This window comes from Corvus moneduloides, chromosome 14 (genome assembly GCF_009650955.1).
Source record: "Corvus moneduloides isolate bCorMon1 chromosome 14, bCorMon1.pri, whole genome shotgun sequence".
Taxonomy (NCBI): domain Eukaryota; kingdom Metazoa; phylum Chordata; class Aves; order Passeriformes; family Corvidae; genus Corvus; species Corvus moneduloides.
In genome coordinates, this window is record NC_045489.1 from 6,316,007 (window position 1) to 6,435,864 (window position 119,858).

Sequence of the window (119,858 nt, forward strand, 5' to 3'; positions counted from 1 at the left end):
GTTCTGAAGTGGGCTGATCCCTCGGGATTCCTGCTGGGACCACTCATCATCCCCCAGGACACGTGGCAGGCCCTTCTCCAAGCCGGGTGTGTGATCCCAGGAGGAGCCGTGTCCGTCAGGGTGCCAATGCAGTGCTGGCAGGGCCGGGAGCACTGCATGGGTTCACAGCCCTTTCTTTCATGTAAAAATGAATGGGTTTGCCCCAAATCTCTGTCAGCAGGGTCAGGCAGTGAGGATGCCTGGATTCCCATCTTGTCCACAACCAGACAATGCCTGTTCCGCAGGGATGCTGAAATCAGAGTGCCTGTTTGTGCGACTGCCAGGCCGGGCAGGTGGCGTGGTCTTTATTTAGAGAGGGGAAAAAAGCGCCAGGGAAGCCAGGCCTGGGTGAGAACTGAGGGATCATCCCAGTGGCAAACACAGCAAAAGGAAAAGCTGGCTTGGTTTGCTCAAAGATAACGTTATCCCGGTGGGAAGGCGCCTGCGCGGCTGTGCTGGAGCGGGGGATGCCCGGGACATGACTGTGGAGCTCTGCCATGGAGGTCACACCTTTGAAATCCCGGGATATAAATCTATGCCATGAGGTTGCACAAGCCTTCCCCGAGCCCCTCGGGGTCTGTATTGTAACATTTGCTGGGCTGCACAGCCCAGAGGCTGAACCCGTGCGGGGAGGTGTCCAAGAGCCCTACATCATCCCGGGCTTGGGAGGAGACGCAATCCCAGGAGCTGGACAAGGACTGCTGCCAAAGGGTGGGAAATTCTTGGACCACTAACAAAGCTCATGTTGAGAAATAGAACCAGAGTGTAAAGATGCTGTGACAGCAGGGAGTGGGTGATTGTACTGGGCACCACTTGTTTCTCCTGGGTTTTATTTCTCTCTCTTCATTAGCATTATAATCATATTTTGTATTAATTGCTAAGCTGTTCTTATCTCAACCCACAGAGTTTCCCTTTTCTTTCCCATTCTCATCCCCACATGGGGATGGTGGGAGTGAGTGGCTGTGGTGCTGAGCTGCTGGCTGGGCTTAAAACCCCCAATGTGAGTGCAGGAAGAGAAACCAGTTCACTCCTATCCCCTGAGAAAGTTATTCCAGCCCACAGGAAGCCCCCCCAGCATGAAGATACTGCTTTAATCCCCTGGGACAAGAGGGTCTCTCCTGGCTGGGGCTGATTTAGGGCACGGGGAACATTCTGCCTGTGAAGACAGAGAAGTTGCAGAGCTGCGGGGGCCCTGTCCTGGCCCAGGTGTGATACAGAGTGATGTGTATTTGTGAAGGTGCACGCTGGGTGGGTGGGGGCAGCCAGATAGGTGTTGTGTAGGTGGTGGGGGCCAGGTAGACTCCACCAGCCAGGTGCTACCTGTGCACTGAGAGCTGTGGTGGAGCAATCCCTTTAGAGATCCTTCTGCCAGGGCTGAGATAATGGCCTAAGGATCCCAGGGATGGGCAAATGGTCAGGCTGGACAAGCATCACTCCTGTGCTGGGGATGGCCCACAGAGCCAGCTGGAATGGCTGCAGCTTCTCTTTGGAAGGAGAGAATGACCATTAATTTCCCCAGATGCCCATTTTCAAGTACCTGTAATGAAAGACAACTGTGCATGTTCCTCCCCGTAATGGGGCTGTTTGCACTCTCAATACAGTACAGCTTCTACCTGACTGGCTAATAAGGAATGATTTTCTCTCTTTTTATCTCTAATTAAGCCAAACTGAGCCTGGCATTGCTGCTCTGCAGTAATTTCCCAGATGCAGAGGTTTGCTAAGTCATAGGGATTGGTTTTTATAAGGTTTGAAAAGGTAATCTGTAATAATGTGCAGGGAAAAAACATAAATCTCTGTTAATGAAACTTGGAGGATTTCAATAAGAAATTGATTTTAAATGTTAGTCTCTGCAAACAGAAGTTGGAGGAAAACACTTTTGGATTGATCAGCTGGTGGTGCTGAGTGGAGGCGCATTTGGGAGCGTGGCTGGGGTGAGCCCAAAAGCCCTGGGGTGGCTCCAGCCAGCTTTGCAGAGGTTTTAGGGTGTTATTTAGTGTCTGCACCCAGCACAGCATCATGCAGAGGGGTGAGAAACCTCTTCATTCAATCCACTGGGAACTTCGGACCCAGGCATGGGGACATTGTGAGGCAGGACAGGGTTCCCTGTGGGAGGGGGTGTCCCTGAGAGCTCACACCCTTCCATCAGTGGGATGCCTGTGTGGGTCCACAGAGTGCTGCCGCCCTGCTGGGGCCCTGGAAGGTGAAATGCCAGCTTGCCCTCCACCGCAGGATGGGAAGGGTACCCTCTCCAACCCAGTGCTGGAGCCTTGGCCATGGGTGGATTTGGGACGAGCCAGGGCTGCCCCATTGTCTCTGCCCCCATTAGTGCTAAAAGCAAGAGCAGTCTCGCTGCTGCCAATCCCACACTTTAGCCAAGCTCAGAGAGGGATTTCTTCCTCTCCAGGCTTCAATCTTGCAGCCTTCAGCACCATCATCTTCACCTACTCCAGCACATTCTACTCTATTCCCACCACTGCTTCCAAAACAGTGGAGAGAGGCGTCTGCTCCAGGGAATTCACCAGCACAGTTCTGGTGGTTCTTCTTCACCGGCATCACTGATGCTGGATGCTGATCTTCCTCCTCAAGCTGCTCTCCCTGCTGCAGGTGGCAATGCCAGGAGAACCCCAAACCCTGGCAAGGCCCTGAAGCACAGCTGGATATGGGAAATGCTGGGTTTGAGTCTCTTCACCCACGCGGGGGCAGCCCCAAGGCCGCACATTGCTCAGCCCTGGGCTGCTCCAATGCTGGAGAAGCCCTGAGCACAGAGGTTTCCTCATCAGCCAGGAGATCTTGTTAGTAGTTTATTAATTGCACGGATGGGAAGAGCAGCCCCGATCCAAGTCAAACAACTGCTGCAGTTTCATATGATACAAAACAAAAGTCCCTTAAATACAAAATACCCAGCTCTAAGTGAGCATCACCTGGTGCTGAGCTCTGCCACCAGAGTTATATATTAATATTCCACCTGTACAAGTATTTATAGATAGAAAAAAAGAAACACTTTAAAAAAATACCAGGAGAAATTTTACTCCCCCACATGTTAGTTATATATTTTTTTATATATATATATATATAAAATACATATATATAAAAACACAGACTAGAGGCTGATTTGTGCTTTTTTTTTTTTTACCAAAAGACAGACAGTTACGGCCCAACTCACACTGGGGGTCCCCAGCTCATGGGTCGTGTTGCCTCCCAGTTGGAACGATGTCTGGGAATTTGGGTTCCTGCCTGAATGGAGAAACCAGGTCATCTCCTGGGTGCTCACAGCTCTGGTGAACAGTTCCTTCATGAAGGGAAGGAAGAAGGGGTGGAAAGCAGAATGGATGTCTCTGCAGGGAGTAGGTGGGCATGGGCCATGTGTAGCTGCCCAAAGAGGGGCGAATCCCAAACAACTGCCCCTCCTGCCATCCCTCCTCCCTCTCCGGGTATGGCCCTCAACACTGAGGGCAGCACAAAGGAGGAGCTGGTCTGGGGAGTCTCTCCCCACCTCGATGCCTCTTTCCAGGCATTGCCCCTTCCCACTGAGGCGCGGCTGCTCTGGGGCTCCAGCAACGTCCTGCCTCATGCAAGTAACAGGTCGGCTGGTTGAGCGATGGCCTGGGCTTGAAACGCGGTCCATCCACCCCTCCTCCCAGTGACACCCAGTGCAGAGAGAGGGCTTTTAGCCTAGGAAGAGCAAGGCACAGGAGTACAGGGCTGCTTCTTCCATGAATTCAGCACCAATGCTGCAACAGGTTCCATCTGCCCCTCAACAGGGGCTGGCACTTGAGCTGTACCTATGTATCCATAGGCAGCCCCCTCCTCCCAGAACAGCAGCCCCTTCCACTACCACACAGTGACTCCCTGGCTGTCCCCACCGGGTGACACCACACACAATCCCCTCCTCGCTGCCCACCCTCCACTTCCCGACCCCATTTTGCGACCTGCAGACACGGCCCCATTTTCCCCGCTCGCTCCTGCCACCTCACTCCATGCTCCTTTGTCCCTGCCGTTGCTCCTGGCTTGTGTGGGGGGGCCCAGCTCCTGCCACAGGTGCATCCAGGGGTCACCCCATGGCCACTCTTTCCCTCTGCTCCCCCGCTCCTCCTGAGGGACACCACAGCTTCCCTTCTGCGGCCCCACAGCCCCCAGGCCATGGGACAGGACTGCCCAGCCCGAGGTGAAAGGATGTTTATAAATATGTGCCTCTGTCTCCTCCTCCACGGGCACTGCCCATGCCATGCTTCCTGCTGAGAGCCCCAGTCTGGATCCACTGGCAAGTCCATGTCTGACAGGACAGAGCATCTTCCTGGTGCCTCAGATCTTTGTCTCAGGGCCGTTGGGACTCAGGGCTGGGAAAGAGTCTCGTATCCTCACCAGCTCCATGGCACAGAGGTGGCCAAAGACCCTGTTGTACCACTCGGGAGACCGGCCCCTGGAGAAGGGAAGAGGCAGGAGGGGCTGAGTGGGCAGGAGAGACCCTGGCAACATCATGGAGCAGCACATCCTGCTGCTCCATCCCCTCCCCAGAGGGCCCCGTTACCTGAGGTCAGCCCTGCAGATGTGGGTCACCCGGGAGCGGCCCATGGCGCTGGGCTCGATGAGGTACTGGGACGTCAGCACGATGGCCTTGACCCCTCCCTCCACCGGCACCTTGTCGTGCTCCACCGAGAGGGAGCTGAGCAGGCAGGCTCCCCGCGGCAGGTCCGTGCGCCAGCGCCTGCAACAGAGCGGGAGTCACCATGTGCCCACCATGGGGTCCACAGCAGGATCAGACACCGGGGGAGCCCACACAGCCCGGGCTGGAGGAGATGGGGCTGGAGCAGAGGGGATGCACCAAACCGAGCCCAGACCCCCCACGGGTCCCGGCCGCCCTCACCGGAGCACCATGCAGTCCCTGCGCGGGTGCGGGGCCATGCTGTCCGTCACGTAGTGGTACACCTCCATGTCCTTGTCCAGCGCCTCCACCACCCTGCTCTGCAGCAGGTCCTCGTCCCACAGGTGACGCTCCCGCAGCACCCGGTGCAGCACCGTGGCGGGAGGGGCCTCGACATCTGTGGAGACCTTCCACAGGCGCAGAGGGTGCCCATCCCCGACCTGAGTGGATGAGGTGGGGGTCACACAGACTGTCTGTCCCGCAGGACCCCCAGTGCTAACCCCTGAGCAGCTTCACTGATGGCTCCCACTGCCACAGAGCAGCGCAGTCCCATCTGCTGGCTAGTGAGGGATGGGGTGGGACCTGCTCTGGCTACTGGAGAGGTCACCCCATACACATTTCCCTGCATGTTCTCAAGCCCTTCCACACAGTGGCATTTACCTTTTTGCAGGACAGCTCTGTGTTCAGGGGCCCTGCTGTGCTCAGCCACCCCTTGAATTTCTCTGACGACTCTTTGAGCAGATTCTGGACACTCTGCTCAAAGTAGGAGTGTAAATCCTTGCTCTCCCCCTGGCACACCAAGTCAGCCAGGGGATGGGGATAAGCGTCTGCGGCCATATAGGAGCTGCTCAGCTGCAGCAAGATGTCATGGGAGACCTGCAAGCCAAAAGCACACGGATGTTCAGCAAGGCAGAGGGATCCTGTGGGGACTCTGTGAGTGGTCCTGGACAGACAGAGAACCATAACTCATTCCCCAGGGAGTGGGGAGGATGGACATACAGCCTGAACCATCTCCTGCCCCAGGAGATGCAGCTGGGCTTGGCCCCAGGCTGATTGGCTGGTAGCAGCTGTCCTCACCTCAGGACTCCAGGAAGGTCACACCTCCCACAGGCAGCACTGGGCTGGGACACCATTGCCACCCACCTGGAAGAGCTTCTTGCAGTCAGTGATCATATGGGAGAGCCCCTGCGTCGCAGCCATGTTCTCACTGAGGTCCTTCTGGTCCGGTTTCCCCATGGTTCCCCTCTTGTGTATGGCCCTATAGATACATATGCCAGGTAGTGCTGGCACCAGTGGGCACCTCTAGACCCCCATGACTCTCACTGGTGTCACAGAGCAGAGCCAAGAGCACCCCGTGTCTCAGCATTCCCTGCTGGCCCCCTCCCACAGCGGGCAGGGAAGGGGCACTGGAGCTCAGCCAGCCCTTACCTGGGCGATGTGCTTTCCTTCTTGGACACATTGAGGTGGAAGATGGAGGGGGCCAGGCACACAGCCAGGTTCCCAGCCGTCATCTGGTTCTCCTCGGCTGAGGCGATGTCGCTCAGGAAATAGAGCAGGGTCTGCAGCACCTCCCGGTTCTCGTCTGGCATGAGGATGATGGCAGCCTGCACTGCCTGCAGCCGCTGCTCCTTGGACACGACTGCGAGCATGGGGCAGCGTCAGCTGGGCCTCCCCACGGCCACCACCCACCCGCTCCCGCCACCTCTGTCCACAGAACGGAGGGACCCCTCCTCCCCGAAGACCTCGAGCTGCCCCCAGCCCGGCCCTTACACTGGTAGATCTGCAGGAAGGTGTCAGTCAGCTTGCTGGTGAAGATGGGCTCGGGCAGGTCGCGGAAGTACTGCTTCAGCAGGTCGGCCACGTCGTACGCTGACTGCCCCGAGTAGTTGACGTTGTCGGGGCTGGTCTCATTCATGTGCCGGAGCGCCTGGATCCGGGACTTCACCCCGGACTTGCGGAAAATGCCAACCTGCCGGGGCAGAGCAGGGGGTGAGCAGGCACAGGCCTGGGTGGGCACCCGTGGGACAGGCAATGACACTCCCTCCCCAAAGTGCTCATCCCTGAACCCAGAGGAGACACTGAGTGAGGGATGGCCAAGGGGACACTGCTGGGTTCCCACAGACAATCCCACCCTCCCACTTCAGCACACACCACAAGAGGTGAACAAAAGGACCCCGAAGGCTATTTTTTTCCCCCCAAATCCCAGTGCTGCTGCCCGGCAGCCACGGCCTCACCTGGTCCAGGCACTGGCTGCGCAAGTAGCGCATGGCCTGCTGGATGCTCTGGGGCAGGGGCTGCCCTGTCCGCTGCACGTTGACAATGGGCGGCACCCCAAAAACCATCTTGTCCCGGTAGTCAGGGACTTTACTCCGCTTCATGAACTTGGGGACAGTCCTGCCGAGTGGGACAAAGAAACATCCATGCAACAATTGGTGCCCTCAGTACCCCCTCACAGGGGGAGCAGGACACTGGGAACACACACACATTTCTGCAGTGTTTGCAATACAAGCAAGGCAGCTTCCCAGCAGGAATGGCAGCACTTTTTATTAAGCCAAAATGCTTTGATGCTTGGCTATGAAAATAAACCACTGTCCCACTCTCTTACGTTGCTGCAGCACTTTTAATGCCCCACGGACACCTGCAGCCCCCCCAGTGGCAGATGATGCCAGGAGCCCCCCTGGATGCCCAGATGATGCCAGGAGCCTGGGGCTCAGCCCTGGCTCACACTTGCCAGAGCAGAAAGCCCTTGGTTTGGCTTTTCCCCTCCACACCCCGAAGCTGCCCCAGGCAAGGGGCACAGCACGAGCTGCAGCCTGTGGGCCCCGTCCTGGTCCCCCTCGCCCCAGCTCACCACGTCCAGGCCTGCTTGTGGGGCACGGAGTACTTCTCCATAATGGCAGTGAGCCGGAGCAGGGAGCACTTCTGGAGCAGGTTGAGCTGGGCCGATGACTGGCGGTTGATTTCCAGCGAGGCCGAGTTCAGGCTGGGCCGGTGTGAGTTCTGGAAGCTGTGCCAACGCAGCTTTCTGGGGACACACAGGACATTCCCAGCTAAGGAAACCCCCACTGCTCTCTATTCCTTCATGGTTACTGCCACGTCACCCTCCAGCACCAGCCAAACTGGGTGAGGAAAGCCACAGAACTCGGCAGCAGCCGTAGCTCTCCTGGGTAAAGCCCCAGGGAACACTGGTACAGGGATAGGCACGTGCCTCCTGCGTTTACGCTTGTTATTAGTTAATGAAAAACCTTTGAATCACGGGTCTGTGCAGGCAGACAGGACCGGCAGCGGTGTCCCTGCTGGAAGTGCTGGCAGCGGTGGCAGTGGTGTCCTGCGGCCACCAGAGCGCACCAGCGCCCCGCGCTGCGCTCCCCTGCCCGCACCGTGCGGCTCCAGCAGCATTCCCCCGCTCCGCCCACTTCTGCCTCCCGGGAAGGGACGATCGTCCAGGCCCCCGAGGACGGGATCCGGCGCTGCTCCCCACACCCATGGGCTGTGCACCCCTCCCTGCTGCAGCAGCCCCGTCCCTGGGAGTGTTCACGGCCAGGCTGGACGGGGCTTGGAGCAATCTGGTCTAGTGGCAAGTGTCCCTGTCCACAGCAGGGGGCGTGGAACGAGATGGTCTCGATGTTCCTTTCCCACCCAAACCATCTTGGGATTCTCTGATACCTGCAGGGTCTTGTGAGTGATGCTCCCACCCCCGAATCTCGGCGCTCCCGTGTCTCAATCTCTTCAGCCTCGTTGAGGGAGTTCCCGGTGCTATCAAAGTCACTGGCAGAGGTGCCAACATCCGACATGGACTGTTCTTCGAAATGCAGGTTGGAGGGTTCCCCTCCCGAGTCCGACTCCTCCTCATCCTCCTCTTCTTCGCCCCCCTCCTCCCCATCCAGGCCAGAGGAGATGGCTTTACACCAGAGTTCCACCTTCTGCTGCAGCCCCCACATGTGCTGCAGGATGTCGTCGAGGTTCTCGAAGGTGACCTCCCCGTCCTTGCAGAAATCCTCGCTGCTGCCGAACTCCGGCACGTTGTCGTAGACGCTGACGCGGCTGCCCAGGGAGCTGCAGGAGCCGCGGCGCCGGCAGGCAAAGCCCCTCGGGGAGGACGAGCCCTCCACGCTGCTGCTGCTGCCGCCCTCGCCCAGCCCCACAGCCGCGCTCCCTGCGTTCCAGTGGGCCAGGGAGCTGCCGCCCAGGGGACACAAGCTCTCGATGGAGAGGGATTTGGGGAAGGTGCCGGGCTTGTGGTCACAGGGGATATAGACCAGGCAATCGCCATGGCGAGCCCGGCGCTGGCACTCGGCAGCAGTGGCCGTGTCGTAGTCCTCCAGGTAGACTCCGCTGCGTTTGGGGTCAGAGCTCCCCTTGGTGCCCGCGGGGCCGAGCAGGCGGTTAGTCCTGTACGATACTGAGAAGAAGTGTTTTTTGCTGTGGAAAGAGGCAGGTATCCCTCTTTTAGAGGAGTTGGTCCTGGTGGCTGCAAGGTCCCCATTACTCTGCAGGGAGCCCCATCCCGGTGGGAGAGTGGCGCTGCTGTGTGGAGCCACCCTCCTGTCTGGGCTGGGTCTCTGCTTGTCCTTCCTCCGCAGGGACTCAATCCGCTTCAGGAAGCTGCGAGACCGTCGCTTCTTCAGCTTCTCCTTAGAGCCCCCTCCCTGCCCCGAGGGCTGCTCCTTCGCAGAACCCTCGCTCCGGCTGCAGCTGGAGGCGTTGACAGTGGCACGGAGGGGGGACGGGGGCTCGGACGGCGTGGCCGCAGTGCCTAGTGTGCCGCCCGTGCCACCCACGCTGCCCACGCTGCCCGTGCTGTGCAGGGACGTGGCCTCGGGGTTGGTGCTGAGGTCCGTGAGGACACTCTCACGGCTGGACACCGGGTGCATGGTGCAGCTCAGGGCCTCTGAGCCCTGGGACAGGACATCAGCGGACCCCACCCGGGACCACCTTTTGCTGTCCCTCTGGAATGCCCACCGGTTGCTGATGGCACACTGGTCTTCCTCCTCAGAGTCTTCATTCTGTGGGCAGTTGAGAATAGGGGATGATCAGTTGGCTGGAGCCAAGGAGGGTCAGCACATCCCCACACCTCAGAGGGGCACAGCCACCAGCACGGCGCCAGGTGGGGAGGAGAGCAGCGTGTTCACTCCCTTTAACCAGCTGGGGACCCCTTTGGCAGCAGAGGCCTCCAGGAGCCACTCTGTGCCCAGGGCAGTCCCGCAGCTCACCAGGACACTGCCCTGCCATTGAGCACATGATCCCCTGCACCCCTCAGCCCCTCACCTGCCTCAAGCATCCGGGCCTTACCTGTTTACGCTGAAAGTGAACATCCAGCTTCATGGAGGCACAAGTGTTCAGGGTCATCAGCCTCCTGCAAGAAACAGAGCGGCTTTACCCTGGTCCCAGCCCCTGTCCCAGCCCTGCTGCGGACACAGGGATGGCTTTGGCTTCTTTTAATTTTCCTGCCTCAGAGCCTTGGCTGTGCCTGTCACCTGGCACTCGCTCCACGGGTCAGAGGGACACCCGACCAACAAGGGGACAATGCCAGCAGATGGTATCCCAAGCCAGGCCATGCCCATGCCAGCTGCTGGGGCCACTGGTTCTGCAAGTGGGCAGGGGTGACCTGCTCCAGATTATTAAAGCAAAATCACCTCAGAAACTCCTGCGCCCCAGACAGGGAATGACTAAAGGACCTGAAAGTTCAGAGAGGGAGGGACAGGCGGAGATTTCCCATCACCTCCTGCCTCACTGCACCCAGGAAACGGCACGGGGATCCCCTCCTGCCCAGCACAGCAGCCTCTCTGCCGGGAAATAAGAAACAGACCTTGTTCCCACCTCTTCTCTGTTCTAGTGGGAGGGACAGCGCTGAAGCGCAGGGACACGGCTGTGATGACGTGTCCCGAGAGCTAAGGCAGGGCTGAGTCACCCTCAGCAGCACTGAGTGACACACGGCCCGTCCAGACAGACCATCCGGTCAGCGGCCTGCTTTGGGTGCCAGCTCTGGCTGCCCGAGTCCCCCACACGCTGCTCCCTGCACACCACTCCAGGCAGCTCCCGCGGCTGCTCCCAGACTGCAGCTGCAGCAGCGCCGTGCCCAGGTGGAAACGCCCGGCCGGGCTGCGTTGCCCGGTACCGGGATGACCAGCGTCACACGGAGCATAAAAACCTGTTGTTTCCCTGGAACCACCCAACACCAGCAACGCTCCCTGATCTGAACGACGGAGTTCTCACTGCAGAGGGAGCCAAAGCGCTGGAACGGGCTCTGAGCCCACCCAGGGTGCAAGGCAGGCACCCCACTGAGCCCACCACTCCATCAGGCACCCACTCTGCAGTGCCCACTGCCCCATCAGGCACCCCGCAGTACCCACTGCCCCATCAGCCTGGACAGCTGCCCTTGTCTGTGGCACATCCCCGTGCTGATTCCATGTGCAAGGGGGCAAGGGAGTGTTACCTGCACAGGGATTTGAGGGAATCCTGGTCCAGGAAGCTGTGGTCCTTCTTCACAGCACTGATGTCAAGAGGGAATGATGACTCTGGGAAGGAAAGTGACATCAGTGGCAGATCCCGAGCCAGCTGCTCCATCAGAGACAAAGGGCAGCAGCGGGCATGGGAAGAGGAGGAGAAACCCAAGTGGCTGGAGAAGACCTGGAGGTGGTGCATGCCCAGGGTCCCTGGGCACAGCTATTTCTAGGTATGATATGGTGCCTGAGGGCCTCCATTCAGTTCCCTGCTCATGCCTGTGCACTCAGGGACAGCTCTGCTGGGATCGTGCATGTGGGACCTGGACCCTCCACCCCAAGGGTCTCAATCCATCTGTTCATGAAGCCATGGAGTGTTATCACCACAGGAAGGGAAACAGAGGGAAACACTTGGAGGATGTGGGAAGTTCTGTAGAGAGAGGCTGGAGAAGGGTTGGTTCATTCCTGGTCTCCAGCACCAGCACCGCTCCTCGCTGCCCAGCTGTGAGCACTGTCTGGGGCCAGCACCTGGGGCTGGGTATCCCGGCAGGAACCCAGCCTGTCCTTGCACGTGGGGCCTGCCTCCCAAAATAGGCACTGGCAGCAAACATGCTGCTCATAAAGGCATCACCGGGGGGCTGGTGCTGCGGGGGGCGGGGGAAATGCCCAGCCGAACAATGGCCGTGGCTGCGGCCGCCGGAGCCCCGCTTCCCGCTATTGTCCAGCCAGACGGGGCCGGCTGCAGCCACCGCTCCTCGCACCGGCCCCGGCCGGGATCAGGATCCCAGCACGGCTTCCAAGTAAACACAGCTGAGCCTCAGGCAAGAGCCACCGCCACAGCCACCTTGCCACTGCCCTGGGCGCCTGGCACAGGAGCTGGGAGTAGGAACGCCGGCTGGGTAATGCCCATGCCCTGTGACCGAGGAGGCGCAGGGACATGGTCTGCTCCAGGCAGGGCTCGCTGAGTGCTCAGGAAGGGCAGGCTGGAGCAGGGCAGGGGTTGTGGGAATGGGGAGGGATGGAAGGAGAGAGAACACGCTTGCTCTCCACATTACCTACACTGGCTGCCCCCACGCTCCCACCCACGGGAAACACTCCCTCTACCTCTTCAGAGCTGATGGCTCTCCAAAGCCTGGCTGCCCTTGGCCGAAGCAGCCGCCCCAGGATTCCTCAGAGCCCTGCCTGAAGGGGAAAAGTTCAGGAATGCAGGGAAGTTAACTGGCTGGTTCTCCAGGCCATGGCCAAGGGCTCAAAGTGTTACACACACTCATATAATCAAGTGAACAATCCCCTCTGTTCCCTCCTCTCCCTGGAGCTGTGGGCGCTGTCCCTGCAGCCCCGCTTGGAATCTGGATGAGATACAGGCTCTGAGCAGGTACAGAGCAGGGTCAGAGGCAGGAGGCAGCTCTCACCTTCGTACAGCTGGGCATACTGGGGGAATCCCGCTGCCCGTAGCCAGTCACACGCTTTCTTGGCTTCAATTTCTGGAAGAAAGCAAAGAACCAGCCTGAGCATCCCACTAGCAGCAGCAACACATCCAGAACGCAGCCCACTCCCCCCAGAGCCCTGACACCGAGCCCACGTTCCGTGTGCACAAAGCAGAGGAGATGCATGGCTGCAGAGCTGGGGGTCCCACCAGCAGCAGGGTCCTGGGCAGACACAGCTCAGCTGCAGCTCTCTGCCAGGACCGGGCAAAGAGCAGGAGGTGACAGTGATGCCACCTGAATGACAGGGCCACAAGACACAGTTTTAACCTTCTGATGAAACATTTTGTTTCTGAACCCACCAAACCAAACACAGTTCTTGGCCAGGCAGGAGAGTTTGTAATCATGAGTTCAGAGCTCATCAAAGCTCGGGGCTGATCACTTCTGCAAACATCCCCTAGAAAAGTGTGCCAAAGGAGCCCTTCCTCCCCACCTCCTTCCCACCACCCAGCCCTTCCCACCTCTTCTTCAAGCTGGTGTTCATCCCAGTGGGCACCAAACCCCTGGTGGGGTTCCTCACCCCTCACCCAGATGGTTCCCACCCCTCACTCAGGGATCAGCCTCACCCAAATGAGCCCATTCAGCAGCCAGCAGTATTTCCCGGGAAATTCCTCCAATTTAGAGAACTTGAGGGAAAGCAGCCCAGAGCTCCCGAAGCCACAGCAAGTCATTGCCAAGTGTCAGCACCCATTGGCCCCATGACGTTTCTACTGCTGAGGGTGACAACATTTGACCTCAAGGGCAGAAAATCCCTTGGCAGCCTCAGGGTCTGGCCCGTCTCTCCTGGAGGCACCACCCAGCACAGAGTGGGCTGAGGCCAGACCCACCCAGCACTGGAATACCCCGATTCCATCCCCATCTGCCCACTGCCTCGGCCCAGAGCTCTGGCTACAGTTTGCATTCCCAATTGCAAGCTTACAGCAGTGAAAAAAAAAGCTCCAAATAAGCAGCTCAATTCAGGACAGGACCAAGCCAAAACCCTGGACCCAAATACTTGGCAAGTTTTGGGAAGAAGTTTTGGAATGAGCATCTGGATCTGGGTCCAAACCTCACAGCTGTCATTAGCCATGCCATGAGTCCTGCCAAAACCCAGGGCTGACCCCTTCTGCCCCCAACAGGGCTCAGACCCAGCAATCCCAGTGGAGAACTCAACCCTGGAGCTATCCCGGGCCAGCTGGTCCACGTGGAGCACCACATCCCTCCCAAAGAACCCGACACCCCGTGGGCAGGGCACCCCATGGCTGCATCTGTCCAGCAGGAGGGCACCAAGACTGGTGGTCCCTGGGAATGCTCTTTGGCCATGCCAGCTCTGGCAGCAGATCCCTCCCACACTCCTGGGGTGGACAGGACCCAGGGACAGGCATTTCCCACAGCCCCTGCCAACGGACCTGCCAGTTCCCGCTCCTGCTCAACTCTGCTCCCCCTTCTCTCCCAATGGAAATTCCATGGGGCCAATCCCAGCCAGCGACTGCAGCTCCGTGTGCCCCCAGCCATGAGCAAAACCACCAACCTCCCACCTGTGCCATGGATCCTGCCCCAGGGACGGGTCTGGCAGAGGGCAGCAGGAGCAGGGCCATGGCAGCGCTTACCCCTGCCCGCAGCAGGGCTCAGCTGGTGCCAGAGCATGGCTGGGCACCGACTGGGGCCACACCGGAGCCCGGTGACACCCAGCGTGGCCACAGCCGCCCCGTCAGGCCGGGAGCAGCCAGGGCAGGGCTGCAGCAGGATGCTCTGCGCGGGACTGGGCTCAGCCACCGCTCATCCTGGTGGAAACGCGGAGTCAGAGCACGACATTTCCTTCCCTCTGCCGCCTCCCCCACGCAGGGGCTGGCTGGGGGCCAGGGCCCCGAGCCTCTGCCTCTCCTCAGCTCTTTGGGAGCCAGGTTCCCGCTGTGGCAAGTCCTGCATCCCCCCAGAGCCCCTCAAACAGGGAGAAGGCCCCTAGAGCAGGGGGGGCTTTGACAGCCCAAGCTGACCCCTTCTCACGTAGAAGTGCTGTCACAGAAAAGGTTTCCAAGTGTCCTGTCCCAGAGGGAGTCAGCAGCCAGCTTCCTCCTCTTCCTGCCCTTCCCATGGACATGCTTTCCCAGGGAAGTGCAGGAAAGGCCGGGCAGGCAAACACTCCTGCCGTGGGGCATGGCTGGACGCTGGGCACAGGGTCACCCATGCCAGCCGTGTTCCCAGCCCTCCCTGTCACCTCGCAGGAACCTCACAGGCAGGGCAGGGGGATGGGACCTGAGGCCAGCACACATCCCTGGCTGCAGCCTCCACTGGGAATCCAGCCTGACCCCAGGGATTGCTGCCCAGAGACCCTTCACCTCCCACCCAGCTCAGCCCGAGCCCCAGGCAGCAGCAACAGAGATGGGTTTCCAACATCTCCAGGATTCTCTGATGTCTAATACAGACTCACCAAACACTACACCCACCCTCAGCAGGGCACAAAGAGGATCTCCTTGCCTCCACTGGTCAGAAGATAACTTCCAGGAGCATATAGCAACTCAGTATCTTTGAGATCTGCAGTTTAAATGGTGCAGAAATCATCCCATTCAGCTGCATAGCGGGAGGTGCAGGTACAGGGGACTGGCAGAGTCCATGCATCCCTGAGAAACAAGGGGATAAATCCCACCAGCTTCCTGACTGCAGGCAGGGAAGGCAGACCAGCAGCCCCATTATGTTTCATATTCCAGAGGAAGCTCTCCGTGGGAGATGAGTCCTCAGCAAACACCTGGACATCCCCTCAGGGGAAACCAGCACCAACACCCTCAGTGGAAAAAGCTCCCAATGGTGCACAACCCACCAGAGGACCCCCCCCCAGCAAAGCCTCTGCCCTTGTCTAGCAGCTGTTGAGGCTGGATGGTATTTCCCAAGGAAAGGCATCCACAGCTGCTCTCCCATCCCCTGCACCCAGCAAGGGGCAGGGACTGTAACCCAAGTGCCACCATGGTCCATCAGACACGCCCCAAGCCTGGGCGCCCCCAGCCAGGGAACCCTGACCCCCCAACGCCCCCAGCACGGGGTGGAAATCAAAAACGAAGGAAGAGAAGAGGCTCCCATTGTGCCAGAAAAAAAGGATGAAAACTAACACTGAAGGGGAAAAAAAGGACAAAATTCCCCAATCCCCTTCCTGCAGTCACTGCGCTGTGGCATCTCCCTGGTGCAGCCCACTGGCAGCTCCAGCAGGAATGGCTCGTGGCTGTGGGGTGTCTGGAGCCTGACAGCTCTCTCTCCAGTGATTTTGGGGCTCCATCCACCCCACCCTGGCCTGGAACAGGCATGGACAAGGAAAAGCCTGGGACATTCCATAAAAGCTCTAAAATTAGCAACCTGGAACACCAGAGGCCAGCAGAATTCCAGGCAGGAAAGTCACTTCCCAGAACCCCAGCTCTGCACTTTCACTTCAACAATCAAAACTAAGAAGGAGAAGTCCCAGGCCAGGCTCCCAGCTTCCCACAGCAAGGTTCCAAATCCCCATAAAACATCCCACACAGCCAATTAGTGTGCGAGGAGAAAACCCCGCCACAAAATTGCTTGCACGTTACCTCATGGAAAGCTGGAAGCAGCTGCCTGGCACTGCAGGGGAAGCTTCAACCCCAGCACCAGGGGGAGAAAATTGCTTTTTTTTCTTTCATTTTGGCGTGATTTCTTTCCATCCTGCCTGAAAATAAAACTGCCTACAACAGGGACTTTACTTCCTGGCTGTAAGCAGAACTTCCTTGCTGGCTTTTTACAGGAACGACAGAAAGTCCCAACACCTCTCCTGAGCCAGGGGGTTGTGCCTTCACTGCTTGAGAACAGGAGCTGAGGCAGGTGTGCCATGGGAAAGGTGTATCCTACTGATGCCGAAGGTACCGGCCCCGGCATGGCCAGGGACAGAGGGATTGACTCTGCCTGAAGAAATCAGAGCTGCCTCCCTGAACGGGACATCACTCCCACAGCAGCCAAGGGCCAATCCCAGACCCTCCCAGTGGGCTTTGGAGGAAGCCTCCACGCTGCCCTCCTGGCACTGGGCACAGCTGGGACTCACTGCCCACCCAGCTGGGCTCTTGGGGCAGGAGGCACGTGGAGCCCCACACAGCCAGGGGCATCTCCCAGCCACGGGCACCTCCTGCTTCCAGCTCCCAGCTCCACTCAGCAAAGTGCAGAGGTTCTGGAGCTGCCAGCACAGACATGGACAGGGCACACGGATAGGAATGAGGAATGCTGTTGGATATTGTCCCAGACATGGTGTGTTTCCATAATTAACCTTCACACAGTAAACAGGTCTCATAAGCTTTGGGAACTGCTCCTTGCTATGTCAGCTACAGGAATTGCTCAAATGCCTCCTTCACCTCCAGCCCTGAAATGTCTGAGGGCATCGCTCCCTGGGGATAGCACCTGGCAGGGGGATGGCACCTCTGCCACCCCACTCCTGTCCCAGACAGCTGCTGTGTGGTGCACAACACAAGGGACATCCAGGGGTAAATATGATCCTGGAGGTTGCATGGGAATTGCTGGGTGATGTCTGTTCTCCCAGACAGGAACCCCTCTGGCCCCCACGGGGCAGGGAGACTGTAGCTGTTGGATGTCTGGATCAGATCTGGATCATAATCCATGCCGGGTGGACACAGAGACCCCCAACAGCACTGTCATAGCCCCCCAGAGCACTCCCCCGCCTTATCTCTGCCCCGCTCATCCCTCAGCTGGGCTCCAGGGCTGTGTGTGACCGCCCTTATCAGCTGGATGTGGCAGCTCTTGTTTCCTCCCCTCAAACGAGCCCAACAGCAGCCTCAGGTCTGGTTTATTCTGTTCTAAAAGCTCAGCCAGCCCTCTGCACGCACAGTGTGCAGAGCTTTGTGCTGCACAATGCAGGAACGTGGCCACCAGGAAACCCAGGTGATGCTGCCCAGCCAAAAGCAGCTCCTGCCCTCGCAGGCTGGCACCTGGGAGAGGAGCTGGGCCCAGTCTGCACAGGGAACACCTCTGCTTCTACAAGCATCCCTCAGAACAACTTAAATTCAGGTTTGCAGCCGGTGCTGTCTTTAATAAAGATGAGAAGGAAGCAGACAGGTTAGCCACAAACAAATGAGGCTTAGGATCCTCATTGGCATCATGGAATGGTTTAAGCTGGGAAAGCCATCTCAGATCGAGTCCAGCACTGCCAAGGCCACCACTAACCCAAGTTCTTTCTTCACACCAACACATCTTCACAGACCCCACAGGGCAGGGTTGAACAGGGGACAGCCACACTCAGGGGCATGGGATGCACCAGGACGGAAGGATCCAGAGGGTCTGGGACATGCTGTCCGATGGACATTGGCAGCAGGACACAGTGGGGTGGCAGAGCCCAAGTCAGCATCCCCTGGCACTACTGTGATGGCTACAGGAGTGTCCTACAGCATATTTATTACAGGTTCCTGCTCCCCCAGGCAGCCCCTCAGAGTCCTGGAGCCCCTTTGGCCTATAGGACACCTCCTCCCAGCAGCTCCAGAGCACATGGGAGCAGGAGCACTGCAGCAGCTCAGGGGTTACACATCCCACTGCTCGGGCTGCAGCTGCAGAGCAGATGTCTGGGGGGAACAAGGGATGGAAAGAGAGAGGAACAGAAACAAAGGGCCAGGAAGGTGAGGACCCTGATCCATCCTTGACTCCCCCACCTGCATTTCTGCAGCTGCTCTGACCCTGGAGGAGCAACAGAGAGGGCAGGACCGTCCCACTGTGCCAGGAGCACACAGCAGCAGACCCCCATGCCTGAGCGGAAGTCCAGCAGGAACCTGGGGTTCCAACTCTGAAAAGGCAACGGTAAAGCAAGCTCAGAGCAGAGAGAGTCTCTGGCTCCAGCCCACCCTGTGCACAACCCCAAGAAGATCTGTCAGTGCCAGCACAGCTACCTCTGTCAGATCTAGGTTTGGGGTGAAGTTCCTGCCTTCTCTTTGGTGTTTGCTGAACCCAGAAAGAGAAATCCAGAAGAGAATCCCAGAATAGTTTGGGTTGGAAGGGACCTTAGAGATCATCTCATTCTGGCCCTCTGCCAGACACCTTCCACTAGCCCAGGTTGCTCCAAGCCCCGTCCAACCTGGCCTTGGACACTTCCAGGCATGAGACATCCACAAGGAGCAAGATGAAAACAGCTACTCGGATACTGAAGAAAGTTAATCCATCTTGCCCATCCTGCAGCCCACCCTTTCTAAAAATTGCACTGTTTTCCTGCTGACCATCCCATGGATCTCACACGCACTTTGTTTGGACAAGTGGACGCCGTCGCTCCAAGGGCAGGCAGCGGTGCCAGAGCTTCAGCAGCACCAGGCACAGCATCCATCATCCACCACAGGTGCCAGCCAGGCTGCACCTCCCCATGAAGAGTGATCACATTTCACGTTTCTTTACACGGACAACAGCAAAAGTCCAGTTTTCACCACCTGGAAGAGCATTAAAGCCAGCATGGACTGAGGTCAGCGTCCGGAGTACTGCACGCTGGTGCTGCTCGCGGCACAGCACTCTCGCCCCAGGCTGCACGAGACCCAACACCAGCCACTACTAAAGGCCAAGGAAGGCCAAGTCAAAGGGAAACACCAACAGCTCTGCTAAAAAAACAGAACCAGCAGCAGCTCTGGCTCTGCAGGGAGCTCTCAGCTCCAATCACCCGTTGGAGCATTTGCATCTCCCATGGATGTGACCTGCTGCAGCTGCTCTCCTGCTTCCCACGCCGAGGAATGACCCCCAGCTCCCACTGCTAAATCCAGGCTCTAAAAAACAGTCCCTTAATACACGAGGGAATTCCCTCCTACTTTTTTGCATTTATTTAGCATAAACACGTGTGCTACCAGAGGAACCCCTGGAGCAGAATTCCCTTGTGGTCTTGCTGCAGCTTTTTCCATGTTGTACAGAATCACAAACCCACCCCATTCCTGGCTGAAGAATGCTCAGGCTCCAGCAGCTTTGGTGGGAGACCTACACGCCCCCACGGAGAGGGAGCCCAAACCATGGCTGTCACACCCAGCCGGTGGCCACTGCCACAGCCCTGGCATGGGCACAAGCCCTCACAGGAGGGAACAGGCACTGAACTCGCAGCAGAGGCACAAAGGGTTACTTTAGGGCTCTCTTCTTCCCTTCTTAAAGGCTGCAATACAAAAATAACCCCAAATCAAGGATTTCCCAGCTCTGCACAAAATCCTGCCTCCTTCCCCACCAGCCTCAGCTTTGGTTTATCGATCGGTCCCTGCCGCCCAGGGGAAGTACAGGTGCCTGCATGTGCTCCTTGCTAAACTCCCGAAATCCCATCCCACATCAGAAAGATCTGCCAAATTCAGGAGTTTAAACCCAAGGAGTCCTGGATGTGCAGCCGAGCACAAGGCCCCCCCTCAGCCCGTGGGAGGTGCAGGCACAGAACCCCCGTCCGTGCAGGGACCCCTCCGGGCACAGCCACAGATGGAGGCATAACCCAGACTCCGAGTTTCAAAACGCAGCCAAGGGACATTTCTCGGGGGGACGCAGGTCTGTGTGCACCGCGGCAGGGCTGTCACCAGCTCACAGGTCTCTCCCATCGGGACCCCCTTCTGCAGCACCCCACACCCACCGGCCCCACTCGGGCATCGCTCACCGCAGCTCCGGGGGCATTTCCACCCCCACCCCACAGCTCCAAATCCCACTCCCTTCTCTTTCCTCCTCTCCTCCTTCTGAAAACTGCCCTTGTATCAGTGAATTGCTGTCAGCAGGTGCTGCCACATCCCAGAGCACGGCTGGCACCAGCACCATCGCACCCGTGGCCATGCCGGCTGCCGCCCTCACTGCCTGGCAGGAGCGGGATTTTGGCTCGGGTTCAGGAAACAATCGGAGATCAGGAAGAGCTGGCACGCGGCGCTCCCCGCGCTCCCACCGGCCTGGCTGGCTCTGGCAGAAATAAACCCAAATATTGCCAGGGCTGCAGGTCTCTTCAGCGGGGAGCAGAGCGGGGAAGGAGAAGCCCCAGGCGCAGTGACTGAGGCCAGCCCGTGCTCTGCCACTGCCATCGCCCCTCTCATCCCTGCCCCGCTCAGCCGCATCCCCGGTGCCAGCGCCGTGTCCTGCCGGGGCACAGGGCTCCCTGCACACCCCGCTGCCGCCCCGCTCCGGGCACACGCTCCCGCAGGGCAGTAGCTGCAGAGCACTCCAGGGGAAAAAAGGTGAAGGAAATTCTGGTTTTCAAGAAAAGATTAAAAAACCCCCCAACAACTTAACAAGAACTCAAGCGACACCTCTGAACCCTGCACTCGCCCCCGTGTAAAAGCCCTGCTGCACAGGAAACGCTACTTACAAGAAATTTCTAACAAGAAAAAAGGTAATTTTACAGCTTTTCCCACCTCCCCCGAGAGCGTTTGCTGACTGGAGCATCCCAATCCAAACACAAAGCTGGGACACGAGCAGACTCACCATGGCAGGAGCTGTTAATCCCGGCTTTGTTCATTGGAAACCGTGGATTAAATGCAGAAAAAAGTATCAGCATGACCTCCAGCCTCCTTCATGCCGTCCTCGGCCACCCGGCACTGTCCACTGGCGGCAAGAGACCTTCCCACAGGCACTCCATGGCAGAGCTGCAATTTCCCCCCGCAGGGCTGTGCCGAGCCGAGCCGAGCCGACGTGTCCCGGGCAAACAGGACATCCCGGCCCCGCAGGGCTGAGCGCCGCGGCGGGGGTGGGAGCAGCGGGGAGGGCTCCATCCGGTACCGCTCCCAGCCCCGCGACAGCACGGGCAGCCGGGGCTGTCCTGCCCAGCGCGGGACCCCGGCCCAGCCAGGAGAGCTGCGGCTTCCCATTCCACCGCAGAAATGAGGGCTGACAGCCAAGTGTCCCGCAGGGCGGCACCGTGTCGGCTCCAGGGAGCGGGGCCGGTGGGGAGTTTGACACTGTCCGGCAGTACACCGGGAGGGAGGAGAGGGATGGACACCCCAAAACCCCCTCTCATCATCAGACGCCAACCACTCAAACCACTGGCTGTGAGCCCCAGCTGAGGCTCCTCTCGGGCCGCTGTTGGCAAACAGCAGGAGCTGTTGCCAGTGTGCGAGGGATGGGAAAACTGACAGCCAAGGCTGAGCCATCATAAATTTCCCAGTCCCTCAAGATACCAAAAACGAATAAAAGCTCAAAGAGATGGTTCAGGGACAAGAACAGGAGGAGTGCCTGCAATCTGAGATATCCAGACTAAATCACCCAATTCCCTACAAATTTCTGGTTTGTGCTGAGCCCAGTGTGCTCCACCTGCCCTGGGAATGCTTCTTCCCCAAGCAGCAGGACTCGGCTCACATCTCAGCCCAAAGCAGAGGGGTCAGCACAGTCTAAGCAAGAAGCTGTGGTTGACACAGGATTAGTGTCCACAGTGAAAACCACATTCCCTGTGCCTGCCCTTCCCAAGCCGGTGCTTTGGCACAAATCATTCCCAGAATGAGCTGTGAGATCCCTGCAGCTGAGCATTGTCTCACCTTGCTTCTGATTCCCAGTCTCTCATCCCTATCCAGGGATACGACATTGGAAAACATCCTGCCTGCCCTCAGCTCACACCTCGCAGGTCAGATCCTGCAGACCCAGGCCCCAGGGGGGACCCAAGCCCGTCAGACCTTGCTGTCCTGACAAGGCTGTGGCAGCAATGGAAGTTCAGGCCCACTATCACCCCAAAAACATGGGGGGCAGTGAAACCTGCAGACGGGGGGAAACACAGAAGGGACATCAGGCTTAGGGAGGTCACTGAGTCAAACAGGAGCACATGGTCCACCTCGTTCTTTTTTGCCCTTTCTCCCAACTGGAAGGAGACATTGTTGGGGCTGGAGTTGAAACTCAAGGCTGCCCGTGCTTTACGGAGCTAACAGGAGATGCCAGGACAGCAGGATATCGACATTTTGAAGAAGTCTTAAAGGACGTCATAGTTTTTCAGAGACAAAGGAATATTTTAAAAAAATACAGGAGTCTCCTTGCCAGGAATGTGGGGAATGTCAGGGAATATTATAAAACAGGATGCAAATCTGGCCTCAAGCAATATTAGATGCTCTTGCTCTGGCCTGACAGTCAAGATGCTGAATCCCAATGGAAGACCAATCATGGGAATGGCAGCCAGCTTACATGGTCCCATCTGTCTGCCTCCCACTGGAGAATCCAGCACAGCCAGGTCTGCCTGTGTCCTTTCCCACAGCCAAACCCACCCTGCACCCGGGCAGAGACCAAAATGGGGCCCTTTACATAAAAAACAGCATTTCTGAGGAGCCAAGGCAAGCACAGCCTTGAGGGACACAGCTGACAGCCATGGATCGGGAAGGATCCAAGAATGCATGAAGGGATCTGGGCTGCTCCGTGGCCAAAAGACAGTCCCAAATCCAAGACCTTTGCTGTAAGACAGGTGAAACACTTCCCAGAGATGGTTCAAACAACTCTTCCTCAGTCTGGTTAATTAAGCAAGCAATTCCCGGCCTTCCAAGGGATTTACAGGCACAGGAGCTCACAACCCTGGCACCGCTATTCCGGCTCATGGGAAGTTATGACGCCGAACACACCGGAGCCGGAGCGGTGGCTGCCAACAGCAGGGTCAGGAGCAGAGGAACAGCTCCCGGGGTCAGGCCAAGGAGAAGCCCAGGGGTCAGCAGGCAGCAGGAAGCCCCAGCTCCACACACCAACCGCTTGCAGTAGGAAACAGAGGCCAGTTACTGGCAGAGCAGCGCCTTTGGCAGGAACGGGCATGTTTGTTCCAGCTTCCCTTCCATGAGAAAGCCCCTCTGTAAGGAAAGGATTTGTCACAGCAAGACCTGCTTGGGGTTTTCTCATCTGGCCCCAGCTGCACAACAGCCTCGCTGGTGCTCACAGCCAGACATGGTGAGGATGGGGCTGCTCATGGGTGGCAGATCCCCTCCTGATGGTGGGCTGATGCCAGGGCTGGCAAAGGCTCCAGCCGGTGCTCAGTGCTTCCCAGGGGCGATACCAAGAACACTTTGCCCTAAAGAGAGTCATTCTGCAATACCCACTGCGATCACACAGGGAGGAACCTCCCAGCCAAACCCCCACCACAGTAGCTGTGCACAGAAGGGGAGCCATCCCCAGCAGTCAGCCATCCCCAGCCATCCCTCAGCCAGTCAGTTCAGAAGAACACTCTAAAATGCTCATCTTTTCCCAAGTAAACACTCCTTTCCAGTCCCAGCAGTGTGCAGCAGTTGCCCCACTGGTGTTTCTGAGGAAGCTTTTGCCTCAGCAAAGCTCTCCCTCAGTGCTGCTGGCTGACATGTTTGTGGTCAATCAATCAGCTCACACCCTTCTACAACTTCGCCCATCTATTTTTATGACCACTAATTTTTGACTCACATGCGAGTTTTCAGAAGGGACCCAAAGCCCCAGCGCACCTCAGCAACCTCAGCATCGCTGGGGATGAGCAGCATGTGCCCCCAGCCCCCACGGCCACCCCAGCCCCATCCAAGACAGCCCGACCTTGATTTTCCCAAAAGCCCCAGTCCCAGTGCCTGGACACACGGCTGCTCGCCCAACACCGCCTCACTGAGCCACAGCCATGCACACACGGCTGGCCATGCTCCACTGCCCTGACTGGCACGTGACAGGTGACACTGACCCGTGACCGCCACACACAAGGACTCGCTGCTCTTCCAGCCGGCTGCTCACCGAGTGTTTCATTCCCACCTGCCCAGGGACTGTGGAGCGCCACAAGGCCCCTTCAGGCTGAGAGCGCCAAGCGGGGCTGCAGGAGCTGATCTTTGCTCTCTCTGGTCTCCAGAGCATTCCCAGAAAGAGAGGTGGGATACGGCATCTTCTCCCACTTCCACTGCAAAACACCCCTGTGCCCATCCCCACCCAGGACCTCGGCAGAGCTGGAGATGAGCTGAAGGGGAGCAGTGCTGGAAAAACAGGGAAAGCACTGACAAAGCCACCAGTGCATCACTCCATGCCACAATGGGCTGAGGAGCCTGGCCAAGAAACACAAGTGCTCAATAATCCATGGAACCCAGTCTTACACAACATCCTCCATGCTGCCAGGAGCCCTTCACGGCTCAGTCCCTGCTCAAGGAGCAGCACGAACCACCTGAGAGCAGGTAAATCCCAGGTGAAGCAGCTGGCCAGGTGACTGGCTCTGCCAGCACAGCCAGAGAGCAGCTCAAGGACAGCCAAGATCTCTGTGGGCGCTGGCAGTAAGGAGAAACTGGGATCTCCGAGGATTTGGGTTCCATCCCGAGCCAGCACTGAGCACTCAGGGGGGACGTGGCCCTGCCAAGGCACACCCTTAACTCCAAACTTACATTCTTAACTCACGAAGTTTCCTTCTGTCCTTGGAGACCACCAATAAAATATCAGTGAACCTTATCAAACAGCAATCATTGAGACTCCTGACCTTGCTATCTCTGCCTTCTCCAACCACTGTGGCCAAAGAAACTGAGACACGAGACTCAGGCTTCTTCCTCAGGACCCTGCCTGAGGGACTCCAGCCCAACCCTCAAAGCAAAAATCGACACCCAAAGCAGGAAGGGAGCAGGGGCTGAGGTGGGGGTGGCCACGGCACAGCAAAGCGAGTTTGCTTTGCCAAGGAGGGCAGGAAGGAAAAGCGTCAAACCATCGAGCTCAGCCAAGGGCCTGGCACCACTTCCGGCCACAGTTCTGCAGAACCTCATTAATGAGCCAACAGCTGCAGCTCCCCGGCCTCTAACAGTGCTCACAGAAACAAAAAATTTACTACAAAACAATCCCTGCTGCTCAAGCAGGTGGGAAGGCCATGGAGAGCAGGAGAAGAAAGGCACCCTCACAGTGCGGCTGCAGAGGGACGGCCGTGCCCAAGCTCCAGGGACAGTGTGACCCCCACCACGGCTTCCTCAGTCGGAGGAAGAGATTTGGACACACCCAGCTCCTCTCAAAGCAGGCTCTGCTGGTGGGGAAGAGTGATCCACCCAAATCTCGCCAGGTCCCAGCCTGCTCCTGCTGCACCTCCCTCCCTGTGCCCAGGATCCTGCAGCCATCCAGAGCCAGCTGGAGCCGCAGCCGCCAGACACTCACCAAGGCCAGGCAGGAGCAGGGGAACATGAGGCACGAAGCTGCAGCTCACCAACAAACTCTGACTGTTAACACTTCTTCAATCCCACACCATATTCCTGCCACCACCACAGGGATCACAGAATCAGAGAAACCTTGGAACTACAGGATGGTTTAGGTTGGAAGGGACCTTTCAGCTCATCCAGTTCCACCCCGTGCCATATGCAGGGACACCTCCCACCAGACTGGGTTACTCCAAGCCTCATCCAATCTGGCCTTGAACACTTCCAGGGATGGGGCAGCCACAGCTTCCCTGGGCAACTTGTGCCAGGGCCTCACCACCCTCACAGGAAAAAAGTTATTCACAGTGCCTCAGCAGCACCTGAGGGTCACCTCTGAACCCTCTCTTTGCATTTAAACACTAAAAAACCCCAAAAATTTTAAATTAAAAATGTGTGCTGCTTCTTTTGTGCTGGGAACTGTCCTCACCACATCAACCAGCACCACCTCATTTTATTTACCCCCTCCTCCCTGCTTCCTGCCATGCAGACACCATCTATCAGACCAGCACTACCTCTGTGCCTGGCCCAGCACAGTTTGCAGGTGATGTTTGCAGCCAGCCGAGCCAGCACCCTGCCAGCTCGCTGCCTTTGATCTGAGGCAGCCCCAGGAAGCCCCCCAGGTGCTTTCAGAGGCTGCCTACAGAGCACCAGTGCTCCCAGTCCAGCCATTCCATGTCTGGGACCACCGCTCCTCCAGCTGCCGGAGCGGAGCGACACCCCAGCACTGCCGGGGCCAGGAGCCAAGGCAAAACAATGGGAACCATTTACAGGGCAGGAAGCTGCATCTGCTGGATGAAACGCTATCTTCAAACAAGACGTGTTTGGATAACTCCAGTTTCATAACTCGCCTCTTCCGATCTTAGGAAATCACGGCAATAAAAAGAAAACAAAATGGGGGAGAAGAAATTTGGCACGGGGAACATCGGGGAACAGCTCGAGCCCCGGCACTGCGTGGGGAAGCCCAGCCTGTGGCGTCGGGGTCTGGCTGCAGCCCCTGCCCCAGGATCAAGGTCTGATCAAATATCCTCAGGGAAAGAGTTAAATCTGCACTAGCGACCCCAGGGGCACAGTGAATGTTGATGATCTGGTGCATTACCACGCAGGCTTGTTTGTCTTTTCAATGGAAATCAAAGCCATCCTGGGGGAGGGAAGACAGCTACACCAAGCACAGGATATGGGGTCCAGCAGCTCTTATCTTCATCATCCTAAAGAGAAAGGAAGGGGTGGCCTGAAAGCACCCCGAACACCCCGTGGATGCCAGCTCAGCCTCACCACAAGCGGCAGCAGCGCTGCTGGGGCACACATGGGATGCCGCAGGACCCTGCTCCTCGCCCTGCTGTGACAGCCGGCCCGGCCCGCGCCTCCCGGCCCTGCCACCACCACAATTCGGGACAGAGAGACAAAAGCTGAGGTCACCCGGCTCGGCCGTGGACCCTCCCCAGCACCCACCTCCTCTCCCCACCCTCCTCAGGCCAAATATAACCTTGCTTACAGGAAATGCCTTAAAGAAAAGGCACCTCCCTGCGTCCCGAAGAATGCCCAGAAAATAAACTGTCTCTGGACATGAAGGAAATGGCTTTTTTTTCTTTAAATCACATTGCAAAGCAGCTTTAACCCCTTCAGTCCCTGCTGCAAATGCAGCCCCCATGTGCCTCTGGCCTCAGGGAATCTCAACGTGTCTGGACTCTGGATTAGTGACGCGAGAGGAGCCTCTTGCCAGAGGCCACCTGTGGCATCGCCAGATCCTGAAAAAAATGCCAAAAATCCAGAATCCAAACATAAAATTTCTGTCTGACAAGGAAAGCACAGGACCCTCTAAAGGGGCTCATAGCTGGGGACCCACTCTTGATTTCACAAAGGCGCTGGCTCCATTCCCAGAGCCATTGGGCAGAGCAGGAACTTGCACAGCTGTTGGCATTGCTGGAGGTCCTGCATTGCAGCCAGGGGGCCCAGGGGGCTGCACCTGTGCCCCCCTCCCCACCCAGACCCTTCCTTCAAGGGCCCTGAGTGGGGTGTGCCAGTTGCCCCCTCTCCGAGAGTCCCTCAGGGTGTGCTGGGATCTCTGGCAGATGGAACTGCAGCTCCCCAGCTTCCTGCAGAGGGCAGGGATGGGGCACCCCGGCGATGCAGCCCCCTGCACTCCCCCACAGCCCCAGCAGCTCCTGTGCCAGCCCAGCACTGCAGCTGCTCCAGCCCAGCAGGGACACACACGGAGGCTTAGGAAGCACAAACGCTGCCTTCACACCAACGTCCTGATACCAGGCACAAGAAAGCAAAAAGAGAAGAAATACAGGAAATCCAGGACGTGGAGAAGCAGCAGCCTCAAACAGTCAGTCAAGGACAGGCCAAAGCCAACAGTCCAGTGTGGAGAGGAGAGAACTCACTCTCCCCGGTCCCTCTGCCATGGGACAGGACAATAAATAAATAAGCTCAGTGCGAAGATCTGGCAGTGTTCCCATGCACTCACAGGTCACAGCCACAGAGAGGGTGATTCCATTCTCCCTCTACAGAGGAGGACACTGAGGCAGGAGCAAGGCCAAGGGCACAGCCAAAGCACTCCCTGTGTCACCAGCCCCCAGCATCTCCCTAAACGTCCCCTTAATAACGGGGTACTTGGGGCCTTCAGCCTCAGAGGCACGCCGTGGTTTGATCCAATTCAGCTGCTGCTGCAAAACGCCTCCGGTGCCTGCCGTGGTTTGGAATTTCTCGGCGCAGCAGCAGCGCTGGAAGAACTGTGTGGAGGTGTGAGGCCAGGCGTGGGAAAGGGAAGCGTGGGGTCAGCTGCCACTTGGCTGGGAAGCAAATGTCCATCCAGAGCAGCAGCCAGGGCTCAGGGTTCAGCAGGAGATCACCTGCCTGGAGAAGAGAGGCAATTTCTGCCTTGTCCCTCATTTTTCACTTTGTGTACGCCCATTATTTTTAGCTGGAGGAGAACCACTGCTTCCTACGTCCTTGCTGCTCCCAAGAAAGCAGCACCACAGCTGGAGAAATCACACAGCCACAGTCCGTGCAGGACTCCCAGCATGTCTGTGTCCAGGGGGTTCATGCCAGTGGCTCTTGCCATGCAACAGCCATCCTGGGATTTGCTCAGGAAGGTGTCCAGAGGCCATGGGGCAACCCTCCTCCTGGAAAAATAGAGCTGCAACACCAGCCCTGGCTGCCCAGATGTCCTGCTCTTGCCTAAAGACACTGATGAAACGAGGTCAAGTGGACTCTGTGTCACCACTGTGGGCACCGTCCCACAGCCTTGTGACACCTCTGTCCGCCCCTGCCCAGGGTCAGTTCCAGTTTCAGCAGGAGCAGCAGAGAGAACCGTCCTGCCAGCCAACCCTCTGAAACCCCACAGAGCAAACCCCCACCTGCAGCCTCAGAACCACCCCCGCCCCCAGCCTGGCCCCCTGCCCCAGCCCAGCCTTCAGCACTGGCAGCAAAGCCTCGTCCTCTTCACTCCTTTTCCTTTTTTCTTCCTTTTTCCTTTAAATGCCAGCTTTCTTGTCCTCTCCACCTGCAGGGCAGGAAATCCCCCAGCTCACCCAGGCTGGGGGACACAGGACCCCTCGGGTTCAGCACTAGGATGCCCTGGGAGAATCCACCAACTCCTGTTCCCACTTAAGCAATGGGACCAAGCCTTGGCTGCAGCACCCATGAAAATCCAGATGTTCTCACAGGACCACACCAGAAGCCAGGTGTCCCAGGACTTATCCTGACCACCCCACCAGCCTTGCCTGCCCTGTAGTCCCCCGGCCTGTGACACTGCACCTCTGCTGAAATTCCATGTGCCTCTGGTGCAACGGGATGAGGACTGGCTGAGCCCCTGGGGAAGGTCCCCATAACTGTTAAAGTTGTTCCCAGCACCGTTTACTCTGCCTGTAACTGGCACGCGGTGACAAGTGCCCTGTGCTGATAAGGGCTCTGCAAACAGCCGGGCCAGCGCCCACGGGGCACGGGGACCTGGCAATGATTAACCCAGCAGCCGCAGGGAACAGCAGCAGCCTGGGGACGCGGCCACCCATGGGTGTCACAGCATCCAGAAACGGGGGACACATGGGGACCCACTAGGAGCCACATCCCATGGGATCAGGGTCAGCACCTCGGGGGGAGCATCGGGCAGAGGGTGATGAGCATGGAATGGGGCAGAGTGAGGCCAGCACAGCTCCACACTGACAACGATCCCCATGCAGAACATGCAGGTAAGGCGCCCAATGAATCAGAAAGCAAACAGACAATGAAGATCCAGAAGCCATCACCTTCTGGCACCAGGAAACTATCCTCTTACTGGAAATGTAGGGACAGACCCGGTCTCTTTAAATCCCCACGCCCAGCCCCGCAGCCTGGAAAGGTTCACGTGTTCCCGAGGTGCCTCTCCAAACAGCAGGAACCAAAGGGCCGCTGCAGCTCAATCATTAACCGTGCGGAGACCCCCGGCCTCGCTGGAATGTGCCGCCGCTGCCGGTCCCCTCCGGAGCTCTGCTCAAAGGTTCACAGGCGCTCCTCTGCCCTGGCCACCAGCCCCTGGAGGCTCCGGCCACTTGCCAGCACAGCTTTCCTCCAGTGCTAAATCCCACCAAACACCTCTGTCACACATCCCAGCAGGCCTGGAACAGCATGTGCAAGAAGGGGAGTTGAGAAACAAGAAACCCCAACTTCCAAGGAGACATTCCCATGCTCAGTTCACCCGGGACGTAGTTTGGGGAGCTGTTACTCCCCGTGGCTCCTCTTGCCTTGGAGTACCCTTGCTGCTGCAGCAGGACCAGCATGGGCACGGCGTGGGATGGGAAGACTGGCAGGAGCAACAGCATCCCAGCTTTTACAGCCCTCACACCACTTCTAAAGCTTTTTACATGCACAAAACCAGCTCAGCTTTCATCCCTGGGCTCTGGCAATCCTTGTCACCAAACCCAATGGGCGGAGGGATGGAGCAACACCTCTGCTATGGGGCTGGGGGGAGGGAAGGAGACCCCCATGTTAGGGGATGCTCTGCTGGGCCAAGGAGATGAGCCCTGGCACAGAGCAGGAGTCCCACCACACATAGGACCCGCCAGCTCCCCATGCTTCAGGGCCAAAGCGACCTCTCCAAAGCATTCCCTTCCCCGCAGCCCTGCTGCCAGCGTGCTGGCTGAATTTGGGGATTAAACTCCCATGGACACCAAATGCAAAAGCCCTTCCAAAGCCACACCGAGGGCAAAGGCGAATCCCAAACCCCTGCAACAGGCAAACTGTCTCAGGCTTTTCATGGGGTGATCACTTGAAGGAAGGAGACTTGGTTCTTCTCTCCACTGGCAGTGATTTACCCTCGGCACCACCCGCTCCCCTCAGTGCCAGCCAACTTCCCAGCTTGATCCTTCTGCCCAAAGTCACACAGCAACGTCAGCATGCCCTCAGGGAAAGGGCGACCTTTCGTTCCTCCACTCACTTCAATTGACTTTGAGAACCTTCAAATCTTTTTGAAATTAGTACAAAACTGAAGGGAAGTACTGACGTGCCCTTGGGCACAACCACATTTTGTTCTCTTACAAAACTGAAGCTCTGGCAGCCTGTCCTGTGAACACACACTGGGGTTTGGGCATTGGAGGCAATGCAGACAAGGAATGCTCAACGGAAGCACGGCTGGATTTATGCAGTCAGTCTTTTATCAGAAAAGGATTTCTGGGAGGAAGTACGAGCACATGGCATGAGCGTGACCTGCTCCTCAGAAGCAGCTTTGATACCTGCTCTGTGCTGGGACTTCATATTTTGCCACACACAGAAAATACTGACAAGCTTTCAGGATTAAGGGTGGGAGCTGATTTTTCCCATGCAAGAATCGAGGGGTCTGATGGGATCCGAGCTGATCCGTGTCCCCTGCTCCTGGTGGCACACACGTGCCGAGAGTGGCAAGGGGCGGCTGCACAGCCACCTCCCAAGCTGGGCTCTGGTGAGAATACAAACAGAAAAAGGCACAGCCATTGATAAGAGCTCACGTATGCAAGTGGAAAAGAGTGTGGATTTCTGCCAAAAACTCACGATATGTACTCCAACACCCAGGGACTGTACAAAGGTCTTTAAGTAGAAGAGGCTCTGCTGCCCTCAGCACACGGAGCGTTTCAGAACACAAACCGCAATTTAAACGCACAAAGAGCTGGTGTTTGAGCTCGGCACGATCAAACAGCCCCTGAGGAAGGAGCCTCTCACCTTGCCAGCACCCTTCTCCAGAGCAGTGCTGGTTCACAATGTGACAAATGACACATGCACAGCAAACCCATCCGTCCCTACCAACAACAAAGGGCTCCAAAGGAGCCAATCCACTGGAAACGCGTCTATGGCACTGAAAGGCAGGACACAGAGCCCAGCCTCCCCCACTGCAGTGAGAGGGCCTGATCTGGAGTCTCCTGACAACAGTGCGGTTTCTCCAAGAACTCACTGACTCTGAATCAGATGGCAAATCTGTGTTTTCCCCGCCACCAGGTTAGCTGTCACTAATCCCAGGTAAGAGGAGGTGAGGAGGTGCCCTGGGAAAGCCCAGGTGGCCCAAAGCCCACATCCCATCACAGCCCTCCTGAATCCTGCTGGCAGCACGCAGGTCAGTGGGGCCAAGCCAGGAGCTGAACATGCCAAACCTGAACCCGGCCACTCCAATGGCAGCAGCGGATTCTCGCCCCACACACTGCCATGACTCAGCCTAGGAATGACAGAGGGGGGATCCAGTTACTGCACGAGGCTGTCAGGAGCTGTGTACCAGCTCCAAGCTTCTCCTCCTCCCCGGCTGCAGCAACAGCCACCTCACACAGGCACCGTGTCCATCCTGACACGGACACCGGTACCAGAGCACACACATCCCACCTGGTGGCATTCTGGTGCTGCTGGAGCCAGCGGGGCTGAGCAGCGTTCTCTGGAGCCACAGGTGAATCACAGAATCATTGAGGTTAGAAAAGCCCGCTGAGACCACCGAGCCCAACTGTTCCCCCAGCATTGCCAAGGCCACCACTAACCCACATCCCCAAGTGCCACATCTACACAGCTGTTAAATCCCTCCAGGGACAGTGACTCCAGCACTACCTTGGGCACCCTGTGCCAGGGCAGGACAGTCCTTTCAGGAAAGAAATTGTTCCTAATATCCAATTAACGCCGCCCCCCCCCCCCCCCCCCCCCCCCCCGACAAAACTTGAGGCCACTGTATCTCTCCATCACCTCCTGTCTATTTACTCCATTACACACAGAGCTGAAAGTGATTTCAGGAAGGGGTTCTGCCATGCATGTGCAGCATTCAGAGCACGGCGCAGCCCAGCCTGAGCCAAGGAGCAAAGCCACGAGGTTTAGCAGATAGCTGGATGCTCTCTCCCGGAACCCACCTCCTCCTGTCCCCTCACTCCCCGCACCTAACCGCAGGCTCCCGATTTACCTTCAGGCTATGCCCCGTCCAGCCGCGCTCTCGGGGGACCTGTCGAGGGAGGGGGAGGAGAGGGGTCTGGAGGAGGACGGAGGGTGCAGAGGGGGACCCCGGGTGCCCGGGCCGCCGCGGGCAGCGGGCGGGCTCGGGCAGTGCCAGCCGACGCTCCGGCTGTTGTCGGTGTGAGCGCGGCCGCGGCAGGTGCGGGGCTCTGCGGCGGGGGCCGCCCGGGATCCGCCCCCAGCCCCAGGATCCTCCTCCCTATCCCCGGCACCGCCCGCCCCGGGATCCGCGATCCGCCCTCCGCCCCGGGACCGCCCCGCGCCGCAGTCCCCGGGCCTGCGCTGGAGGTGCGGGGGCTCCCCGGTACCGCATCGGCCGCTGCCGGGGAAGCGGCTGCCGCGACAGAGGAGGGATATGGAGATGCTCCGAGGGCTGGAACACCTCTGCCATGGAGACGGGCTGGGAGAGCTGGGGGTGTTCACCTGGAGAGGAGAAGGCTCCAGGGAGACCTCAGAGCCCCTTCCAGTGCCTAAAGGGGCTCCAGGAGAGCTGTAGAGGGACTTGGGACAAGGGATGGAGGGACAGGACAAGGGGGAATTGCTTCTCACTTGAAAAGAGAAGGGTTAGGTGGGATACTGGGGTGAAATTCTTCCCTGTGAGGGTGGCGATGCTCTGGCACAGGGTGCCCGGTGAAGCTGTGGCTACCCCCTCCCTGGAAGCGTCCAAGGCCAGGTTGGATGGGGCTTGGAGCAACCTGGGATAGGGGAAGGTGTCCCTTCATGGCAGAGGTTGGAGTGAGATGAACTTTAAAGTCCCTTCCCATCCAAACCATTCTGTGATTCTGTGCCACATGTCAAACCCAGCAGAACCCCAAACTCCATTCACATCCTGCACTGCCCCAGGCCCCGGTGCCCCTCCAGCTCAGTCACCCCCCTCCCTCCACTCCCAGACCGGCAGCAGCAACTGCAGGGCCTGGCCTGGCCCGTGGGCTGGGGCAGCGACTGCAGGATGGGGACACCAACAACTGCCACCTCCCTGCAGGGCTGAGCACCCACGGGGATCCCTCAGGCTGTTCCCCCCACAAAGAGGCACCCCAGGACAATTTCTGGACAGACACCTGGCTGTCTCCAGCTCTCCCTGTCTGTCAGACCCAGCGGATGGACAGCTGGGGTGGAAGCCACAGCAAGGTATTGAGAGGAGCAGTAGGCCTGCTCTCAGGGACTCATGTCCCCAGAAATCCCCTTGCACTGCTCTGTACTTGGTATTCCAACAGCACAGCATGAGGAGGACCTTCTTCATGGCATACACACCTCACAACCTGGCTCTGGACCACAGACTCCTGTCACACCAGAGGGGCACAGCCAGAGGTGATTTGCAAGAAGATGAGGGAGAAGAGGGGGGACGGTGTTCAGAATAGAGGGCTAAGAGGGAAAAACAGTGTTTAAAATGGACTTGAAGGAGGATTTTTTTTGTGAGCAATGATAGGTGAAAGGGCTGGAGGTCAGGAAGCACCAGCCCAAGCATGGAGGGAGAGGCAGAGGAGGCAGAGGGTGAGATGGAGGCAGGCAGCAATCTGGGGTGGGAAGACCAGAAAAGCAGGAGAGAGACCAGGTACATTGCAGGGATGCCAGAAACCAGCTTTCCTCTGGAAATCACTGCTTGGAGGGATGCCCAAGCTCCCAACATGGGAGAACCAAGTTAAAAAACAGGATTTTTTTCCCATTGTTTTCATAGTCTGAGAGGCACATCTCCTTCCTTCCTTCCCAAGCTCCTGACTCTCCTCCCACCAACTTCCCTCCTGCCTCTGCCCCTCCGCAGTCCCCCCTGCCCTGGCCCTCACCAGGGAGGGAAGGGACTCCAGCATAGGCTGCTCAATGCAGCCCTTGTTGGCTACAAAGTCCTCCCGCAGCTCTGTGCGTGAGAGCCCCTCACCAGCTGGAGCCCAGGGGTGGGCAGGGGGTGGCAGGGGGGTGACAGCAGGCAGCCGGCGGCCCCCCGGGGTCAGCCCCAGCGAAGGGAGCAGCTATTGATCTGGGGGGATCACTGCAAGGTCATTGAAGCGAGGAGTGAAGGGCTGCGAGCACCCGCGGGCAGAGGGGGGGTCAGGGGGAGCCGGGTGTCAGGACCCAGCCGAGCCTTGACCCCGACAAGTCCCAACGCCCCCAGAGTGCAGCTCCCCGGCTCGTGGGGAGGGGACAAAAAAGGGACAGAGGGCGAGCAAAGCCTCTGGAAACACGATGGGTGCAGAGCCTTGGCGTGCTGTCCGAGCCCCCGGCCAGCAGCCCAGGGCACAGCCGGGATGGTTGTTTCACCCGGGTGCTCCCAGCACGGTGACGGCCACTGGAAAAGCGCCGGGCTCAGAGATTTCAGGCATTTTTCCGCTCGTTCCTTGCGTGAAGCAGGAACAGGGAGGGCGTGGAGGCAGAGAGCAGGAAATGTAGCGGAGACGCTGAGCTGGAAGGAGGCGGCGGCGGGGGCAGCGCGGCGCGGCCGCTCCCACGCTGGGCCGGGGCTCCCCACGCGTGACCCCCCCGGCCCCGGGGGACACGGCGCCCTCTGCCGCCCCCGGCAGCAACACCCCGACAGATGAACCCTCCCGGAAGAGTCACAGCCAGGAAACGGCGTAAAAGGGGGACAAAAAGCTACTCCGAGTCCACGGGAAAAGCACCTTTGCTCCAGCTGAGAACGCTCCGCAGAAGGGGACCCACGCAGCCCCGGCAGACACATCCTGCACCACCGCGCCATGGCCATTCCACCGCTGCTCTTTTCCAACAACCAAAATAAACCGGGGAGAAAAAGGTTACCGTTTTCTTTCAGGTGTATAAATACAAACAGAGCCCAGAAAGGCACCCATGGGCGATGGGGTCTGGGGCACGTGTGTCACACCCAGCTGCCAAGGGCCTCCTGCTCCGCTAATGCATTATCCCTGGCTCCTATTCATCCACTGCTGGGGATGGAGAACAGGAGAAACTTGTGTTATTTTCACACGAAGGGTGTCACCCCCCGGCAGAGCTGGCCCAGCCTGTACTAGCACCCTTGCCCACCTTGGGATGCCCCATTTATCTCCCTGTCCAGCCACCCTAGTGCAGAACACTTGTTGGCTTTTCCCAATCCCCAGCCCTAAAAGCAGCACCCAGGTGCTGCCACTGCCCCACTGCAGCCCTTCCAATCACTGGGTACACAGCAAATCCCACAAGGAGCCCCAGGCCCACAGGTCATCCCCAACACCCCTGAAAATGGTGAATCTGCCGCACAGAGAGCCCAGAAACCACCTCTGCCCCATCCACCTGGAGCTTCCAGGATCACACGGATGTTTCAGTGCTGGCCTCAGCACTGAGCCTCACACCAGAGAGAAGTGAGCAAACCAGCTCCAGCCAAGAGGACGAGGATGGCTTCAATATCCTTCATGAGAGGAGAATCAGGGGGAAGAGGTCGCCTGGCACACCCAAAATGGCAGCTGGAGCCGTGTTGCCAGCTGCACGAATACAGCAGGCGGGATCTCACCAGCACTGAATTCCCTGGCTTCCAAAGGAGGAGGGCGAGAGGGAGGAAAAGAGAAGCTCAGAGACACACACACAACAGCATCATTCATGAGAGCTGGGTTTGTGCAACAAGGGTCCTGTGTCTGGCTCAGAGCTCCAGGCAATTAAAACAGCAGCCACAGATCTAGGAGAAACAGCAGGAATTTACCCGAGGAATCCTGATTATGTGGCCACTGCTACAGCAGAGCAGAAAGCCCCCAGCTCCTGGAAGGCAAAACGCTGGCAAGTGATGAGCAACCAGCTCCATTATCCAACTGTTCCTGCCTCACCCACTCGAGTCAGAGCCTCCTCTCGCCCATCGGGGGTGGGGGGATTATTACTGCTGGTCCTGCCTCCAGCCAGTCCCACCAAGGGGAGGGTGAGGACCTCAGTCCCCAGCCCAGACGTGGACCTGGCTGCAGCAGGCAGAGGCAGTGGCTTCAGGCCTGTGACTGGGGCCACGAGGGACTCGGTGCTGCAGGGCTGCTCATGGGGCACATGGCAAACCAAGCAGTCTGTGGTCCCAAAGATAAGGGCAGCACTTTGCAACTCTAAGAACGTGGGTTTCCATTCTGGTCCATCCTTGGAAGCATGGGGTTACCAGCACGTGTGAAAAGACACAGGATGCTGAGCAATCTCTTGAAAATCTTCCTGACAGGGCTGGCTCCTGGGAGCAACCACAGACCCTCCAGGAGTCCCCGGAGAGGATCTGTGTGCTCCCTGCTCTCGTGTGGATGATCCCAAAACAACCTCCTGTCTCCTGCAGGGACTCTGTCCCCTGATCCGTGGGGCCAACAGCCCCTGGCTACAACTTGCTCCATGTGCCAGCACTGAGCCGGGCAACGTCACTGGCATGGGGTCCGGCAGCAGGAGATCTTCAGAGAACTCCACTTCCCTCTCACCTACAACAAACTAAGCTTATCTTCTCATCCCTGAGGAATAACCCCTGTCCACGCAGCATGTTTTGGGCCATTCCTGAAGGGATCATTTATCAGCAGAAGGAATGAGTCTCCAACATGGGTCTTGGGGCAGGTATGAGGCAGAATTGTTCGCTAAGCATCACAGCCGACTGAGAAACCAGGCAGCAGCAGTTCCTCCTTCACACAACCCAAAATAAATGGCTTTCAAGATCATTACCCACACCCTGTTATCACAGGCATCTTTACAAGCCACATCAAACCAGGTTTAGCACTGGAGCTCCAAACGAACAAAAGCTCCTTAAGCATTTTCACAGCCTTGACAAGATGACTGATACAAGCATCATTAAAACACTATCAAATACAAAATAATGCTCTTTTTTGGATGAAAAGTGGAAGTTCTTTTCACCTGATGGTCCCTCGGGTGGGTGATCTGCTTTACCAGTCGGCTCAGGACAGTCCCCCCTTTGGCTTTGGGATCGGGATCACTCAGACAGGACAGACAGCCGGGCACGGCCAAGAACACCACCAAAATCGCTCCGATTTGGAAGGAGTGCAGAGCCTGAGCCCCTCAGCCGCGTTCCCTTGCCCGCGCTCTGCCCTTTGCATCCACCGCACTGACACGCACGGAGCCCACCCTGCGCCAGCCCTCTGTCCCTCGCCTCGCTGTGCAGCAAACGCGACGTCCCCGCTCTCGGCGCTGCCCCGCACCGGGCTGCTCGCAGCCCCCGCACCGGGCTCGCCCCCGCAGCCCCGGGCCCCGCACTCACCTGCCCGCCCGCGCCGTCCCGCCCCGCACGGAGCCGCGGCCGCGGCGCGGCGGAGCCTCAGCCCCAGGGAGCGCCCGGGGCCCCGGCGCGGAGCCGCGACCCCGGCCCGGCGACCCATCGCTGCGCTCCGGCGGGACGGGCGAGAGCGGCGGCTCCTCCCACGCCGGGATGCCGGCACGGGACCGGGGCCGCTCCCGCTCCCCTTCCGCCCGTTGCCCGCACCCCCCGCGGATCCTCCCCGGCCGCGCCTCCGACCGAGGAAGCCGCTCGCCCTGGGGCACGCTCCTTCCCGGCGGCTCCGCTCCCCCCGCCGGGTCCCGCAGCATCCCCGGGACGCGCTGCCTGGGACCCCGCTCAGCCCCTTCCCCCGGGGTCGGGCATCACCAGGGGCCCAGGTGAAGGTGATGCTGAGCCACGTGTTCCACCTGCATCCTCCCAAAACTGAGTCACCCCCGCTCCGGTGCTACCCCGCGCCTGGGCGCGCTCGCACCCGCCTCCGCTCCTGGGGGCGGGCGGGTGTTCAAAGCCCTGCGGACGCGCCGGGCACGACGCAGGGGCTCTTCATTAAGAGGAGAAGGAATTAACGTGATCAGACTGGCCTGCCAACACCTCACACTGCTTTTTCCCCATCTGACCTCTCAGGCTTTGAAAACAAACTCCTGTGAGCATCACACAGCCCCAGGAGGCTCCCACAGCCCCATGCCTGCTCCCTTTGCACCAGCTTCTGCCCAGAAGAACAGAAGGGCTATTTCAGGCACAGAAAACATTACCTTCCTGTGCATGTTAAGGCAATTTGCATGTCAGAGTTCTGACCAAAGAAAAAACATTGCCCAGCCAAACCTTTCTGCCAGTTTTAAGTGTATTTTCTCATCATTATTTCAGGGAAATGACCACACTCGGAACTTCTCTCTTGATCCTTTCAGTCTCATGCAAACCACCCGAGGATGCAGATAGAAATGTACTTTCCTGCCTGCAGTTACTTTCCAGTCAGTCTCAATTGCTCCTTGCTGCAATGGGAAAAACTTGGCGACACTCAGGGGACGAGGTGGCTAAAGGGGCCTTTTCCCAGCTCATTCCCTGCACTTCCCACGTGCTCTGCAGCTCACCAACACAGAAAAACCTTCTCTCTAACCCAGGCTCTTCCTTTCTGGCCTTCAAAGAAAATCCCCCAACCTGGGAGCAGATCCTGCTGTCCAGAGGGGGGAATCTGTATTTTGTTAGCTACAGGAAATGGGAAGACTTCCAGCCCTGGAATTAAAGCCCAGAAGGAAGGAGCTGAGCTGGGGGAGGGGGCTCTGTCATTGCAGCAGTCATCAGGGGGTCAGAGCTACACAAATTTTACAGGCAGAGGGGCACAAGGACGAGAACTGGTGATTCACCAGCCAAGCTTGAACCCGCGAGGGCAGGGAAGAGGAAGAGGAAAGAGCAGCACAGAATCCCCTCATCACATGTCCCACCAAAAGCACAAATAATCACATTCGGTTCAGCTTTTCTGCTTCCCACCTCTCCGACCCACACCCAACCCCATGACTGCCTTTTCCACCATGTAAGAGCAGCAGTTCCTCAACAAGTTCCAGAAGTGCCCAGAATGGGTCCCTGCTGCCACATCTGGCATCCCACTAACTCCGTGGGTCCCCTCTGATCTCCCTGGCTCTGATGCCAGAGCAGGGCCCCGGTGCCGAGGGCAGCAGCACTGGTCCCTGCACACCCACAGATCCCAGTACAGCCCCTACAAGCCCCTGGCCCCTCTCCCTTCCAACGTATTCAGACAATGACAAAACCAGATCCCAGTCTCTGTTTCTCCCCAAAACCCAGGGAGCCACACGCATGGGCTCAGGTCAGGTGAGGAGCGGGGTCCTCATGCTCAGGCCACAAATCCACCAAGTCAGTGCAGGAGATTTTTGTGCAAGGAGAGAAGAACAGCTCAGCTGTGACAACACATCAACAACAGCTAAATTTAGCAGGTTATTTTCAGTAATCCAGATGCTGGGTAAATACAACCTTATTATTTCATGCAGGGGCAAAAGTTCAGCCGAGTCCCTTGTGCTGCTTTGCCCTTTTAGTTCACCACATCCAGCCGCAGCAGCCCACCCTGAAACGCTGCAATGTCACCACTGTGTGGCTGTGCTGGCAGGAGCCACCAAGTCTGTCCCTGTCCTTTAGCAGCAAGAGGACCCACTGCTCCATGACATGAGCAGAGCACCTCCCAATCCCTTCTGGAGGGGCCTGGTGCTGCTGTTGGTAGGAATTTATTCTGAGGATGCAGTTTTCAGGTGCATGGCCAGGCTGTGAGCCTTTCCTTTCTTCAAGCTTTTCCTTTCTGCTCAGTCCAGAACAATACATGGGAAGTGAATGCTGGAGAGGAAGCAGAGGGTTAGGAAATCCATGCAAACCTGACCCAGCTGGGACTGTCCCAGTGGTTAGGTTTGGGGCTGTGCAGGGGCTCTGTGTCTCACCCAGACAAAGGTGCTGCCCGAGGGTACTTCAGGGTGGGCCAGGGCAGGTCTTGCTGCAGGGCAGCGGGAATGAGAGTGGGGAAACAGGTGCTCCCACAGCTGAAACATCACCTCCAAGAAGGCAGATGAAATCCAAGTTGTTTTCCACCATCACTGCTGCAGGAGCTGCCATGGCATACCCAGGTACTTTAATGCCAGCGGGAAGCCACAGTGACCTCATCCAGCCTGTGTTCGGGGAAGGGAATGTGGCAGCACAACCATGGTTCCAAACAGGGGGCTGGGAATGGGTCTGCCCATGCCTGGAAAGCAGCTCAGGGAGTTTGCCAGGTGTGCTGGGAGAGCAGCAGTGCTGGAGGGGGAAAATCAGAGGCAAGCTCTGGGAATTGGTGGAAGAGACACTTTGCCAAGAGCTACTGGGATAAACCAGAACCAACTCCACCCTGCCTCATGCCACTGTGTCAGGAGCCAAGGTCCTCATGCCACCCATCCAAAGAGCCTGAAAATCATCATAAGGGAAGGGAATGGTGTCCCCCAAGCCCATGGCCTGAATGCTCCCACTGTCTGAGCACCGTCTGGGGACAATGAGTGAAGAGGACAGCAGGCACCTGCCCTGGCCCCTTCCCAGTGGAAGGCACAACCCCCCTGCAGGCTTGCTCCCTGTCCAGTGTAATCCACAGGAAAGGCAGAACTCCAGCGTACCCCAGGCACCACGCTGCTGCAGGTCACAGTGACACCAGGAGCCACTACGGCCCCATCATCACATCGAGTCACAGGTGACAAATCCCACAGTGAGAAACTGTGCAGCTTCTCAGGACACGAGGCTCCTGCTCCTCCTGCCCCCAGAGCCCCTGGACACCCAGCATCCCTCCAGCGGCCAGAGCTGGGCCAGGGACATGTGTCAGCTGGGGTCATGTGAGTGTCATTGAGCTCTCATCAGGAGAGACCTGGATTCTATAGGCAGTTATGACCAAGGGGAGAGCACCTATAAACATTCTTTGCCCCAAAATCCCAGTCACGGTGTGATCCATAGGAGTCTTCCATGCCCCTTCCCTTCCACAGGGCTCTTTAACTCTTTTTAACAAGCTCTTGACATTTATGTTCTTAATCTGTCCTGTTCAAGGGCCAGAGACCACCCAAGATACCTCTGGGGCTCTCTCACAAAGCACCTTTTGTTACTCAGAGCTCTCCTGTGCTCTGGGCTCTCGCCGGCCAGACTCAGAGCTCACCTCACCCTTACGTGCAGGAAAACAAGAGGCCCTCAGTGCATCACCCTTCGGGCAGGGAACTGCCTGGAGATGCCCAGGCACATCCCATGGGCTCCCTGCACAGAGGGTTTCCCTTTTCATGGCGCCAGGGCTCCAGCCAGCAGTGCGGACAGCCCCACTCCCCCCACCTCCGACACTGGAGCCACCACCCACGGGGCCTGTCCTAAGCCCTGTGCCCAAAGCAGTGGAGCCACCCCGGCCCCAGGTCCCTCTACTTCCAGGGCCACCAGAGCCAATGGCCATGGGCCATCCTGTGTAGGACAGGACAGGTTTGACTCTGGGGGTGTCGTGCACAAAGACCCCCAGGGCACTGACCAGTAGGATGATGAAGGTGGGACCTCTACCCCCCTGCAACAGCCCTGTCCCCATCCCTGGTTCCTGGCCCTGCTGGCACACACACCCTCCCCCTCCTCCTCCCGCTCCCACAGACCACCACCAGCCTCCCCAGCACCCATGAAGCCCTCACAGCAGAGCAGCCCCAACCCCCAGCCTCTGCCCCCACCTTGGCAGAGGTTTGATCAGGGCAGCAGCAGCAGTGCACAATCCCCATGGATCAGCCTGGAGCTGCACTGTGAGTCCCTCCCTCCCACAGTCACAGGTGAGACACTCCAGTCACACAAAGCCGAAGGGCTCCGAGCCAGGGGTGACCTTCCTGCCCATGGCACTGCAGTGCCAAGGCTCTCGAGCTCCCCATGAGATTATCTGCTGAGCACAAAGCTGTTCACCACAAAGACAATACAAACTGCAAATGAACCAAGGCCCCTTTGCAAATATATCCCCTTGAAAATAACAGTTCTGGGGGAAAATCACACTGCTGGCAGAAGAAACCAGCAAGGGGACATTCCTCTTCCCATTACCCCTGCCCACCCCACAGCAAGGGCACTTTGGCCCAAAAAATTATTGCTGCAGCTTACCTGCATCTTTTTTATCTTCTAGCAACGTGAATTTCTGTGAAAAGAAACAAAGAAAAAAGAAAAGAAATAATTTTTTAAATCATTTTGATTCTCACATTTGTGGAATGCTATCCCTCACATCTGGGCTTGGTCCCCGCTGCAGCCTCCTCTCTGTCCAGAGGTGACCTGAGACCAGCAGTGCTGGTCTGGAGCTGGGACCAGCAATGCTGCTCCAGCCACAGGACAAGCAGGGCCCTGGCAAAGGCTTCTCCCAGGGGCATCAGCCCCACTGGTTTGAAAACACCATCACCAGTCCCAAGGGCCCTGAGCACTGGGCAAACATAGTGTGCTCAGCACGCACCCTCCACCCCGGCTGCCAAGGGAAGCCACGAGAAATGGGATTCACAGCAGCAGAGCCTCGGCAGCACTTGGGACACAGCAGCAATTTGCAGAGGTGGAGGAGCAGCAGAAGGTCCCCATTGCTGGTCCTGAGGCGAGCACAGAGCCCAGGATGCTCCCCAGTCTCTCTCTGGGTGCTGATGAGCCCCTCCAGTGCCGCGGCCCCACAAAGGGGCCAGGGGTGCCGGCAGGATCACTGCAGGAATGCGCCGCGCTGCTGAGCCGGACTTTCCCACGGACCCCCGGGACCCCTCTTCCTGCCGGGGCAGCAGGGCTGAGGCTGACCCAGGGAAGACAGGCTTAACCATGTCCCTGCTGCTGTGCTTCCTGCAGCACCGCCTGCTCGAGGGGTGCCATCACCAGGGCTGCAGTCATCACTGCCACCTCAGAGCATGCCCATGTCCACAGGGGAGGTCACCCGGCTCCTCTGGATCCTCTGACATTGCCCAATCTGTTCCCACACCTTCCTTTTCCCACAAAATCTTCCACCAGCCACAGATGCACCTCATTTAATCTGGAAAGCTTTAATCCCACAGACAGAGCCCAGCATGTTTCTCCCTCTTCAAGAAATTCCTCAGCGAGGAAGGTGAGAATTCCTCGCCTGTTCGTGGTGAGCAGCTGAGCAACACTGGCATGGGGAGGAGAGCGAGGCCAGGCTGAAGCAGAAGAATCAGCTGCACAGGAGGCCACTGGTGTCCACTGAAGGCAACCAGGAGGGTGGTGCCCTGGCCAGCTGGGCCACCGGACCCCATTTTGGGCCAAAGAGATGAGCTGAAACCAGTGGTCTGCCAGGTGCTTCCAAGGAGGCTGAAACCCGGGGGCACCAGAGCCCCATGCTGGCCAGGCTGGAGCCATCCCAAGCTGCAGCTCTGCAATGCAATGGCAATGCAGGACCCAGTGTCCATCTCCATGCCACCACCAGTACGATGGCGATGCCAACATGTAGCACGCAGGGACGAGCAGGGTTAATGAGGACAGCTAAGCTCTCCAGAGACAGCGGGGACGAGACAGCAGGGACAAGACAGCCACTAATATTACCAATGAATTTCACAAATGTCATTTTTAGACTCAACTATTTTAAGCATTGCACTGAAAGCCCGGGGGACAGCGTGCATTCCACATCTATTTCACTGCAGCACATCCACTCACCCAGCACAGCCCGGTGTACAGCACTGCCTGTAAAGGGATTTTACCACTTTTCCCAACCTGAAACTCCCAAAATCCACACTAACCATACCCTCACAATCTCCCCAGCTCACCTCCCACCACACTGCATAGGCTGGGACACAATAAACCAACACTGATCAGGAGCAGGCAGGGAGAGTCACTGCTTATTAAGGTGACAGATGAAGAATTAAACCCTAATGAAAAATCTCAGATGCCACGCCATGAGAACTGCTACTGCAGGAAATGAAAAACTGGGGGCCCTTGGCCTTGCTGCTCCTTTGTCATCCTGCTCACAGCTGCCCTGACCCTCCAGGTCGGCTGTGGTCCCACAGCCACACCAGGGGTGACCTGAGCCTCTGGGTTTGGAAGGCTGTCCCAGCCTGGCCACACCACGCAAGCAGGCACGGCAGGACCCTTTTGGCATGTGCTGACCACCTCGGGGGCCTGAGGGTGCACACACACACAGAGCCCAGCGCCGCGCTCGCCGGGCACAGCAGCCTGCCCGCCCAGGGCTGCCCGTGCCGGGACACGGTGACCCAGCAAAGGGCAGCGGGCGAGCTTAGGGTACAGGGACCAGCGCACCCACACATGGCCCAGCCAAAATTAAAAGCTCTCACATGCCCATCGGGCACGGGCACGACACCCCCAGAGCAGACGTCGACACCGTGAGCGAGCCGAGCCCCGCCGGGGACGCTTCCCCAGCGCCCCTTCCAGAGGCTTCTCCTGAAACCGGAGGGTGTCAGGGACGGACACCGTGGCACAGCGCTCCCTTACCTTGGCTCTCTTGAAGCAAGCCCAGAAGAAATCCAGCAATGGCATGATGTGCGGCGGGGCCCGGCAGACCCCCCTAGAGCGCGGCGCTGCCTCCGGCCGTGGGGAGAGCCCCCCCCGGCACCCCCATGGCAGCGCTGCGGCAGCGGAGCCGGGCAGAGCCGGGTGCCGGCAGAGCCCCGGTGCCGGCAGAGCCCAGTGCCGGCAGAGCCCAGTGCCGGCAGAGCCTCGGTGCCGGCAGAGCCTCGATGCCGGCAGAGCCCAGTGCCGGCAGAGCCCAGTGCCGGCAGAGCCCCGGTGCCGGCAGAGCCCCGGTGCCGGCAGAGCCCGGTGCCGGCAGAGCCTCGATGCCGGCAGAGCCCCGGTGCCGGCAGAGCCCCGGTGCCGGCAGAGCCCCGGTGCCGGCAGAGCCCGGTGCCGGCAGAGCCCCGGTGCCGGCAGAGCCCGGTGCCGGCAGAGCCCCGGTGCCGGCAGAGCGGAGAGCGGAGGGCGGAGGGAGGAGCAGCAGGCAGCCGCGGAGGCGGGCCAGCATTCAAACCCTGCACCGCTATTCAGTTGGTTGGGAACGGGCTTGGACGCGATTGAAATTCCCTGAAGATTGCGAGTTTTAAACAGCTCCAGGCTTTCCTTCCTGCCTGGAACGCACCGAGCTGCTCCCATTCCCAGGCAGTGGGAAGGGGAGAGGGGCGGCCGACACTCCAGAGCGGGAGAAGGGGGAGTTTGGCTGTCAAAGGCACACATAGGGCGTTAGAAACCCAAACCCTGGACGGTTCAGATTCTCACTCCAGTTCTGCACAAGCTGACTGGCAGCTCCCGGTGCTCTCCTCTGAGAGGCACAAGGTGTACCCAGCCACGATGCCATCCCTGGGTGCTCAGGTGCTGCTGGCCTCACCACGGACACAGGGGCACCCAGGCTTACCATGGGCACCCAGGCTCACCACAAGCACCCTCATCACAGAGCAGGGGCAACCAGGGCCAGCCTGCTGGTGGGACCCCATCGGGGAGAACAACACAGGGGAATCCCCCCAGCCATCAAACACGGCTGCGCCATTCACTCCAGCTGTTCACAGCTCCTTATCTGCCTTCTGCAAACGTCATTCGTTCACAAGCGCCACAATAAAAGGTCACTTCACGAACATTTGTGCCAGCCCCCCGGGCCAGGATTCTTCTTGTAGGCACATAAGGACACCCCACAAACTGGTGATTTGTGTCAGCAGTTCGGAAGGAGCAAGGGCAAGCAGATCCACAGCGATGCCTGGGCTCAGCCCTACTCCCACAGGATCCTCAGTGGCTGTCACCCACCCTGGACTGGCATCAGACTCTCCAGTGGCATCACTCCTGTGCACCGCCCATCTCGGGCTGGTGTCAGCTCCACTCTGACAGGACCTGCTTGCGGGAACATGAGCCAGAGCACAATGGTTCTGTTTGGGATGTGACACGTCTGTACCCAACCCCCAGCAGCTGGTGCCTGTGGCAGCTGTGTCCAGTGCCACATGTCAGGCAGGGCGGGCCTGGACGGGATGCTGGGGCCCCAAAGCATAAGGATAAGGGGGATAAGGCAAGGACAAAACCACGGAAGGCCATGGCACAGCGGAGCTGGAGCAGATGCACCTGCCTGGAGAGGATGGCGTGAGGCACTGCCAACACTGCAGCATCCAGCAGACCTGACCAGCACCCAGAGCCCTGGACTGGCAGCACTGCCCTGGTGGCACCAGCACAGCCCCGCCATGGCCCCAGCAGCAGCTCACAGGCAGCATCAGTCCCGGCGCCGGCTCCAGCTGCCTCCTTCCATCTCCCCCTCGCTCATTCCTCAGCGGGCTTTGGCACCGCTCCCAGCCTTGGCACCAGCTGCAGCTCCTCACCCTGTCCCCTGCCAGTGCAGCAGGGCTGGGGACACCAAGGCACAGCACAAGCTTTGTACATCCCTTTTCTCCTCTTTTAAAAACCCGGGGCTGGGAAGACAGTCTCACCTCTATGGGCACACCAGGGTCACCTCTCCTAGCAAGGATTTTCCCTGAAGGATTTAAAGCCCAATGCTGCTGCCCGATAGCCGCCCACCCTCTGTAACTCACCCACTGTTGCCTCAAGGGCTACACTTTTTACCCCAAGGACTTGCAAATAGTCCCCTGCAGGGTTGATGGCATCTGGGGTACTGCCCACTGCCAGACATCCCCCATTCAGCTCACTGGCCACTGCCATCATAGGGCTGAGGCTGCCAGGGGACCAACACCGTGGCCAGGACACAGAAGGGCACTGCCAGCGCAGGGTCCTGCAAAAGGCTCTGCCATTGTCATTCTGGGCAGTGCAAGGAGACTCTTCAATGCTTCTACAGGCTCTGGGGCATCTGGGCCTGGGCTGGGGCTGAAGGCAGCTCTCACGGGAGGGACTGTCCCTTCAGAGGGGGTGGCACTGCCAGGTTTGGTGGCACTGGACTCCTCTTCCCATCAGGGGCTCACTCTTCAGCACCATGTGTTGTTCTGAAGCAGGACAGGCACCTGCTTGCTTCAGCTGGCACAGGCAGCACACTGGAGGGCAGAAAGACATCCGACCGACCAACCGTCCATCTGTGAGTCCGTCTGTCTATCCGTCCATCTGGCCATCCATACACCAGGCCCTCAGGACAGGCTGGGGGAGGTGGCTCTGTCCTGCCCCAAACCAGGCAAGCCCTTGCAGATAGGCCATAACCCTGCCAGGACCCAGAGAATTGCCCCTGCTCGCTCCAGTGGCATCAGGTCCTTCTCCCACTTTCTCCAAAAGCCAAAAGAGCCAAGCTAGCACAAATAGAAGCAGGATGTCTCCTTCCCAGGCCTGGGAGACAAACCACAGCGGTTTCTGCATACTTGTGTAGCTTCTTCCTAGCCGGTCATCCCAAAAGCATTCCAGTAATGCTGCATCTTGGATCCTTCCTCAGCGTGCCAGGACACTATCCTCGGCAGGAATAGCTCCTGGGGACTGGATCTGTGGGGAAGTGGCAGGAGCCGTGCACACCAAATGGGTATTTCTGCTGAGTGGCTCAGGGACACAGACCCCACTGCTGCATTTGGCTCTTCCCAAAAATCCTAATGTACCCATTCCACAGACAAGCTACAGGAAAAGCAAAAGCAATGTCCATTCATTCTATATATAAATACGTGTGTGTGTGTGTGTATCACTATTCTCCTCAGACCCATGTGAAAACCCATTTTAAACTTGAGTTAATTTTAAGAGGCTGATTCTAAGGAAAACTTCACCCTGTATACATTCACTAAGAGCTTCCCACTGCTGCCCACAGTGCCTGGAGCTGACATGGACACCAGGATGTCAGCAACCAGCCCCAGCACTGCCACACACATCCCATGTTCTCTGAAACTCATGAGACAGGGCCGGTATTTTGGGGGACAGGTACAGCCTCTTCCCACTACAGATCATTCCTTGGAGGATCCCATGTCCCCACGGCCGGAGCTATTTCTGTGCACTGATGAGCTATTGCTGTGGCGGCTGTTGCACAGGATCAGTGCCAGCTCAGGCTGGTGGCGGCCAGGCTGTGTCCCCGCAGCCGCAGCAGCCCCCTCTGGCCGCGCTCCCGGCCCGGAGCCGCGGGGTGCGCGCAGGGGTGTGAGCGGGGGGCTCCCCTCGGCCAGCAGAGCCCCGAGCCGGCGGCACACGGGGATTTTCCACTTGCTGCTGTGCACAGGCATTTCCCGAGGCTGGGAAGGGCGCAGCTCCTGCCGAGCTGGCGTTTCCCCATTAGCATAGCGGGAACAGGGACCCTTTTCTTCTCCCGACGCCGGACACGGGGCGGGTGCTGGCGGTGCTGGGGCTGTGACACCGCGAGGGCGGTGAGAGAGGGACGGGGGGGGAGAACACGCGGAACCTGCAGTCCCCGGGAGCAGCAGTGGGGAGGTAGAGACGGCAAGGACAGGGCTGAACCCCCCCGTGTGCCCCCGAGCGAGGGGCTGCGAGGATGTGCCCAGGAAGGGCCAGCACACAGAACCCATGGAACCCCACAGCTCCCCAGGACTGGGGCTCCACTGCGGGGCCACCCCTGCTCAGACCTATGGGCTCAGCTCCAGCCCAAGAGGCCGAATGTCTCTGCTGCCACCAAAGAAGCACCACCACGGCCAGACCACAAGAAACCAGCTGAGAGATGTGAATGTCCAAGGGCAGCAGAAGACATTCCCCAGCTCCCCGCAGCCCCACAGCTGCCCCATGCCACCAGTGAGCCCCCTGCCCACTTGCCACCACTGCTTCTCCATTAAAAAGCTCCTCATTTAAAATAATCCCGATGTGCTCCAGTCTCCAGTGGCTCACAGGTGGGATGTGCTGGGCATGGAGGCTGCCTGCAAGGGTGGAGGACACATGGGGCTGTCAGGATGCCACGCAAGCCACAGGCTGCACCGGAGCCCCAGCACTGAAGCAAAGCTTCTCTCTGGGATGGACAATTAGGCAATTACTTAATCCCCATGAGCAGCTCCTGTGGCAGAAGGAAGTGCTCGAGTGAGCAGAGCAGTACCCCAGAGAGCCTTCTGGGGCCAAAGGCATCAATCCCCCATCCCACAGGCCAGTCCCATGGCATACCCTTCAGCACGTCCCCTCTCCCAGCACTGGTGGCCCTTGTGTCTTGCTGAAGCTTCACCCTCCAACACCAGTGACACTTTTGCTTAGCCCAGATGTGCACTGGACTCCCAGAGACAACCCAAGGGCTCATGGCCTCAGCCAGGGCTGCGGTAAGCCCCCTGCACTCCCTGTCCCCAGAAGGGCTCCTGGCACAGACGGGTTTGTGCATTTCCCCACACAGGATGCCCCAGTTTGCAAACACCAGTGAGGGAATTCACAAACACCGACTGATTTAGCACACACACAAAAGCCAAACAAACTTTGCAGCTGACTAATCCTCACAGACTGGCAAAACCTCCCAATTTCACTGAAAAAAACCAGCCCATGATAGTTTTGGTGAATTTCCGCTGCACCAGCGGGGGGGTGCTCCTGCCCCCATTCCCAGAGCCAGAAAGGTTGGGGAGTTCAACAGGGGCCTGGGGCTGTGCTCAGCATGGGACTATTTAAATACACTTAAAAGAGCATAACTGATATGGTGACATCTTTGAGATACTATAGACAACGTACGCAAATTACAAATAGACCCAAGTGATACAGAAGGAAACGGAGGTTTTTTCAGAGCCATATCTCCACTCAATTTTAAATCCATTTGTATTCAAGCACCCAAGAGTTACTGTCTGGGGGCGTCTACAGAGACTCCCATGCAGGACAGAACTCTAGCAAAAACCTGCTGCTACTGCACTCTAGTTCTCTTCCAGATGCCTTTCTGAGAACAACAAATATAAATCAGGCTGCATTTTTAAGTACAAAAGAGGACATAAGCAGAATGCTCACCAGGCAGTTTTTCCTTCCCCTGGGAATAGCACTGAGCTGCTGGAGCCTGGCTGGGACATTAATCCTGGGACATTAATCCCCTGCCCCCAAGGCAGGCACCAGAGCAGCCCAAGGAATTGCAGCAGCTCTTATTATTAGCTGGAGCAGGGAGGCTCCCATGGTGAAACACCCGAGGCCGGCACAGGGCTGGCAGCACACGTGTGTACTCACACTCACACACTCTCACACTCACACATCCCCCTGGTACCTGCCACTGACAGCACACTCAGCAGCTAAAAAACAACCACAGGCAACAGGGGCACCTCCTCCTCTGGCACAACAAAATGCCATGTAATAAACTGCATCTGAGCTCCTTGGGTATTTTTGCACATAGTTCTGGTGACAGCTGCTATCTAGGGAGGATCCCAGCTCTAATTCTGGACAAGGGTTGGGATTAACTCCCAGGACAGAGGAATCTTGTCAGGTGCAGTGCTGGCTCCCTGCGAGGGCAGGTGTCTGCAAGCTGAATCCCTGGCATGAATCCACAGCAGCCTCCTCTCACTCGTGGAGGGTTGGGCCATTCACGTACCAAGTTTCTCACACCCAAATCCAGAGGCAAACCCTGTCCGGTGCAGCTTCTCAGCAGAACTGGGGACATGGCATCAGGACTGGGACACAGGATGGGGGACTCGACAGCTCCTGGGTGCCAACAATCAAACCCCCTGATAGCTCTAAGCATGCAGCCCTGAGCAGGTGGGAGCATGGACGTGGCAGGACCAAAGGGTTTCTGCAAGCCCACCAGTGCCCAGTTTGTCACACTCCAGCACTCTGGAGTTTCCAGAAGATTGCCACCATGACCCACTGCCTGGCTCCACCACAGCGCAGAGACAAGTGGCCACGAGACCCTCCCCAGTTGCCCTCAGAGCCTGGGGTTGCTGTCAAACCCCACCAGAGCCAGGCTGGTTTTGTGGGCACCCTGAAAGCAGAGCACTACAAGCTGAGGGGGCTCAGGACATGGGCAGGCAGCAGCAGTGGGGCTGCCAGGGACACGGTGCTCTCCCCTGTCAGGAGCATCAGAGCAGGATTTGCAGCAAACCAGCGTTGGGCACATCTTCCCTTGGCACCTGTTCAGTCAAAACCACTGCCCAAAGATGTCCTTTCCTTCTGGCATGGACAAGGAGAGACGTTCCATGCTCAGGGACACCAAGTGTCCATCCCGTGCCCATCCCGTGCCCCTGGACACCGCACCCCAGAGTATTTCCAGGCTGGACGGGAGCCACGCGCCACTGCCAGCCTTCTTTGGGGACGCCAGGAAAGGCTCTGAGGCAGCTTCAGAAAACCTTTTATGCCAGCCCTCACACACACAAAGCCTCATTATGTGACAGCGAATTCTTTTCGCCCCCCCGCGGCCGCGGGGGCTGCCAGGCTTGTCCTGGAGAGGGATCCTGCTCCCAGCACTGTGCCACAGGGCTGAGCTGCAGCCACGTGCTTCTCCACTCCAAAGGGAATCAAGAGGTAGAAGAGGTTTTCTGGGGACAGATCCTGGCTGTAGGCACGGTGCAGACCGGGCTGTCCCCACACCCTGTGCTGGGCTGTCTCGGGCTTCTGTTCCTGCTGCTGGGAGGAATTCCAAAGCCCTGAGAAAGAGGAGGCAGCAGCTCCAGCCCAGACCTCAGCCCCGTGGGTTTTGCTAAGGGAGGCGTGAGTTATGGGGAGAGGAAGGTTTTAAATGAGTGCCCAGGATAAATAATTGCATGTTCTGTTTATGATCCTGAGACAGTGACACAAAACACCAGAAAAAGGCTTGAAAAGAACCAGAAAGCACAGTCCCAGTGAAATCCAGCAGTTCTTGCTGAGCTCTGAAATTCACCCTCTGCCTTTCTCCCGTAGATATCAATGACCTTATCAGGCTCCTGCCTTGCAGCAGCAGCAGCTGTGGGAAGCATGAGAAGAGAGGTAGGGATGGGGAAGCACCAGGAGAACAGCCATGGGGACAGGGCTGCTACAATGGCCCCACAGCTCCTCTGCTCCAGGGGCTCTGGAGCCTGGAGCTCTCTGCAACCAAAATAACCAGGACCAGGGTCTCGAGGACCACTATGTTCACACGAGTTTCTTGTAAGCACAGGGACTCAAAGGGGGGACAGAGATGTCATTGGGACCTGACAGACAAACAGGTTGCACAAGGAGCACAGACGCTGCAGTGAGGGAGCCCAGCCAGGAGTATGCAGGTCCACAGGCACAGGAGGAGGTGAGAGAAAAGCCCACAATGCCCAGACCAAACAGAGGAAAACAGCCAGTGCCAATTCCCCTGGCCAGGGTGACTTGTCCTTCCTGCAGGGCCTGGGGGGATACATTCTGCCCTCAGCCCCAACACACTCCCTGCTCCGCTTGGCCACCAGGATGAACAGAAATCCAGTTCCTATTTGGGTAGAAACCCATCAGGGTAGTAAGATCAACTGCTAAAGGATACAAAGGCAATTTAACACACTGGATTTGAACTGCACATCACCAGCCTGAGGCAGGAGTTTAGAGTAAAAGAGAAGAAAAAGCATCCGTGTCTGCCAGAGCATCCCAACCTCAGGACCACCTGGGCACCTCGAGGGAGCAGGAAATGGGGCACAGGGAACAGGCACCCACAGACACCATGTGAAACACCTACCAGCTGTCCAGGACATGTCTTCACTTCCCCAGGAGACACAGAGAAGGCATTAACCTCATCTTCCTCCCAGTCCAGAGCATTGTGGGCTCTCCCCAGGTCTGCCCCAAGCAGCCCCACCAGATCTGTTTCATTGTGCCTGAGCACATGCCCGGGCTTTGTCTGGGAATGTTCACCAAAGGCCAACACTTCACTGCTGCTGAAAATTTTATTGTGGCCTGTAGCATCCCCACTGTGCCCTGCAGGTCCCTGTGGGAGGCTGATAAATCTTGAGCGGTGCCTCCTGGTTCTCCTGGGAAAAGATCCCCACAGGGACAGCAAGGATTTGTCATGGATCAGCTCATAACCAGGCTCATCCTCAGGACTGCACTCGCTGCTCTTCGGACAGAGGAAGCCAGGGACACCATCTTCATCTTCAGCTGACGAGGAAGAGCACAGGGTCAGCAGCTCATCCTGCTGGCCTGGAGATGCTGGTGGCTTTGCTTGGTGCTCAGCGCTCCTTGGCTCCATTGCCCATGGATGGAACCCTCGCTGCCACTGGCAAAGCTGGCAATGCAAAATCATAACTCATTAGCAAGAACCACACAGGAAACTACATTTATTTTGCTTTTCCTCATTTTCCCTTCTATTCCATTTGATTAGAGAGGGGTGGTGTTGTCCTTACTCCGGGAACGTCCATGCTCTCCTCAGCAGAGCATGCGAACCCACAGTTACAGCTCGACCAGTTGGGTTTGTATTCTTCATTTCTCTCTTAAAATGCCAAACTCCCTCTATACTTTCAGGGGAGGTTGTGCTTCACATGGTGCCCTTTTCACTGCTGGCAGTGCAGAACTGGGGGAAGAGTGGGGTTTCGAGGGGGCTCATTGGGATGGATTTCAGGCGCTGTCTGAGGTGTGCTTCAGGCTCCCGGGAGGAGCTGGGGCTGAGCCTACTACACAGGCAGGGGAAGTTTGGCTGAGGCCAGGAATCACTCCATCTCCTCCCTCCCAGGCACAGCAGGGAAGAACGGAGTTCCCAGGTGGCAGGACCCTGCCTGCCCATGTGCCTCCCCAAGGCTCTGACGATGCTCCCTTGCCTCCATCAGCAGCACAAACAGCAGCTCCTCAGACACAGAGAGCTCAGAGTGCAGATGTGCCAAGGTACCAGGCATGGGGAAGCCGTGGCACCCCAGAAAACCTGCCCTGTTCCCTTCCCTGAAACGTGGGCAGAGGGGACAAAGTTCAGGGAAGGTAACTGGGACAGAAACACCAAACCCGTCCTTCCTGCATCAGCAAGTGCACTTATGCAACGAATCCAACTAGGATTCAGAATAAATAGAGCAAACCTTCACTCCTGTCTCTCAGAGACCCTGAACCCCCCAGCGCAGGCATTGCCCCTGACAAGGTGACAGCAGAGCAATGCAGCGACCCTTGTGTCTGTCCCAGCAGCTGCCCCCTGCGCTGGGCTGTCACACCTGCCCTCGGTGATTCTCTCCCCATCTCTGCTGAGGAACCTCCGTGCTGGGCACAGCGTGTCCTGTCCCACCCGTCACTGCCCTTCCATTGAGTACCTGCAATGTGGAGATTCAGCAGCCTCGGGCCTGACTTCCAGCTCCTGCAGCCATGTCACCTAGTTTCCTTGCCAGGAAAGCCAAAGGTCGGCAATCAGGTTCACAGTCCCAGCTGTCAACAGCTGCACTGTATCAGTTACTTCCTGATTTTACTGGGAAAGTCCTTCTCCCACTGTCACCTGCCCCATTCATTTGCCCTGGGGTACAATTCAGCATGCAGAGTATTTGCCTTAAAAGATTCAGGGGACAAAAAGACTGGGGGACAAAAATGCTAAATTCGAGCTTTATCCAAACAAAGTGTAACTACAAAGCCCAGAGCTGCACTTGAGAACACCTCTTTTGAGCAGAACAGTTACATTTCCAGGACTGGTAAATTGTCTTTTTAAAAAAAAAATAAATAAAAAATGGCCCTTTTTGAATGTAAGTGTCTTCTTGCCCATCACTGAGCAGGCAGAAACCCTGCAGCAGGGGCAGGTGAGGCACCACAGCCTGAGCTGGTGGCTGGTGGTGGCGGCTGAGGCTGGCAGCTCACAGCTCACCTCCCAGGGCTGCCTGCGAGCCCGGTCCTGTCTGCAGGACAGAGCACACTGGCGGTGCTCCCCAGAGCTCCGGGGGCGCTGGAAACCACGGGGCGGTGAAAACTGATCTGCAAAAGGCTGCGAGGGACGGCGCGGTCCTGCCGCCCTCTGGTGACCACCGGGCCATGGTGGCCTTCCCCAGCCCCGCGGTCCGTGCCTGGCACAGAGGCAGCGTGTCCCTGCTGCCACCAGCTCCAGGCCAAGGCTCCCTAGCCAGGGTCGTGTCATGGATGTCCTCATTATCAGCCCACAGTACAGCGCAAGAGTGTGGAAAAACTCCTGGCCACCGCCTCAAATCCTGGCGTGGCTCAGGGATGGGTTTCACTGCCATTGATTTACTAGCCAGGCAGGAATGGGCCTTAATATCCATTCACCCATCAGGCCCCTTCCTACCAGGTTTCTGCTCCCCCATCACCCCTGCCTCGTTCAGCTTCCGGTGATCACTGGACAGCACAGCTGAGGCACACACGGGTCCCTTGGGTGGCTCCTGAGACCTCCTGGCCCTGAAGCCACTGAAACCCTGATTTTGGGGTACACCTGCACCACTGCTCCTTCCCCAAACTGTCTGTGAGCACCAGCAGGATCTGAGCCTGGGCAGGGCGATGTCCCAGCTCAGCCTCGGGGGCTCTGGCACGTGTGGCCCACATCTCCTGCTCTCCCTGTCTGGCCAGGGGGACACGAGGGTAGGGACTGGGGAACTTCCCCCCTCCTGCCCCAGCCAGGCCTGGGGAGCTCCTGGTACCGCAGGTGCCACAGGTAGAGAGAGCACAGAGCTTCCATCCACACGTCACATTGCCCACGTGACCTTCAGCCTGTTTGAATTTTTTGAGTTAAAACAAATAAACTCTTTTCCTTTTTATTGGTATTAAATAGATCAAAATTAAATATATACAACAACTTCTGCTGATAAACAGTATTAAAAAAATCCTAGTAGGAAAGAAAGCCTGGTTTGTGCATTGGAAACTCAGCCATGTCTCTGCAGAGCAGTTCAAACACTCCATTATAGGCAACACAGCTGCTTCTCCTTGTCACCCTTCCATAGCAGCTTTAAACAAGAAGGAAGCGCCTTTCCCCCACGGAAAGCAGAACAGTTCTTACCACAGACATTTCCAGCACAAATTAAACCTCTCTGTTGTGGTCCTGCAGGGCCCTTGGGAGGGATGCACTGCACTCCTGGCTGGACAGGATGAGGGACATTCAGGGAGCACTCAGCACTCTCAGATGACACCAGCAGTCTAAAGGACTATCAATTAGCTGCACTAATTCTAGGCATCTGCAAATATCAAACAAGCTCGAGGCATTTCGTTTCCCTGAACCAAAATGGTTTGGTTGTGTTTAATGTGCCCATGTCCCGTTGGCTTTAGGACTGCCCGCTTGCCGAGGGACAACAGCAGGGGCTCTGCAGAACCTCAGTGGTGGCTGAAGAACAAACCCCAGTTTGGGCTTTTGGACTTTCTGAAGTCATGTAAAAAATTTCAAAATATTACTGGATCAATTAAATGCTATTCCAATTATCCTTCAGACAGAACAGCAGCTTAAGTCACAAGACTCAGAGAGAATCCAAGGATTTCTTCGAATATGTGGTTAAATTCTTGTAGGACAGAAAGATTTGGCTCAAGGAATCCCACCGTAGCCATCAACAGCTTTACCATCCACTTCCCTTGAATACTTCTTCTCAGCTTCAAAAAGCTGTACTAACATTTAAATGAATGAAAAACTGCACACTTAAAAGAAAAACCATATTCCATACCAGCAATAATTTAATGGAAGCTTAAAAATTCCCCCTTCCATGGTTCCCATGTCTACAAACCACCACAGCTCCCCTCCAGCCCCTTGGTGCCACAGCCAGGCCCTGCCACACACAGCAGCTCGTTATCCACAAACGCAAAAATGCACTTTTAATCTGAAATTCAGCAATTTCCATCCCAACTCCTACCCACCGCCAGCGTTTACAGCACAGACTGCTCTTGCACATAGAACTAGAAATTAGGCACATTCACACCTCAGTAGAACCCACAGACCTCAGTTTCAGTCTATCTGCACAAATGTAGGAAAAAGGACATTTTACAGCAGCTTTTTCACCCCAGATATTTCATGGATTGCTGACTCAGGACAACAGACAACAGGAATCATTTCTGTACAGTTTCCAAAAGCAAGTCCCAGCTCCCAATGTCTGTGCCAAAATACACCTGACTCTTGCACACCTGTTCCCAGGAGAGGTACATGATGCACCTGCAGTAACCGGAAGAGCTCCCTCCCTTTTATTAAAGGATTAAGCAAAACTAAACCCCACAAAACAACCCTCAGAACAGTGTCTGACATCTCACGGGAAGTAGAAGGGAACAAATGCACATTTGCACACATTTCTTTGCTGGCCCTGTGAACAACCAAAGGACTGTCACACAGAGGCAGGAGAGAGCAGAATTCACATCCTGCTTCAGAGCAGCCACCACCTCTAGTACCATTTACTTCCCTTCCTTCAAGCTGTTTTAACACTTTGGGGCCCAAGCCCTGGTATGGTTTTTCAGACCCAAACAGCCTGTGCAGCAAAACCTCAACTTCCCGCACAGAACCCCTTGTTTTTAATCATACATATACATTCATAGTACTTTCCAGGGATTTTTCCCTTCCCATATGCACAGAGCCCAGTCCCTGCTACAAAGCAGTCTCAGCATTTCTGCAGGACTCTGAGCTCTGTCCCCTGTAGTCACAGGTCTGTAACTTGCAGTGAGCCCACAGTCCCCTCATGGATGCAATGCTGAAGGCACCAAGTTGGAACCCTCTTTCCTGCCACATGAAGGGATGGACACACACAACACATGGAAATGAGCAAAAGCAACTCCCTGCCACCAGCTCCAACTCTCTCCAGAGTGACCCAACTGAGTTTTGACTGAACTCTCCTTTCCTGGGAATGCCCGAGTCCCACACTGCCCTGGGTGCACATCCCACCACTCTACAAGAGAACGAAAAGGAGTCAGACATGTCTCTTTCCTCTCCACACATCATTGCAGTGAAGTTCTATGGTTTGATAAGGCATTTTCATCTTCAGTGAGAATCCAGGCACAGGCAGGAAATCTGCCAAGTCGTGCGAACTTCATCTCCCAACAGCTTGAAAATCCAGGATCTCCTGCTCTCTCCTCAGATGGAACAATCCCTTCTCCCAGTGGGCATTATTTAACACCAATACAGAACAGGGCTAAATAAACCCCTCAGCAGCTGGACCTCAGTATCTTTCACAAAGAGGGACACACAAACAAGCACTTTTTGCAGCTCTCTGGCTTTATCCCACAACCTGCCTTTTTACAGTATCCCTATATATAAATTAGAAAGAGATAAAGCCAAGGATTCACTGCAGCGTCCATGAAAAAGTCCAGTCCGTGTCCCAGTCCCTCGGGATGGTGCTCACTGCGGGGTGAAGGTGAGGATCATCCAGCTGATGACGAAGTAGAAGAGGAAGATGGGGTACACGACGAGCGCCTTACGGTTGGGGGGCTGGCTGTCCGCCAGGAATGCCGTGGATGCTGCAGAGACACAAACACGTGGAGCAGGAGCAGCAGAACACTCAGAGACCCCACTGCATGGCAGCCAACTACAGTGGGGATCTGCACTGCAATGGTGTTGAAAAAGAAACCACTGCTCAAACCAACGGGCTGTAATCACCAAGTGCAACTTCCTTTATCATACAGAATGACAAATGATAGATTCATGGAATCACAGCATGGTTTGGCTTGGAAGGGATTCCACCCCTGCCACAGGCAGGGACACCTTCCACTAGCCCAGGTTGCTCCAAGCCCCAACCAGCCTGGCCATAAATGCTGATTAACACTGTACAATGAGAGCCAGACTTACAGATAAAGAACAGGAGAAATAGTGCAAATGCATCTCTGTAAAATCAGCATTTTCTAATAGTATTTATAACATAATCATAGAATAAACCACCAGTCTCACAGAGTTTAATACTAAATAATTTAAGTTAATAATAAGTTTAATACATCCTGCTGCCCAAGGCAATTTGCATATGACCATGGAAATCACCAGGAGCAGAAGCAGAGGCAGAACCACTGCCAGCTTGAGGATTGGAAGAACTATTCCTACAGCCCTTCAACAGCCCAGGGACACCTCAGACTAGAGCATCCCTTGGTTTTGCCCAAGGGAATGAACATGGATCGAGCTCCCCAAGCACGGAGCCACGCAGGGCACACATGAGGGACTCACCCAAGGTGGACCAGCCAAACATGGCCCCCACCACGATGAGGCGGATGATGAAGCTGATGGTGCCCGCACCCGCCAGCAGCACCAGCCTGCACACCAGCATGGCCACGGTCAGCGGCAGCACGCAGTACCCAAGCACACACAGGCTCTGGAAGAAGGAGCTGCACAAGGAGACAGCAACAGGGAAACAGCAGTCAGACCAGGCAGGGCAGAACTCCGTGCATGGGAGAGCGGGAACTGCCGCGGAACAAACGCACACTCACATGGTCCCTCCCAGAAGCTTCGAGTTGAGTGTGATGACAACGGCCCCAAACCAGATGATGACAAAGACCTCGGCAAACTGGGGCCCTCCATCATCCTTGCTGTCTGCAGAGCCACCCTGCAGCATCCTGGAGTGGGGAAGAGACAGAGGCATCGGCATTGACAGAGTTTTCCTAGACTGGAGTAGGTGCCAGAGCAGGAGCTCCAACCCTGATCCCCAGTTATGCTGCAGGCCCATAGCTTTACATCCATTTTTTATTTTCATTATATCCTCAGATTTGCACAGGGAAGGAAAATAGTTGTGGCTCAACTGAGGTGATTTCTGTCCATTTGTTTCCCTGTTTTGAGGGCTGTGAAAGCATTCAGAAGGGAATCAAGCCATGGACAACAGGCTGAGATGGAAATTAAAGTACCAAAGTTTTCGTACCTCTCAAAGCAGCAGAGTAGTGTGTGATTGAACAAACCAGCCTCAGAGAAAGCTTGGAATAACTATGGGATGCAGGCACCACAGCCAAATCAGGACAACCTGAGACACCTTCAATAAAACCATTCCTAGGACAGGGGACCAGGAACAGTTCATCTTTAAATCCTAAATTTAACGGGCTTGAAGTGTCACAAACACATTTTATCAGAGAACCCAACCAAGCAGTGCTTGCACAAGATAGAGAGGGATCAGATGAAGTTGATCTTAACACATTAACTAGCAATTTTTAATGTCTCATTTCCCTCATGCACTGGGCTACAAAACCCCAAATAACCCCAGAATACTCACAGAGCCAGGGAGACACACAGCACCAACGGGCCCCACAGATCCCCTGCAGAGAGAGGGAAAACACATCACAAAAGTCACAGAATCATCCATTTTCCTGGGAAGGGCAGAGCCCCTTGCCCAACTCCCAAGGTGCCATTTTCCACATCTCACTGCTTTACAATTTTCTTATTCAGCATCTTACACCGTGATCTATAACAAAATTCATTCAAGACCCACCAGTTGCTAAAGCTGCCAGTTCCACCCATCCTGGCCCACACCAGCCTGTCACAGATACCCCAGCTGTCATCTCTGCTGTTCAGAACAGGATGTCCAACACTCCTGAATCCCTGTCCCACCGGATTTTGCCTCTCCCCTGAAGGCAAAGCACCCTCTGGAAATCAGGAAGGCCCCAGCACGTACAGTCCCTGAGGAGCGCGCTGCTCTTCCTGGGATACATCACATGGACAAACTTCTTCCCAACAGCCTTCAGATCCCTCATCTGAAACAAACACAAAACGCTGCAATTCATCACCTCACAAAAATTACAGCTCCCAGCTAAAGCAAAGACACAGAAGTAAAGGAACACTGGTGGCAAATCAGGAGAGGATCCAACCCAAGAAGTTCTGTAGCATCCTCTGCAACAAACAATGATGACTTTTCCTACATTCCTTAACAACTACAGCATCACATCCTTTTCTTTAACGACCACCATACTGTAATCCTTTGGTAACACCAGAATATAACCAACAATTTGGTTGCTCCTCTAGGAAAAGAAAACAAATGAAAAATACCTTCAGTCCTCAGAGTTTCTCAGAAGCTCTCACTGAGGCCTCTGCCCTCACAATGATTTCACGATCACAGAGAAACTTTGGGCCACAATTCAGATACTTTTTGATCCACAGGAATTTGTTTTACATGACGAGTTTTAAAATAATCCCCGCTGAAGTACAGGTTGAGCAGAGTTGTGCAAAACAGCTGCCAAAGATACCAGAAAACCCGAGTTTTACTCCAGCCAGGGGCTCAGACTCACAATTGTGTCCTTGACTGGCTCGTCCAGCGTGGAGTAATCCTCATCAGGAGAGTGAGATCCCACAGGGACAGTGATCTCCCCTTCCACTGGGATATCCTGGGATATCGACACATCTGCCAGACCTGGGAACTGAACGGATATAAACCTTTAGGAACAAACACAAACATGCTCATGTGCACTTCAGAGGGGTTGGGGATGGATGCAGCTCCTCAGAATTCAGGGATACAACAAAAGAAATGTTCTACAGCAGGGCCAGGCTGTCGCTGCCTGATGTGAGCAGCTCATGGCCGGAAGAGCTCAGCAGGTGTGTGTGAACCTGCCCCGTCACCCCCAAACCCACCCTCTGTGCTCTGTTCCGGCAGCAGTAACTGAAAGAAGTGAAAAGCTGTGTTTTAAGGGAGGTGATGCCTGAGGGCTGCACAGCCGCACCAGCCCCCGAGTACTGGCCTTGAACAGCCCTGGAAAGCTGCACGGACACCCCGGCCCGGGCACACACAGGGACCAGGCTTAGCCGGGCTCCTTCCCTCCCCGCCAGCGGGCGAGGAAAGCTCTCGGGTGCCCGGAGGTGAAGGCAAACAGGACACAGCCCGGCTGGCTCGACGGCAAACGCTGGAGAAGGCGGGGCAGGGAGGGCACGGCGGGAGGCCAGCAGCTCCGCGTCCCTGCTCTTGACCCTGTCCCCTTCCCTGTCTTCTTTTCCCGTCCCGTTCCTCGCCCCTCTCCTCGACCCCTTTCCCCGTCCCCGCCCTTTGGACGAGCCGCCGCCCGCCCAGGCCTCCAGACCCCGCTCCGCCTTTGCCCGACACCTGACCGACTGCCTGGCCCTGCTCAGAGAGAGAGGGGGGGGCCGAACGCCCCCTGCCTCCCCCGGTCCCCCTCCCGATCCCCCCAGCTTCCCCCCAGGGACCTCCCGGCCGCACTCACCAGAGTCCCCCCGGCCCCGCTCCCCTCCGCCGCCGCCATCTTGGCCGCCCCGGCGACGTGGAGGCCACTTGACGTCATCACCACGCGCCGTCGCGTCACGCGCCGCAGCCGGGGCGTCCATGGCAACGCGTGGGGGCGGCGCCGCCCCCGCCCCGCCGGCAGGGGGCGCACTCGGACCGGCCCGCGAGGCGGCGGCAGCGACCGGCCCGGATTGCACGGACTGGACGGGCCCGGAGCGCGCGTCCCGCACCGTACGGACCGGAGCGACCGGAGCGGGCGGGCTGGGCGGCGGCCCCGGGCGGCACAGCCCGGACTACACCTCCCGGCGGCAGCGGCGCTGCCGGAAGCGCGGCGGGCGGGGATCCCTCGGCCGAGGCGCGGCCCGGCCCCGCGACAGCGGGAGAGGGCGGGGAGCGACGGGCGGGGCCGGCCGGGCGGGGCGGAGCGGGGCGGGGCGGGCCCGCGGGATGCCGGCGGCGCGGGGCGCCCGGGGCGGCGGCAGCGCGCGGTAGGCGCAGCGCGGCGGAGCCGGGCCGAGCCGCGGCCATGGGGCACCCGCCGCTGGAGTTCAGCGACTGCTACCTGGACAGCCCCGACTTCCGCGAGCGCCTCAAGTGCTACGAGCAGGAGCTGGAGCGAACCAACAAGTTCATCAAGGAGGTGATCAAGGACGGCAACGCGCTCATCGCCGCCATCCGCGGTGAGCGGGCCGGGGCGGGGGTCCGGGCAGGGCTCGGCCGGTCACTGAGGTGTGTCCCGTGCCCTGGGCATCGCCTGCAGCCCCGTGCTGGAGCCGCTTTGGCCCCGTGCCCTGCATCGCTCTGGGGAGGGCTGGCGTTCCCCGGGCAGCGGCCACCGCCCCCGCCACCCCCGGCGTGTCCCTGTCCCTGCACTGCCACCCCCGGGGCCACCCGCGGCTGTCCCCACGCAGGGACAGGCCGATCCCCCGTCCCGCTGGGTTGACACCGGCGGCGGGACCGGCCGAGTCTTCCCAGGCATGTGCTGGTTTGGGGACCGTGATCCGTGTTCGGAGAGGGTGCTCCGTTATTTTGCGTCTCCCAAGCGCGGGGGGAGCGTGGCGGGTTCATCGTTGGGCATCTCGTCACCCTGGGGGACCACTGTGAGCATGAGAGGGGCCTTCCAGAGCCCTGCTGTAAGTCCTCCTTTTGTTGTCGTTGTTCTGTCATTCTTTAAATCACGGTGAGCATTTCTCCCAATGAAATGTCGATTTCAGTGTTGACTCTGCGGGAGTCGCCTGTTCAGAAGTGCTGACAGATCACCAGAGCACCTGGGCCAGGTTGTGTCACCTGAAACCACCAAGTCCCATGTGTTTGACACTGACCTTCTGACGGCTTAGATTTGTTTTCCCTCCCCACAGCTGCAGATACACCTTCATACACACCTTCCCTGTGCCATCTCCCATACCCTCCTGGACTCGATGATCTTCCAAGATCTTTTCCGATCCAAATGATTCCATGATTCTCTGCTGTTATCAATGCAGTAGAGTCCAGGCCCGGGCCAGCAGAGCATCCATGGGGGCAGTGGAGGGGCACAGACAATCCACGCTGGTCACACATGGTTTTCCTGCCAGCTGGTTGGTTTCTGTTGGTGTTAATAGGTTTAGCTGCTGCCCTTTTGTTCAGAATAATTCAGAGCTTCCTTGTTATCGAGGCTTTGGCTGGAATAGCCCGTGTTTGCCCATCTGGAAGCAGCAGAGACAAAAGCTGGTGTGACTGAAACTGCTGACGTCACAGGGCTGTGAGACCTAACATGGGTACAAAACCCCAAATCTCTGTGCAGTCCAGGGCAAATAAAACACCAGCAAAATGGAAATCAGAGGGATTTAAACAAACCTGCTTATTAATGGAAATGCTTTTCTTGATCACTTTGTTCAAAACCATTTCCCTTTTCAGTGTTTGTAGTGCACAGGGATGTGAGGGATTTCGCTGGGTCAGCAGACCCGGCCCAGGGAGACTGGCCAGGGAGGAAGGGCAGAAGCAGAAGAAAGCAGAGCACACCCAGACAGCACCGAGGACCCCCAGGGCTGAGGATTTCTTGCCTGAAATGCTGTGGGGTGTTTTTGTAGCTGATCCACGAGGCTGCCAGGGAGGTGCTGGGGCCAATCGTGCCTAGACTTCCATCAGCTCCTTGTGTTTAATTAACAGATAACTTAAAAAAATAGATATATCTGTGAATCCTATCCTTATGGAGCTGTGGGTGGGAATCTGGGGTACTCACTGGCCATGGCCTCACCATGACCAGGTGGCAGCTGGCAGATGCCAGTGTCCACTCAGACAGCCATGGCTGACAATCCCTCTGTGCTCCTGGACAGGGTGGGATGGAGGTGCCCTCAGCCGCTGCGATGCAAAGGTGGTGGTGGTCCCATCAGGAGAGTGAGAGCCAATGAGGATAGAGGGGGGAGTACCTGAAGGAGCCTAAGAAAGGTGGAGAGGGACTTTGGACAAGGAATGGAGTGACAGGACCATGGCTTCAAAGTGAAAGAGAGCAGAGTTAGATGGGATAATGGGGAGAAATTCTTCCCTGTGAGGGTGGGGAGGCCCTAGCACAGGCTGCCCAGAGAAGCTGTAGCTGCCCCATCCCTGGAAGTGTCCAAGGCCAGGTTACCTGAATGAGGGGGGCACTTTGGGGCGCTGTAAACTCCTGTGGCCTTTCATGGATTAAGAGAAACTGGTTCCATTCCCTCCACCCAACTGATGTGTCACCAGCTGGAACAAACAAAATCCCAGGGGTGAAGCTCTTCCGGGGGCCTGCAGCCCACCATATCCTCGTGAGGGTCGTCCTGCAGTCACAGCCCCACCAGTGCTGCCTTTGAGTGTGGTATTTTCTCTTGCTGACTGACACCCCCCCAACAGATGAGTAGGGACACCACTGGGGACAAAGTATAAGGTATTGCCCAGTGGGGAATTTAACTGACTAAAGCAGAGAATAATATTGTACATTTTTAACAGTCTTGGATGTGAAAACCAATAATAGAAAATAATATTTTGAGTCAGAAATGGGAATTATTTTTGTTGTAAAGTTGGCTGTATCCCCTGGGTTTTGTGCCAGGAGTGCAGAGAGTCACTGGCAGTGCCAAGTGACGATGCTGGTCCCACATGTTGTGCTGGCAGTGCTGAGACCACCATGGCCTGTCCCTGGTCAGGGAGGGAGAGGGACTGGGAGGTGTCCATCCCTTCATTTTGGTGCCCATTCCCTTGGGCTGGCCAGGATCAGGGCCTGATGTGGGCACTGGGGATTCAGCTCCCACAGCAGCTTGTCCATGCCCAGAGTTCGCCATGGCCAGCACTGTGTGACAGAGGAGCCTCGCTCAGGGCACACGCTCGAGGCCACTGGGGTGTCACAAGTTGTGACTCCCTGGCTGTAAGAATGGCTGCTTTACAGCAGTTTCTTTCTGTGCTTCAGTGTGGGTTTCTTTAATCTCTCCTGCTCACTGTGCTCTGCTGTGTGTGTGATAATGCAAACCTACCTATTTCCCCTGGTCTTTGATCTTCTCTCCCAATTACATATCAAATGGAGTTGGAGAAATGTCAGATTGAGGCTTCTCTCATTAGTACCTGTGAGTGCTGTGATGGTGAAAATTGTCCTTTGAAGCTCGAAGAGCTGTGAGTTCTCATGCAAATGTTGTGTATGTGGTTTTGCACTTGATTTCTGTCCAGCATGGAGTTCTGCAGAGTGCCTGGGACTGTGCTGGCAGTTCCCAGCCTCCCCTGGTGCTGTGAGCACTTCATTCTGAAGAATAATGTGATAAAGGAATGTGTAGGGACTGTCTGGGCTTTTCCCCAAGAATGGGGTTCCCTGGGCACCCTAGGAAGGTCACGCCATCATCATCATCTCTGCTGGTCCCACAGCGCTGTGTGTGGGAACTGGCCTGTCCCCTCAGGGAATGCTGTGTCCCTCAGCGTGGCAGGCCTGTTCTGGGCAGGTTTCTGTGCTGTCGTTGGATGTGGTGCCTGGGGGTTTAATGCTGTGGAGTGCAGGAAGCAGCGTGGCCTTGGAACAGGTTATTTTAATGGGATTGAAGCCACCCAGAGCAGCCTGTCTGCCCAGTTCCCCAGAAAGCCATGTCCTGGTTCATGGGAAGGCTGTGGGGAGAATGGCTGGAATCTGTTCCTGCAGTATGTTACAGCCAGGTCCTGGGTACTGTGTCCAAACAACCCTAAAGCTCCTCTGGAAAAGGGGGAAGAAGGAGGAGTCTGTCCCACACCAGGAGAGGCTGCAGCTCCCCAGGCAAGCATCAACTTTGCTGGGAGGCACAGCTGGGCATTGAGGCACTGCAGTGACAATGTCCTGTCCCACAAAGACAGCTTAGCCATGAGACAGTAAGGAGCAGGGGGAAAATGACTTGCTGGAAAATACATCACTCTCCTCCAGCCATAATGTGATCTCTTGTACTTGTCAGTTCCTTGCTGGTCTTCCCCATCCTCGCTGAGGATTTCAGCCACTAAGGGCACCAGTTACTGCTGGTAACTTGTAAAATTGTCTCCTGACTTCCCAGCTCTAAAGGTCCCAAAAGACATCACACTCATAGTCAGACCCCAGCTCTCCCTGGGAGCATCTGTGCCCTGCAGGCATCCTCAGCACAGGTGGGCAGAAGGGGTCTCTCTGCCTCCAACAGCTGCTGATGAAGCAGCTCCTGCTCCTGGGCTGCAGGCTCTGAGCACAGGACTAGGGCCCCAGTTAGTGCAAATCTAAACCAGACATGCTTTAACCAGAGACTAAAACACAATAGCAGAAAAAAGAACAAAAACTCAAAAAAAACCAACTCACCCCCAGCTGCCAGTATCCTCAGTGCAGTCAGGAAGGACGAGGGGCGGGCACAGGATCTACCAGATCCAGCTGCGAGGCAGATCCCACCCTGTGTTCTGGGGCTCAGGGATGTGTTTGCTGGGTTTTGCTCCCCCTGGAGCAGCTCCCCGGGCAAGTTGTTGCTGTTGGGTTTGCTTTGCCGGTGGCTCGGCGCGGGGCTGTGCCGTGATGGCCCCGGGCCCAGCTCCGTGTCCCTCGCTCCCTCCCTGCTGCTCCCCAGCCTCCTCCCCGGGAACCACTGGCTGGTTACAGCTGCTCTGTCCATGCCCAGGTGTGCCCAGGGCTTGGTTTTTTTTAGGAAGGCCAGGGCAGGAATATGAGCAGGGGCAGCTGGCAGCAGCACCAAGCCAGCCCTGTCCCTGCCAGCTCGGGGACTGGTGGGTGGGCTCTGGACCACCCTTGGTCCAGCTTAAACAAACCAACATGCAAGATTTTGTGATGGCTTTTTGCAGCCCAGATATGCTTCCTGAGGACTCGCCTGCGTACAGACGCACAAAAGCCGGGACAAGAGGTGACGTCGTTTTCGTGTGTTTAAGGATATTTTTTTCTTGTGCTGCACATGAGGCATGCAGGGAGCTTTTCATCCATCTTCTGCTGCCTTTTCTGGCTCCTTCCCTGGGAAGATGTGGGTGTTATCCATATTCTGTGTGTCTCACAGCCCACGGCTCATAGCAGTGTTGCTGCTGACCTAAGAGTTTCCTCTTGAGTCACTGTGTGAAGACTCAGCTTTTCTGGCTTTTTTCTTGAGATATTGTTGGAATATTTCATTTCCTAATACTGTTGGTGGCACACCAATAACTACAGATGTGGCATCCCATGCTTGCCCCTAGGCTTTTCATGGGTGGCTTCTGTCCTGCTGGGTGCCAGCCCGGCTCTGTGGGTGACAGCGGTGTCCCCGCTCCGTTCTGCTGCAGTACGTGGCTGGACACCTGTGGCACGTCCTGGCCACACTGCATGCTCCTGCCCACACAGCGTGGCTCTGGCACTTATCCCTGGCTGCCCAACCATGGATCTGGGCTGCAGGGAGGGGCTGCAGTGCCAGGATGGGCCATTCTCCAGGGACAGAGGGGCAAGTGCTGTGGGGGCTGCAGTGTCCGGAGCACTGCCCTGCGGCACTGCCTAGCAAGAACACAGAGGTTTGGAGAACTGTGGGTTCATAGAAAAAACTCTGGTGAACAATCAGCACCATTTACATATACTGAGCACCAAAATGCTGCAGCTTTGGAACTGCTGGAGAAGTTCAGCAGGCAGCAGTTATTTTTCCTTACTCAGCATTAAACAAATTTTCCAAACACATAAAGCTTCTGTCTGAGCTTCTGACACGTGTGAATGAGAAAGCTTTTGGAACCTTGTTGTTTCTGTTCTAGTGATGGTGGATTGTCCACAGCAGCCTGTGTTGTGTCTCACAGCCTCCACAGCACCGCTGGCCAAGCTGCTACGCTGGGAGCGGTGATCCCGGGCCGTGCTGGCTGTTTTTTCCCGGGGCACATTCAAACATGGCCTCTCTGCCCAGTGTCCTTTCCTGTCACTGAATTCTCCATGCAGGTGAATGTGCAGTCACGAGTTGTTCAAGTGATGATAAGAGCAGCAGAATAGCCTGAGATAAAGTCTATAAGTACAGCCCAGAAGTCAGTTGCTCTCTCAGTCTGATCTCTCTCCTTTTTATCCTGTTCCCCCAGCCAAGCCTGATTTTGAAGAGCCTGGAAATGTTTAAAACAAGAGTAGATTTATTAATGTTACTAAACCTTTTAGCTGTGAAAATGGAGAACGAGGGACACAACCTATTCCTGTGCCATCACAGGATGAACTGGGGACTTGCAGAGCATTGGGCGACCGTTTGAGGTGGAAGCACAGAGCCAGACCCCCAAGTCCTTGCAGAGGTGCCCAGAGTGGAGGTAGCTCTTGGCAAAGTCCCCCTAAGAGTGCTCTGCAGGTCAGACTGTCCCAGTGTTGGTCAGGTTGATGGTGCCCAGGAGTCTCCCAGGAGGTGCCAGCTGGTGCAGGACAGGCCATGCCCACACTGGTGTTGTCTCCCAGCCTGGATCAGGAGGGATGCGCATTCCTTCCCACGCTGAACCACTTCGGATCGCTGGTAAGGCGCTGGCGATCCCTCCCCGGCGTGCTGCGTGACTCAGCTGGCCTCTGGCCCGGCCCCGCTGCGGCCTTATCGAAGGAAACTCTGAAATCATCCGTGCTTGGAGCGAGTGCGGCTCCCTTGCCCGTCGCAACCTGCCCTGCCTGGGAAGGGGGGCTGCAGGGAGATGCATGTGAGGGCTCTGCAGATCATAAGATGTCTCTGTGGGGATTGCTCGTGCTCTGCCTCGGTTAAGAGTCCGTTGTTTTCGTGTTTGTTTTCCCTGTGTCCGTCCTGCCTGTACAGCGGGGAGCTGCGGATCTTGGAGCACACCCTCTTCTGCCGCTCACGCCAGAGCACCGTGCCAAGAGCCTGCTCGGCTGCTCTCGGAGCCGGGGGCTCTGGGTGGCCTGGAGCACTGCAGGGATTTCTGCAGCTCTGCCCTCGCTCTCCTGATGCCCCTGGGAAAGCGGCTGTTGCCCCTCCCTGACAGCTAACTCGTCCCAAGGGAGGGGAAAATCCATTTGTTTTCCATGGCTCTGCTTCGTGTATTTTTATTTTTCAAAGAGTCTGTCCTTTATTCCCCAGCCCTAGGACCTGTCCCTAGGCTGGCATTCTGAAGGTGGTAACTGGCTTCTGTGGAACAGAATAGTGATGTAAACAGATGTATAAATAGGTGCAGCAGCTAGAGCCACCTGCCAACGTCACCCTGCTTCCAGCTGGCTGCCTGCTAGGCTTCCAGCCCTGAAGTGTCCCCCAGCTGCCACAGCCACAGCTCAGCTGGCACTGCCATCCCCGGGGCTCACCTGGCAGCACCATCCCCATGACTCACCTTGGCCATCCCTGCTGCAGGGGCAGGCATCCGGCAGCCTTTGTGTTGGGAGTTCTCAGGAAAACTGCCTGCCGCCCTTGGAGCCTCCCATGCAGGGTTTGAGAGCTGCTGACTGCCCAGCACAGGAACGCCAGCACCACCTCCACCAGCAGTGCCAGTGCCCACAGAGCTGGGCACTGTTCCCCAGCTGTGGCTCTCCCTCCTACTCCTGGGTGCAGTGCGCTCCAGCACAGTGCTGAGCAATTCCCTGGTGTGCTGACAGTCGGATTGGGACACCAGGTGGTCTGGAATTCCTGCAGGTGTGGCAGGACCAGCCCCGCGGTTGGGCTTGGTCCATGGTGAACCAAAGGACTACAACGGCATTTCCTCCTGGGTGACTCTTCTCTGCCTCTGCGACCCCGGGAGCATTTGCCAAAAAAAACAGTTGCGTTATTTCTTACTGCGCCTTTCACCACTTTTGCTGATTTCTAAGGCCGCTCATCTTTGCTTAACTTCCACTTCAGTTGGCCACGTGTTCTGGGCTGGCTGCCCTGTGTCTCTTTCCAGTTTTGCTGAAGCAACTCCTCCAGCTTTGCAGGGCTGCAAGGTTGATTTGAAAGGCCAGCAAAATGCCAAAGGGGAAAAATCTGTTCTCTGAGAAGTTCAGGCTTCCAAAGTGCAGTTTTACCCATGGCTCTTCCTGAGGAGCGCTGAGGGAAGTGCTGATGCCAGCAGGAGTTTTGCTGCTGGTGGGGAGAGCGGGGGTGCCCTGGGTGTGCTGGGCCAGGCAGGAGGCTGTGCTGCAGCATCCTGTGCTGCCCTCGTGTTTCAGATGCAAAAATCATTAAAAAAATTCAACCAACATACTGTCCTTTATAAAAACATTAAACATACAGCCTGAAGTGCCACTCTCTAGGAAACCAGTACAAGCCAGTGAGTGTCACTGGGAGAATGTTCCATGTCTTTGCTTTGAAATGCTGCGTGATTCTCTTCCTGGTCAATGGATCTGTCGCTGTGGAGGTCTTGGGAAGAAGATAACTTAATCCGAGGGAGGATAAGAGTGCGTCCTTCTCCCAGAAGCTGTATCCCACATCACTCGCTCCCAGTTTTCTCCAAAACAGACCATTATACCCCAAAACTTTGTTGTCCTTCCAGTTTTGCTTGGTTGCTTTGTGTTTTGGTTGGGGTTTTGGGCTGATACGTTGCCAAACTTCCAAGCTGTTGGTGAGGAGACCCATGGTCTCCTTCTGCTCCAGGCATCCAGGAAAGCCTGTCTGTGTGTTTAACTGCCTTGAGCTTCAGTGCAGCCTCATAACCCTTGCCAGTTCCTCTGGAGCATGGCAGGTTCAGCAGAGCCAGTTTCCATCAGGCAATGAGGGAGATAAGACAGGCGCAAGAATTATATGATGAGTGTGAACCACTTCTGTGTGGGTACTTGGGTTTTTAATTTAACAGTAAATAAGAAAACAAGCCTGTCAAGCAAGTTTGGGCACTTCCCACAAGGCTGGCTGGGCAAGGAGGAGAATTCATGAGAATAAAAGATTGAAGTTTAGGACAGGAAACAGAAACTGTGGAGGGTGGAGGGAGAGTGGGAGGGGGATGTGTGAGTGGAGGCGATAGTCCAGAGGGCAGGTAACCAGCTTGCAGAGCAAAAGGTCCCTGGTTAGGGGGAGGTACTGAAAAATTTCTTTTTACTGGGAGTACAGCTCTACTCTGCTGCCTGGAGCCTGGGCTGGACTGGCTGTGAAAGGGAAGCAGCAGCTTATGAACAAGTCAGTTAATGAAGGGCTGATTAGGAGAGGTAAATGTGTGACAGAGTGTGAGACATCCAGTAAATTCCTTTGCAAGAGATTTGTAAAGCACAGCTAAATATAGCAAGTTATTTTTAGCAGTCCATGCTAGCCACTTACTCCTGGCAAGTGGAAAACCCGTGTCAGTGTGGGAAAAATGGCCTTTGTCCAATGTGTCAGGATTTCTGAGTCCCCACAGAGCCTTCAGGGGCACTTGCGGACGGCTTGCCCTGGGTCAATGCCAGGCACTGCCTGTCCTGGGCTGCTCCGTAATTCCCTAGTGCTGAGCATCTTTCCTCTGGGCAGCACCAAGAGGGCTGGATTCCTTGCGGGATCCTGTGTGGATTTGGGACTACCTAGAAGGCTGATCGGAACGTTATTTTTTTATCCTCATCTGAGAAAATCAACATGTTTCTGTGTTTGAGCAGCTGTAGAGTACTTGGGAGTGTTGCATAAGTCAGGGCTTGTTACTCCTGATCCTAATGGCACATCTGGGCTCAGTGGGGGGATCTCATGGCTTTCCAGGCTGAGGTATTTTGGTGGGACAGAGACTAGGGACTTCATGCAGGTAGTACACACAGTGTAAATCCAATGTCTTGGAGAAGAGTCTGGCCCCTTGGCCACATACTTTGTGTGTTGGCTCCTAAAGCTCTGCAGCAAGGACAGAGAATCCCTGGGAAGCAGTGGGTCGGGTACCATGTCCAGAACCTCATCCCCAGGCTGGTGATGGGGATCAGCTCCATCTCTTTAGTCATGCAACTCCCCGGGGAATGCTTTGGTGGGAGTTGGTAACAATGGGCACATTATTTTCCCCTCAGGAATCGCAGCCCTCTCTCTGCGTGCTGGGAAAAGTGGCATTTCACATGTTGTATATATGCTGTGCACAGCTCTCCACCAGGGAGGAGAAAATCGTCCATAGGGGCCACTGGTAGGAAATGTAGGTGTGTCTTCAGCTGCTGTGTGTCAGGGTCTTGCAACGTTTCCCTGACAGAAATGGACTTCCAGGGTTCAGATCCTAACCTGAAAATTTCCATGTCTTAAAATACTCTTTTTAAGGACAGAGTGAACTTATATTGTCTTTTGTTTGCTTATTTGAAAGGAAGTGTGTGGCCGGCTTTGATAGTTCTGTTTTCAAGCTGAAAAAGAAGAAAGCAAAATGCAATGATGGAGCTCCTGCTTACTTTTGCTCTGGTTATTTGCACTGCCATGGTCAGTCCCAGGTTGGGTTCTCCTTATTGCTTCCTTACGGGTTTTCTTCATGGGTTGCTAAAGCTGTGACTGAGTTGCTCTGGCACTGCAATCTGTGGGTCAGGGAGATGCAGAAGCTCTGGAATTACTTTTTCCCCGATGGAAATCTCTGCTGGCTGCTCTTCCCCGAGCTGCCCATGCATAGGTGCAGGCAGGGAGATTGGTTAAAGTCACTTCTCACCTTCCAGCGTGGGCCAGGACATTCTGTCCCTTCCCAGGAACAGGACAGGGATGCTGCAGCCCCATCACTGTTCAGCTATTCATGCTTTCAGTTGGATCAGATTAGATTCAGGACTGCCTTTGCACTGGGAGTGTCACTGACCAATGATTGCAATGATTGGGGGGGGGGGATGTATTTTTATTTTGGTTTTCCTTTCTTAATTTTCAGTGTGATGCCCAGGGAGCAGCGTGTGATGAGGATTAGCCAAAGGGCTGCTGAACCCACTGCTTGCTCAGCCCCTGTGCTTCTGGAGGAGCAGCAATTCCCATCTGGCTGTTTCCTAGGAAGAAGCAGAGCAGTGCTGTGTATACCAGCTGCTGCACAGCCAACGAGTGTCACATAAACAAGGGCTATTTGGGTGTGGATAACGGGGGTGAGAGTGCTGGCAGCCTGGCCCTGGCCAGTGTGAGGTGTACCCTCCCCACCTGCTCTCCTGCACAGTTGGAGATGTCTGTTGGTTTTCAAAGTGTTTCTTTTCAAAAATCAGGTTGCTCGTTGCACCTGTGCCACCCCCGATGTCCCACTGTGTCCCTGTGGTGTTAAATGAGGCAGCCCAAGCACGGCTCTCCTGTCCTGGTGCAGAGATCCTGCTGGTCCCCATAGCTGTCACGGCTTGGTTGTCACGGCCACTTCTATTTCCGTGTGCTCAGGGGCATGGTTTCCTCTCTTGGGAATGGACCACTGCAGTCACACAGATTGTGACCTCTGGGTTGCAATTAGTAAAGCTAATTAAGGATGTGCACCTGTGTCACCTTAAGCACTGCAGACCCTCAAGCGACACCTCTGTGCCCCATTCTTTGGCCTTGTCTGCTCACCCTGTTCCCCCATGGCTCTGTCCTGTGGTGATGGTTTCCTTCTGGTTTAAATTCTAAGCAGTGGAGGAAAAAGCAGTAGCACAGCCTGGTTTGGGGCTCTGCTTGTGTTTGTGTTTTGTCAGAGGCCTGTGGCTTTTGCAGTGGTAGCAGCACATTTTTGTTTGTGGTTTTTGGTTACCTGTGGTTGCTGTGAAAGGTTGAAGTGAGAATCCTTCCAGGTCCATACTGAGCAGGCTATGAGGCCCATCCTTCCAGAGCTGCTGGCTCTGGAGGTGTGTTTATCCACACATAAATAGAGCCCCGAGTTCTCTGTGTGCCTCCTGAGGCCAACACAGCTGGCACTGCTGCTCCCCACTCCTGCCCCGCAGCCCGGCTGAGGCCACTCTGTGCAGGGATGGAACTTCATTTTTACTAGAAGAGTAAATCATTGTGACCACAAATGGTGAAACTTGGCATTGCTTCCTGACGCTGGAAGGGAGAATAGTCCTTGAGGACTCCTGATCAAATTCATGTTGGTGTGTTTCCATGGAAACAGGCTGAGCAGGCAGGGTCCTTGGGGCAGTGCTGAGCCTTGGCGTGCTGTTCGCAGGGATATTCCAGCTTGAAGCATGGCATTATTCCTTGATCCTTGGGTCCTGGTGCTGGGGGAGCAGGACAGGCCCTGCAGCCGCCTCTCCCTCCTGCCAGGCTCTGGGGGCGCAGAGCAGGAGACTTTGGCAACCGAGTGTTTGTATTGGGAGGGAAAACATTTCCGACTGTGAAAACAAGGGAGAACACAGACTTATCTCTCCCAGCGTGGGATGGAGCCCCGTTTTTCCACACAGCATATCTCATCCTGCTGGCCCCTTCCTGTGGTCAAGCCTCTTTCCTGTAGCCATGGCTTATCTCTTTCTCCCTGGCCCCCCTGTCCTGCACCATCGCTGGTGTCACCACACTGCCATTCGGGTGCCACCAAGGGAAGGGGCAATGTCTCACCAAGTGTTTCTGAGCACTGATGCCGATTCTCTGCCTCAGGCCCTCGTGCTGAGCCCTGCAGGGACACAGCCCCTGAGCGGGGGCATCCTATGTTGCCGTAGTACCAGTGGTCGTTCAGCCCCATACTATGTCCCAGTCACACCCCACAGCTGTCCCACAGTGCCAGCAGTCAGTCAGCCCCATGCTGTGTCCCAGCCACACCCCAGAGCTGTCCCACAGTGCCAGCAGTCAGTCAGCCCCATGCTGTGTCCTAGTCACACCCAAGAGCTGTCCCACAGTGCCAGCAGTCAGTCAGTCCCATGCTGTGTCCCAGTCACACCCCAGAGCTGTGACAGCGCTGCAGCAGCAGCAGTGTTGTCCTGTGCATGCACACAGGAGCTCTGTCAGGAGCCAGTGTTCAGCCAAGGCTCTGTAGGTGTGGAAGCTGAGTTGTGTTGGTCTGGAGGAGCCTGGTTTCCATTAAGAGCTCCTCCAGAGCCTGCCAGGCACACATGGTGCAGGCTCACGCTCGCTCTCCCTCTCTCCCTCCTTCTCCCTTGGGCTGGCAGGGACACGCGGCACACGGAGAGCCTCTGTCTGTGCCAGGTGCCACCCGCGGGACCTGCATGTGCTGCCGTGCTCCTGGCTCAAGGGGACACCAGAGCCATGGTGCCTTGTCACCTGCCCCAGCCAGCACCCATGGAGGGGACAGATGGACAGACAGAGAGATGGATGCTGGCTGGGAGTGCTGCTGCTTTTAGAGGGGCTCAAGGACACACACTGGGCCGGGAGGGCTGTTCAGAGGGAGGGATTGGACATCACCTGTGACCAGCGGCAGGGGAGGGGCTGGATGGGGCCGCAGCAGCGTCAGGGATGGTGATGGGGGTTTGCAGGGGGATGAACAAAGATTCCCCTGAGCGAGGGCTGAATGAGCCTAAGGCCTGGTCTGAGCGAGCGCTGGGGGACTGAGGGGGAATTATTTGCTGAGGTTTTCCATCAAGTCAATGACATCGTTCTGTGTGAGAGTTCACCCATTTACGTGCTCCAGCCTCTGGCAGCTGGGGCTAAATAGCAACATTCAGGCCTGAATCTGCCCATTCAGGAGCAAAGGTTTGACCCATCGGAGGGAGCTGCTGAACGAGGCTTTTGAGGGAGAAGCGGGGACTGCGCTCTGAGCCTGCACCAGGGACCCGGTTCTCCCCCTGTCCATGCCTGCCTGGGGACCTTGGGGAGGGGCAGGAGCTCCTGACCTGGGGACAGGGAAAGCAGGGCAGTCTGGGGACCTGCTGGTATCCCACACAGGCCACTTGATTTCTGTTCCCCAACATCCATTTCAGTGTTGTCCAATTTTTCTCTCCCCTTCATAGCAGCATTTCTGAACATCCCATGATTGCCACCACAGTAGTAAGTTTTATTTTCAAACTAAAGAAAACCCATCCATGTACACCAAGTTCCTATATACAACAATCATGGTGCTGGTTTGGTAAAGCAGTAGTGGGAGCTGGTTGCACATTAACGTCTGTGCCATCACATCTTCCCCACTTGCAATTTCCTGAATTTCTGAAAGTGTCATCTCTGTGCACCACCACAAAGGAGTCCAGCCTGCGACTGTGCCTATAGCTGGAGTCCCAAATTAAGGAAAATAGCAATGTAGATTGGAGTATAACATTATTCCTTTGCTTTTCTTTTTGTCGCCTACATCCTACTTCCTGAGGTCAGGCAAGTGCAGCCTCCGTCTGTTTGTATCTCAGGAATTTGTTGTAGCTTTGTGCAAGATGGTGTAGTCGATCCAGTGAGTGTCACTGGTGCTGATCCCACTGGCCCTGGGCTGGGCTCTGCTGTGGTGTCAGTGCCCCGTCCCAGGGCTCCCCTGCCAGTGCCAGCAGACGCCGTCCAGCCGCATCCTGCAGCCACACAGGGTGCAAAGGCACAAAGCGTCCTTTGGGCCAGCAACTTCTCTGGAAGGTCCAAAAATAATCTGATCTGAGCCACAGCCAACATCAGGCAGTGTCTTTGCTTCCGGCCCGGACTGTTCCTCACCAGCGGGAGCAGCAGGTCCCAGGCCCATCTGTGGGTGCCCAGGCAAGCCCAGCTGAGCCCCCTGGCTCAGCTCTGTGCTCTGTGGCACTGTCCTTCCCTCAGGGCCTGTCTGTGTCCATGACCCCAAAGAGGGACAGTTATTTTTAGTCCTGCCTTTTCCCTCACATTTGTTTTCTGACTACAGATTTTTGTCCCGTATTATGAAACAATTCCTGTGAACAGTGGTCAGCCTGTCTGACAGCCCCTGTGCTCCAAGGAGCTGTGCCGGTGCACACAGAGCCCTGGAGTATCTCCTATGTGTTTTCCTGCAGGGAAGTGTGTCAGTGTCCCTTCCTGTATGTGGCTGTACACAAGGCCATTGATCAGTTGTTGTACTGTGTGGTGCATCCATTAGTGCTGCAGAAGCTTTTTCAGAGAGAGAAAAACCCAAAGCCAATGCTTTCCGCAGCCTCTGTCCCACACTGAGGGTTATTAATGCTGCAGCATTTTCTGCAGGGCTGAAATTCCCAATGCCTATGGATTTTCATAAATACCTTCCTTTGGTCTTGCTCCATTCAGGATGAATTCCTAAGACTTGCAGCCTCTGTAGAACAATTGCAGAGACCCACAGCTGACTGCTCTGTCCTTTTCCAGGGTACTCCTCAGCAGTGCAGAAGTTCTCCCAGACTCTGCAGTCCTTCCAGTTCGACTTCATTGGTGACACCCTAACGGATGATGAGATCAATATTGGTGAGTTCTCTGCTTTTTGAAGCTGACTTCCAGTAACTGGAACAGTCTCCCTCTCTAGGAATTAGCCTGCCTGATGGTTTTTAAGCAGCCTCAGGAGCCAGGTTCCAGGCAGCTCTTCCACAGATTATTTTATGAAGTTGAACAGTCACGGGTCGAGTTTCACATTCCCAATTCAGCGGATAATTTGCAGAGGTTTTCCATGGCTCCAGGCCTGCTCCATGCTGCCAGGTGCTGGGCAGGAGGTGGTGTGGTGAACTCCCAGGCAGCCCCTCTTCCCAGTGCTGCAGAGGAGCCCAGCAGGTGCTGCCCCCAAAGCTGCCTTGGCTGCGTTGGAAAGGCCTCACAGGAACAAACTGCCCCACGCTGGCCTGCAAAGGCACCAGGCTGCAAACTGCTGGGAAAAAGGGTTGCTGGATGTGTCTCAAATGGAAAACAATGGCTGTCTGTGCCCTGGGCAGCCTTGCAGGGCTGCTCCCTGCACATCTGCTTGGGGATTAGTGATCCTGGAGCTGAGTTACATCCCTGCCCTCCCCCGGCACAGCTCTGGGAGTCACTCAGCATCCACTGCCCAGGGGGCTGAACCGAAGGGTCTGAATGCCCCAAACCCCACATGTTTCACATGAATCTGCTCTTGGCTTAGCGGGGTGGGTGGACTGCAGGGTGACAGGAGGCTGCAGGAGGGACAACAGGGGATCCTCAGCCCCCAGGGTTCTGACCCTGCCCCATGAGACAAAACACTTGGGCCACCTGCCTGGGCTGAGGGGCTGGGGCTGCCCATAGGCTCATGGGGCATTCTCCAAGAATGAGCACAGGGCATTCCTGGGGCGGGGCACAGGGTCTTTGCCAGGCTGCTCCCAGGAGCTGCCCAGAGGGGAAAAGAAAAAGAAAACCAGCTTTTTTCAGGCAGCAGTTGAAGAGTGGCAGCAGTGTGACATTGCTGATGTCAGGTCTGTCGGCTGCCATCAGAAGGGGAAGGAAGTAGAGCCTGTTCCTTGGGCTGTTGTATTTAAAGCCATGTGAAGCAGATTGCAGCCCTGCCCCTCCAAGGCTTGTTTCCTTTATGGAAAGTCTCTAGGTGAAACCTGCTGGAAATGAGTCAGCTTCCAAATCCTAATAGCAGCAGAGGTGCTGAGCTTCCAAACACATCTGGGTCAGAGAGGGGAGAACTCTGCCATGTAAATGCCCCTCCTGGGAGCTGAGGGGTCTGAGGCAAACAGCCATGCAAAAGGAGTGTCCCTCCTCTTGGCTGGAAGGGGCAAAGCTCCAATGACCAAGCAAGGCTGCTGGGAATGGCAGAGGTTGAATAAAGGGGTTGTGGGATGAGGGAGAGCAAGAAGAGATCACAGCAGATGTAAAACGCTCCGTGGTGAAAGGAGTGTGTTTCCCTTCAGTTTTGCTGGGGAGTATTTGTTTTGCTTTTTCAAGAAGAGGTCCCCGGTTTCCCTGTGAAGAAGCCTGGGCTGTGTTCCTCCTCCCACCCAAGCCCTGCTGTTCCTGCAGGGGTTGAGGCTTCGTTGTTCCTGACACAGCAGTGGGGCGTTGGCGTCTCCGTAGCATCTTCCATCTCCTGCAAGGGTGCCAGGGATCTGCGTGGGAGTGCAGAGCTCATTTGATGTGCAGGATATGGGAATGAAGCAGAACACTTATAGGTGCTTCTTATGTGCTGCAAGAGAACGTGTTTGGGTTGTAAATAGAGCTAAAGTCACACTGCTCTCTCGTGTGGGCAGAGAGCAGCCAGGCACCTGAGCGGGTGGCGGCGGGGACACTGCAGGTGGCAGTCAGGACACTGGGTTGATGTTGTCTGTCGTGAGCAGCACTTTCCCCTGGGGACGTGAGAGGTCATGGATGCACCCGTGTTACCCCACAGCTGCGGCCCCTCCTGTGCTCCTCATGGGAGCCAGATCTGCAGCTCCTGCGGAGACAAAGGGGGCAGTGAAATGGGATGGCGTGTTCCTCCCTCCCAGGCACAGGAACCTGGAATCCTCTGGCTGTAAGGACCTTCCTGGAATGCTTCTGGCTGCCCAGCAGAGTCGCTCTGGCATTTCCAGGTGTCAGTTCCCAAGTGTGGCTGGGCAGGTGGTGCTGCTGATGGCTCCCCTGTTCCACGCTGCCCTGCAAGGTCTGGCAACTGCTGACCCAGGCCAGTAGCACAGATCCACCCCACTGCTCCCAGGCACTGCTGGGCTGGCAGCAGGGTCTGAGCCTCATATGTGTGGTGCAGGGTCAAACTCAGTGGTCTGCTCCATGACTGGAGCCACGAAACATTTTCCTGGGCTCTTCCTGTAGAGCAAAGGGAAAAAACCAGCTAGGGAACATTTTAGGCACTGACATATTCCCTGTAAGTTTGGGGCTGGATTCTCTTTCTCCCGTGATAATTCTTTTCCTGGCTCAGGCCCCTGGTGTCCAAGCACTCCAGGTTTCCCATCATCCTGGGGAGCTGCAGTGACAGTTATGTGTGGCCCTGGGCGTGAGCACCATGAGCCGTCGGGGCATTGCATTGCTGGATGCTGGAGCCCTCGCTGGAGGAGAGCTCAGAAGTTCCTGACTCATCAGGAAGGTCTGTTGTGCCACTGCCAGCTGAGGGCCCGTGTCACGAGGCTGCAGTTGTTCCCTTTTGTGTCTCGGCAGCTGCAGAATGAATCCTCACGCTGGATTTTAGCAGGACAGGTACCTCTCTCAAGGTGCCGCTGGGGATGAGGGGAGAGGGCCCTCAGCTTGCACACAGAGCACAGTTGCAACCTCTCCCTGACCTGTGGGACAAGCTAATCCTGTGCCTGCCTTGCTGTACACCTGCTGTGCCCCTCTTGTGCTGCCCTGCCCTGCCCAGCCCAGCCCAGCTGAACTGCAGAGCTCTGGGGTCTGACAGAGCCACTCCGGGCTGTTCCCACCAGGGCAGAAGGGAACCTGGGACTCACCAGACTTGCCCCACGCTGTGCTGAGCAGGCTGGAACTGGGGGAACCTTTCCCAGCTAACTCCCAGATAGTTCCCAGGTACACTGGGGTGATCAGGTTGTTCCCCCAGGCATCCAGCACACAGCCACACTTACCTGCATGGGCAGGTGTTTGCCCAGCCTTGCCTTGCAACCCAGAGAGATGGGAGTTTGGCTTGGCACTGTCAAAGCTGTGCTGCTGAGAGGTTTCCTCCCATGTGACAAATTCAGCCCCTTCCCAAATTCTCCTTCGATTGGCAGGGCTGCATGTTCCCCCTTGGTGTGGGGTGAGTCAGCCCAAGACAGTCAGCTACTCCCACCTAGTCTTTTTTTCCCCCAGGCTAAATTATTCTTTTTTCAGTTTGTTAAAGGAAAGGTTTAATGCTATTTTTATTGTAGTTGGACTCTAGCTACAACTGCTGATCAGCGAGATCTTTTTGTTTCACTTCTAACATTTTGGGGAGTGGTGTCAGTGTCTGTGACCATGTCTACACCTGCTGCCTTTCCTCCTGTACATGGACTTTGTGCTTCTTGATGCTGAATGTGATCTTTGTCATTTCAGGCCATTTTCATTTGGCACACTTGTCTTGGTCCTGGCAAGCACCTGCAGTTCTTCCCATGGCAGAGGTGCCAGGCCCATCCTGGTGCTGCTGGCAGCTGTCCAGGCAGGCCAGGCAGCCCTTTCCTGCTGTGACAGGGCCTGTCCTGCTGCAGGCCCTGGGGATGGCAGCTGCCCCTTCCCCCTGCTTGCCTTTCCCTCCATTTGCCCCTTCTCTGCCACCTACATTGCCATTTCTATAGCACAATTACTGATAAAAGCTACTTAACATCTTCTTACCTTCCCAGGGCCTTCTCTCCCTCATTGCCCAGGTGGGAGACCCTCCTCTCCCTTGCATAGATAAATACCCCTCAAGGCCAGCCTGCAGTTTCTGCCAAAAGGGGCCAACTCTTCTCGTTTTTTCTGCCAGCCTTTAGACGGCCATGCTGGGGGTGCAGCCACATTGGGGTGTCCTGACATGTGTCTCATACTCCAGTGCCACATCCCAGCTCCACTGACCAGCCTATTCTTTTCTTACAGCCGAGTCCTTTAAGGAGTTTGCGGAGTTGCTGCATGAAGTGGAGCTGGAGAGGTCCATGATGGTGAGGAGATGGGAACTGGGCTCTGTCATTCTCGACGTGGCTAAATGCCAAATCATGGCCACAGCCCCATGTGCCTCGGTCTGAGGCTGCTCATCAGAGGGCAGCTGGGAGCACTGGGAATGTGCTTTGTACTCATCTGGTCCATGGTCCCATGGCCGTGGGCCCTGAGCACAGGGCAGACACAGCAATAGGTGTGGAGGGCTGTGGCTCTCCAAGGCAGTACAGGAGGCACAGAGCCCCAGGCCCTGCAGCTGGAGGGGCTGCAGTGTGTGCAGGCTGCTCACCAGCCGCTTCTGTGGTGAAACCAAGGGTTAAAGAATAAGAAGTGCTTTCACTCCGTTTTTGCTGGGTGCAGGAAGGCAGGTGTCTCTGAGCCCATCTGTGCTGGCCCAGCTCCTGCAGGACAATGCACTGCCATCGGCTTCCTACTGCCATGTGCCCTCAGACTCTCCAGGGCTCCTCCAGAGCCAGTGCTGGCTTCCCATTTCACTGCTAATTCCAGGAAAAACATGAAGGTTAGGCTCGGTGGAGAGCTTACAGCATGCCAGGAATGTGCTTCTTGGCTCTGCATTCCCCTGCCTCGTGCAGCAGCAGGAGCTCCTGCCAGGCTGGGCCAGAGGGTCCACGGGCAGGCAAGGAACAGCAGGAAACCAGGAAAGCACTGAGATACTTCTTTATTATTAATTACATCCCAGGTACAGTGGCTCCTTTGGCAGTGGGGGGAGCAGGGGAAGGTATTGTTTCAGGGATTGTGGGCACTATCCAACTTTCAAAGTTGGGGGTTTTTGCCCTCTACGTGTAGGAGCAGTTCTCTTTTACAGCAGCTCCCTCAGGAGGTTTCACACTCACCATGTTCATCAACTTTGAACTCCCTGAAGGGCTATGGCTGTGTGGTGTCCTGTCCCCTTCTCTTCCCCCCTCCCTTCTCTGGAGCTTGGGACAGAGCCTGTCACAGAAGTGGGGATGGGAGGAGACAGCAGGTTGGTCCCAGTGCCAGGATGAAGCTGGAGCCAGTGATACAAACTGGGATGAGCTTTCATGTGGATTCATGGTAAAGGTGTGCAGAGCACCATCCAGGAAAGCATCTCTCAGACATGAGTGGAAAAGACACAGGCAGGCTTTCCCTTTTCCCTAGCTGTTCCTGTTACAGATAACCTTCTGGCTGAATCTCAAGAGAAGGGAAGTCCATCCTTTATTTGAGAGCAGCCTTGTTAGATCAGGGTGAGGGACGCCTCCTATCATCCACAGGACACCCCCAAAGCCTCCTGGGCTGTGGCTGGGGTTTGCTGTGTGTTACCAATGGGGAAGAGCAGGTACAGATGGGTTAAGTGACTTCACCTACAGACAGAGAAGTTTCCAGTCACAAACATTAAAATCTCAAAGTTCTTGGCTTCTAGCCCTGTTCAGCCTCTGTTTAGGAGAAAATTGATCATCATCCCACAACTAAAATGCTTTTTCTTTGCACTGTAGGTGCAGAACGCAAGTGATTTGCTGATAAAACCTTTGGAAAACTTCCGGAAGGAGCAGATAGGGTTCACCAAGGTAAGGCTTGTTTGTTTGTTTTCAGTGTAAACAGACTTGTTTTCTGTTATTGTGTTTGAATTCAGATTTTTCTCGTGTTGTTGTTAACAAGCAGACAGTTGCTCTACTGCATTCTGACTTCAGGCGCTCAGAAACTCCCTGTTCAATGCTGGCTTTCAGCTGCTGGCATGAGGGTTTGTGCTGTGACTTTTAGTCTGATTTTTCAATCATAAGAGGCTCCAAAATCTTTTCCTGAATTCTTTGGGTTCTCTCCTGGCCTGATTCCAGCACTGCCTCCGTCCTGAGCAAGGAGTGCTTGTTTCAACCAGGAGATCCTCCTTGCTGCTTTTTCTCCTCTCCCCTTTTTTCAGTCAGTGCTGTTGAGAATAAAATACTTTCTGCAGAGAAGTGTGTGGTAGAGTGGGAGGGAGGAAGGGAAAGAGAGGAAAAGGGAAGGAGGGAAAGCAGCAGAGGCCAGCAGGCAGAACCTGATTATAGTTGTAGGGCTTTTGTTATGAAATATTTACATGAAGTGTCTAATGAGTCTTTCAGATGGACCAAACTTTTAAAGAAACAAGCTATAAAAAGCAAATTCTGCACATGTGGAGCACAAAAGATCATTTTTCCCTTGTCTGCTATCAAGAAGTCCAGGTTCCACGTTACTCAGTGGCAGCTTAAAATGGGGCTGGCTCTGACCCAGCTCCGAAATGGAGATGTTTTGGAGAACACTTGGGGCTTGGATTCAGCCCAGCCCATCTGGAGGCTTTGACATTTAATAAATACAGGGTTTGAGAAGAGATACTTGATGGCTCTCCTGCCCTTTGCCATGCCCTGAGGACTGGTGTGTGGAACCCTCTGAAGAGCTACAGCCACGAGCATGGCAGAGGTGCTGCCCACGGCCCCTGCTCTCGTGTCCCTCAGGCTGCTTTCTTCCCAGAGAGCCCTTAAGGTGTGTGAGGGCCACTTTTCCCAGAGTGTGCTGTGCCCTGAGAGCCGAGCTGCCTCCATGCACGGGCCATGTGCCTGTGTCTGGCTCCGCAGCGGCCGTGCCCAGCAGGCAGGCACAGGTCTCAGCAGGGCTGCTGCCATAGCCCCGGCACTGACATGGATTCACCTGGCAGCCTGCAGCCCTCCCTCGGTCCCTGTGGACGGGCAGGGCGCTCTGGTGGAAGCATAGGGTGGTGACAGTGGCAGGACACTGCTCAGAGAAGCTGGAGAAGTGGCAGAGGGCAGGGAGTTGTTGCAGGTGGCTCAGCCATTGTGGTTTGGTTTTGGGTTTTGTTTCTTCTGAGGACCATGAGCTGCAGAGGTGCCGGGGCACTGTGGTGGGAAGAGGGCTGTGCTGTGGCTCAGCACAAGTGCCCCACACAGGAGCTTACAGGGCAGCACCTTGCAAGGATCCAGGTGTACTCACACTGACAGGGATGCACAGGAAGGTACCACTGTCCCCAGTACCACTCCAAAGCCTTGAGAGGATGCAAGTTTGGGAGTGAGCCCCAGCCGCTCCAGCCCCTTGTCCTCAGCTCTGATGCTTCCCTGACAGAAGCCTGTGCCACACTGCTGGTGGGCTGCACCCTCGGTTATCACCTCGGGCACAGAGCCTTCCTGCACCTGCTAGCCTGCAAAGCATCCCCAGGTCATCCCCACCCGGCAGCAGAAGGTGTGAAGTACAAATTGAGGCTCCTCACAGGGGGCTCTGTCAGCATGGGTTCCTCCCATTGCTGCTGGGCCTGGCATCACCTCGTGGACCCTTTCTGCTCTGCACCAGGGGCAGAGGCTGAGGCTGGGCTGTGGAACAGGCAGGAGACATGACACAGGGAATTCGTGCCCTCTGCTTAGTTTCCGTATTTTGGCAGCGTCGCCTTCTGTGAGATGTTTTCTGTTCCCTTTGCGAGCTGCTGGAGCCAAATAGGAAGAGCCCTTGAATCGGGGCTTTGTGATGCCTCTGGCTGGAGCACAGCCAGTCTGACCAACACATCTGAGTCTGCATTCACCCGTTTTCCCGGGACGAATGGAGTCTCCTTGGGAGGGTGTGCTCCCACACAGGGCAGCCCCAGGCTGTCACTGGGACCCCCTCCAGCCACTCCCTCGTGCCGCAGCCCTGTGGGGTCACTGTTTTTTCTGTGACTTGCTGTCAGTGTGAGTGACTTGCTGTGCTGTGCCATGCCACATCACAGATAAAAGGGAGGATCTGCGACCCCCTGAGCTGACCCACTTCCCAGCTCTGGCACTCATGGCAGGGGGTGAGTGTGGAAAGGAGTTGGCACATATGGAGGCCCCATCCCTCCCTCTCCATAGCCCTGGGGCTCAGCTGCACACTGTGGGGCTGGGACACTGTGGGAAGAGCCTGGCCACACTTACTGAGTCAAAGAGAATTTGAATAGGAAAAGTTGAATTCCAGTTTCACTTGGAAGGAGACAGCTTTTTTTTAAAAAAAACAAAGCAAACAAAAAAAGAGGGAAAAACTTGTTTGAATGTACTGTAAGGGCAGGAGGAATGCTGAATAGCTGCACTGTTTGTCAAAAGTTCTTCCATAGGAGATAACATATTCCTAAAAGGACTTAGTTAATTCTGTTATTAATTTAATTAATTATAATTTTAAAAGGAAGGGGGGATAGTAACTTCTACTTGCTTTCATCTCTGTGGAAGCAGAACCTAAGGAGCATTTGAGAGAAAACAGTGGGTGAGGGAAAAACATCAGGATGAACTCAGTGTGCTTCAATGGAACTGCTCTTTTTACACCCCTCGACTTTTTAGAAATCTGTTTTTGAATTAACTGCTGCTGCCTCGTAAGAATGAGCTGTGATGATCCTCTATCCACTGATCTTGCACCCAAACCCCTCAGGTGTGCATGGAGGTGGGGGCTGCCAGCAAGCGAAGTGTGTTTCATTCCTTATGGAGAGGAGAAGTGGCCCATGAGCTGGGCTTCTCGCTTGCCACTCACTCCACCTCTCCTAAGAGGGGAATTTCAGAAGATCCTAATTAGCAACTACTGGTTAAGGGGGAGTTTTTGCAAGTCTGTCTGTCCCTTTCCCCTTGGTCAGCTGGACCTGAAGCTGCTGAGGGGCTCCGGTGTCGCCCTAGTGCCAGCAGCAGTCGGGGTTTGGGCAGGACCCGGCACACACAGAGCAGCCAGAGCTGCTGCTGGATCACCTGCCACAGCAGGCAGCCCGTGCTGTCCCACAGGCTCCTGCTCCTTCCTGGGTACAGCAATGTCTGTCAAAGCTCCCAGCGTGGGGTTTTTGCAGAGCAGCCTCGTGCCTACACTCGGTGGGATCTGCTTGGTTGCTCCCAGTGAGCAATGAAAGGAAGATGGGTGGCACTTGGACTTGGCAAACCTTAATGGGAACGTGGGGCTGCCCTTTGCTGAATATTCATGAGGAACTAATTTGTGCTAATGTTTCCAGATTGTGATTCAGTCTGAGTGATTTTTTTGTGTTGTTTTTTTGTCTTGGCTTGCTCTGTTCAGCAGCCAACTCAGAAGGATTTGTAGGTCATCCTTCTGCTGTTCAGTTATATGCTAATTAGCCAGAGTGGGAATGATTGGCAAGCTCCCTCTTAGTGGCCCAAAATGCCATGCTGCACTGTGGTCCTGTTGCACATGGGTCCGTCTTGGACATCATTCCCAGTCCCTTCAATCCCCAGAAGCTCAGTGCTGCATGTCCCCAGTGCAGCCGTGTGCCCCTGCCTGCCGTGGGCGCTGGCGGAGGAGGAGGCACTCCCCAAAGGAGTTGCTGTCTGGCTTCCCAACTCCTGCTGCAGAAGGAGCTCCATTGTTCTCCCAGGCTTTTCCTTTCTCTTCACTAGTCTTTCCCTGAGCAGGGGTGACCCCTCTGCCCCAAGACCCACCGTGTCTTCCCACAGGGAGCTGCCCACAAGCTGGTGGCAAAGATGCTGCCTAGTGATTTGTGGTCTCCCTATAGGTGCAGGCTGTGGCCATCTGTGTGGGCACCATGGCCACACACAGCTCATGGCCTCCTCCATGGGTTCTTGTGGCCATCTGCACGGGCACCACAGCCTCCCACAACAATGTCATCTCTCCTGGGGACAAGCTAGGAGCCACGTGCTCCCAGGCTGCTGCATCCAGAGGCACATCCCCCCTGCCCATCCCATCCCTGCTCCCTGTCCATGGGCTCTGCTGTGCCCGGCCATGGTAGCACCAGGCTCCAGTGGGCAGCTGTTCCCTTGCCCTGTGCTTTCCCACAGCTCCTGGTGCAGGTGAGCAGCCTCGCAGCCAGAGAGCAGGAGAGGTTGATCCCAGCTCTAGCCTGGAGCGTGGCTGCCTTTCCTGCTGGCCTCTCCACAGGGTGGGGACAGACACACACACCCTATGTGTGCTGCTTGCTGGCAGCAAGAGGCAAGAGAGGACACCTGGAGTGGGCTTCAGCCCCTTTCCTGCTGCGCCTTCATCTGCTCATCCACAGCTCTGCTGAGGAACAGGATTGGCACCAGTGCTGCCACCACCACCTCTGCATGCCACCTTGGTGGAGACAGCAGAACTCTAGGTTGGGTTTGGAGCTCGCTTTCCACGGCAGCACTTGCTTTTCCATCTCAGGACCTGCTGCTGGCACAGCCATCTCCTCTGAGATGTGAGGAGGTGGCCACAGGAGCACTGTGCCTGCAGCCCCACAGCTCTGCTTGCCTGCACTTCTGTGGCCTTGGGGTTTGGAGGCTCCTCGTTAAGGAAATGGAAACAAGACGAGTTCCTGGCTGCATTAGATGGTGCATTAGTGGCACAGACAGCCCAGGAGTGTGACCTTACAGACACAGGAACTGCTGCTCCACAAATGCTTTCATTGCGCTGGGTTTGGGTTTGCTGATCAGGGCGTTAGTCACGAGGGTGGTGGTTTGTTTTGATAGTCCTTCCTGGCCTCAGCCCCGCAGTTGCTGCACTGCTTAAATTAGGATTCACCCTTCAAGGACTCTGCTCCTCGGGATTTGATGTAGATCTCTCTGTTCTGATGTGTGAGGTTGCTAACATGGAGTCACAGTACTTGATATTGCAGGGGGTGATTCCAGAGGATGCATTTCCCTTCAGGTGTCCTGTAATTCCAGGGTCTGCAGGGCAGGGCATGTAATTGCTGGGGTGAAAAGGTTTCCTGAGCTAAGCCTGCCCTGCTCCAGACAGTTGCACATAAGCAGGGGTAGTTGAGTTGGTGCCATTTCCCTATGGTAACTGTACTTTCACTACAGCCATGTCAGGACTCTTGTGGGGAGAGAATCCTTTTCCCAGCAAGGCAGCTGGCAGGAAGGCTTGTTACTGTTATCAGGAGCCAACTGTGCTGAGCCCAGGTAGGGGTTTTGGGAGCCCCCAGGCATCCTGGTGCAGGACATCCTGACAGACAGCTGGAATAGTCCGTGCAAGTGGGAATGGGGAAGCAAAACTTCGTGGCAGGGGAAGCTGCGGTCACTACTGAATTCATGAGGAAAATTCCTGATACGCGGCAGTCTGGCAGAGTCCACCTGCTCTGGTTTGTGGTGGCACTGGTGTATGCTTGTTTATCCATGAATTTCTGAGGGGGGGCATGAGAACAGGATTTCAGGGCTCTCAGCAAATAGGTGTTGAAAGATACCAGAAATTTCCAAGGAAGCTGGAACTTCCTAACTGCTTTCCACTTTCCTGAGCTTTCAAAAGCCAGAGGATCTGGGCATCCCATACATACCTGCGCTATGTGTACACCAGCTCTCAACTGCTTGGACCTGGCACTGAGGTTGCTGCCAGGCTGGAATTTCCTGATTTTAGTAATTTAGTTGCCTCCCAGGAATCCCTGATATCTCAGTTACCATCCGAAGTGGGTATTTTTGTAACCTGGCCCCTACTCTGGTTGTTTTATGATTGCCAGTATCACAGTCAGTGCAAGGCAGGAGCCAACAGCCTGGTGCTCAGTTCTGCTGCTCCTTGCCTGCTCTTGGGGGTTCCTTCTCGAGTGTCTCTGTTTGCTGCTCTTGTTCATTTGTGCTCTCTTTGCACCACTGCTGATGGGGAGATGAGGATTTCCTGCCCACCTGTCGACCTTCTAGGCTTCTGCTTTCCTTCTGGTACTCTTCAAAAACAAATTATAAACTCTTTAGAACAGAAAGTTGCCGAACTCTAATGAACCTTTTCTTGACCTTGATGTGTCTCTGACATTGCAGTGTTTGCCCAGTTGTTTCTGGGCTGTGTGAACAGCACATCAGCAGATGGTGAATAGGTTTTTGATGTATGAGTATGTCTCCAATTGAAGAGATTGAGAGAGGGAACAGCACCTCAGCGATGGGGCTTTTGCCATGATGTTGGCATGAAAAAATACTTCTTATGCCACAGAGTATTACTAGACTGGGTCTTGAGGTGTAACTGCACCCAAGATAGGCAAGGGGCTGTGAAGGCAGAGCAAATGAGAGGTGGCCTCCTGTTCTCTGGCTGGGTCGACCAAAATCTGTCCATGGGAATGCAGTATTGCACAAAGCATCTTGGTGTTGATGCACAGTCTTATCTGGAAAATGCCAATAACTAGTTCTGCTTCAACCTCTTGCATCTACAGGAAAGAAAGAAAAAGTTTGAGAAGGATGGTGAGAAGTTTTACTCTATGCTGGATCGCCACTTGCATTTGTCTTCCAAAAAGAAGGAGTCTCAGTTACAGGAGGTGTGTATGGAATTTTCCGCAGAGCTGGGTCCAGAAACAGCAGCACCAGCTGCTCTATGTCTTAAAAAAAATGTGGGGGAAGATCATCCCTTCCAGTAACCCGTTGAAATTGATAATCAATTAAATCTACCCAAAGCCTGGATTCTCTGTGTGAGACCAGGGAAATCAAGCTCATAGTTCTCCTGTGTCTGTTGGATGCTGGTAGTGGCTTTATGTGTTGTCATTGCTTGATGTGTAGGGCAGTGACCAGTGGCACTGGCACAGCTGGAGATTGGCCACCCTTTCACCTGGGGAAGTGCTCTGGCAGCAAAATAACCAGTTATTATTCCTTTTGCTGGCCTGGCATCCTGCCTTGCTGCTGGATGTGGGGTGGCTGTGGGGGCAGGCAGAGGAGGGGGTTCCTGCCAGCTGGTGCTGCTGCAGGCATGTTGCAGCAAGGAAGGAAACCCAGCTGTTCCAGCCCACACTAGAGCAGCTGGTTCTGGTCAGATCTGTCAGACCAGTTGTCAGATCAACCTCCAAGCATCTCTGCAAGGCAAACTGTGTGTGAGCTCTGGGAGCATTGTGTGCTCCTGCCACTGCTGCAGCTCCAGAATTGCTGGTTCTGGAACACAGATGGAGTCAGGCAACAGGGTGGTGATGGTGGCCTTGTCCTCAAAGGGTTGTGTGTGGAGAAGAGGCTTGTGCTAAAATAGCAAATGAGCTTTGGGAAAGCCTTGTCCTTGCAGAGTGAGAAGAGGTTTTGGATCCTTGAATGAGGGGAGCCAGAAATGGGCAGACTTAGAAGAATATCCAGTGTTCCAGTTCAAAGCCAGGCTGGACACCTGGCAGGCTGTTTTTACTGAGGACAGAACTATCTGTGGGCTGACAGACAAAAGCAAGTCAAATATTTTCAAACTACATTTGATGTATTTTCTTTTACCACCTTTCCCTCTTTCTTCTAGGCTGACCTTCAGGTGGACAAAGAGAGACACAATTTCTTTGAGTCCTCCCTCGAGTATGTGTACCAGATCCAGGAAGTACAAGAAAGCAAGAAATTCAGTATTGTGGAGCCGGTAGGAGCTTCCTTTTCTCTCAGTCTCGTTGGTTGATACTCAGATGTGCTGGCAATGGCAGGAAGGGATGAATTGCCAGGTTGGATTAGGTCCTGTGGGGCAGGAGTTAACCTTGCAGCCTTGGCTTGCTGCATCTTGACAGCCTTAGTGGTGCTTGCTGGAGCACTGTGTAGCCCCAGCCCTGTTTCTTCTGGCTGGCTGTCGATCCTGAGGAACAGGCTGGACACTGTACATAGCTACAGGTCGTGTTATGGATTATCTTGGCCCCCTTGGGTTTGGCAAGTGCTGTCTGTCTGCAGAGGCACAGAGGTGTTACCTGCTCTGGTCACCTGTCCCAGCCTGGCCTGCAGGGGTCCCAGACTGTCCCTGAGGGCGGGGACCCTGCCCTGGGTGGTTGCTCTGCCCCAATGCCTGCTGCAGTGGAGTGTGGGATCGTGGGATCCTGTGGATCTTGTGGATGAGCACTCTGCAGATCTGCTCTGGGTCTCCCTGCAGGGCCTTTTGTTCTGGGTGTTTTATTCAGACAGATGTGTGGATGGTAGCTTGGGCTTTAGGGACACTGTGGTGGATGAGCCATATCGAGGCTGGCATCATTCCAAAGTTGTAAGGAAAAAATAATTGTAATTTCTGAAACCCCACACTCTGTCCATCTTTCCTTCAGTTATAAACACAGCAGTTCAGCATGTCCCTTTCCTCCATTGCAGGTGCTGGCATTTCTCCATAGCCTCTTCACTTACAACAACCTGACAGTGGAGCTGACGCAGGATTTCCTCCCATACAAGCAGCAGCTCCAGCTCAGCCTGCAGAACGTGAGTCCCTGCCCAGCTGAAGGACTTTTCTATGTGACTTCTGTTCTCTTTTGGATTTACACTCCTTTGATGGCAAAGTCTTTCCACCCAGGCAGTCTGGCCATGTTTGCATTGTGGGAGCTGCAGATACAGTTATTTTCTTCTCAGTTCACATGTGTTTTCCCCTCTCCTGCACAGGCCAGTTCACAGGTCTATGAAATTGTTTTCTCTGGAACGGGCTATTGCAGTTGCATCATTTAACCTGATGCATAAACAAGCCTGAGATTTTCTTTCAGTTTCATGAGATGGAAATTGTACTCCAAGAAGGCCTCTAACCTTGATCTTAATGGTAGTGGCTTCCTACAGGCTTGCTACATGCTTTGATAAGCTCCTCTGCTGGTCACGTGTGCTCGTGGGGTAGAATATCTGAGTCCTGTTTCCTTTATACTCAGTCTTTCCTGACTGGCCTTCTTTTCTGTGGGACAACAATAAATCTGAGCCAAGCTGGTTTTGCTGCTGGCTCATTAATTGGTCGGTGTAGTATTCCATCAGAATGCCTGGATTTTGTACCCCGTCTTGATGTGACTCTTTCATGCCAAGCAGTGTAGCATGATCTCCTTTGGGAGGAGAATACACCTGTTATGCGAGCAATGGTATGAAGGGGAGCTCAGGTGCTGCCTCTGCTCCACCCAGCCTTGAAATGTGCTGAAGTTCCTTAATTAAGGGAACAAGTGACCTCCCAGCTATGGCACTCCATCACCATCTCTGCACTTGGTGTGACTCTTCGATCATCTCTAAGAGCCCAGTGGTCCTTATAGCCAGTTTCCTTGTGGATTTGGGGAGTGGTTTCCATGTTTTGTGCCTTGGGAACCAATTCATTTCTGCTACAGCACCTCAGATTTATCTAGGAATAAATACCTGCAGCTCACTCTTTGCTCATCTTCAAATATGCTTCTGTTTGTTTTCTGTTACCAGACAAGGAATCACTTTTCCAGCACGCGGGAGGAGCTGGAAGATCTGAAGAAGAGGATGAAGGAAGCGCCCCTAACCTGCAAGCTGCCTGGGCAGCCGACCATCGAGGGCTACCTGTACACTCAGGAGAAATGTAATGGCTTAGGGATGCACCTGCATGCAATAGGGAACGTGCAGGCTTGGGCTGCCCTGACATAACCCAGCTGTGGGCTGTATTCAGCTCCCATGCCCAGGCCAGCCCTGCTGCACCAGGTGTCACCGCTGCCAGGGCACGGCATGTCCAGGGTGTCGCCTTCTGCCAGTGCCTGAGGTGCCTGGGGTGTCACCGCCTGCAGTGCCTGAGGAAGCACTGGCAGCCTCAGCTGGCAGCTTTGTCAGCAGTGGCACAGAGCTTTCTCCAAGTGCCATGAGCTGTGGCAGCACAGGGCTAATTGCCCTGCGCTCCAATGAGATGGGATTTATTACTCCAGTGCCTGGAGCTCTGGCAGACTCTGCCTTGGCTGTGTTTTACCAGGATGAATCTGGTGTCCTGCCCAGCCTCCCTCTGGCAGCCTCTGCGGGCAGCTGAGCACAGCCAAGGTGGAACCAGTGTTGAGTTAAGCTGCTGAGAGTGAAACTTGTAATTCTGAGCAGAATCAACTCAAACCAAATACAGCCTTTTCCAAACCCTGCAGCTCTCCATGGCCATGCAGCAGGAATGCTCAGGGGACATAAGTATGTGCAAAACTGTGACCTCGGAGGCTACAGACAACTCTGTAAGCATTCATTCTTAATCCTATATAGAAATCTATTTATACATATCTTTTTATGTCTGTTTGTCCTGCTTTTAAAAGAAAGCACACTTGGTAATTTTAGACCCCAAATGTGGCATGTTCCTGCAGGCCAGTGGCTATTTGCTGCCTCTATTTATGCTTCCCTATAAATAAGGTATGAAAAGTTGTTCCTCCTGACAACTGCAACTTAAAAACAAATTACAGAAAAAAATACCAGTTTAATTATTTCCTATAAAGCAGTTCAGGTAAGAAAACAGAGAAAAGTGACAATAAATCCAGAAACAGGAACTTCAGAGTATTTTAAAGCTGCTTTATTATTGAGTTTTCACCAACAGGAACAAGCAGTGGGGTTTGTGAAACAGGCATTCAGGACATGCAGGATCCTGCCAGTGTAGGTCTTGGCTGGGCTTGGCCAAACCAGCCTGGCTTGTGACCAGAGTCCCACAAATGCCCTTTTTCCAGCAGTGAGTTGGGAGGGTGCTGGAGGCAGCTGCTGCCCTGTGTCCTCTCCTTCTCTCCCTCTCTCCTCCTCCTCTCCTCCTGCTTCTCTCTTCATCTCCTCTCCCTTCTCACCTCCTCCTCTCCTTCTCTTCTCCTCCTGGCTCTTGCCCATGGAGACACTTGCAAGGGAGATGTCCCCCGGGGCTGTCAGTGTCCATCCCCAGAGAAGGGAGGACATGTGGGCAACACTGACCATGCCTTGCTGGCTGCATCCAGCTACCTCCCTCTCCCTGATTGCAGCCTCTTGTGTGTTCCACAGGGGCGCTGGGCATCTCCTGGGTGAAGTATTACTGCCAGTACGAGAAAGAGGCAAAAACCTTACGGATGACGCCCATAGACCAGAAGCCTGGAGCTAAGCAAGTGAGTTGGACATCTGCAAACATTGGCCCAACCACCAGCCCACCTTCCCACGTATGGCCTCCCGTCCCGTGAGGGCTGACCCTGCGTGTGCCACAGAGCAGAGGGGTGGGCTCTGACCCCTCCCTGCCTGCACAGGGCAGTTTGGTGTCACCCAGAAGAGGCACCCCCACGAGGAGAGGTCTCACTCAGGTGTCCCTGGGAGCCCAGGCCCTGCAGGGTTTGGCAGCAGATGTGGGTCGTGTGATGCAAGCATTACTGGCCAGTGCTGGCTCATGAGTTCAGTCTGGGGTGAAACTTGTGCCTCTCTAGACCAGCTGATGTTGATCCTTCCCCATGCACAAGGGCTGGGAGCCACAAGAACTGTGGCAGCCACTGAAGTGCATGAATGACTCAAGTTACTACAGGAGTCACTGCTTCTAAATGCAGCATTCCCTTGCCTTGGCATGTGCTCACGGCATTGGTTTGTGGTTTGATTTGTCCTCTCAGCACTGGTTCTGTGAGACTGGGACAGTGTTGGGAAAGGAGAGGGCAACAGTGCAGCTCCAAACTGCACTATGGTGGCAATTTGGGTAGCTACTTCTTTCACAAAGTGCTTTGGTTTACCAAAGTCTGGGAGTTCCCTCAGTCCCTCCACGTGACAGGGGAGGGATGGGAGGATGGAGCACAGCCAGTGCCTCCAGCTGAGTCCCCCACCCTCCTCTGCCATGGAGCAGGTCCCTGGGGCCTTCCCAGCCAGGCGTGTGTGCTCCAGTGTGTGAGCTCATGGTCTGGTTTTGGCAGGGCTCTGCACACTGCAGCAGGAAAATAAAATAGATGTTTTGCAACCCCTTGGCAGAGAGCTGGGCAAAGAAATGTCCAAACTATTGTATGGAGAGATTTGTTGTCATTTATGCCATAAGCATGTCTAGGAAGGCCCATTACTGCAGATAAGAGCTTGGAAAACTTAGTGCCTTTCCCAAACTCTGGCAGTCTGGTAGCCTGCACCGTCAGGTCACAGCTGGCCACAAACCCACAATCAAATTATGAATTGACTCTGCTGCAGAGCACAGGGACATGAACACCCAGGGCCAGAGCTGAGCCCCTCCAGAGCACGTCTGCTCTATCTGGGAGGAGCAAACATACATCTGTTTGCCACACAGAATTTGTGTAAAGCCATTTGGACCATTGGTGGTGTGGGTAATTGCTGCTGATGACCAGCCCTGATGAAAATTAGGACCCAGCTGTGTCAGAGCATGGGTGAGCGTGGTCCTGGCCTCAGAGGCCAGGGAGTGCCTCCCTGGGTTCGTTGGAGCAGTGTTCCAGCACTTTAGAGGCAGAGTGCTGCTGTGTGGGGTAGTGCTGGGAAGTCCAGGACATTCTCTGGCTGACAGCAAGCCTGGAACTCGGAGCCTCTTATCTCTACCTGTGATGATGGTGGGAGGACTACCTGTGCTCCTGGTACCAATGCCATCGGAATGTCAGGACACACACCATGGGCAATGCCATGCTGGGCTGCAGCTGAGGGGCCTGAGGAGCCTGAAATCTCCCATGTTGCTGTCCTCTCACCTTGGCATTCATGTTCTCTCCTAGGGCACCCTGGACCTGACCCTGAAATCCTGCGTAAGGAGAAAGACTGACTCCATAGACAAAAGGTTTTGTTTTGACATTGAAACTAATGAAAGGTGAGAGGCTTCGCATCCCCAAACCCCACGGGCTGCAGCAAATCCCTTTCTGAAGTCTATTAAAAACAACTTTTCTTCCTTTCCCTGCCTGTCACTGGGGGAATTCCGTGCAGGTCCGGGACCATCACGCTGCAGGCGCTCTCAGAAGCCAACCGAAGGCTGTGGATGGAGGCCATGGACGGGAAGGAGCCGGTGAGTGTTCCTGGAGCTGTTCCCAGCTGGAATGCGCTGCCGAGCAGTGTCCTCTGCCGGCGGGTGCTGCTCGGGATCAGCGCTGCACGATCGCCATGGGCTCCATGCCATTCCCTCGGCTACCACTGGGGATTTTGGGTTTCCCCCTTAAATCTGGGGATGTTCCCTTGCTGTGCCAGCCCGCCTGAGAACCGGCCTTTCCGAGGCTGGTTCACTCCTATTCCTGCTCCTCACTACCTGCCGGAGATGATGTTTTGTCTATCTGTCCCTGCTCTTAGCCACCTTCTCGAAGATGTCACTGCCCACCCTGCACCCGTGTTCTCCCACCTTTCGGTGCCTACTGGTGTTTCCTTCCTTCAGTCTGAGCAAAGCTCAGAGCCCTGCGGTTTGCCTACAGAACAGAGAATTTCCCTTGCAATAGGTGCCCCACTGAAATGCAGGGAGGCAGCAGAAGCTCCTTGATTGTGCAGATAATGGGTTCTTGCCTTATTATAAAATGACATTTCTATGGGACATTGTCTTTTTGGCTGTGATTGCCTCTGGGTAATCTATGGGTGATTTATGAGTGACTCACAGGTGATCGACGGGTGATTTATGGGATGCTGCATTTTCTTTCAGAAATAAATACCAAATCATACTGATACTTTTGTTTCTTGCTCCCCCATTCCCTCTTCCTTTTTCAGATTTATCACAGTCCCATCACGAAGCAGGAAGAAAGTGAGTCACTTCTGTTGCTGTTCTTTGGGCTCTCACAGCCTCGAGGCCAGGCAGGGTTTTCCTTGCAGATACACTTATCCTCAATTCCTGCTGAGTAGCAGTGTTCCTGCTCCATGACAGCAGTGTCACTTCTGTTCTTGTACCACAAGTGGCTGGCACTGAGCCCAGATAAGAACAAGTCGCACAGAACTGCAGCAAGCAGTTTTTATTTAGCCAGGAGTAGCGGGATGTAAGGTTCAATTTGCACCTCCAAACTCCAGTGAGAGATTCTGAGAGATCTTAACGAAGATTGTAATAGGGCAATAGAGGTGGCATTGAGTTCCTGGATCTCCCACCCACCACCGTGTCCCATGTCCCCTCTTGCAGCAGTGGGGTGTACCCTGCAGAGCCCTGGAACCCTTTGGGGCTCTGTTAGCTGGGTGAAACCTGCGTTCTGTCTCAGAGCTCACTTCATCAGCACTGTAACTAGCTGGCTCTAATGAGCACAGAGGGAGCATTCCCAGAAGCATGAGCACAAACCTGTGTGGCCGTGTTCACATCACTCACTGGGAGGAATGTGATTTGGGTCTCAGTGAATAAACATTCTCTCTTTGTAATAGATTAGAGCTGATAAGAATTACAGTGGTATCATAGCCCTCAGTATCAAGCACCAGGTGGGTCTGTGCTTATTCCTAGGGCAGGGCTAAGAGACGTCTGAGCTTGATGTTGCTGTTGCTCAGAGCAACCAGTATAAACCACCTGCTGAAAATGCAGGGATGCCATAGGATTCCCCAGATCAGTGGAAAAAGCCCTGTGCTCAACTTTCCTCAGCACATCAAGCTGGATTGGTTTTGCTTTTTAATCCTAGTGATGTAGGTAAGCAGAAATTACACAGTTCCATGATGGGGAAGAGCTTTAACTATAGATTTTGCTCTGGAAGTGATTATTCAAGTCTTTATCAGACACAATCCAAATTATTTACACTATTATTATTATTAAACACCAATTTGCAATTATTATTAAACACAGAGAGGGTGTAGGGAGCAGTGCTGCAACTCATAATAAATTCGAGGAAAAATGGGAGAACATACAGAACTAATAACTCCTTGTCAGGATGTCTAGAATGCCAGTGTTTTCCTGAGGATGTAGGGGATGCAGTGCAGGTGTGAACACTCTGCTGTGCTGGGGCACCGCAGCTCCGGGTGCCAAGAGGGGCTGGGGCTGGGGCTGGGGGTGTCTCAGGGCTCTCCAGGAGTGCTCAGTCAGCTAACACAGCTTCCTTGTCCAAAACAGTGGAGCTGAACGAGGTCGGCTTCAAGTTTGTTCGGAAGTGCATCAATGCAGTGGAGACCAAAGGTGAGGAGCTCGCCCGGCCTGGCCATTCTTCCCATGGCCTTGAGTTACCCTGCAGTTCCTGCAGTACAGTGTTAGTCACTGACACGGCACTTCAGCTTCTAGCTGAGGAATGCGTGTTCTTCGGAAGCAGAAATCCCACGTGGTCGGGAATGTTGTACCAAGTTGGTTGGGGTTGTATTTCTATCTTCATGCTGGTTTTGCTCATGGTTTTCTCAGTTTTGGCCCTGAGCACACCCACTGTTGGGCAGCAGGAGAACAGCTCCAGCACTGCGGCCAAGGGTGGCTACAGGCTCCTTCAGCCCCAGTCTGTGAAGCAGCAGAAGCAGGTGGCAGGGTGGCAGCTCATCCTCTGGGCTGTCACATATTGTCCAGCCTGCACCAGTGAACATCCAGTGAACATCACCAATGTGAGATGGGGGCCTGGATTCATCTCCAGATTTCTGGGGCTGTGGCAGCCAAGGCCAGCGGGGGCACAAAGACCCTGCTTGCAGAGCCAGGAGAAGCAGTGGCTCTGCCTGTCCCAGCACTGGCCAGTGTTTTCAGATTCTCTTTCAATGTGTTTGTCTTCTGTGAGGGGTTGAGCAAACCCATGACAAAGCAGCACCCCCCAGACATGGGGTATGTGGGCTGGCGTGTCCCATGCCCTGGCTGTGCTCACCTCACCATGACATGGTGACCACGGTGGTGCTGGTGGCCACAGCTGCTGGGGGTGAGTGGAGCCCCTGCCTGCAGAGCCCGGGGAGTGGGACAGGGCCCGGGATATGGGACAGAGTCCGGGATATGGGACAGAGCCCGGGCTGTGGGACAGAGCCCAGCAGCAGGAAAACAGTTCCACTAGATGGGGCTTTTGGACCACCAGCGGGAAACCTCGGCTAACGCTCTTGGCTTTGTCCTCTTAGGAATCACTACGGAGGGCGTGTACCGGACCGTTGGCAGCAATATCCAGGTGCAGAAGTTGCTGAATGCCTTTTTTGGTAAGAATTAATTATTCTGTCCTGTTCTTGAATTGTTTGTGAGGGACAGAGAGGATCGGGTTCCACAGTGAGAAATGTCCAGCAGGCGTTTTGGTCCCTGCGACCCCTCTGAGGCTCATTTTCCCCTTCTTTCCTGGGATAACACGATGAGCTGGACTGGGAAGGTGGCCTTCGCAGGGAGCCCTCCACCCTGGTGTAAGGTTTTTCTCTGGAAGGATGGGGACACCTCACTGTGTGCAGTGTGTATGTTGAGGAGTCAATGTACATGTTCAGAAGTCAATGGATGCATTCCTGCTGCAGGCCTTCCTATGGCTGGATCTGCCTGTCACACAAGCTTGGCAACTGGGGACAGTCTTAATAGTCTGGGCAGGTTGTGGGGCTCAGCAGCGCTTCTCTGTGCCAGGACAGGCACTTCTGGGCTGGGCCCTGGGTGAGGCCATTGTACCCTCACCTCATGGTCAGCTGCGAGCCTCTTGGGGGACCTCTGGGGTCAATCCCCACCTGCCCAAGGCCAAGACATTCTCCCCAGCCCTGACCAGGGCTGGAGCACAGGGCAGGGATTGCATTCACCTCTCTGCCTGCATGCCTCGGGCTCATGCCAGCTCAGACATCTGATCTTAATGCAGCATTCAAAGGCTTTGGTGGTTGTTTCCTATTGCTTCTACTCTGGATGTTGTTTATTAAAACCCTGGTTTGTACTGGTGTCTGGCTGTGCCCGATTCTCACAGAGCCATGACTTCAGGCATCTGCCCAGTTCCACTGGCCTATGACTCATTGCTGAGCCTCAGGTTCTATTGCTGCTGATTCTCACCCTCCTCTGTGGTTTTCTCCCCTGAATCCCACCAGTGAGTGGCTTTTTGTTTTGTTTATCTGCATGGGTCTGGGTAACCACTTGCCATCCCACTGCATATGAATGCACAATGGGAAGTCCAACACCACAGAAATAACTGCTGCAGCAGCATTTCATCCTTAACCAATCTAAGGAGATAGATTTAATTTTTTTTTAAATCTCTAGTCCTATTTATTTTTAAACATAAATCCTGCTGTTTATTTCTGTAGTCCAGCTTCCCCCATCCTACAACCACATCTTTCACTTCATGGCTCCACAGACATTATGTGGTTTATCAGTGGGGGTAGGCAGGAGCAAACTGTACTTCCATGCTGCTGAGCTCCCCTCTCCGTGCAGCAAGAGGGAATGCTTCCAGACCAGCCTTCAGGGGAGTAGCTGCAAATGAGGGATTGGAGCTGGCATTCAGATTACTTTGGATGTCAGAAAGCTTGTCTTGGACCTGTTGAAATGCGTTGTTGTTTCTGCCAGCCTTGAGAAAAAATAAACAATAGAGAATATGCTCTCAGTGACTTTTCAGCACTGCTTAAATTTTACCTGGTGTCCCCTCTTTGTCCCTCATCAGCACTGCTCCCCAGCCTCTCCAAAAATCCTGACACTGGTGCTGGTGTTCTGCTTTTCCCAGCCATGGGAATCAGGAGCTCTCTTTGTGTGCTGCTGTGGCTTCGTGTGTCTCAAGGGGAAACCCCCACCACAACCAGACTGTTTATTAGCAACCTCTAAATGAACTTCATTCTAAAATCTTTTCATTCTTCCTCCAGATCCAAAATGCCCCGGGGATGTGGATCTCCAGAGTGGGGATTGGGACATCAAGACCATTACCAGCTCACTGAAGTTCTATCTCAGGTAGCACTGCAGGTCACACCTGCCCAAGGAGGCAAAGGGGACTGGGGCTAATCCACATGAAAGGTGCAATGAGCTGCCAGATATCCACATCTGGCTGTTGAAAAGGGCAAAGTGACAAAGGCTTTGGGAAGAGGAATGATAAATATGGGTGTTGCAGAACCCCCCAATCCCATGGGATGAGCTGTTTCAGTGATACTGACTGCAGAGGGAGATGCCACTGGGACCTGGTGGCACTGAGGGATGAGCCAGTTTGCCCATCAGTTCAAGATGGGTCACGAGTGGGTCACAATGCCCTGCAGAGCTCAGTTTTCTTTCTGGTTGTTGCAGGAACCTGTCTGAACCCGTCATGACGTACAAGCTCCACAAAGAGCTGGTCCTGGCTGCCAGTAAGTCCCACAGCTGCCCCACTGATGGTCCCTGGCCCTGCTCTCCCCAGCCAGGGTCCATCAAAATCACTTGGCAGAGCTCTGCCAGCCCGTGGTGTCCAGCTGCTTCACCTGTAGAAAGAGCAGTGACCCTCTCCTCCGAGTGCTCATCTGTGCAGGGGATGTGGTGCTGGGTGTTCCCTTCCCTCCTTTGCTACTGCAGTGCCCTTCCCTCAAACAGGGTCTTGTGCTTTTGGAGGGTCTGGAGAGCCAGAGGATATTACTCACTTGAAAGCAGCTCAAGTGTGCCACAAGAATTGTTTCCCCCTAGTATTGATATATTTATTTTAAAACCTGTGAGGGAATGGGATGGTGCTGTTGCCACTCAGATAAGTAGGTATTCCCTTTAGGTTGTGAAATTTGTCCTGGGATGTTGAAAACAGAGTGTCTACCAGCACATGGAAGACATTTCTCTGCTGTAGTTGTTGGGATTGAGTCACAGTTGGGAATAACAGAGGTCAGGCAAGAAGCAGAGGTGTAGTGCCAGGGCTTCACCTGTGCTGAGCCAGCCGGTCCTCAGCTGTCACCTCGTTGTGGCTGTTGCAGATGAGCCATGACAGTTGTGAGCCCTGTGAGGGAGACGGATGCAGGGAGCTGGTCATCACCATCAGCATGGGAGTGCTGGCATTTGGCAATGTGTGACATTAGAGCTTCCCTCACCTCACTGTGCCTCCAGAAGTCACTGGGAGAGTGCTCACTTCTTCTTCGTGTGTCCCTCTGGAGAATGAAAAACACCCATTCTTTCTTGGAAAGGGAAATGTTCCACCACTTGCTGAAGATGGTCAAGCCCAGGATTTATTACTTTCAGAGCTGGTTAAGCCCATGATGTGTGGGCAAGACCTTTATCCCTTCCCTGCCCTCCCTCAGAAACTTGCACCATTGAGCTTCCCAGCCACCCAGACCCCACACCATTCTTCTCACACCAGGTATTTTATTGTTTCTTGATTATTTATGCTTCTAAGGGTGACTTCTTTGGCTCAGGGACTTAGGTTTTTGCCCTGCAGGATATTTTAGGTGTTGTTCAGTGTCAGAGCTCTCTGGGCTGATAGGACTCCCAGAGGGAAGCTGTGTGCTCCCAGGTGTGTGGGACAAGGGTGCGAAGGGGAGGACCTGCCCATGCCCAGCCTCTTTTGGCATGTGTCCCTGGGCTCCCTTTCAAGCTCCATTTCTTCCTCTTTCCACTTCATATTGTTTCTCACAGTGTTCATCCTGTTGCTATGAAATCTCACTTCCCTCTGCTCCCCATCGCTCCCATGCTGTGCAGGGAACAGCTTCCACAGGTTTCCTTTGGCTTTATATTTCCCTGGTGTATTTAGTTTGAAAGTGTTGGGTACAAATTCTTCTTTGTGTTCCTGCTTTCCAGAGTCCGAGAACCTGGACTACAGGCTGGGAGCCATTCATGCACTGGTCTATAAACTGCCTGACAAGAACAGGGAGATGTTAGAACTCCTCATCCAGCACCTCGTCAAGTAAGTAGATGTTTTCCTCTAAAACCAAAGAAAGAGAATAATGGAATCAGCAGAACAAGCCTTTCTGGGAGGTCAGGTTTGCAAAATTTTATCCACCGTAGTCCCCTTGGGACTTTCCATGTGGATTGCACAAAGTGGGTGACTATCCTTGCTGCCCTCTGTGTCAAGTGATGCTTCTCTTTCTGGTTGCTCCTTCCATCCTTTCAGACATGCACAGAGCAGGAAATGATTTAAAAATGAAAATGTCCTCTGAGAGCAGGGGCTGTAAATTGTCACCCCTCAGAGATTTGTTGCAAACACCATAGTGTGCTCCCTTATATTCAGTTCTCTTCCTTCAGAGAGAGGGAAAATTAAAGCCAGAAGTCAATTCTGGATAAAAAGGGTATTGGAATTAAGTCATTCCTTTTGTGTATATGCTTTGCAGATAACTTTTGATTACAGAGTTAAAGAGGAGCTGGGAGTGGGAAGAGATCAAATAAAGATGCTGTCAGCACATTGCTCTCTCCAGCATCTGTCCGAGCCAAACTTGTGTGTCAGAGCTAGAGCCATGTTTGGGAAACAAACTCTCCTGAAACACAACAAAGAAAATTGAATGACTGATTCTTAATGTATCTGGGATTTTGGGTTTTTTTTCTTGGAATAAGATCTGTTTGGAAAAAGCAAACCAAGCCAAACTCTATTCCTCCTTCCCCTGCTCTCTGCAGCGTCTGTGAGCACAGCCGGGAGAATCTGATGTCACCGTCCAACATGGGGGTGATCTTCGGGCCCACCCTCATGCGAGCACAGGAGGACACTGTGGCAGCGATGATGAACATCAAGTTCCAAAACATCGTGGTTGAGATCCTGATCGAGCACTTTGGGAAGGTACGGGGCAGCCCCAGAGCAGCTCTGGCTGCTCCAGCCTGCTCCTGCAGACTGTTGCTGTGGCAACTGGCAGCACTCTGGCTCCTTCTGGAGTCTCCTTGGGCTGGCTTTATGTAACACGCTGCTCTGAAAGGCTTCAGGAGGAAGCAAAGGGTAGCAGGTGTGTTCCTCAATGCTGCTGTTATCTGGTCCCAGAGGAAACAGCGAGTCTGGGCATTTTTGCCTTTTCTTTTTAAATAAGGGGAAGCTTTATTGAAAAAACACTATTGTATGACTGGACATTACAGGGCTCCACTCTTTCCTTTTCTAGACAGGAGCTAGGCCAGAGCAGAATTGGTTTTAATGGGCACAGTCCAAGATGTGACACTGCATAACTGTTGAATCAGTGGAAAAAACCTAGAGCAGACAAGTGTTGAACGGTTGATGAAAGTAATTCAGCTGTGGATGCATTCAGATGCAGATACAGGGACAATGTGGAGATGGTATGGGGAGTCTGAGGAGGTGTTCTGTGGAGTGAGGGGGAGTCTGAGGGAGCTGCTGCCAGGGGTGGAGCGGTCGGAGGAGCTGAGGCTGGTGCCTGTGGCCCTAGGCCATGCTCTCACAGGACAGAGCCCTGGAGAGCCTCCAGTCTCATCTGCCTTCCATGGATTTGCGCTGGGTATTTCAGCCTGGGTATCACCCGTGTGCCCAGCCAGGGTCTGGTTGCTGGGGTGGTGCTGAAGATGCATGTGCAGACAGCAGCTTTGTCATGTGGAGTTCTGTCTTTGCAAAGCAGAATATTGCACTGTGTCTGTGCTCACACTTGCTCTCAGCAATACCCGACACTGACTCAGGGGTGTCAGGTGGCTGGGGGATAACAAGAGCTGGGTGTTAATATTGAAAGCTGGAGCATCCAGCTTGCATCCAGAGCAGCAGATCCCAAGCAGGGAGCAGACTACTGCCCTGGTAACAGCTCTGGGTTCCAAGGAGTGAGTTTGCTCCTCCAGCTTTTCACAGCAGAGTACACGGTATCCAAACCTCTCTCATGCCTTAGGGGCAGGAAGCAGGTGGAGCCGTTCATTCAGGGATGCTGTTTGCTGTGAGGGGGCTGAGGCAGCTCCCGGCATACAGGGCAGCACGTGGGCGGGAGCAAAGCTCCATTTGGAAAAGGAAGAGGCAGCTAAAGCTGGAATAGCAAGGTTCCTGCAACAGGGATGTGGAGCCAGAGCAACCAGGTGAGGACTATGTGGGGGTATGGGACCAGATGAGGTGGTGGGAGTCAGCTGTAATGCCAAGGATTGAAACAGGATGAAAGAGCTTAGAGAGGCTTCTGAGTACCCACACCAGAAGCTCACGGAAACACCAGCCAATTCCTTTGTAGGTCTCTATGAACACTTGTAATAAGTTCCCACAGAAAAACGGGCACTGGTTTGTGTCTGGGATCTCACACGCTCACTCCACAGATGAGGCTCTGTGCTCCCCTCCGCACAGTCTGAATCAACATACCCTGCCACCTCTGAGAGCTGGGATGACAACTTTAATTAAGACAGATGTCCTTTTGCTTGCTTTTAATTTCTCCAGCAATAAGGTTAGATTAGTCACTTTTATTAGGTTGAGTTTATAAGTTCAGCATTGGAGCCGAGAGCATCTTCAGCTCACACATGAGCAAACAGCTCAGATGAGTCTGGAGGAGGAGGGGATGTGGGTTATATGGTACAATCTGAAGACTCGGAGGACAAAATAACTATTCATGAAGTGTTTCTGGATAATTGCTTTTCCACAGCTCATGTTTCAATGCCGTGGTTAAATTAAATAGGTTGACTGTTCTCCTTCCCTGTACAAACCTACTTAAGGTGAGGGTCTGTCAATATCTTGGTACTTTTAGGTTATTTAACTTGGATTTTCAATTAGACGTAAATCAGAGCCTGCACCCACGTCTTAAACAGAGTCGTTTGTGGTGGGTTTAGCTTGGGTTTCAGGTGTTGAAAACAGTATTCTCTGGTACCTGTATAAGTGTCCCTGGGGAGCTTAATGTTTCTTTTAAAAGCAGGATTGGATTCTGGTCAGGATGTAAGGATGAGGTTGATATTTCCAAAAAAGTTCCCTCCTGCAGGCAATCCTTTACTGCTTTAATAATACACGAGCTGCTGCTTTTAATTCATGGGCTGCTATGTCACAGCAAGTCCCTCTGAATCCAGGCAGAGAGGGTGCTCCAGACCTTGTGTTTTGGAGTGGGGAACATGTCCTGCCCCTGCCCAGGGCAGAGCCCAGCAGGCAGTGAGCCAGCCCTGTGCCACCAAACCATAAGTGTGGAGGTTTTTTCCCTGAGTGGGTGTGGAATCTTCCCTCACTGGAGATATTCCAGAACTGTCTGGACACAATCCTGTGCCATTTGCTTTAAGGATACCCTTGCTGAGCAGGGAGGATGGACCAGATGACCCCCTGTGGGCTCTGCCAGCCTGAACCATTCTGTGATGCTGTGTTGTTCCTCCTCTCCTCATGCAGAGTGAACCAGGGTGTCGGGAGCAAAGCCTGGACCCAGCACACAGATTTATCCCAAGCCAGCCCAGGCTGGGCCAGAGCAGCCTGACCATGGGGTGTGGGGAGCCATCGGCCACTGCCTGCCCTCCCCAGGCACACACTTGGGACCAAGGAGGTTAAACTAGGGACATGTTTTCCTCTCCCATCCCCCATTTTGGTCTCCCAGGCCTGCTCTTTGGTGTGGAGAAGAAGGAATATACTTTTGGTTTGAATTACCAAAATGAGGCATGTAATCAAAGCAGAATGTTACATTTCTTCATGTTAAGATTTTTCTGGGTGATGCAATAAAGTTGTTTTTCCATATCAAAGTGTGGCCCAAGGGTGTGGTGACCTGGCATGCCGGTGGGGCTAGCACAGCTCTCCTCCTCTGGGCTGGAGCCAGGAAGGGACCAGCTCCACATCTCCCAGGACAGCCTCTGGGCTCAGCAGCTCAGGCCAACCCTCCACAGTAACTCAGGCTTTAAATCCCTAATAAAACTTCAATTAACATCCCTGGGAAGAACACAAGAGCAGCTGCTTTGAGCCTTGATATGATGTTTCAGCTCTTCAGATGTAATTCTTTTTCAGCTCTTAAAAAAAGCCCTGACATAAATAAGAACTTCTCAATTAATGACCAGTGAGAAAAGGAGATAAAACTCCTCAGTAGCATTGTTTGTATGCCAGTATTTCATCCCAGGTAATTTCCTGGTGCCAAACGCATCATTGTAAGCCAAGAGCTGAAGGGTTTTAGTGTTAGATCTGAATCAATGCAAGGTTGATTTGGGTGTTTCAGGGATTGTACCTCTTCGACGGTGGGAGTCTTGATGTTGCTCAGGAGCTGACAGCTCCAAAGCCTCAAAGCCTCTCTCATCTGCTCCAGGAGAATTTGCTTCTACAAATTGTCTGTGTTTGTGATCTTCCTGCTGAGCCACAGGGACAGTGTCAGTGGTGGGGACAGTGTCAGTGGTGGGGATAGTGCTGTGGTGGGGACAGTGCTGTGGTGGGGACAGTGTCAGTAGTGGGGATAGTGCTGTGGTGGGGAGAGTGTCAGTAGTGGGGACAGTGTCAATAGTGGGGACAGTGTCAGTGGTGGGGATAGTGCTGTGGTGGGGAGAGTGCTGTGGTGGGGAGAGTGCTGTGGTGGGGACAGTGTCAGTGGTGGGGACAGTGCTGTGTTGGGGACAGTGTCAGTAGTGGGGACAGTGCTGTGGTGGGGACAGTGCTGTGGTGGGGAGAGTGTCAGTGGTGGGGACAGTGTCAGTGGTGGGGACAGTGCTGTGGTGGGGACAGTGCTGTGGAGGGGAGGGTGTTGTGGTGGCCACTGTCCCCCTCTGTGCTGGGTGGGAGCACCTGCAGCGGGAGGTGAGGCAGCGGCCCCTTTGTGTTGGGTCACCCGAACGTGTCTCCCTTTACAGATCTACTCTGGCCCCCCAGAGGACACCACAGCCCCCCCGGTGCCCCCACCCAGGGTGGCTGCCCGGCGGCACAAACCCATCACCATCTCCAAGCGTCCCCTGAGGGAAAGACCTGTCTTCTTCGAAGCCTCTGTGGAGGAGAGTGGAGGTCAGTCCGGCTGTTCCCTGATGCCTTACCTGCCTCTCGCCCCTCCTGCTTCCTGTAACACCTTTCCAGGAGCAATGGAGGTAACAGCAGTACAGCTGCACTTCCCGGGTCCTGGACACAGCAGGCAGTGAGGGCTGTTCAGAGAGAAAGGAAAGCCAAAACCACTCATACATCATGTCACAAGTCAGACTCTGCGGGATTTGGGTTTTTCTGCTACCTCTGCCGCATTCTCCATTAGCTAAACTAAGGTTGGTTCTTGCACAGGAGAGGCCCAGAGGAGAGGTTTTGTGGCATCAGAGGCAAAGGTGCAAAAGGAACTGCATGGGGAGTTGAGATGGTAGCCAGGGAGGGCTGTGCTGTGGGAGGCCCAAGGAGGTCTCAAGCTGGCTCAGCTGCTGGCAGTTCCCCATCCAGAGCAAGAACTCCAACGAACTTTTTCAGGACCCTGTGATAGTATTTTCTAGATGAAGTTCCTCTCTGCTGTTAAATCCAGCTGACTGTAAGGAAATGCTGAAGTCCTTATAATAATGTTAAAGGGCACATCAGCTTAAAATCATGTTTCTGGACCTGATTTGCTCTAATTGTCACTGCAGGCTGTGCCCTGATTCCATAGTCACCAAAGAGATGGAAAGTCCCTTTCTCCATTAGTTTTCAGAGCTTTGATGATGTTTAGGTATAAAGTGCATTTTGTGACACTGGCAAAACATGATTGATTCACATTGCTCTTTAAAACCCCCAGACTGCTAATGCAGGTGGGGCTGGCTTTGCATTTCAATGCTTCCCCGACCTGGGAGCAGGAGCTTTTTCCTTGGACCGCTCCAAGGCTGCAGGGAGCAGTCGAGTTCATAGTAGAGCTCCGGCTCCTGGGTCTGTAGCGCAGCAAGAGGGCTGGGACGAATGGCTTTTGGAGGGACATCAGGTGCGGTACACAACTAACCCCACGGCTCCGTGCCCCCTTGTTTCTGCAGCAGAGCGGCTCGGCCAGACCCCCAACGGCGGCGGCGTGGAGGCCCCCAAGCCCCTGCACCGCAGCCGCCCGCCCGCGCCCCGGCCAGGGGGGGACGAGCCGGGGCGTCCCCCTGCTGAGAGCCGGCCCCAGCCGCGCACCGAGCCCGAGCTGGGGAAGCTGGTGAACAGGCTGCAGGACGGCGGGGCGAAGCCGGGTGGCAGGGCAGCCAACGGGGTGGTGACCAGCCCTGCCCTGAGGACCGCCACGCTGCAGGCCAGGAGACCGGCGCCCCGGCCGGGCATCTGTGGCAGAGAGGGTGAGTGTGCGCCGGGAGCCTGGCCAGAGCCAGGCAGGAGTGCCCTGCTCCCGGGGGAAGCCCGAGGTGCCCGAGTCAGCCCTCCCTGGAGTGGATGGTGGGCTTCTCCTCTTGAGTCCTCTTGAGGTAGCTCAGCAGGAGGGGCTGGGAGAACAGAACAGCCTAAGGCATGGGGCACAAGGTAAAGTCTGACACTCATTCCGTGTTGCCTTGACCCTTAAAGTATTTGAAGGGTTAGGTGAATAGCAGGGTTGGCTGGATCTTGGGGAAAAAAAGCAGCAGAGGAGAGGACAGGTAGTGTCATTGTCCAGGATAAAAGCTCAGGTGCAGAAATCACCAGTTTGTGCTGTTCCTCTTCCTTTTGCAGAGCGGCACTGCATAGGGTTTGGTTAAGAACACCTGTCATTCCCAGGAAATATCAACTTCACAGTCAGCAGCTACATTCAGTTTGTCCTTGCAGGTGCAGCTCCAGCCCCTGTTCCCAGTGCCAAGAAGGCTGTGCTGGGGCAGGTAGTGTGGCAGCTTCCTTTCCCTGGACTCTGTCCCTCTATTCTGGCTATTGGCCACTGTCAATGAGAGGGTGTTTTGAGGCAGAGGGACAGAACTAAACCCACAGACCTGTACAGTGTCCCTTCATAAATATCTGGCCTCTGCCAAAGCTTCCTGCTCAGTGTCTGTCATCTCCATCCCTGCAGGTGATTGTGACGGTGTCCCTAAGCCACGTTCCCATGGTGATAAGCCTGTGATAACGCGTCCCCCTGTGAGACCTCCGGATCCTCCGTGCCGGACTCCCATCCCTCCAAAGCTGGAGCAGAGGCCAGATCTGATAGCAGGGACAGCAGAGGAGATGCCCTCATCTGTGTAAGCCAGCAGCCCGTGGTGGGTGCATGGTGTCGGCAGGGACACCTGGGGGCTCAGTGGCTGGAGCCTGTGGATGTCCCCTTGGCACCGGTGCGAGTGCAGGTTTGAGTGTCACTTGGAAAGCTGAGCAGAGGGCACGGCTGGGAGGGGAGTGGGGCCACAGCAAAGACATACACAAAGCTTTGGAGCTGCTCAAGCACAGCCCCAGGGCTGAGCCTTGTCCCATCCCCTTCCCTGCTGTTCCTGGGTCAGTGGAGCTGAGCCCCTTCCTGCCCCCAGCAAACCTCTTGAACCAGACACTTTCTGGGGCAGGACAAGATCCAGCTTGGATCTGCTTAAGGAAACTGGATGGAGTTCAGCTTCTTCTCATTCTCAGGTTTCTTTCAGATTTTAAGAGACTCAGAAACCCTGCTGGATTAAGTGGGAATTAACCAAAAGAAAACAAAAGGTGCCATGAGGGTCAGTTCTGTGCCAGAACTGCCTGGGAGAACTTCTCTTTCTTGAGCACGGGCAGGAGCACATAAACACTGAAGGAAAGATCTTAAAGGGGATGGATGCGTATGGGATTATAGGCAATAGCATGGAAATAATGACTGGATGTGGAACTCGGTGCCATGGCTTAGTTGGTGTGGTGGTGTTTGGTCAAAGGTTGGACTCATGATCTTGGAAATCTTTCCAAAGCTAAATGATTCCATGATTCTGTGGTTCTATAAGCAGCCCAGCCAAAGCGCTGGCAGGTGGTGTGAGGGTGGAGCGGGTGCAGAAAGAGCCCGGCTGTGCCTTGGCACAAGAACTGTCAATTGAAGGTGATCTCTGCAGTTCTGTCCATGCTACAGCTCATTCCCCTGGCACAGAGCAGATCTCATTAGCAAATTGTCAAATCAGAAGAGAGACTTCTGTTTTCTTTGCAGGGTGGCCTCTAGGACCAAGTTCTTTGAGACAGCTTCCCGAAGAACAGGCAGGTAAGGCTGGCACCAGGAAGGTGGCATGTGGAGAGCAGCAGTCCTGCAGTACAGGCTCTGAGGCAGAGCCAGCACAGACAGCCCCAGCCCCAGGCTTGCCTTGTCTCATTCTCACAAACAGCTGAGGGGCTCAGCTAAAATGCTGAAACTAAACAAGGAGCACAAAGTGTAAAATGTGAGTCTAGATGCAGACTTGGTAAGTTAAATCTGAAAAGTGAGAAACATCCTGTGGATCCCTGTTACCATGTGTGTGGATCTAGTGGTGTAGTTAGTGCCCATTGTACTCCAGCTCAGTGGGAAGATCAGGGCATGAGTGAGGTGATGAGGGCTGGTTAGGTCTCAGCAGCTGCCAAGAGAGCATGGCTGGGCCAGCACAGGGGGTATGCAGACAGGGAGCTAGGTGGTTATGGGGACACAGCATGGGCGCCAAAGCCCTTGGCTTTGAGTGGCGGCTGGTGCCATTTATGATAACATTTGCCCAAATAAGCTCCAGCTTCCTGCTCTGAAAAGCTGCCAGCCTCTGCCCAAGGGAGAGCAGGTTTGTGTGTAAGTCTGAGAACTCCTGCTGCTGGTGCTGAGGGTGAAATCATTTGTTCTATTGCAAAACAGACCCCTCCCTGCCCATTACCCAGCCTCGAGCAGCTCGTGGAGCTGAGTTGGAGCTTGCTTCTTGCGTTCATTATTTTCTCTATTTTTCTGCTTCCTTTTATTCAGTTCTTCATCACCCCAAGGCAGGATCCCAAGTGATGAGAGCTGAGGGTAAAGGTACGTGTTTATGACAACAAATCAAATAATAAACTGAAAGCAGACATGTAATACAAAGTCAGCATTTATGGGGTTGTGGGAGTCCAGTGGTTCTGCCATTACTGGTGGATTTGCACTGCTGCACAGAGCACAGAGCTTGTTTTCTTCTTCCAGGCTTTGTAAGCACACCTCAGCCCAGCTGGACCCAGGAGACTTTCTGTGCTTGTGACCCAGGAGTCATAGCTGAGCCTTGCCAGCCCCAGTGTCCTGGAGAGCAGCTATCTTACTGGACAATGATTTCCAAGCCACAAGTGGCTCAAGAAATTAGGAGAGGGAGACCATGATGGTGAGCAGGTCCTGCCCACACATCTGTGTTGAACTGTTCCCTGCCCTCCCACCTCTCCTCCCTGCAGGCTGTGACAGTGCCCGTGTGCCCGCACAGGTGACGGCAGCATGGGCAGGGCTGGGGGACACTGACCACCTGCGGAAGGGACAGCGGAGCCCCTGTTCACCTGCTCACTTTCAGAAAACACCTTGAAAAGGGTGTTTGGACAGCACAGGGGCTGAGTCCACGTGTTTGAATGCAAGGGCAGAGCAGCTGCAGGCCCCCTTGCCCTGAGAAGCCCCTTTGTGTTTGTGTCCCTCACTTGGTGAGCTGTGCTGTGGTGTCAGTGTGTGGAACAGCCGTGCCTGGGAATGCTGCCCATGGTGACGCAGGCTGGGCAGGGGCTGGGGAACCACTGTGCTCAGCTCTGGGATGTCTCCTCATCTCCTCCTGGATGTCCCTGGCCTGGGACACCCCACTGACAGACGTGGCTGGGCCAGGGGCTTGGCCTGAGCCACAGCCACAGCCTTGCCTGGGGTCAGCTCTCAGGCAGCACCCTCGGGTCAGCAGCCTCCAAGGGTGCAGCTGGGGCAAGGGAGCAGCAGATGCTCCTCCTCCGCCTCTTCCTCCACTGCCTCTTCTTCCATGTGAGCCACACTCAACAGATCCACTTCTCACAGGCCCACCAACAAGTGTCCATCCTGGGTGATTGCGGTGGGCCAGCACAGAGGTGCTGAGCATCTGAAACTCACTGTTTGTGGGTTTGTTTTTCTAAGAACTGCCCAGTTTCTTGTTTGCTTGTTTATTCATTTCCAGTATGAGATGCCCAGTCTGTCCCTCAGCTGTGGCCCTGTGGTTAATGTCCACTGGCCAGGGAGGTGTCCCTGGCCAGGACCTCTGTGCAGCCCTGTAGTAGTAGAGGCCTGTCTGTTGCTCCAGCTGCTGCCGGGTCCCAGCTCCAGGGCTGTGCACAGCAGCAAGCGGCTTCCCTGCTTCCTCCACCCACCCAAAGATGACTCCCCCATTTTGAATGGTTTTCTTTAGGTGCTGAGAGCATTTCCAAAACAGTGGCCAGACATTCCACAGCTGCTTCCCGGGTGCTCCGTCCCTCAAGCGCGCTGTGTCCTGCCCGGCGCAGGTCCTTCTCACCTCCTGGCGCTTTGCCTCTGTGCCATCTCATGTCTCTTATTGCTGAATGTCACACACTGGCACTCAACGTGTGTCGTGTCCATGGTGCTCTCACTCCCTTGGCTTCAGCAGCGCCCCAGCTGCTCCCTCCTTTGGACCTGTCACATGAAAGTGGCTTTAAAACCAAACCAGCCCTGTGCTGTGGCAGTTGAGGCTGTGCCACATGCACTGGTGGCACCTGGGGCTGTGCTGGGCCCCTCCTGCTGCAGCTCCTCACCAGCAGCATGAGGACAACACACAGTGGTTCTGATCAGGGATCTCTGAACAGGTAGGATGGAGCTGAAGCTGGAGGGAGCCACTCTGACCAGCCTGGCAGTGGGGCCACCTGCCTGCAGAACATCAGCCCCTGGCCCTGGTGGGGTGTTGGGCCTGTGGTTCCCACACAAAAGGCCAGCGTTTCCCAACTCTCTTTCCTGCTTTGGGCTGCTGTTTGGGGACCCTTCAAGCCTGTCAGTTTGGGAAGGTCCTTGAGTTACTGCCAATGTACGTGGCTCTGGAGGTGACATTCTGCGGGAGCAGTGGCTTGTCACATCCTCCTCTGGCTCGTGTCCACTGCCCAGCACAGACCCCCAGGACAGAGCCAGGCTCTGTGGGTAGGGAGAATCCAAGGGTGGTTGGGTTTCGGTCTGATAGCATGAGCAGTGGGGAGAAGCAGCTTCTTGCAGATGTATTTCATGGTGTACTTTTAAAGTTCTTTGTCACTTGTATGTCTGTGCCGATTTTTCCTGCACCTGTGGGTGCAGCTGAACACTGGGGACCAGCAGCTGGAGTGGTGGGGGGTGCTGGTTGTGCTGGCAGGGGGCTGTGGGGTCCAATCCCTGCTGCTGTGAGGTACAGTCCTTGCTGCTGTGGGGCCCAATCCCTGCTGCTGTGAGCACTGTCCCTGCTGCCAGTGGCCCAGGAATGACAGCTGGGAACGCGGGATCGCCCCGTGCAGCATGGCAGCCCCCCACCATCAGCCCCAGAGCCATTGTGCTGTGTACAAGCTTAGGTTACTGCAAGTGTTTATAAAGTTTCCATGAAGTGAAACAACCATCTCAGTGTGTTTTATTCCTCTTGTGAGAAAGGACCGCTCACAATTTAAATTGGGAACAATTTATTAAATCGTTAATACAACGATCAGAGGCTTAGATTGGCTGTCTGCCTTTACACAAAGCAAAGGGCAGCGCTCGCCGTCGCTTCAGATAACCTGTAGCCGGACAACCTCAAGGGCTTTGACACCACATTTTATACCCCAAAGACCCCGCCCATCACCTCCCCTACACCCTCCCCTTAGGATCGAGATGATTGGCTGGTGTTTGAGTCAGTTCATTCGATCAGCTGGTGGCTTGCTTCCCGGTGTCTAGGGTTTTGTCTTAGGAGTGGTCTTCACCCAACGATCCTCTTGCCTGTGCCTCTGTGTGCAGGGGTCTCCTCTAAACGCCTCCTTCAATTACATCACTAATATTCTGGAACATTCCCGGCTCCTCCATTATTAAAATCTGTTATTTACATGAACTATAGCTATTATTAACCTCAATTGTAGGGAAGACAAGGATATTAACTTGACATAACATTAACTGTTCAGAACATCCAAGTACGTTATCCCATAACAATTAAACAGCAACTAGTAGCATTACATAGTAACCTCAACTCATTTCATTAACTAATTACCCTGTGTGAAAGCCAATTCCATCAACCTGTTTTTGACACTCTTCACCCCAGGCCCAAGCGCTGCCCCCACTGCCGCCCCCTCTGCAGGCGCATCCTACTGTGGGGTCCCAGCTCTGTGCCCTGGGGAGGCCACACAGGGCTGTGTCCATGGGACTGGGAGTGCCCTGAGCACTGCCAAAGCCCCTCTCTGGGTTTGCAGTCCCCAAAGCTGGTTTTCTGCACTTTCTGACTGGAGAAGCTGCCCTGCCAAGGCTGAATATTCCTGCACTGCCACAGTCCCTGGACAGCGTCCTGTGCCGTGGGTCACTGAGACTCTGGTTTTCCTGTGACCAATGGCTTCTTTCTGTCTATCCAGCACTCTTCGCCCCTCCTCACGTCTGTTTTTCCCCACCTTTTGACATTGTGCACCAGTGTTTGCTTTTTCAGGCCTCTTGCTTTTCTTTAACAGGAGAGAACAGCTTTCTCTCTCTGAAATGGGAATCTTGCAGCCAGCTTTGGAGACCGGATTTCTGGAGAAGCTTGACAGATGTGACCACTCAGGAGGGTGTTCCTGGGGTCCCAGGGACAGCCAAGCTGCCCGCACAGCCGCGAGGGTCCCTGCTGGAGAAGGGGAGCGTTCCCACCCACACCCTGCTCAGTGCTGGTCTCTGTTTTCAGGATCCTCCTGCGATTATTTTGTGCAGGCCCAGCCCCCACCTGTGGGCTCTTCAGGCAGCACCGGCTGGGTTTGCCAGCTCAGAGAGGTCTGTGCCGTGCCCTGGCTCCGGGCCCAAGCAGCCGGAGCACTCCCAGGGCGGGCATGGACACAATGGACTGGAGCAGCAGCTGGAGGATTTTCTGCTTGTTTTTTCTGGTTTCTTGTTTCTCTTAAAAGTTTCCTTGTGAGGCTGTAACTTTTCCAGGGCTGGATGCATTCAAAACAGCAGCGTTTGAGGAACTAAACTGATTCCTTTCCTCACTAGGCCTTGTATGAAGTGATCATGAACTGGAATCAGCACCGAGGCACTGCCCCAACAATCCTTGTCTCCCAACCCACAGGTGCCTGGCTTGCTTTCTTACAGAAAACATTTAGATTTAATATAAGCAAGAAAATTATCTTCCAGCACAAGTAAAACCTTTCAGGTTTTTATAGAGAGACAGTAACAAAACAAGCAGTTCCAAAGCTTGACCCTGAGCCTCAGTGAGTTCTTCCCAGAGGAAGAATTTGAAGAGGCCAAAGACTCTGCAGCAGACACATCTGTGTGATAAATTTAGAACTGAAATATACTTAGTGGAGCACTGACATCTGAAATTTATGTGCTACACAGAGACGCATGAAGGCGCTGGAATCCACCCACGTGGGACTCCTTGGAGGATCAGAGCCGTAGTTTTCAGCTCCGTAGTTCTCCCTGACCCATCCCACTGCGCAATTACCCATCTGGATGCTCTGAGCTGGGAGCAGCTCCGTGCACTGGGCGGGTTTCTGGCAGCCCTTAGAAGGTTTCTTGGCCCGTACACACGGCTGTAAATCAGGTCGGGCCACCAAAAAATCCTGTGATTGGCTTAGACAATCAGGAGATGCTTTAAACGAGTAAGGGACATAATGTTTTTCATTTTCTGTGTTTCAGAAGTTTAAGAAGTGCTTTAACAGCCTCTGCCAGTGTCTCTAAGAGCTCCTGCAAGGCAGAAGTTCTGAAGATTCTTGAAATCCTGTATAAAATGTGGCCATTCCCATGAAGGCTCAGAGAGGCAAGTCCCAGGAGCTCCATCCTCCCACAGCTCCATCCTCCCTCTGTGTCTTGCCCACCCTGGCTCCCTTCAGTGCCTTGGCCCCACAGGCTCTCCTGGTAGCCACCACACTATGCCACCACATCACACTACTACATCATGCAACCACACCGTGCCACTGGACCCACCCTGCTCCTATGGGATGGGACACAGGGCATGCCAGGCCCTGCTTGCCCTCCCTTTGGCACCAGCCTACTGCTGGCAGAGGAAGGCAGCACCAATTTCAGGAAAGGAGCAAACCCCAGCGTTAGCCGATGTCCCTTGTGTCAGGGCACTCGAGTCGGCGTGACCCCACTGAGGTCTGTGGCTGCCACCAGCTCGTCCTGGGAGCGCAGGCACAGCCCTGACACCATGGAAGGCACACAGGGCTGGCTGCCAGCACAGCAGAGCCACAGTGCTGGCACTCCCAGGCCCCCAGGGAGGGGAACCGCTGCTGAAAGGGCTAGTTGACACAACTTGTCATTTAGGAACACAACTCGTATTTTAGGAAACAGAACTTCTTTCTGTTTTAAAAATATCCCACTTTCTGCTGTGAGGGCAAGAACATATGAATGACCTTAAAGCATGGGTCCATTTGGGGGTTTTCATGATGTTTCCATGTTTTCAGTTGTCTTCTTCTTCATGATGAACTGGACTTTCTCCAGTGAGCTTGGTGTGCTGTTCTCCTGGGGAGCCAAGGTATCTCCAAGGACATCTCTGGAGCCCACCAGCATATGGCTCATCCCTAGTGCTGGCATGGTGGCTGTCACCATGCTGCCAGGCCACACAGCTCTGGCAGTTAGGAATGGTCAGACAGGCCTGTGGAATGGTCAAGCAGCTTCCCTGTGACCTGTAGGTCCTGGTGACCAGTGCGGGGGGGATGCAGGATGTAGGATGCGGGAGGCAGGATGTGCAGCAAAGGTGGCTGGAGCATAATGGGCCAGAAGGAGTTGAGTGACGTGGATTTTCCCTTCAGCCAGTTCCAACCCCGGCAGCCCCCAACCAGTACCCTCAGTGTCTTCCCACAGACACTGTTCGAGCCACACAAGGTCAGAGCCATCAGAGACCGAGGCCAGTGTAAGCCCAGGATGTGTAGCTGCTGAGGGACCAAGTCCATCATCCCATGAGGTGCTGGACCAGTGGCTCCTGAATGTCACTGGGTGGCCAAGTGGCCATTTGGCAGGTGACACTGGGGCTGACATGCTGTTACCCAATACACCACAACAGCCCTGAGGAGCTGAGGCCTGGCCAGTGTCCACTAAGGGTGAATTTTGAAAATAACACATTAATTTTTCACTGTGACTCAGAGCAAGGGATGGGATCAGATTCCTTGCAGATGACAAACCCAAGGGGTTTTGTTATCTTGGCACACTGTTCTTCAGCTCATGGGGCACGGCGTGTGGACTGCTCCTGTGCAATTACACACCAGGCATTGCCAGCTATTTGTGGCCTGATGGGCTTTTTTTTTTCCAAGCTCTTTGCTTTGTCTCAGTGAATCAAATCTTGGCCCTGGGCAAGATTCACATCTGTGCCTTGAATTAACAAGTGGCTGATAAGCGTCTTCTTTATTACTTGGAGAGCATAGGTCAATTTTATAAAGACGTTCCAGAAGAATGGATTTATAACTGCTCGTAAAGATACTGAAAACAATGACAAGAGGAGGAGGACACTGGCCTTTATTAGCTCCTTGCTTTGAGAAATACATTAATCAACTGAAGCTCAATTTAAAAGACCCAAAGACGAATATATGAAAGGATTAGCCAATTGATATGTAATTGAATTATGGGTTCAGGTGTGATTAATAGTGAAATCCGACTGTGAAAGAAAGCCTACAATGACCCAATGTACAACCTCATCTACTGGCAACTGACCCACTGATTCCCGGTGCCTTTGCTCGCTGGCAGCCGTCACACCCACAGCAATTTCATGCACAAAATTGACACAAAAGCCAAACGTAGGCGGAGGGTAGAGCTCCAGCAAACCGGATTCTGCATTTATTGGACTCAGAACAACAGCAGATTTTCAGGTTACAAAAAGAGCTGGACACCAAGCGTGAGGGGCCGCCCCGTGGCACGGCTGAGGGCTTGCGTGGGCCGCAGGCACAGCTGAAAGAGCCAAAAATGAGAATTTTCATTTACCCCCAGCGCAGTGTCATTGGTTTCTTTACCTGGGTGCCAGGAAGGCCCCTCTGTTCGGTTACACAAATAAATGTCCTTCAGTCCTGCACGGGGACTTGTGAGTTGCAGTTGTCCCTAGGGCACCCTGCACTGCACCCCGCTGGCCCCAGCAGCATCTGTCACCACAATCCAGCCCCCATGGTACCAGAACACTGTGGGGCTCTCTCTTCCTTATCCAATGCATTCAGTTCCAATTTAAAAAAACCAAAATAGCTGTGTCAGAAATCCACCTAATTCCTTCTCTGGGAGAATTTACCCTCCAGTAATGCTGTAATTTGGGCAAAGCACTGCGATTCCAAACTGAGCCAGACCGGGCTGTGTGTGCTACACCTGCATCACATGGTTTGTGGGGGCTCCAGGGTCACAGCCCCACCGAAATGGAGCCAAGGCATCCCCAGTATCATGCTCAGCCCTCACCTTGGAGCCAGGTCCCAGGAAGAAACCAGCATCGTACCCCAAAGTCTCTTGCCATTCCAAGGCTGCTGGCTCTTTTTCTTCTGGCAATCCTGTGCATTGGCTTCCCTCTTTCCCTCAGCTCTGGTGGAAGGAGCAATTGCAGACACTGGCCTTTGTTAGTCCCAGGAACACAGTTGTGGGCTGGGAGGCCCCCCAGGCAAAAAGGCACCAGCAATGAGCTTTTTGGCTTATTACAAAGAAAGTAAAATACTTATTATTAACTCTTATTATTACAGAGACATGTTAACAAAGAGAAACAGCATAAAATTGCCACAGAACACCAAACATCCAGCACAGAGAGCAGCTTTTATCCACTTGCTAAGGGTTCATGTGGGTGCAGAGATTTGCTCTGTGAGTCACAAGCACAGCGTCCCTCTGCTGCTGAAGGGAGTGAGTGCAGGGAGCAGGTGCCAGTGGGCAGGGGAGGCTCTGACCCACCCACAGGGGCTA

General features: G+C 55.1%; 3 protein-coding genes across 6 annotated transcripts; 1 reads left to right on the forward strand and 2 right to left on the reverse strand.

The window, feature by feature from the left end:
* Window positions 1-2,827: 2,827 nt before the first annotated feature.
* STARD8 (StAR related lipid transfer domain containing 8) lies at window positions 2,828-45,335 on the reverse strand. 3 transcript variants are annotated; one of them, XM_032123969.1, is made up of 15 exons: window positions 45,162-45,335; window positions 42,843-42,876; window positions 12,537-12,608; window positions 11,118-11,199; window positions 9,974-10,037; window positions 8,348-9,687; window positions 7,533-7,706; window positions 6,916-7,075; window positions 6,452-6,650; window positions 6,110-6,320; window positions 5,825-5,939; window positions 5,342-5,557; window positions 4,904-5,121; window positions 4,568-4,744; window positions 2,828-4,459 (listed from the first exon to the last, which is right to left on the reverse strand). In XM_032123969.1, the coding sequence occupies exons 1-15, from the start codon at window positions 45,204-45,206 to the stop codon at window positions 4,342-4,344; spliced, it is 3,225 nt and encodes a 1,074-aa protein (XP_031979860.1). In that variant the 5' UTR covers window positions 45,207-45,335; the 3' UTR covers window positions 2,828-4,341. The 3 variants fall into 3 exon arrangements, with proteins under 3 accessions (XP_031979860.1, XP_031979862.1, XP_031979861.1); XM_032123971.1 differs by lacking the exons at window positions 42,843-42,876; window positions 45,162-45,335 and adding an exon at window positions 33,009-33,213; XM_032123970.1 differs by lacking the exons at window positions 42,843-42,876; window positions 45,162-45,335 and adding an exon at window positions 20,994-21,351.
* Window positions 45,336-57,032: 11,697 nt separating this feature from the next.
* Window positions 57,033-62,565, reverse strand: YIPF6 (Yip1 domain family member 6). The gene is made up of 7 exons (XM_032124079.1): window positions 62,469-62,565; window positions 61,545-61,673; window positions 60,935-61,013; window positions 60,536-60,578; window positions 59,766-59,891; window positions 59,506-59,663; window positions 57,033-58,811 (listed from the first exon to the last, which is right to left on the reverse strand). Exons 1-7 carry the CDS (start codon window positions 62,544-62,546, stop codon window positions 58,693-58,695), a joined length of 732 nt encoding a protein of 243 aa, XP_031979970.1. The 5' UTR covers window positions 62,547-62,565; the 3' UTR covers window positions 57,033-58,692.
* A 381-nt stretch (window positions 62,566-62,946) lies between these two features.
* On the forward strand, window positions 62,947-114,411 carry OPHN1 (oligophrenin 1). 2 transcript variants are annotated; one of them, XM_032124444.1, is made up of 24 exons: window positions 62,947-63,168; window positions 77,881-77,976; window positions 81,985-82,046; window positions 83,517-83,588; window positions 90,089-90,190; window positions 91,135-91,245; window positions 91,950-92,054; window positions 93,009-93,138; window positions 94,539-94,639; window positions 96,209-96,300; window positions 96,414-96,492; window positions 97,176-97,209; window positions 98,482-98,544; window positions 99,444-99,518; window positions 101,127-101,211; window positions 101,539-101,597; window positions 103,000-103,105; window positions 103,810-103,969; window positions 107,884-108,031; window positions 109,000-109,296; window positions 109,992-110,157; window positions 111,069-111,119; window positions 111,834-111,884; window positions 112,038-114,411. In XM_032124444.1, exons 1-23 carry the CDS (start codon window positions 63,015-63,017, stop codon window positions 111,874-111,876), a joined length of 2,391 nt encoding a protein of 796 aa, XP_031980335.1. In that variant the 5' UTR covers window positions 62,947-63,014; the 3' UTR covers window positions 111,877-111,884; window positions 112,038-114,411. The 2 variants fall into 2 exon arrangements, with proteins under 2 accessions (XP_031980335.1, XP_031980336.1); XM_032124445.1 differs by having other exon boundaries at window positions 63,015-63,168; window positions 109,003-109,296.
* Window positions 114,412-119,858: the final 5,447 nt, after the last annotated feature.

Bases quoted from the DNA above. Each gene is read 5' to 3' on its own strand.
- STARD8 (XM_032123969.1), bottom strand. From the start codon at position 45,206: ATGCCATTGCTGGATTTCTTCTGGGCTTGCTTCAAGAGAGCCAAG. The intron at 10,038-11,117 runs GTAACACTCCCT...TGTTTCTTGCAG, and splicing joins TCCCTCAAATCCCTGTGCAG to GAGGCTGATGACCCTGAACA. The intron at 6,321-6,451 runs GTAAGGGCCGGG...CCATGCTCGCAG, and splicing joins CTTCCTGCAGATCTACCAGT to TCGTGTCCAAGGAGCAGCGG.
- YIPF6 (XM_032124079.1), bottom strand. From the start codon at position 62,546: ATGACGTCAAGTGGCCTCCACGTCGCCGGGGCGGCCAAGATGGCGGCG. The intron at 61,014-61,544 runs GTGAGTCTGAGC...TGTTTGTTTCAG, and splicing joins AGCCAGTCAAGGACACAATT to ATGAGGGATCTGAAGGCTGT. The intron at 58,812-59,505 runs GTGAGTCCCTCA...GTGTCTCTGCAG, and splicing joins GTTTGGCTGGTCCACCTTGG to CATCCACGGCATTCCTGGCG.
- OPHN1 (XM_032124444.1), top strand. From the start codon at position 63,015: ATGGGGCACCCGCCGCTGGAGTTCAGCGACTGCTACCTGGACAGCCCC. The intron at 90,191-91,134 runs GTGTGTATGGAA...TCTTTCTTCTAG, and splicing joins AGGAGTCTCAGTTACAGGAG to GCTGACCTTCAGGTGGACAA. The intron at 109,297-109,991 runs GTGAGTGTGCGC...CCATCCCTGCAG, and splicing joins GGGCATCTGTGGCAGAGAGG to GTGATTGTGACGGTGTCCCT.